Source organism: Melanerpes formicivorus, unplaced genomic scaffold (genome assembly GCF_026170545.1).
Source record: "Melanerpes formicivorus ecotype bairdi unplaced genomic scaffold, bMelFor1.0.p_v2 SCAF_115, whole genome shotgun sequence".
NCBI classification, from domain to species: Eukaryota; Metazoa; Chordata; class Aves; order Piciformes; family Picidae; genus Melanerpes; species Melanerpes formicivorus.
In genome coordinates, this window is record NW_027142467.1 from 484,771 (window position 1) to 617,704 (window position 132,934).

A 132,934-nucleotide genomic window follows, 5' to 3' on the forward strand; every position below is an offset into this window, starting at 1 on the left:
CCTCTACAATCTCTATCTCTATAATCTCTATCTCTATCTCTATCTCTATCTCTATCTCTATCTCTATCTCTATCTCTATCTCTATCCACCTGTTTTAAATCATTCTTTAGGGCAGGAGCTCCCTACACTCACATTCAAGCCAGGACAATTATGAGCAAATAAAAGGGATCCTGAGTGTTCTGTTTCAGGGGATGGGAAAATCAGAGGGGACAACAATCCCTCTTCTGTGGGGGGGTGCCCAGCCCTGCTTGCTCCCAGCCCTGCTTGCTCCCAGCCCTGCTTGCTCAGCTGAGGCTTTTCAGAGAGCAGTCAGAGCAGCATGTCCCAGGCAGACCAGCTCTGCTGTGCTTTACTGGTGCACTCCAGACATGCTGCAGGGTCACACCACACCTGCCCAGGCAGACACTGCTGCTGGCCACTGGGAAACAGTGGCATGGTGACATGGTCCTGTTCTGGCATGGAGGTAAAGCTGCTCCCTTGGGCTTTCCTCTGGACAGCCACTCTCCCATCTCAACTGTCCAGGCAAAGCCTCACCACAGGCACCCTCATCCCAAAGGGATGGAGTAACTTGAGTAAAAGTGAGCTCATCACCTGCTCCAGAGGATTTCTCTGCCCTGCAGTTTGGATTTGTCCAAAAAGGGCTCCCCAGGGCATGCCAGGAAGGGGCCGGAGGCCTCATGCCAGCAGCAGCTGGCAGGGGCAGCTTCAGGATGGCCACAGCCAGGCCAGCAGCTCTGCTCTGCTTTGCCTTTCCTCATCGGTGAGTTTTCTCCAGTCTAAGGAGATCCTGCTGGAGGAGGCTCCCTGGGAAGAGGAGAGGCTTATCCAGCACTCAGTGTGACCCTCAGCCCTGCAGGATCTGTTCCAGGCAGTGTCTCAGCTGTGCTGTCCTTGCAGTGAGACCTCAGCTGCTCTCTTGGTGTCTCCAGAGCACAACCTGCCAGTCAGGAGAGAAGGCAGCTCCCATCCCGGGGTCTCAGCCCACAGACTGCTTGTCTCCAGAGGGTGACAGGGCAGCCAGGTGGGGACCTGCTCTCTGCAGCTGCCTGGTGTGAGAGGAGGCCTCCTGCTGCAGCCCCAAGTCCTGCAGGCTCTCCCTGGGGGATAGGGACTGGCTGCCTGCAGCTCTCCCAAGCGCTGCCTGTCCGTGACGCTGGGAGGGTTCCTCCTGCCCTAGGACCCCAACCACCCCTTTGGCTCTTTGGCTCAGAGTCTTTCAAGCTCCCTGGGGAGTTTCTTGTTGAGCAGCTCTTTATCACCTTCTTGAAGCACGACTGCAAAGCTAGATGTGCAAAATGGAGAGGAGAGACCAGGGGAATTGATAATTGATGGAGAGCCCGGGGCAAGGTCACCAGTTGGCATCTCTCCAAGGGAGGGACTTGCTTCCTTGTCCCAGAGACACACAGTCCCAGCAGGGGAGGGGCTGGCAGGCACCTCCAGAGATCACCCAGTCCAACCCCATGCCAGAGCAGGGTCACTCAGGGCAGGGCACACAGAAGACATCCAGGTGGGGCTTTGAAAGTCTCCAGAAACAGAGACTCCACCACCTCTCTGCGCAGCCTGCTCCAGGGCTCTGCCACCCTCAGAGTAAAAAAGTTCCTCCTGCTGTTTAGATGAACTTCCTATGTTCAAGTTTGTGTCCATTGCCTCTTGCCCTGTCCCTGGGCACACTGAGCAGAGCCTGGCCCCAGCTCCCTGACCCCCACCCCTTAGGTGTTTGCAAGCATTGATCAGACACCCCCCCCCCCCAGCCTCCTCTTCTAAAGATTACAGCAGCACTGAGCAGAGTCCCTGGGGTCTGGTGGGACAGATCCCCACACAAGAGCACAGCACCAGGCCAAGAGATCTCCCTCTCTGCTGCTCATACAGCCATGGGGGGGCTCTGAGCAGCATGGGGTGGGTGCCACAGGTGCCTGGCACCGTGGCTGCAGGCCTCTCTTTGCACAACACCAGCTCCAGACTGCAAGGCCCAGGGGTCTGTGCAACGTGTGCAAGGGTGGAAAGGGTGCAGCCCCCTTTCAGCTGCCTACAGCCACAGCAGGGCACACTCCCAGGAGTCAGCCAGGGCTGAAACCCAAGATAGCTCCCGAGGAGGGAGGGCAGCTCTCCATGTCCTGCCCTGTATGGGTTTCACTCTACTGGGGGAGGAAGGGAACACTAAAGTCTGCTCCTAATCCACAGTCTGGTTTCGTGCTGAGGTGACAGGAACAGATCCTCTGTCATCATCACCTGGGTGCCTCCCTTCAGCTTAATGCCTGCACAGTCCTGGCACACACCCTGCCCCTTGCAGGCCCCTGCCAAGGCTTCTGCCCCAGCCCAGCCCAAATACCTGAAAAATACAACACCACGGAGGTTAAAATTACCTTCAGGCTAATTTTCAGCCCAACTGCCACAGCACCAGCACCACCCTGGCAGTGGTGTGAGATCTGGGACCGTGGCTCCAGGCAGCCATGTATGGGCTGGGCACCTCCAGCATGGGATGGGCACCTGGGCAAGGGGTCTGCAAACCCAGCTGCACTCATCCATGCTCTGTGTTCTGTGCTGCTGGGGACATGCAGAGCTTCTGGTGGGACCCTTGGGCTGAGCTGCAGCTGTGCTGCATGGCACCGAGGGAGGCAGAGCATGAGGGCTGGCATGGAGAAATGCCCCACCTGAGCTCTGTGTGCCTGGCACAGGGGGAGCTGATGGGCACAGGGGGAGCTGATGGGCACGGGGGAGCTGATGGGCATTGGGCTGTGCAGCCTACAGGTCAATGAAGGACTTGAGAGGCCAGCAGAAGGGCTGAGTCCTGCTCTCATCCTGGCTCTGGTTGTGGCTTTTTCACCCTTCCTGCTACACCTTACCCTTGCTGACCCCCAGCCCTCAGCTATTGATAGCCATTGATCAGATCCCTCTCAGCCTTCTCCTCTCCAGGCTGAACACCCCCAGGGCTCTCAGCCTCTCCTCCCCAGGCAGTGCTGCAGTCCCTTCAGCATCCTTGGAGCCCTCCCTTGGACTCTCTCCAGCAGATCCCTGTCCCTCCTGAGCTGGGGAGCCCAGAGCTGGATGCAATGTTCCAGGTGAGGTCTCACCTCCTCACAACCTGCTCTGTCAGTTTGTATTCCAGCTCCCCGTGCTGGGACCAGCTGGATTGGGACCACCTACATTTCTCAGTTCTCAGGATCCACAGTTCTCCACATCCATTGCCTGCAGTCACAGATGGGCAGCACCGGTGGCAATGTCTGCTCCTGGTGCTGCCAAGCATCTGCTCATGCTGGCTCTGACAGCCCAGCACGGGGCCCACAGAGGGGATCCTGTCCCAGCATAAGCTGGGCTCTGCCAGTGCTGGTCAGGTGCTGCAGGCTTGCACCAAGTGTGCCCCAAGGCAGAGGAGAGCTGCGGCTCTGCCCTTTCCTGAGCCCGGGGCTGGCCCCAGCTGCGTGCAGCTGGCCTCGGTGTGCAGAGGCTGGGGGGGGTGAAGAGCCCCCCCAGAGCTCAGTGACAGGGCACTGGAAGCCTTCAAGGGCTTTGTGGCATTCTGAGAATCCCCCCCCCAGGCGGCCGCTGGCTGCGGGTCCCTTGGCAGCTCCCCGAGGGACCACGGCACCTTCCCCAGCGCCAGGGGAGCAGGCAGGGTGACAGTGACACTGCAGAGGGGACTCCAGATCTGGGGGAAGGGCAAGGGGGGTGGTTTTCTTTCGCTCTTTGGGCACCATCCCAAGACCTTTGACACAGAGGCATTTAAAAACAAACACAAGCCCTGGTCACCTCTGGGTGCCACCCTCGGGGTGGGGGCTGCAGGCAAGGCACAGGGCAGGTGGGAAGCACAGGGCAGGTGGGAGGTACAGGGAAGGTGGAAGGCACAGAGCAGGTGGGGGGCACAGAGCAGGTGGGAGGCACAGGGCAGGTGGGAGGCACAGGGCAGGTGGGGGGCACAGGGCAGGTGGGGGGGACAGAACAGGTGGAGGGCACAGGGCAGGTGGGGGGCACAGGGCAGGTGGGGGGCACAGGGCAGTTGGAGGGCACAGGGCAGGTGGGAGGCACAGGGCAGGTGGGGGGCACAGGGCAGGTGGGAGGCACAGGGCAGGTGGGGGGCACAGGGCAGGTGGGGGGCACAGAGCAGGTGGGAGGCACAGGGCAGGTGGGGGGCACAGAGCAGGTGGGGGGCACAGGGCAGGTGGGAGGCACAGGGCATGTGGGGGGCACAGAGCAGGTGGGAGGCACAGGGCAGGTGGGAGGCACAGGGCAGGTGGGGGGCACAGAGCAGGTGGGAGGCACAGGGCAGGTGGGAGGCACAGGGCAGGTGGGGGGCACAGGGCAGGTGGGGGGCACAGGGCAGTTGGAGGGCACAGGGCAGATGGGGGGCACAGAACAGGTGGGAGGCACAGGGCAGGTGGGAGGCACAGGGCAGATGGGGGGCACAGGGCAGGTGGGGGGCACAGGGCAGTTGGAGGGCACAGGGCAGGTGGGGGGCACAGGGCAGGTGGGAGGCACAGGGCAGGTGGGGGGCACAGAGCAGGTGGGGGGCACAGGGCAGGTGGGAGGCACAGGGCAGGTGGGGGGCACAGGGCAGGTGGGGGGCACAGGGCAGTTGGAGGGCACAGGGCAGATGGGGGGCACAGAACAGGTGGGAGGCACAGGGCAGGTGGGAGGCACAGGGCAGATGGGGGGCACAGAACAGGTGGGAGGCACAGGGCAGGTGGAGGGCACAGGGCAGGTGGGGGGCACAGGGCAGGTGGAGGGCACAGGGCAGGTGGGGGGCACAGGGCAGGTGGGGGGCACAGAGCAGGTGGAGGACACAGGGCAGGTGGGGGGCACAGGGCAGGTGGGAGGCACAGGGCAGGGTGGGGGGCACAGAGCAGGTGGGGGGCACAGAGCAGGTGGAGGACACAGGGCAGGTGGGGGGCACAGCACTGCACAGCTCTGCAGCCCCTCCTGGCCCATGGCAGTGGGACTGGACTGGTCTGGTGTGCAGGAGCCCTGCCCTGGCTGTGCCTCACCCTGTGCCAAGGTGTGGTGGCTCTGTGCCCTTCGGGAGCTGGAGCTGCTTGTGGAAAGCTTAGAGAGCTCTGGCCAAGGAGGAGAGCACAGCAGGCCCTCGAGGGGGCGAGGGTCCCCCACGGCTCAGGTCACCAGAGGAGCAGCCAAGGGGGCTGCTGGGGACACGTGTGGCTGTCAGTCTGCTGCTGGCAGCGGCCTCAGCAAGCAGGGAGCTTTTCAGGGAGCTGACCTTTCCAGGAATGAAACACAGCCTGCTTGGAAGGCTTCTGCTGCCTGCTCCTGCCAGCCACGCTCTCCCCCCAGGAGGGTGGCTCTCCCTGAGCCCAGCCACGGCAGCCTTGCAAGGGTCCAGCATCAAAACTGCTCCAGGACCTCTCTGCTCTCTGTGATGTGCATGGGCACAAAACACTCAAGACCCACCCAAGGTGCCCCAGCACCTTCCCCCTGCTCTCACACACGAAGCCCAAGTTGCTGTTCCTCTGAAGGTCCTGTTGGAAGGAGGGAGAGCTGGCAAAGGCCCTGCACAGTTTCTGGCCTTAGCTGCTCCACCAAAATACTTCAAGAAGAACACAAATCACCTTGTTCTGAGTGCTAATAAACAAACCCAAAGGCCATTTCCCTGCCCCCCTGCCCAGCCTCCTGCCAAACAGCCTGCAAATGGAGAGGCTCTGAGCCTCACCAGAGCAAAGAGAGGCCCTAAGCCTGCTCCTGGCCCAAAAATAGAGCAAGAGGTTATCTGAAAAATGCTCCAAATATAGACAAAGTTTGTCCCCAGTGTCACTCACACAGGCTGGCTTCTGAAAGGCACAGCCCCCCCCAGCTGACGTGCTCAGAGCAGGGACCTGTCACAGCGCCTCGGACACAGCCCCACGCTGCTCTGGCACAGCTCAGGAAGCGAGGCACCGAGGTCATCCTCCCTGCAGGGCTCACAGGAGGGTCAGAGAGTGAGGCACCGAGGTCATCCTCCCTGCAGGGGCTCACAGGAGGATCAGAGAGTGAGGCACCGAGGTCATCCTCCCTGCAGGGGCTCACAGGAGAAGGATCAGAGAGTGAGGCACCAAGGTCATCCTCCCTGCAGGGGCTCACAGGAGGATCAGAGAGTGAGGCACCAAGGTCATCCTCCCTGCAGGGGCTCACAGAAGGAGGATCAGAGAGTGAGGCACCAAGGTCATCCTCCCTGCAGGGGCTCACAGGAGGATCAGAAAGTGAGGCACCAAGGTCATCCTCCCTGCAGGGGCTCACAGGAGGATCAGAAAGTGAGGCACCGAGGTCATCCTCCCTGCAGGGGCTCACAGGAGGATCAGAGAGTGAGGCACCAAGGTCATCCTCCCTGCAGGGGCTCACAGGAGGATCAGACTGTTAGGCACCAAGGTCATCCTCCCTGCAGGGGCTCACAGGAGGATCAGAGAATGAGGCACCAAGGTCATCCTCCCTGCAGGGGCTCACAGGAGAAGGATCAGAGAGTGAGGCACCAAGGTCATCCTCCCTGCAGGGGCTCACAGGAGGATCAGACTGTGAGGGACCAAGGTCATCCTCTCTGCGGGGGCTCACAGGAGGATCAGAGAGTGAGGCACCAAGGTCATCCTCCCTGCAGGGGCTCACAGGAGGATCAGACTGTGAGGCACCAAGGTCATCATCCCTGCAGGGGCTCACAGGAGGGTCAGGAAGTGAGGCACCGAGGTCATCCTCCCTCAGGTGCTCACAGGAGGATCAGAAAGTGAGGCACCGAGGTCATCCTCCCTGCAGGGGCTCACAGGAGGATCAGACAGTGAGGCACCAAGGTCATCCTCCCTGCAGGGGCTCACAGGAGAAGGATCAGAGAGTGAGGCACCAAGGTCATCCTCCCTGCAGGGGCTCACAGGAGGATCAGACTGTGAGGCACCAAGGTCATCCTCCCTGCAGGGGCTCACAGGAGGATCAGACTGTGAGGCACCAAGGTCATCCTCTCTGCAGGGGCTCACAGGAGGATCAGAGAGTGAGGCACCAAGGTCATCCTCCCTGCAGGGGCTCACAGGAGAAGGATCAGAGAGTGAGGCACCAAGGTCATCCTCCCTGCAGGGGCTCACAGGAGGCTCAGAAAGCGAGGCACCAAGGTCATCCTCCCTGCAGGGGCTCACAGGAGGATCAGACTGTGAGGCACCAAGGTCATCCTCCCTGCAGGGGCTCACAGGAGGATCAGAAAGTGAGGCACCAAGGTCATCATCCCTCAGGTGCTCACAGGAGGAGGATCAGACTGTGAGGCACCAAGGTCATCCTCCCTGCTCACAGGAGGAGGCAGGAGAGGCTGCACAGCCTCCATCACAGGGGACCAACCCCCTGAGAGATTTCCACAGCGGGTCTGCAGTGGCTTTTTGAAGGCAGGGGTGCCAGGTGACCCTGCTGGGAAGCACATCCAGCAGGCTCTGCTGCTGCCAGGGCAGTGCCACAGCCCTTTGCACAGGACCCCATCGTCTCCCCTGGCCACCAGAGCGCTCGGATCAGCCGGAGCTTCAGGAGGGCTTTGCTGTTGGTTCCAGCCAGGGGCTGGAGCAGGAGCAGGAGCAGGAGCAGGAGCAGGAGCAGGAGCAGGAGCTCCCTTCACCTCGGGCAGGTCGTTCAGCTCCATTTACAGCAGGGACTGGGAAGCCTTCCAGCTTTCCAGCACTTCCCAGCCCTGCCAAAGCCCGGCCCTGTCCTCTGCCCCCCCTGGGTGCAACAGCGACCTGCAGCAGAAGCTGTCAGGCTGGGGGGTGCCGGCAGCCCTGACCCCAGCAGCTCGCTCCAAGCAGGCCCTGCTGCCTTGGCACTTTGCAGCTGAGCTGGCCCCAGTGGGTCTCTGCTTGCCCAGCTTGCAGCTGTAAGCCAGCTCCAAGGGGGATTTTTCTTCCTGCAGCCTGCCAGGCCCCTCCAGCACCTTGGCCTGACAAGCCCACTGCTCGCCCAGCCCCTGGCCCAGAGGGGACCAAACCATCTGGGCACATGAGTTGCTGAGGGGGCCAAGCAGGGCCAGGGGAAGCAGAGGTGAACACAGGTGGGCAGAAGGAGGGGAGGAAGGGAATTTCAGCCATGCAGACCCCAGACCCCTGAGAACTGCTCTCCCAGGAGAAGCTCTCCAGAGGAGTGGGAAGGCACCGAGGCAGACCCAGCAGCTCTGTGTGCTTCTGAGGTTCAGTGGGCTTGGGTTAGCAGCTCCTGGGGTTAAAAATACCACTGCCCCGAGCAGGAGGACTGAGAGGGAGGCAGAAGAAGGCTCATGAAGTGTGGCTGATAGGAGCAAGCCTTGGTGGTATCATTGTGAAATGAGACAGGGAAGTCTCATTGAAAAAGGTCCAAATCCTTTGAAGTCCTCAGGGCTCATTAGCTGGAGCCTGAGAGAGCCCTGGCAGCCCAGCACCTTCCTCTGCCGCTGCCAGCAGCAGGGCCGAGCTGCCAAGGAGCAGCCTCCCCTCCTGCAGCAGGGAGCAAAGTCACGCCTGGAGCTGGGGCTGCCTGCTGGTATCAGCTGGGCCTGCAGCTGCTCTCTTCCTGGGTGTTGAGGGCTCCTCTGCACACTCTGCCAGGCACAGCTGACATTGCCAGCTTGGGGCATGGGGCATGGGAAGAGGTGCTGCTGACCAAGGTGTTGTCCTCAGGAGCCAAGGCGCTGCCCTGGCATCGCTGCTCCCAGCTCATGCCAGCCCTTCCTCTTCTCCAGCTGCAGCAGCCTGGCTTTGGCCACCAGGGAGCTGGTTTGGCAACATCAGCAATCCACAGCCGCCTCCAGGAGCTGTGAGCAGACCTTCCCTGGTGCCCAGACCTTCATTAGGAGGATTTCTTTCACAAAGCCTGTGTCATGCTGTGGCCTCACAAACAATGCCAGGCGCTGGCACGCTCACGGGGCGGTGACATCACTACAGCTAGGGCCAGGAAGGGGCTGGAGAGGCCAGGAAGGGGCTGGAGAGGCCAGGTCAGTGCAGAGCATCTCCCCGTGGCTGCCCAGGGCAGCTTGCTGCCTGCTGGCTCAGAAGAGTCCACAAGAGGGAAGAGGATTGGGCTGGGGAGCTGCTGCAGTCACACGAGTTGGTAACCCTGGGGGCTTGAGGCCCCTTCAAGCCTTCCCTGCCTCCCCTGGGAGCAGACTCACTGCTGGAAGTGTGGCTGGAGATGGAGCAGGGAGGATTGGCACTCCCTGGGATTCAGGGGCAGAGGCAGCAGTGCTTCAGCAGGCATGGGCAGCTCTGCCCACCTGCCTGCTAGCTGCCACCTGGGCAGAGAAAAACCAGAGCCCAGAGCTCTGCTGCCTCCTCTGTGAGCCACTTGTCAGAGCCATGGGGCTTGGCTCTGCACTGCTGGGGACAGCAGGACCCTCACCCAGCAAAGCACAGGCATGGCTGGTGTGCAGAGCCAGCTGGGCTGCAGGCAGCACCGGCACCAACACAGACTCCTGTCTGCTCTGCCACCTGGGGAGCAGCACTAGTGTGGCACCATGCCAGTGTGCCCAGGGTGAGGCTATCCCTGAACAAGGACAGACATCAGCCAGGTTGCTAAGGACTGAGCCAAAAGGAGGGGGCCCAAAGCATGGGGGAAAGCAGCACATATCCTTCACCCCAGCTCCTGCCCCTGCATCCACAACCCCAAGCTGCTGCAACACCCTCCCAGCAGCTCTGCAGCACCCCTCCCTGGGCAGGCTCCCAGCAGCTCTGCAGCACCCCTCCCTGGGCAGGCTCCCAGCAGCTCTGCAGCACCCCTCCCTGGGCAGGCTCCCAGCAGCTCTGCAGCATCCCTCCCTGGGCAGCTTTCTGTTTCAATATCCTTTTCTCCTGGTCTCCTCCACATGAAGCAGATGGCAGCAGGGCAGCAGCAGCAAGAGCTTGGTTAGGCTCACCACTGCCTGTCTGCCACCACACCTCCCCATGCCTGAACCACAAACTCTGATGAAAGGCTCCTGTGGGGCTCCTGGTGCCCCAGCTGGATGATTGGGGTGTGAATAACTCACCCCTGCTGCTTCCTGCCCTTCTGCAACCCGAGGCCACAGGTGAGGTGATGCAAGAGGTGGCTGTGATTGCAGCCAGGGCAGGCACAGGTGACAGTGCCAGCTCTGCCCTCCTGCCCCTGGCACACAAGGTGCTGTGCAAGGGGGCATCTGCTGAACTGGTGTGAGGGTAGAGCTGGGGCAGAGCCAACTGCCAGGCTCTGGGGGTGTGGGGAGGATGTGAGAAAGGCTCAGGGAGGAGGGAAGCCATGGGCTGGCTGTGATGAGGTGTTTCAGCTGTGCCTGGTTCAGCATCCCAGGAGCTCTGATTGGGATGGAGAAAGAACTCTGTAATCCCACCACTGGGGCTGGCATCAGGGCTCCAGAGGTTGGCATGGCAGAGGAGAACTCCTTGAAGCTCTCTGGGAGGTGTTTCTGGGGCCAGTGGGGCTTCACCTGCCCTTGTGCCACTCTCCTACCAGGGAGCTCCAGGTGCTCTTTCCATCGTTGCCTCTTTCCATCGCTGGTCTGAAGGAATGAAGGTGGAGTGGAGCCAAGATGAATTCCTTTGCTCATCCTCCCCAGGGTGCTGCAGCCCCTGCCCTGCTTCCCCGAGGGCTGGCAGCAGTGGAGCAGAGGTCAGCACCAGCATCCTCTCCATGCCCACACACCAGGGTGGCACTGGCCTGGCAAGCTGGGGCTGTGTGAGGAGCCTGTCCAGCAGATCTCCTCACTGCCTCTGCTGCCGTGAGCGCAACCGGCGGGGCCAGGGCTGGGGACCGCCCCGGGGCGCAAGCCGGGGAGAGCCAGCCTGAGCCGTCCGGCCGGGCCAGTGCCGCCAGGGGCGGCGAGGAGCCGGGGAGACAGGGCTGGGAGAGGGACAGCATCTCCTCACAGCCTCCTCCAAAGAGGCACAGCCCCCTCCCCCGCCCCTGCTGCCCGGAACACTTCCCTGCTGCGGCTGTGCAGCCCCCGCGGCTGCAGGGGGGGCAGCAGCGAAAGAAAAGGTGCAGCGGGGGGGGAGCAAAGTGGGGGAACCCCAGGGTGTATTCCTCTGTCCTCCCTGCCATGCCACCCAGGAGAGCCCTGCCCTGCCCTTTGCAGCAGCCGGGAAGAGTCTGATGTGCAGGCAGGAGGACATGGGGTGCCAGGCTGGTGGGGGCAGTGCCCAGCCTGTCCCCCACAAGCCACAAGGGTTCCTGTGGCAGCCATGCTGGAGGCCCCTGGAGCCTGGCACAGTGTGCCTGGCACACAGGTAGCAGAGGTGCAGGAGTGGCACCACACAGTCTGGAACAGGCCCCAGCCCTGCAGGGGTAATGCTCTGCTCCCCCCTGCACCCTGGGGGCCCTCCCCATCATGGGTAGAGGCTGGCAGTGTGCAGACCCCCATGGGGCAGTGACCCTGATGGGACAGGGTAGATCCCAACATGAGAGGTCCACTCCAGACAGACATGGTGCAGCCCAGCAGGGGTGGTGCAGCCCAGCAGGGCAGGGTGCAGCCCAGCAGGGATGGTGCAGCCCAGCAGGGGTGGTGCAGCCCAGCAGGGATGGTGCAGCCCAGCAGGGATGGTGCAGCCCAGCAGGGCATGGTGCAGCCCAGCAGGGGTGGTGCAGCCCAGCAGGGGTGGTGCAGCCCAGCAGGGATGGTGCAGCCCAGCAGGGCAGGGTGCAGCCCAGCAGGGGTGGTGCAGCCCAGCAGGGCATGGTGCAGCCCAGCAGGGCATGGTGCAGCCCAGCAGGGATGGTGCAGCCCAGCAGGGGTGGTGCAGCCCAGCAGGACATGGTGCAGCCCAGCAGGGCAGGGTGCAGCCCAGCAGGGATGGTGCAGCCCAGCAGGGATGGTGCAGCCCAGCAGGGCAGGGTGCAGCCCAGCAGGGGTGGTGCAGCCCAGCAGGGCATGGTGCAGCCCAGCAGGGATGGTGCAGCCCAGCAGGGCAGGGTGCAGCCCAGCAGGGATGGTGCAGCCCAGCAGGGCAGGGTGCAGCCCAGCAGGGATGGTGCAGCCCAGCAGGGCAGGGTGCAGCCCAGCAGGGATGGTGCAGCCCAGCAGGGCATGGTGCAGCCCAGCAGGGCAGGGTGCAGCCCAGCAGGGCAGGGTGCAGGCCAGCAGGGATGGTGCAGCCCAGCAGGGCATGGTGCAGCCCAGCAGGGATGGTGCAGCCCAGCAGGGGTGGTGCAGCCCAGCAGGGATGGTGCAGCCCAGCAGGGATGGTGCAGCCCAGCAGGGCAGGGTGCAGCCCAGCAGGGATGGTGCAGCCCAGCAGGGGTGGTGCAGCCCAGCAGGGATGGTGCAGCCCAGCAGGGCATGGTGCAGCCCAGCAGGGATGGTGCAGCCCAGCAGGGATGATGCAGCCCAGCAGGGCAGGGTGCAGCCCAGCAGGGATGGTGCAGCCCAGCAGGGGTGGTGCAGCCCAGCAGGGATGGTGCAGCCCAGCAGGGGTGGTGCAGCCCAGCAGGGCAGGGTGCAGCCCAGCAGGGATGGTGCAGCCCAGCAGGGCAGGGAGCAGCCCAGCAGGGATGGTGCAGCCCAGCAGGGCAGGGTGCAGCCCAGCAGGGATGGTGCAGCCCAGCAGGGGTGGTGCAGCCCAGCAGGGATGGTGCAGCCCAGCAGGGCAGGGTGCAGCCCAGCAGGGATGGTGCAGCCCAGCAGGGATGGTGCAGCCCAGCAGGGCAGGGTGCAGCCCAGCAGGGATGGTGCAGCCCAGCAGGGATGGTGCAGCCCAGCAGGGGTGGTGCAGCCCAGCAGGGCAGGGTGCAGCCCAGCAGGGATGGTGCAGCCCAGCAGGGATGGTGCAGCCCAGCAGGGCAGGGTGCAGCCCAGCAGGGATGGTGCAGCCCAGCAGGGATGGTGCAGCCCAGCAGGGCATGGTGCAGCCCAGCAGGGGTGGTGCAGCCCAGCAGGGCAGGGTGCAGCCCAGCAGGGATGGTGCAGCCCAGCAGGGATGGTGCAGCCCAGCAGGGCAGGGTGCAGCCCAGCAGGGATGGTGCAGCCCAGCAGGGATGGTGCAGCCCAGCAGGGCAGGGTGCAGCCCAGCAGGGATGATGCAGCCCAGCAGGGCAGGGTGCAGCCCAGCAGGGATGATGCAGCCCAGCAGGGCAGGGTGCAGCCCAGCAGGGATGGTGCAGCCCAGCAGGGCATGGTGCAGCCCAGCAGGGATGGTGCAGCCCAGCAGGGATGGTGCAGCCCAGCAGGGCAGGGTGCAGCCCTGTGCTCTCTCACCCCTCACCACGACCCAGAGAGGGACACTCTGGCTGGGGTGGGTCAGGGCTGCTCCAGCATGGCAGTGATGGGGACAGCACAGGTTTCCAAATGTTGGCCAGAACTGCCCCAGTGCTCCCCCAAAGCTCAGAGCTCAGGAGCAGGGAGCTCCTGACACAGTCAGAGACCCCCAAGACTCCCCTTAACCAGCACCCAAGGGCAGGGCCTTGCCCTCAGGGTCTTTGATCTCCTATTGACAGGGAGCAGCAAAACATTCTGCCTTGCTGAGCACCCCAGGCCCTGCACCACGGGCTCCAGCCACAGGGTGAGGAGAGCATGGGGCTGTGGTCAGCAGCTCAGGCAGGGCATGATGGGCAGAAGGGAAGGGTCCCCAGGGCATCATGCAGCAGAGTCACACACCACAGGACAGGCTGGGTGTGCACTTCAAAGAGCCAGGTCCCACAGGACACAGCAGCTGAGGGTGACTCCTCTGTGTGACAGTCACAGGGCTGACAGCCAGAGCCACAGCCATGCTGAGCAGCCAGAGCAGGCATGGCAAGGCAGGTTGTGCATCAGGAAGTCTTCCTGCATGACCACAGATGGCTTCAGGGTCAGGCCCAGGAGGTGAGAGGTCACCAGCTGAGTCATCAGCAGGTCTGAGCACCACACTTCTCCCACCAGCCTCCAGCTCCCCTCCAGCCCTGCTGCACAAAGCATTGCCCAGCGCCTCCTGCCAGCTCCATCTCACCTTGGCTGAGCTTCTGTCCTCTCTTTGGGGGTGTCTGTGCCCCTCCTTTTCATCCTGGCACCCCCACCTGTGACATGAGGTTCCACCTCTGCAGTGCTGCTGCCATGGGGAGACCTCACAGAGCACTCAGGTGAGCTGTGTCCAGGTAGGATTAGCCTCAGCCCTGCAAGGAGCCAGCCCTCAGCCCTGGCACCAGGAGAGGGAGCTGGGAGTGCTCTGCTTGGAGTGCCCACCTCATCCTCACTGCTGCCTCCCTGTCCCAGCCCACCTGGCTCCCAGCAGAGACACTCAGCCGTGGCAGGGCTGGCACAGGACATGGTGATGCTGGTACCTCCTGCCCTGGCTCAGCCAGTGGTGCAGGCTGTGCTGGGGCAAAATAATCTCAGGCTGTTCCCTGAGTATGGGGCAGCAGGGCTGGGAGGGGGCACAGATCTATTCTGGTAACCCTAAAAGCCTTGGAGCATTTGGAGGAGGCCTTGGAGTGAGGCAGGAACATCCCTGAGCTGCGTCTGCTGCTGGGGAAGACAACATCAGCAGGTGGCACATGCAGGCTGGTGGCAGGGAGGCTCTGTCTGGGGGAGCCTCAAAGAGCCAGAGCAGCTCAGGGGTTCCTGCATCCATATGGTGCCCAAGCTGATGGTTCCAGGAGGGTGTTGGACACCCTGCACCCACCTGGGGTCACAGCAGAGTGCTAAGGGTCAGGCTGCTGCAGCCCCAACAGGGAGGCAGCTCTCAGCCCTCACTCAGGTCCCTGCAGACTCCAGCTTCAGAATCCAGAGCAACAGAGTCATTCCAACACAGAACTGCAGAGCCACAGAATGGGTCAGGAGGGGCCTCAAAGATCACCCAGCTCCACCCCCCTGCCACCAGCACAGCTTGCTCAAGGCCCTGTGCAACGTAGAGCAAACATTCAGCTGGCATCCTGGCAGAGGCAGGGCAGGAGCCACAGGAAGGGGGTACTGTGTGGGGTGAGCTCCAGCCCCAGCAGGGGCAGGTGAGCCTGTCCCCAGCTCCAGCCCAGCATCCTCAGCACCACAGCAAGCCCTGTGTGGGAAGCACAGAGGTCAGGAGGGGCAACAAGAAGCCTCTCTTCTGGCTGAGCAGGCTCCCAGGCCCTGCCAGCAGGCAGTGTTTTCTGCAGCCAGGCCCTTCCCAGTCGTGCAAACAGAAACCAGAGAGTGGCTCAGAAGCTCTGACCTGGAAGCTTTTCAGCCTGCAGAAGAGGAGGCTGAGGGCAGAGCTCTCCACACCCCCTTGAAGAGGCTGCAGCGAGGTGGGGGCTGGGCTCTTGGCCCAGGTAAGAAGTGACAGGATGAGAGGAAATGGCTGCAGGCTGCACCAGGGCAGCTTCAGGTGAGAATTTCTTCACCCAAAGGGTTCTCAGGGACTGGCCCAGGCTGCCCAGGGGGGTGCTGGAGTCCCCATCCCCAGAGGGGTGTGGAAGACCTTTGGATGAGGAGCTCAGGGCCGTGGTGTGACAGCTGTGTGCTGCTGGGTTGTGGTTGGGCTGGATGAGCTCAGAGCCTCTTCCCAGCAGGCAGCTGTGTGACCCTGGCAGGACACAGGCTGCAGAGCTGCAGGATGAGTGCACAGACTGCAGCACTGCAGAGCTGTGGGAGAGGTGCAAAGCCCATGGAGCCCACCAGGGTCACAGAATGGCTTAGGCTGGAGGAGACCTCAGAGGTCAAGCACCGTGGGCAGGGACAGCTCCCAGCCAGCCCAGGTGACTTGAGGCCACATCCAGCCTGGCCTGGAGCAGCTGCAGGGAGGGGGCAGCCACGGCCACGGGGTGTGCTCAGTGCTGTGACAGGCAGGCAAGCAGCAGGACTTTGGGCAGCTCCATCCCAGAGCAGGAGTGCAAGGGGCTGCAGAGTGCCAGTGCAGAGAGTGGAGAAAGCCAGGCAGGGAAAGCTGTGCTGTGAGGAGGCAGCACAGCCAAGGCCCTGGGGATGCAGAAGGGATCACAGCTCAAAGGATGTTGGACTGGAGAGCTTCCAGTCCAAGCCCTGCCAGAGCAGGAGCAGAGAATCCAGCACAGGTCACACAGGAACACATCCAGACAGGGCTGGGAAGGCTCCAGAGCAGGAGACTCCACAACCTCTCTGGGCAGCCTGCTCCAGGCCTCTGGGAGCCTCACAGTCAGGAAGTTCCTCCTCATGCTGAGCTGGAACCTCCTGTGCTGCAGTTTCCATCCATTGCCCCTGGACCTGTCCCAGGGCACAGTGAGCAGAGCCTGGCCCTGGCCCTGTCCCTTCCTGACCCCCAGCCCTCAGCTATTGATAGCCATTGATCAGATCCCTCTCAGCCTTCTCCTCTCCAGACTGCACAGCCCCAGGGCTCTCAGCCTCTCCTCCCCAGGCAGTGCTGCAGTCCCTTCAGCATCCTTGCAGCCCTCCCTTGGACTCTCTCCAGCAGATCTCTGTCCCTCCTGAGCTGGGGAGCCCAGAGGTGGAAGCAATGTTCCAGGGGAGGTCTCAGCAGGGCAGAGCAGGATGAGACTGTGCAGGGAGGACATTTGCAGTCCCTGCCACCCACACATTGTTCTGTTTCCCCAGGCCCTGCTGGGGGGTGTGGGCTGCTCCATGCTGGGTGCTCCAGGAGCTGCTGGCAGGGCTCAGGACTCTCCTTTGCCAGTAATGGGCATGACTCAGTCACCCTGCTCTGGCTCAGTGACCTTTCCTTTTCCATGACAAGCTTCAGCTTCTTGCTGCAGCCTCCCAGGAAGAGACTTTGTCAAACTGCTGGGTGCCAAGCAGAGGCAGCCAGTGGCTCAGGGCTGTGGCACTGGGCTGAGTCTGAAGTGGCTCCCAGTGGTGCTGCCTGTTGGAGAGCACTGGTGTGCAGCACAACCCAACACCAGGGCTCTGCTTTCCCTATTCCTGATGAGAGGCAACAGGAAGGACAGGACAGGAGCCTGTGTGATCTGCTCCAGCTGACCCTGCTCTGGCTCTGGCTGAGCTTTCAAGGTCCCTTCCAACCCCTAACGTTCTGTGATTCTGTGAAACCTGAGCTGGAACAGACACCAGAGGCTGAGCCAGGAGGGGACAGCTCTGCAGGGGGACCTGGTGCTGCAGGAGAGCTCAGCAGCCCAATGGCTGCTCAGGGGCTCCACCATACACAGCACAAGACCCCTCCTGAGGCTGCAGTCCCCTCGGCTGCCGGCTCCCAGGTTGTTTTTCCACCCCTCCGCTGGGAACTGTGGAGTGCAGGCTGCTCCCTGGGCCTGGAGGGAGCTTATTCTGGCAGCAGTGAGTGAGTGGGGATGGAGATGCAGGAGGGGATTTGTTGCTCAGGGGTGGGAAAGGATTGCCAGTGCCTGGGTTAGAGCAGCTCACAGGGCTGATCACAGAGAGAGCCAGGCAAGGGAAGCAAAGAACCAAAGCATGTGGGGCTGGGGGCTAGGAAAAATGCTTTGCTGCAAGGCTCTGGCACAGGCTGCCCAGGGAGGTGGTGGAGTCCCCAGCCCTAGAGGTGCTCAAGAGCTGTGTGGCCATGGCACATGGGGACAGGGGTTAGGGGCTGTGGTGGTCTTAAGCTGGACTCTATGCCCTTAAAGGTCTCTTCCCACTGACACAATTCTGTGACTCTCTGATCCCCCCTGCCAGCTGGAGACCACCACTCAGTCACTTGCTGCCTGTGCCAGCCAGGCTGTGGGTGCCCCAGGAGTGCCCTGCCCCTCTCTCCTGCCCTTGCACAGCTCCTGCTGGGGGGCAGCACACAGTGACACGGGCAATGGCATCCAGAGACCTTCAGCAGCTTTGCCCACAGCACCAGGCTGTGGTGCTGGACTCACTGGAGGGAAGGGATCCATCCACAGGGATCCTGACAGGCTTCAGAAGTGAGCCAGGGCCAGCTGCAGGAGGCTCAGCAAGCCACAGGGCAAGGCCCTGCAGCTGGCTTGGGCCAACCCCAGGCACAGATCCAGGCTGGGGGCAGAGTGGGTTGAGAACAGCTCTGAAGAAAGAGCCTTGGGGGTGCTGGGTGCTGAGCAGCTCCCCAGGAGCCAGCAGAGCCTCCTGCAGCCCTCAGGCAGCTGTGTGCTGGCTGCAGCCAGAGCAGGGTGGGCAGAGGACAGGAGAGGGGATTCTGCCCCTGGGCTCTGCTCTGCTCAGACCTCACCTCCAATCCTGCCTCCAGCTCTGGGGTCCCCACTGCAAGAGTCCAGAGGAGGCCACAGAGATGCTGCCAGGGCTGGAGCAGCTCTGCTGGGAGCACAGGCTGAGGGAGCTGGGGCTGTGCAGCCTGCAGAGGAGAAGACTCCAGGGGGACCTCAGAGCTGCTGCCAGGACCTGAAGGGATCCTGCAGGGAGGCTGCAGAGAGACTGTTTCCAAGAGTGCCCACCCACAGGACAAGGGGAAATGGATTTAAACTGAAGGAGATCAGGTTTGGATTGGATCTGAGGAGGGTGGTGAGGCTCTGGAATGGATTGTCCAGGGAGGCTGTGGCTGCCTCCTCCCTGGAGGTGTTCAGGGCCAGGCTGGATGAGGTCTTGAGCAACCTGGGCTGGTGGGAGGGGTCCCTGCCCATGGCAGGAGCTTGGAGTAGGTGATCTCTGAGGTCTCCAGCCTGAGCCATTCTATGGTTCTCTGCTGGTCACACTGGGCTCATCCTGCTTCACTGTGCTTGTGTGCTCAGTGTCCCTGAGTGGGTGCTTCCTGTGTGGGGGCTTCCTGTCCCTCAGCCTGATGCTGAGGGAGCCTCAGTGCCTGTATCCACGGCACCAACAAAGATGTTAACCAAGCCTGGTCCCAGTCCTGAGCCCTGAGGGACTGCACTTGGCCATGGCCCATTGCCAGGAACCCTCTGGGTGCAGCTCTCAAGCCAGCTCTGTACCCACTGAATTCTCCTTCCATGGAGCACATCCTGCACCAGCCTGGGGACCAGGATGTGCTGTGGGAGAGTGTCAAAGGCTTTGCTCAGGTCCAGGTCAATGATGTCAGGTAAATAACCAAGGCCCTCAGTCACTGCAGCCATTCTGGGTCTGACAGCAAAGGGACAGCCCCTGCTGAGGCTGCAGCTGGAATCTTGTGTCCAGCTCTGGGCTCTCAGCTCAGGAAGGACCTCAGGGAACTGCTTGAGAGAGTCCAGCACAGAGCCAGGGAATGATGAAGGCAGTGGAAGATCTTCCTCAGGAGGAGAGCCTGAGGGAGCTGAGGGCTCTGGAGCCTGGAGAGGAGCAGCCTGAGGGTGAGCTCCTGGCTGGGGCTAAAGCTGTGCAGGGTGATGCCCAGAGGCTGGAGCCAGGCTCTGCTGGGGGATGCCCAGTGCCAGCCCAAGGGGCAGTGGTGGAAGCTGAGGCAGAGGAAGTGCCATGGACACAGGAGGAAGATTTTTTTTCCCTGTGAGGGTGACAGAGGCCTGGAGCAGGCTGCCCGGGGGGTTCTGGAGTCTCCCTCTCCAGAGATTCAGGACCTTCCTGGATGAGATCCTGTGTGCCCTGCCCTGGGTGGCCCTGCTCTGGCTGAGCTTTCCAGGTGCCTTCCAGCCCCTCACATTCTGTGCTTCTGTGGCTGCCCTGCCCCTGCTTTGCTGAGAGCCTTTCCCCAAAGCCTGCTGGCTGGCTCCCAGGCACCCACACTCCTTTGATTGCTTTTAATTGTCTGCTTGTGGTGGTGTTGGGTTTGGTTTTCCCAATGGCCACAGCCTGTTGTGAGGCAGCTCAGCTCCTTGCTCCTCTCTGGGTGGGCAGCTCTAGCCAGGATTTGCCTTAGATCTTGGAAGACAGAGTTAGAGCTGTCCTTGCCTGGATTCACTCTGACTTTCAAGCTCCTGACAGTGTGGCAGCTGTGTTTGGGGTGATCCCTCTGTGTGCAGTGCTTCAGCCAGCCTTGGCTGCAGGCTGTTGTTGTGGCAGTGCCACACTCAGCATCCTCCTTCCACAGAGAGCTTTGCCAAGGCTGCATCACAGAGCTGAAATTGCTTTGATTTTTGGCTGCAGAGCCTGAGCTCTCCAGCACCTGAGGGACTAATCAGTGGAAGGGGTTGTGAGTAGATGACTTGTGAGGGGTGGCTTGTGAGCAGGTGACCTGGACTGACAACAGCCAGCAGTGGGCAGCTGGAGGTGGAAAAGCTCCACACCACTGTTATGGACCCCTGAGTGCCTGCAGGGGGTAGGGCTGGGGTCAGGGTGCAGCAGGAAGGGGCTGCAGAAACAATTCCATTTCACAGATGTGTTTCTCACCCCCCCCCCAGCCTGGACAGAGTGAACATCTTTGGGGTGTCAGGGAGGGATAGGACTGGGGGGGATGGAGCAGAAGTAGAAGTGGGGAGATTGAGCTTGGCTGTGAGGAAGAAGTTGTTCCCCAGGAGGGTGGTGAGAGCCTGGCACAGGTTGCCCAGGGAGGTGGTGGAAGCCTCCTGCCTGGAGGTGTTTGCAGCCAGGCTGGAGGTGGCTGTGAGCAACCTGCTGTGGTGTGAGGTGTCCCTGCCCATGGCAGGGGGCTGGGACTGGCTGAGCCTTGAGCTCCCTTCCAGCCCTGAGAGTTCTGTGGTTCTGTGGTGTTGGAAATGTGATCCCCATGGCCCCTGAAATTCCTCACCAGAGAAGCATCCAGCTCCTTGCTGAACCACGAGGTTCCATGGGGGATCCCCACTGCTGGTTCAGGAGCCCTGGTCTGCCCCTTCCCCTTCCCCTGGGCTTCCAGGCTGAGGCTGGGGTTGAATGAAGAGCTTGAGCGGTGAAAAAGGTCCCTGCAGAGTGAGAGCTTTGCCAGCTGAGGCAGAGGTGAGGCTTGTGGGCTCAGCACTTTTCCACTGGATGTTTCCACTGCAATCCTGGGGCTTCCATGCAAACAGACACAGGAGCTCAGAGCAGCACACACTGGCTGTGGCCAGAGCAGCCACAGGAACTGCAGCCAGCCACAGCAACTGCACCCAGAGCAGCTCCCTGCTGCTCAAGGCCTTGGGCAGCACTGCACAGAGCAGAGGATGTGACACTGCCCCGGACAGGCAGCCTGGGAGCAGGCAGGCTTCGGTGCCTTGCTGTCTCAGATGGCTCCCAGGCTGTCCTCTGCCTCTGGGACAGGTCACTGCTGCAGGATGTGGCTGTCAGACAGCTTTCTATGAAAACACCTCTCTAGGAAGCCAGAGCTCCTGTGTCCCTGGCATAAGCCTCACCAGTTGATGCTGCAGCCAGCCCACTGCAGCAGCCAGCCAAGTTTTAAACACTTGAGTTCTCTTGCCCAACACTTAGCAATTTCCTTCTGGCTGGGCTGCTCCCAAAGCTGCAAAGAGACAGAACAACTCCAAAAAATCATCCAGACCTTGCTGGCAGCAGCCAACAGCCTGCCTGTGACTGCCTGCAGTGGTGGGGGGGTGTTTGTGCTCCAGCCCAGAGCTGCAGTTGGTACCATGGCACAGTCTGGAGGAGGACAGACACTGCCCCTGCAACTGGCAATGCAGCCTGGAAGTGAACAGAGGGCAGAGAAGGGTGGAGGGGAGGGACCTGGGCAAAGGCTGGTCTGCAAAGGGTCCTGGTGATGCACAGACAGATCCCTCTGGAATTCTTTCTCAACTGATTGCATGGCAGATCCCAGATGCAGGTAAACAAGTTGGGTTAGATCTAACTGGGGAAAGCTGAGAAGCTTCCAGGTGCACAGAATGCTCTCTGAGTTCCCCCCCTGCATGTTCCCATTCCTTGTGTTGAGAGAAGGCAAAGGCAAGAGGAGGTCCTGCTTGAGAACTACCTTTGCATCCATCACACCCTGCTGGCTTCAGCTCTTCCACTGAGTCCCTCACAAATCATAGAATCATCTGTTCCTGACCCCCTCCAAAGTCCCTCCCCAGCTCTCTTGCAGCCCCCTGCAGATCCTGGAAGGCCACCAGAAGGTCTCCTGGGAGCCTTCTCCTCTCCAGCCTGCACAACCCCAACTCTCTCAGGCTGCCTCCAGAGCACAGCAGCTCCAGCCCTCTGCTCCTCCTCCTGGCCCTGCTCTGGACACCTTCCAGCCCCTCCAGAGCCTTCCTGGCACAGAGGCTGCAGAGCTGGCCCCAGAGCTGCAGCTGTGGGCTCAGCAGAGTGGAGCAGAGGGGCAGAATCCCCTCCCTGGCCCTGCTGGCCACACTTCTGCTGCTGCAGCCCAGGCTCTGCTTGGCTCTCTGGGCTGCAAGTGCTCCCTGCTGGCTCCTGCTGAGCTTCTCCTCCCCCAGCACCCCCAAGGCCTTTCCTTCAGGGCTGCTCTGAGCCAGTCCCTGCCCAGCCTCTATCAGTTGGTTTGTCAGCTTGGCACAGGGAGATACCCCATCAGTTCCCTTCTCTCCCCCTTTCACCCTCTCCTATACTTTAGCCCAGCTGCTGGGCACACTGCCAGACAGTGAGGGGCTCTGCAGCCTGGGCAAGCACAGTATCATAGAATGCTCTGGGTTGCAAAGGACCTCCAAAGGGCATCCAGTCCCAGCCCTGCACCCAGCAGGGACATCCCCTACTGGATCAGGTTGCCCAGAGCCCTCTCCAGCTTCTCCAGGGCTGGAGCCTCAACCACCTCCCTGGGCAGCCTGCTGCAGGGTTCCAGCAGCCTCCTGGGGCAGAACTTGTTCCTCACATCCAAGCTCAATCTGCTCTGCTCTGCTCTGAAGCCATTGCCCCTGGGTCTGTCCCTGCAGGCCTTTGGGAACAGTCCCTCTGTAGCCTTCCTGGAGCCCCTTCAGGTACTGGCAGGTCATCTGGAGTCTTCTCTTCTCCAGGCTGAACACCCCCAGCTGCCTCAGCCTCTCCTCATAGCAGAGATGCTCCAATCCTCTGATCATTTTCGTGGCCTCCTCTGGACCTGCTCCATCAGCTCCAGGTCCTTCCTGTATTGAGTGCTCCACAGCTGGCCCCAGCCCTGCAGGTGAGGTCTCCCCAGAGCAGAGCAGAGCAGAGGGGCAGGATCCTCTCTCTCCAGCTCTGGCCACACTGCTTTGGTTGCAGCCCAGGCTGCCCTTGGCCTTGGTGCTGCAAGTGCACCCTGTTTGCTTATGTCCAGCTTCTCATTCAGCAGCAGGTGTGAGAGATCATAGCACAGGTCACCACAAAGTGTATGTAGCCCCCAGCTGCTGACTGGGCAATGCAGACCACCCTCAAAACCTTTGAAGGAGCAGTGCTGTGGAAAAGCAAAGCACTGTTGAAATACTGATGCAGAGTTACCCTGGCCTGTGGCCTCATCACACCCTGCAGTGCTTCTCATCACACTAAAAACGACCTAGACATGGGTCTGCAGAGGCATATTTACCCTCTGGTCTTTCCTTGGACCTGCCAAGAAGGACACAAAGCAGATGTCTCTGTCAGGCAGCTGCTAGGATGAGAAGTGAAGCCAACAACCAAATCCAGACCCCCTCACTAGGCTGATCTGAACACTCATCATGGCAAGCCAGAGATGGACTTTACCCAGGGAGCTTCCCAGGAGCAGGGTGTGAGGCTGCCTGGGTTTAAGGAGCAAGGCAGAGCTCTGCAGCTCTGGCCAAGGGAGTTGCAGAACCCACCCCCCAGCAGGAGTGGAGAGAAATGGGAGAGTCTGAATGGCAGTGCTGCTCCCAGACTGCAGACTGCAGAGCAGAGCACACAGCATCCAAAGCCAGCCATGGTCGGGGCTGAACACAGAAGCTCATTAAGCCAAAGTTTCCCCAACCTCCACCCAACCAGGCCAGAAATCCAGGCCTCAAATGCACCTCCCCCTACTTCTCCACTCCCCCCAGAGCTAAGCTGAAGATGACCCAGCTAGAACTCAGCCCTGCCCAGGCTGCTGGCAGGCTGCTCAGGGCTGAAACCCTCCCCTACCCCAAGGAGGAGAGCAGGGAGGCTGTGCTGGAAGGGAGCAGGGAAGGGGCAGAGGCAGCTTGGGCTGTCCCTTACAGGGGCTGGGTGCAGGCATTCTGGGAATGAAAGAAGGAAAACCTGCACTTTCCAGTCCACCCCTGGAGCTCTCTGCTCCTCCTGGTCAGACTTCTCTGTGGCACCTTAAAGGCAGCCAGCCTCATACCACCACACAGGGCCACGATGCTCTCGGGGGGCGCACGGCCGGGAGGTGCAGCCCCGAGCAGCCTGCGCGGGGGGACAGCAGAGTCAGCAGCGGTGACAGAGAGCCCGGAGTGAAGCTGCTGCTGCCCAGGGGAGGAGATTGCAGTGCCCTGAAAGCTGACCAGCGCTGTGTGTCAGACCCTTTCCATTCATCTCGGCCAACCTCAGCTGTTCAGTGCCTTGGAGGCTGGTTCAGCGCAGCCCTGCCCCAGCCAGGAGAGAAGCCTGAAGCGTTTGCAGCTCCCTCGGACAAACTCCACTCTGCCTGCTGTGGATGATCACACTATCACAGTATAACTAAGGTTGGAAGAGACCTCGAGGATCATCGAGTCCAACCTATCAACACAGACCTCATGACTAGACCATGGCACCAAGTGCCACATCCAATCCCCTCTGGAACACCTCCAGGGACGGTGACTCCACCACCTCCCTGGGCAGCACATCCCAATGGCGAACGACTCGCTCGGTGAAGAACTTTCTCCTCACCTCGAGTCTAAACCTCCTCTGGCACAGCTTGAGACTGTGTCCTCCTGTTCTGGTGCTGGGTGCCTGGGAGAAGAGACCAACCCCCACCTGGCTCCAACCTCCCTGCAGGGAGTTGCAGAGAGCAAGAAGGTCTCCCCTGAGCCTCCTCTTCTCCAGGCTAAGCAACCCCAGCTCCCTCAGCCTCTCCTCACAGGGCTGTGCCCCAGACCCCTCCCCAGCTTTGTTGCCCTTCTCTGGACACCTTCAAGTCTCTCAATGTCCTTCTCAAACTGAGGGGCCCAGAACTGGACACAGGACTCAAGGTGTGGCCTGAGCAATGCAGAGTCCAGGGGCACTATGACCTCCCTGCTCCTGCTGGCCACACTATTCCTAATGCAGACCAGGATGCCATTGGCCCTCTTGGCCCCCTGGGCACACTGCTGGCTCATATTCAGGCAGCTGTCAATCAGCACCCCCAGGTCCCTCTCTGTTTGGCAGCTCTCAGCCACTCTGACCCCAGCCTGTAGCTCTGCCTGGGGTTGCCGTAGCCAAAGTGCAGCCCCTGGCACTGGGACTTGTTGAATGCCATCCTGTTGGGCTCTGCCCACCTGTCCAGTCTGTCGAGGTCCCTCTGCAGAGCCCTTCTGTCCTCTGACTGACCAACATCTGCTCCTAACTTGGTGTCATCTGCAAACCTGCTGCTGACTGACTCAATGCCCTCCTCCAGATCATCACTGAAGATGTTAAAGAGCACAGGGCCCAGCACTGCTCCCTGGGGCACAGCACTGGTGCCTGGCTGCCAGCTGGCTGTGGCACCATTCACCTCCACTCTTTGGGCTCAGCCTCCAGCCAATTCCTAACCCAGCTCAGAGTGCTGTGGTCCAAGCCACGAGCTGACAGCTTAGCCAGCAGTTTGCTGTGGGGGACGGTGTCAAAGGCCTGATGAGCTTCCCCTCGAGGGTCAGTTGGCTTGCAGGTGGTTTAGGCTGGCTGGCAGGAATTCCACCTGTCCTCCTCGGGTATTTATTTGTTTTATTGTTGCCATTTAAAGCTCACTCTGGAAAACCCTCAGTGTGGCACCAGAGGTCCAATCCTCCCCTTCCTCCCATGTCTTTGATGAGAAGTTCCTGGCATGGGAAGCCACTCAGAGAAATCTGGAGTGCATTTATTGACTTCTCTCTCTGAAGCCAAAGAAGAGACCACTGCTAACCTCCACAAAAGAGCACAAAGCCTCTGCTGTCTCCTGCCAATCAATCAATCAATCAATCAGTCACAGAATGGTAGAGGTTGGAAGGGACCTGCAGAGATCATCCAGTCCAACCCCCCTGCCAGAGCAGGGTCACCCAGGGCAGGGCACACAGAACACAGCCAGGTGGGGCTTGAAAGCCTCCAGAGGAGACTCCACAGCCTCTCTGGGCAGCCTGCTCCAGGCCTCCAGCAGCCTCACACCAAAGCAGTTTCTCCTCATGCTGAGGTAGAACCTCCTGGGTTGCAGCTTGTGCCCTTTGTTCCTTGTCCTATGACTGGGCACCACTGCAGAGAGCCTGGCACCTTCACCCTGACACCCACCCCTCAAGTACTGAGAGACATTGATCAGACCTCTCTCAGCCTTCTCCAGACTCAACAGCCCCAGGGCTCTCAGTCTTTCCTCATAGGAGTCCAGCTCCAGCTCCTGCATCATCCTCATGGCTCTCTGTTGGATTCTCTCCAGCAGATCTCTGTCTCTCTTGACCTGTGGAGACCCAAACTGGACACACCATTGCAGGTGTGGTCTCAGCAGGGCAGAGCAGAGGGGGAGGAGAACCTCCCTGGACCTGTTGGACACGCTTTTCTTGATGCACCCCAGCAGCAGAAAGGTTAGAAGATACCTACAGTGCTGCTCCTTCTGCCTGCCAGGAAAACTGGGGGGAAGAGGGGGGGTCCAAGCTAGTAAGTAAAAGGCAAGCACCTCTCTCCCAGCAAGTTCTTTTGCCCCAGAATGCTGAATCAAAGGAGCAACAGAACTGGTGCAGCCCACACAAATTAAACAGAGGAACTGGGAGGTGGGTACATAAAATCTGCCAGCCAATGAACTCCACCAGCAGCCAGCTTGGAGAACAAGAGGCAAAAGCAGCTGAAGTGTTTGATCAGTAAAGGCTGCTGGTATGTAAGGCAGAACCTGTGCAAGTGGACTCCACTGAGGAAGAGCAGGGAGCTCCCTGCAGCTCCTGCTGTGTCAGGGGGGGCAGGAGGACACAGTGCAGCACTGAGGTGACTGACTGCAAGGAAATAAACCACACCTGCCTGGCCCCCATAAATGGTGGGTGCAAATGATCCCTCTGGTACTGGGGCTTGGGGTGGAACAGATCCCACGGGAGGAGGAAGCATCTCTGTGCTACGAATCCCATGGCAGAAGGCCCTTGAGATGAGACCTCAGTCAGCAGAACAGAGGCAGTTGTGGTCTCCCAAGTGCAAACCGACTGAAGTAGATTGGAAGAGCTGCCAGCGAGGCCTGTGGGGTGCCTGAGGAGAGTGGAGAGAGAAAAGGAGTGGCTTGTTTACCCAGAAAAATGTCCCTGTTGTGTAACTCCAGCAGGGCACACTAAAAGTGCCCAAACCAGCATCTGTTTGCAGGAACAGAGATGAATCATCACTGGATTGGCTCAGTCCTGAACAGCCTTTTATGAAAGTTCTGTGATGTAACAGCAGCAGGTTGGGTTCAGCACCCAGGTGATCAGCACCCAGATGATCAGCACCCAGATGATCAGCACCCAGATTCCCATCACGGCTGCCCCACTTAGGCAATGAAATCAATGAAGGGAAGGAGGTTCCTACCAGCAGCTCTCCCTTGGCTGTTTGGCTCCACCTAGAGCTGCAGCTTTTTGTTCAGGCAGCAAAAGCTGGAGGCTCAGGGTAGGCAGCAAGTCCCCTTCAGAGCTCCCTCTGCCACCAGTGGAGCACCAAGCCCTTCACCATCCCTCTGCTGATGGTGCCACGATAGGAGATGCTCCAACTGCAGGTGGTTAAACTGCTCCCATCCTTCAGCACCCCGAGCCCTGCACACGTTAGTGTCAGCTCACCCACACAGACAGGAGCCTTAGGAAGGAAGGAGAGCACAGGAAGCTCCTGGTGCTGCAGAAACTGCCAGCAGCCTGGGGGAAGCAGCAGCACCAGGGGGCAGGTTTGTGCCTCTGCCAAAGAAGAGACCCAAACTGCTGCACGGAACAAGCCCTCATCTCCCCCAGCTTCCACAGAGTGCCGGCTGGGAAGGCACCCCAAGGCTCATCTGCTCCAACCTCTCTAGGTGACAGCAGAGTTGCAATGAGCTGCCCAGCACCCTGCCAGGCTGAGCCTTCAACCTGCCCAGTGCAGGGCACTCCACTGCTTTGCTTGGGAGAGGATTCCAGTGTCTGACTGTACTCATGGGCAACGGGAATGTCCCCAGCAGTAACCTGTCCCCATTGCCCCTTCTCTTCCATGGCACTCCTTGTAAAAAGGGAGTCTCCTTCCTCCTCACAGCTGCCCTTTATGGCCTGGTCCATGGTGACAAGGTCTTCCCTAATCCAAGCCTTTCCCTTCCCTTCCCTTCCCTTCCCTTCCCTTCCCTTCCCTTCCCTTCCCTTCCCTTCCCTTCCCTTCCCTTCCCTTCCCTTCCCTTCCCTTCCCTTCCCTTCCCTTCCCTTCTCTCCAAGCTGCACAACCCCAGCTCTCAGCCTTTCCTCACATGCCAGCTCTTCCACTCCCCTGACCATTCTCCTGGCCCTTCTCTGCACAATTCCCAGCCTATCCACATCTGTTTTGTGTAGTGGGGATGTTTGGTTTGTGTTCTGACAGCTCGATGCTGCAAGTCTCTGTTCAGCTCAGGATCAGCCTCTGACAGCCCCTGAGACCTCTTCTCTGTTGCTTCAGCTGCCTTCCCTCCCTGCCCTTTGCCTGCTGGCTGGGAAAGCAGCACACTGGCTTCCAGCCCCAGCACTACACTCTGCAGGCTGCCAGGTGATCTCAGACTCTGCCCTTCCCAAACCCACCCCAGTCTGGGGCTCTCTAACCCCCTCCTGATTTTCACAAAGCCTGTGAGCACCACGAGGTCTGCTCCTGAGTCTCACGCAGCTGAAAGCAGGTTCAAAAGTCACTGCCAGACAAAAGCCAGTGCCACACAGTGTGTGTGTGCTTATCACAACTCCTGGACCAAAGTCCAGCCCCCCAAATCAGTGTCAGCCCACAGACAGTCACCAAGACTCTAGCACTTAACCTGCTTGTCTTTGCCTTCTGTATCTGACGTTCTGAGGGGGCTGAATGTGCCAACTTACCCTCTGAGCCTCACCCTTGCTACCCCCAGGGTCTCCAGCTGGAGAAGCATTTGGGCAAATCCATGGCTCCAGAAAGATTTGCTGCACTTCTCACGAATTATTCTTGTGGCCTTCCTTTCCAGTTGGCTTTTGCACTCCAAGCACAGGGGAGCTGCAGGGGCAGGGCTTTCCCAGGGCATGGTTATGGTTCCAGTTATGCAGCAAAGCAGCACTCCCAGCCAAGCACTGCCAGTTACCCTGGATCAGAACTCTCACAGGAAGGGCAATCAGTGCTGGGGCAAAGCCTTTCTGAAGAGAGCACTCGAGGGAGCATTGTTCACAGCTGCAAAGAAGAGGAGAATCAGCATTTCTGGCTTCTTGTTTACAGAAGCCTGTACAAATCAATTAACTTCAACAAATTCACTCTGATTAATCAGAGGATGTGCCAAGCCCAGCAAGTCCTGGGGCCACCAAGTGCCCTTGTTAACAGGAATCAGTTTCACCACCACAGCCAGCACCTTTGTGCCAGCAGCCTGAGAACAGAGGAGCTGCCAGGTGAAGGACTGAACACTGAAGCTTCCCTGTTGCTTCAGGAATAGTTTGTCATCTTGTGTCAGTGGGTAGGAGCACACTGGAGGCCAGCCCTGCAGAGGCAGCAGCTGGACAGGCACGTTGCCTCACCCTAGCAAGGGTGTGGGCAGAGGAGGAAACACTCTTTGGGCTGTCTGAAGGTGTAGCATGGAGGGGTGAATGTTGTTCTGTGGTCTTGGAAGCTGCATGTGTTTTACCATCTAAATCTGTGCCACCTGGGCCTTAGGGACCATGTCCCAGAGCCACTCAGCCTTCCTCCATTTCTGCAGGTGGGTACAACTCTCCTTTGTGGCTTGGAAGCTGCATAAACCCAGCGTGAACGACTTGGACATTAGCCCTTTGAAGTGGCAGCCTCAGGAGACAGCAAATCCTCCTGGTTCCTTACAGGCCAAGGAATGTTGTCTTCACACATCACATGAAATGCTTCTTTTCACTTTCTCCCTCAAGCTCACAGGACCAGAGGATGTTAGGGGTTGGAAGGGACCCCTGGAGATCTTCCAGCTCAAGCCCCTTGCTAGAGCAGGACCATAGCATCCAGCACAGGTCACACAGGAACACATCCAGGCAGGGCTGGGAAGGCTCCAGAGAAGGAGACTCCACAACCTCCCTGGGCTCTCCCTGCTGCCAACAGCAGAGCTGTAACTGACCGTAGCCGAAAGGCTGGCGGCAGCTACCTGCAAGACTACAAAAGCATTTCACACCTGGTGTGAAACAAAGAACAGCCTGAGGGGCTTTCCAAACAGCTTGCCAGCAGCCACTGATCCCAGCCTGCCAGCAGCCACTGATCCCAGCCTGCCAGCAGCCACTGATCCCAGCCTGCCAGCCTCTGCTCCAGGGGGTGAGGAAGTGAACACGCGGGGCAAGAGCTGTCCTCCAGGGGCACCTCATCTCGCCAGGCTGCAGGAACGGCCCAAGAGGAGCCTGGTGATGAGGAAGAAGCCTTTGCAGCAGTCCTGCCCAAGTTGAGTGCAAGGCTCCAAGGAGAGGCCGAGGATCCACAGCCTGCTCCGTGCAGGGCATGAATGGCTCCGTGGGGCGGCACAGCCGCTGGAAGTGAGGCTGCCGGGGGGACGGAGCCAGAGCCTCGGCAGAGGCCGCAGGGCGAAAGGCGATGTGCTGGAGGGGAAAGTGGAGCATCCAAGCACTTGGAGAGGCCGCATCTGCCCGCACAGGAGAGGAAGCCTGACCGGGAGGGGATAGCACAGAGCCAGAACGAGCAGCACACGCGGGCTTCGCGCTCTGGTTAAGTTCGTCCCGCCGCGCTCGCCGTAGCGCTCCGGCGGTGCCAGGACGCAGGGGCGGGCGGGGCGCGGGGCCTGCCGGGACTTGTAGTCTCCCCGGGCGGGCCGGGGCATTGGCGCCGCGTTCTGCGGCGCCGCCCGGGAACTACAGCCGCGGAGCCGGCGTCCGTCCGCGAGGATGGCTGCTCCCTTGGTGCTGGTGGTGCTGGTGGCCGTGACGGTCCGCGCCGCGCTCTACCGCTCCAGCCTCGCCGCCTTCATCTCCGAGCGGGTGGAGGTGTCGTCCCCTTTAAACGCCTGGAAGCGAGGTGAGGCCCGGCGAGCCCTGATCGCGGCACCGCTGCTCCGGCGCGGCCGAATGGGCCGAGCCCTGCGGGGGCTGCGGCGAGGGGCTGGGAGCGGCGGCTGCCTGGGCCCGGGAGCGCAGAGGCAGGGCAGGGGCCGGCCCGGAGCCGGAGCCGGAGGCAGGCTGGCGGCACGGCCCGCGGGCAGGGGCCGGGTTGCTATCCCGGCGCTGGGGACGGGCCCCGCGTCTCCCGGGCCCGACAACACGCGGCGTGGGGCAGTCCGTGGCGCTTGATCCCGGGGGAAGAGCGAGTGCTGCAAGGGGACACCGGCCCGAGGGCTCCGCCGTTGCGTGAGCTGCCCGGGCTGCGCTGGTGCAAAGCGGAGGTGTCAGAGGTGTCTGAAATGGAGAACAACCTGGCAGAGGCAGGAGGTTTCAGCAGCTCTGACGGAGCCGCGCTCGGTGCCCTGGAGCCCTCTGTGCTGCGGGCACGGCTGCCTGCTCCCCGCTCCGTGCAGCGCTGCTCACCGTCGCCGTGTTCAGTCTGTGCCCTGCACCTTAGCAGCATGATGCAGATCCTCTTCGGAGGACTGGGCTTCGATTTACCCAAGGCTTTTCCGAGGCGTTCATCTCTGCAGCATCTGAGCCACTTAGGAGCCTTAAAGACAGCCATTTGGGAAAGTATTATCCCGTTATTTCTGCAGGGGTGGTGCAGAATAACAGAGACATGAATGCATTTGATAGCCACGAGGCCTCTTCTCCATGGTGTGTGGCACCTCATGCTGCTTTGTTTCAGCACAGAGCTCCCCAAAAACCCCTTGCAACGATGTGTGCTGCTGAATCTTGTCTTAGAGCACCAAAGGAGGCATCTAGATAGTGAGGAGCATGAGCAGGATCACAGAATGTTAGGGTTTGGGAGGGGCCTCAAAAGATCATCTAGTCCAACACAGCTTCACACATGGCTTTGGGTTAGAAGGGAGCCTCCAAGGGCATCTTGTCCAACCCCCCTGCAGGCAGCAGGGACACCTCCAGCTCCAGCAGGCTGCACAGGGACACAGCAAGGCTGAGCTTGGCTGTCTCCAGGGATGAGGCCTGAACCACATCCCTGGGAAACCTGTTCCAGGATTTCACCACCCTCCCTGTGCAGAACTTCCTCCTGATGAGCAACCTAACCCTGCCCTGCTCCAGTTCCAAACCATTGCTCCTTGTCCTGTCCCCACAGCCCCTTCTGGACAGTCCCTGCCCAGCCTTTCTGTAGGCCCCCTGCAGATACTGAAAGGTAGCTCTAAGGTCTGGAGCCTTCTCTTCCCCAGGCTGAACAGCACCAGTGCTCTCAGCCTGTCTGCCTGGGAGAGGTGCTCCAGCCCTCATCACCCTGAAAAGCTGAGCAGAGACAGAGTCTCCTCCACAGATGGCTGAAGTGAGAGCCTCCTTTTGCTTCCCTCAGTCTCCTGCTTTGCTTCTCTCTGAACAGATGCAGCCAGTTACTGCAGTTACCTTTGCTGCTTGATCCCCAGGGAGCCTTTGTGCCCAGGCAGGGGGAGCTGCTGTGGAACAGCTGCAGCCCTTCCAGGGCAGGCTGTAACTCCAGGGGTGCCCAGTGTTGGGAAGGTTCAGCAGCAGCTAAGTTCTTGTCTCTGCCTGGTGGTGTGTGTGTGTATTCACTTGTGTGCTTCTGGTGTGGTGCTGAACACTTCAGATCTCTTGACATCCACTTAGGCAAAACAGTTCCAGGTCTGTGTGCTGCCATGATTTGGCCTCCCAGAGCTCAGTGTGTCTCCTGCACAGCTGCCATGTGTCACACAGCAGCTAAGCCTGTACCTGTGCCTCCTCTCCTGGAAAGTGCAGAACAGTGCAGCTGCAACCTTTGTACGAGCTGAAGCAAACCAGCAGATCCCTGTGGCAGCAAGCAGGCAGCAGGCAGGCAGTAGGCAGGCAGCAAGCAAGCAGCAGGCAGGCAGCAAGCAGGCAGCAGGCAGCAAGCAGGCAGCAAGCAGGCAGGCAGAAAGAAGGCAGCAAACAGGCAGGCAGCAGGCAGCAAGCAGGCAGCAAGCAGGCAGGCAGAAAGAAGGCAGCAAACAGGCAGGCAGCAGGCAGGCATGCAGGCAACAAGCAGGCAGCAAGCAAGCAGGCAGGCAGCAGGGAGGCAGCAAGCAGGCATGCAGGCAACAAGCAGGCAGCAAGCAGGCAAGCAACAGGCAGCAAACAGGCAGGCAGCAAGCAGGAAGCAGGCAGGCAGCAAGCAGGCAGCAAGCAAGCAGGCAGGCAGGCAGTAAGCAGGCAGCAGGCAGGCAGCAGGCAAGCAGGCAGGCAGCAAACAGGCAGCAGGCAGGCAGCAGGCAGGCAGGCAGCAAGCAGCAGGCAGGCAGTAAGCAGGCAGCAGGCAGCAGGCAGGCAGCAAGCAGGCAGGCAGGCAAGCAGTCAGGCAGCAAACAGGCAGTAGGCAGGTGGGCAGCAGGCAGCAAGCAGGCAGGCAGCAAACAGGCAGCAGGCAGGCAGCAAGCAGGCAGGCAACAAACAGGCAGCAAGCAGGCAGGCAGCAAGCAGGCAGCAAGTAGGCAGGCAGCAGGCAGCAAACAGGCAGGCAGCAAACAGGCAGTCAGCAGGCAGCAAACAGGCAGCAGGCAGGCAGCAGGCAGGCAGCAGGCAGGCGGGCAGCAGGCAGCAGGCAGGCAGGCAGCAAACAGGCAGTCAGCAGGCAGCAGGCAGGCAGCAGGCAGGCAGCAGGCAGGCAGCAAGCAGGCAGCAGGCAGGCAGCAAACGGGCAGCAAGCAGGCAGCAGGCAGGCGGGCAGCAGGCAGCAAACAGGCAGGCAGCAAACAGGCAGTCAGCAGGCAGCAGGCAGGCAGCAGGCAGGCAGCAAGCAGGCAGCAGGCAGGCAGCAAACGGGCAGCAAGCAGGCAGCAGGCAGGCGGGCAGCAGGCAGCAAGCAGGCAGCAGGCAGGCAGCAAACGGGCAGCAGGCAGCAGGCAGGCAGCAAACAGGCAGCAGGCAGGCAGCAGGCAGGCAGCAAACGGGCAGCAGGCAGGCAGCAGGCAGGCGGGCAGCAGGCAGCAGGCAGGCAGCAAACGGGCAGCAGGCAGCAGGCAGGCAGCAAACAGGCAGCAGGCAGGCAGCAGGCAGGCAGCAAACGGGCAGCAGGCAGGCAGCAAGCAGGCAGCAAACAGGCAGCAGGCAGGCGGGCAGCAGGCAGCAAGCAGGCAGCAGGCAGGCAGCAAGCAGGCAGCAAACAGGCAGCAGGCAGGCGGGCAGCAGGCAGCAGGCAGGCAGCAAGCAGGCAGCAGGCAGCAAGCAGGCAGCAGGCAGGCGGGCAGCAGGCAGCAAGCAGGCAGCAAGCAGGCAGCAAGCAGGCAGCAGGCAGGCGGGCAGCAGGCAGCAGGCAGGCAGCAAGCAGGCAGCAAACAGGCAGCAAGCAGGCAGCAGGCAGGCAGCAAACGGGCAGCAGGCAGCAGGCAGGCAGCAAACAGGCAGCAAGCAGGCAGGCAGCAAGCAGGCAGCAGGCAGGCAGCAAACAGGCAGCAAGCAGGCAGGCAGCAGGCAGGCAGCAGGCAGGCAGCAAGCAGGCAGCAAACAGGCAGCAGGCAGGCGGGCAGCAGGCAGCAGGCAGGCAGCAAGCAGGCAGCAGGCAGCAAGCAGGCAGCAGGCAGGCGGGCAGCAGGCAGCAAGCAGGCAGCAAGCAGGCAGCAAGCAGGCAGCAAACAGGCAGCAAGCAGGCAGCAGGCAGGCAGCAGGCAGGCAGCAAGCAGGCAGCAAACAGGCAGCAAGCAGGCAGGCAGCAGGCAGCAGGCAGGCAGCAAGCAGGCAGCAAACAGGCAGCAAGCAGGCAGCAGGCAGGCAGCAGGCAGGCAGCAAGCAGGCAGCAAACAGGCAGCAAGCAGGCAGGCAGCAGGCAGCAGGCAGGCAGCAAGCAGGCAGCAGGCAGCAAGCAGGCAGCAGGCAGGCGGGCAGCAGGCAGCAAGCAGGCAGCAAGCAGGCAGCAAGCAGGCAGCAAACAGGCAGCAAGCAGGCAGCAGGCAGGCGGGCAGCAGGCAGCAGGCAGGCAGCAAGCAGGCAGCAAACAGGCAGCAAGCAGGCAGCAGGCAGGCGGGCAGCAGGCAGGCAGCAAGCAGGCAGCAAACAGGCAGCAAGCAGGCAGCAGGCAGGCGGGCAGCAGGCAGCAGGCAGGCAGTAAGCAGGCAGCAGGCAGGCAGCAAGCAGGCAGCAGGCAGGCGGGCAGCAGGCAGGCAGCAGGCAGGCAGCAAGCAGGCAGCAGGCAGGCAGTAAGCAGGCAGCAGGCAGGCAGCAGGCAGGCAGCAAACAGGCAGCAGGCAGGCAGCAAGCAGGCAGCAGGCAGCAGGCAGGCAGCAGGCAGGCAGGCAGCAGGCAGGCAGCAAACAGGCAGGCAGCAAGCAGGCAGGCAGTAAGCAGGCAGGCAGGCAGAGTTGGCTGTTGGCCCTGTGAGACTTTCACCACTCACAGAATCGATGTTAGGCCTTGGAAGGGACCTGGAAAGCTCATCCAGGCCAACTCCCCTGCCACAGCAGGGTCACCTGGAGCAGGTCACACAACTTTGTGCCACCCATTCAGGTGGCAATCCCAGGTGAGAGCCTTAGGAGTGTGGGGGGCTTCAAGACTGTGCTCCTTCTCTGCCCACCGCCCAGGATTCACCTGCAGTCATTTTGTGTTGCAGTGGTGGAAGGCTTAGCTCTGCTGGACCTGGGGGTCTCGCCCTACTCTGGAGCTGTGTTCCACGAGGTCAGTATGCATGCTTCCTTTCAAACCTGCTAGCTGTGGTCTCACTGCTGATGGACTGGCCAAGGCTGGGCACCTCTCTTGTGCCAGGGACTTCAGGCAGCTTGGAGCCTTGTAGTTGTCTGCAGTATTTATCTGGGTGGTGACCAGCAGGGTGAGGAAGCAGCTCATCAGAACCAGCCCTGTGCTGTGCCACTGGCAGGCACTGCAAGATCTGTTACTGCAGAAGGAGAGCCTGAAGTGGGGAACCTCTCTCATGAGTCAAATACTCTGCTCACATCCAGCTATTTCTGTCAGCAGGAGCCAGGGCTGGGAGCAGCAGTGTGAGTCTGAGCACAGTGACACTGGCTAGCAGCAGCTGGGGTTTGTGCACTTGCAGAGTGCCATCATGATCATAGTACAATAGTATCAGTCAGGGTTGGAAGGGACCACAAGGATCATCCAGTCCCAACCCCCCTGCCATGGGCAGGGACACCCCACACTAGATCAGCCTGGCCACAGCCTCATCCAGCCTGGCCTTAAACACCTCCAGGGACAGAGCCTCAACCACCTCCCTGGACAACCCATTCCAGGGCTTCACCACTCTCATGGGGAAGAACTTCCTCCTCCCCTCCAGCCTCAATCTCCCCACCTCCAGCTTCATTCCATTCCCCCTAGTCCTATCACTGCCTGAGATCCTGAGCAGTCCCTCCCCAGCCTTCCTGTAGCCCCCTTCAGATACTGGAAGGCCACAATGAGGTCACCTGGGAGCCTTCTCTTCTCCAGACTGAACAGCCCCAACTCCTTCAGTCTGTCCTCACAGCAGAGCAGCTCCAGCCCTCTGCTCATCCTCCTGGCCCTGCTCTGGACACCTTCCAGCACCTCCAGATCCCAGTTCCTCACCCTGGAAACACCACACTGCACATTCCTGCAAGCACTGGAGTGTCTCTGGGGGTTTGTGGCCTAGAGTGCTGTTGCTGCTAAGGTGCTCTCATCCATGGTGTCCCCTGGGGCTGAGGCTCTCTGTGTACAGCTGGAAGTGAGGCTCTCTCCAGGAAGTTCTCCTTCTCTCAAGACAGTGTTCTCCCAGAGTGAAAGCTTTTCCCAGGCTTATTTCTTTGAGGCCATCCCATTAAAGGGCTCTCAAAAGCAATTTGCTTCCAGTGGGGACTGGATTCACAGCTCCAGGTGAAGCCATAATGCAGCAGTGTGCTCCTCCTGCTGCCCTGGAAGGGAAAAGCTGTGGCAGGAAGAGGGTGCTGGGAGTGCACTCCTGCTGCTTGGTGGTTTGAACAGGCTTTGTGCTTTTTGCTGTATGAAAGAGCTCTCAGAGGATCATGGAACCATAGCATGGGAGGGGTTGGAAGGGACCTGCAGAGATCATCCAGTCCCAGCCCCCTGCCAGAGGGGGCCATTTAAAGCTCACTCTGGAAAACCCTCGTTGTGTGGCACCAGAGGTCCAATCCTCCCCCTCCTCCCATGTCTTTGATGAGAAGTTCCTGGCATGGGAAGCCACTCAGAGAAATCTGGAGTGCATTTATTGACTTCTCTCTCTGAAGCCAAAGAAGAGACCACTGCTAACCTCCACAAAAGAGCACAAAGCCTCTGCTGTCTCCTGTCAATCAATCAATCAGTCACAGAATGGTAGAGGTTGGAAGGGGCCTGCAGAGATCATCCAGTCCAACCCCCCTGCCAGAGCAGGGTCACCCAGGGCAGGGCACACAGAACACAGCCAGGTGGGGCTTGAAAGTCTCGAGCAGGAGACTCCACAGCCTCTCTGGGCAGCCTGCTCCAGGCCTCCAGCAGCCTCACACCAAAGCAGTTTCTCCTCCTGCTGAGGTGGAACCTCCTGGGTTGCAGCTTGTGCCCTTTGTTCCTTGCCCTATGACTGGGCACCACTGCAGAGAGCCTGGCACCTTCACCCTGACACCCACCCCTCAGGTATTGACAGGCACTGATGAGGTCCCCTCTCAGCCTTCTCCAGGCAAGGGCAGGGGAGAGGCAGTTGCTGCGTAGGAAATGCTTTCAGAGCCTGCCAAGAACCTGAAATGAAGGAAATTCTCTGGAGGAACTCTTCTGTAAGGCCATTCTTGGTCTGCTTTCTGTTGCAACTCTGCCACTGTCCTGGTGGAGTAGAAAAGCTGGGGTAGGATCTTGCTCTCAAAGTTCCTGGGGGCTGAAGGGCTGTGGAGAACCTCTCAAGAGGAGAGATAGGTAAGAGGAGTCCCTCAGGGGTTGGTGCTGGGACCAGGACTGTTCAATCTATTCAGCAGCAACCTGGCTGAGGGCACTGCCAGCAGGTTTGCTGATGGCACCAAGCTGGGAGCAGTGGTGACAGCCCTCAGGCTGTGCTGCCATTGCCCAGACCTGGCCAGGCTGGGGAGCAGGCAGGGAGAAATCCAATGACATCCAGCAAGGCCAAGGGTAGAGTCCTGCCCCTGGACTGCCCCATGGAGCAGGGGAGGTTGGGGGCTGAGCTGTTGAAGAGCAGTGGAGGGAAAAGGCCCTGGGGTGGACAGAAGGAGGCCCAGGAGCCAGCAATGAGCTCTTGTGGCCCAGAAGGCCAAGGGCATTCTGGGCTGCATTAGAAGGGCTGTGGTGAGTAGGTCAGAGAGGTTCTGCTGCCCCTCTGCTCTGCCCTGCTGAGGCCACATCTGCAATGTTCTGTCCAGTTCTGGGCCTCTCAGTTCAAGAAGGACCTCAGGGAACTGCTTGAGAGAGACCAGCCCAGAGGCACAGAGCTGCTGCAGGCAGTGGAACATCTCCTGTGGGGCCAGGCTGAGGCAGCTGGGGCTGGGAGCAGAGGAGCCTGGGGGCTGCCCTCAGTGCTGGGGATGGAGATGTGCAGGGCTGGAGCCAGGCTGTGCCCAGGGATGGCCAAGGGCAGCACCAGGGGCACTGGGGACAAGCTGGAGCAGAGGAGGTGCCAGGGGAGCAGGAGGGGAAACTTTGTCCCTGTGAGGGTGCTGGAGCCTGGAGCAGGCTGCCCAGAGAGGTTGTGGAGTCTCCTCTGGGGCCTTTCAAGATCCATCTGGATGCATTCCTGCCCTGGGTGACCCTGCTCTGGCAGGGGGGTTGGACTCAGTGGTCTTCTGAGCTCCCTGCCAAGCCCTGCTGCTCTGTGATCCTCTGCAGTCTGCTTTGTTTGGTCTCTTGGCTCTGAGGTAGCAGTGCTGTAGGAGAGGCTAAGGAAGATCACCCTCCAGAGTCTCTGACAGTGCTGCTGCATTTTCCTCAGGAGCTGCTTTGCTCTGGGCAGGGTCTGACATGCCTTTCCCTCTGCTCTCTTTCAGACCCCCCTGATAATATATCTCTTCCACTTCCTGATTGAATATGCAGAGATGGTGTTCATGGTAAGTGCTGCTGGGGAGCTCCTGCTGAAAGCTTCCATCCTGTGAAGTGCTGAGCAGGAGTTCAGAGCTGAAGGCCCTTCAGCCTCCCTGCAGCTCAGACTCCTGCTGAGCTGTGCCTGCACAACCTGTGCTTGGCCTTTTCCCTGGCTGTGCAGACTCCTGTCCTGTGAGGCCTGGCTTAGCTGAGTGCCCACAGAGGGCTGGGAAGCTGCCACTTGCTTTATCTCTTCCAGCTGAGTGTTTTGCCCCCCAGCCTGATCCCCCCACTGCAGTGCTCCTCCCCAGGCCTGCACAGAGGGCACAACTGTGTTAGGCCTCCAAATGCCTCTTGTCAAGTGTCCTGGAGTCCTGCATAGCTCAGGACAGGAATCTCCCAGCTGGCTGCAGATGCCACCTGCTGGAGCCTGTCCCCCCACCAGCTCCTTGCTGGGCAGCTCTCAGGCAGAGCTGATCAGGCAGAGCTGATCAGGCAGAGCTGATCAGGCAGAGCTGAGCCACCTGCCTTGTGCTGCTGCTGCTTTGCCAGGTGGCTCTGCTGCTGCCTGGTGTGTTTGGGACAGCTCAGGGCACTGCCATGCTGCACTCATGGACAGGTTGGGGTCAGGAGCTGGGCACTGCCCCAGTGCTGCCAGTGCTCTGCTCAGAGCAAGGCTTCTCTCTTACCCCCTGAAGAGTTTCTTTGCCCTTCCTTCCCCATTCTCCCAGCTTTGGTGCAGCTCATGGCCTCAAGGTGAAGCAGTGGGGGCTGAGCAGTGCCCAGAGCAGCAGGCTGGCAGGTTTCAAGCTGCTGCTTTCAGATCAGAGTCCTCCCTCAGCGCTGCAGGGCTGCCCAGTGGCTCTTGCTCCACTCCTTTGCTTTGCTCACAGTCACTCTGTGCCTTGCTTTGCTCCAGATCACTGATGTGCTGACTGCTGTTGCCCTGTACTTGGCCATCCAGGACTTCAACAAAGTTGTGGTAAGTGCCAGTGTTGCTTGGTCTTCTCTCCCAGCATCTTGCCCCAGAGGCAGCACATGCCAGGGGCTGCAGTGGTGAGCAGTCCTCCCTGCAGCAGTGCTGACCACAGCTGGAGGAGCCATGGACAGGGGGGCTGAGTGTGTGTGGCTGCCAGCAAGGGGTTCTCAGGGTTGCTGTGGCAGTCCCCCAGTGTCTGTAGCTACCTGCACTGGAGTGCTGATACAGCAGTGTAGATTCTGTGCTCTGAAGGGAGCAGGAAGCATTGGAGCAGTTGGTGAGGCTGCAGTGGCCAGGGCAGTGCAGACAGGGCTGGGGTCATGGTGCACAGGGACATGTGAGACCTCAAGAGGGGTGCTGAGAAGCCTCCCTCAGCTGTGGCAGGCTGCAGCAGGCAGAATTTCATCAGTGGCTGTGGAGTGGCAAGGCTTGGGCACTCTCCCAGCACAGCTCAGCTCCTGCTGCCAGCTCCTCTGTGGCTTACAGCTAGAGCCTGGAACGTTTTGCCTTGGGCAGGGTTTGTGTTTGCACACACCAGGAGTTCATCCTCAGGCTGGCAACCTGTAAAGGAAGGAGCAAAGCCTTCCAAGGGTGCTGAGGTGACCTAAATCATTCTGGTGAGCCAGGTGGAAGCCTGACACAAATGTGGCCTGCTCCCTTCAGCTCCTCAGTGCATGGATTGGGCAGGGAGTGCTCCCTCCCAGGCCCTTCTCCTGTGTGACTCAAAGACCACTTTGTGTGTGCAGAGCTGAGCTCTCTGTGATCCCAGAGGGACAGCAGCTCAGCACCAACAGGAGCAGGGGGCTGCACTTTCTGCAGCATCTCTGGCCTCCCATCCAGCTGTGTGCTTGTTCCTTCTCCTCTGACTTGGAGAAAGAACTCAGGACAGAATGTGCACAAATCCTGCATGTGAGTCACTTGACTCACTGAGAACTCATTGCTGCACCTGGTCCAGAGGAGGCCAGGAAAATGCACAGGGGGCTGGAGCAGCTCTGCTATGAGGAGAGGCTGAGGGAGCTGGGGGTGTTCAGCCTGGAGAAGAGAAGAAGAAGGTCTCTGGGGAGACCTTAGAGCTGCCTGCCAGTACCTGAAGGGGCTCCAGGAAGGCTGCAGAGGGACTGTTCCCAAAGGCCTGCAGGGACAGGCCCAGGGGCAATGGCTTCAGAGCAGAGCAGAGCAGATTGAGCTTGGATGTGAGGAACAAGTTCTGCCCCAGGAGGCTGCTGGAACACTGCAGCAGGCTGCCCAGGGAGGTGGTTGAGGCTCCATCCCTGGAGCTATTCCAGGTGAGGCTGGAGAGGGCTCTGGGCAGCCTGCTCCAGGGGAGGATGTCCCTGCTGGGGGCAGGGCTGGGACTGGGTGAGCTGTGGAGCTCCCTTCCAGCCCAGAGCACTCTGTGCTTCATTCCCCATCACAGGAGGGTCAGAACTCAGATGTCACTTTTGACTCCAGAGAGAACATCTTAGATCAGAGACAGGAGGTTTGGGTCCCCACAGGACACTGGGCACAGAGCTGTCCTGCTCCACAGTAACCAAGGTGCTTACTGCTGTGAATTGGTCTCTCAGGGCCTTGCCTGCTGAGCAGTGAATTCACTGAGTGTCAATTTAGTGAAAGTCAGCTTGTGCCTGGAGCTCCAGCAGCCCTCAGGAGGATGGGAAGTGCTCAGCTCTAGTGCAGTGAATTCACTCTCAGTTGTGCCAAGAGCCAGGCACAGGTGATTGAGGGAGTTACATGAGCACAGAGATTGTCTGCTTTCCCCTGACTCCACAGGACCACAGAAAACAACCAGGGGGGAGAGCCCCCCAAGGCCAGCCCCCAGCCCAGCCCTGCAGGCTCAGCACCACACCATGGCCCTCAGCCCCAGGGCCACAGCTGCTGGAACCCCCCCAGGGATGGGCACTGCAGCACTGCCCTGGGCAGCCTCTGCCAACCTCTGAGAGCCCTTCCAGGGCACAAAGATCTCCTGAGCTCCAGCCTGAGCCTGCCCTGGGGCAGCCTGCAACCATTGCCTCTGCTCTGTGCCTTGGCCCCAAGGAGCAGAGGCTGCCCCCTCCTCACCCCAACCTCCCTGCAGGGAGCTGCAGAGAGCAAGGAGCTCTCCCTCAGCCTCCTCTGCTCCAGCCTCAACCCCCCCAGCTCCCTCAGCCCTCCTCTAGCCCAGGGGCTCCAGGCCCTTCTCCAGCCTGGCTGCCCTGCTCTGCACAGGCTGCAGCCCCTCAGTGTCCTTCCTGCAGGGAGGGCCCAGAGCTGAGCACAGCTCTGAGCTGTGGCCTCCCCAGTGCTGAGCACAGCACTGAGCTGTGCCCTCCCCAGTGCTGAGTGCTTCTACTAAGTGAAGTATTTGAGTTGTGGTTTGTCCAACCCCTCATGGACCAGGAGGAGCCTTGGCTCCCCCCTGGGCCTGGTGTATCCTCTCAGCAATGCAGCACAATGACTTTCCTCACCTGACAGTCTTTGGTTCTTCTCCCTTGTCCAGTTCAAAAAGCAAAAGCTCCTCATAGAGCTGGATAAATATGCCCCAGATGTGGCTGAGCTCATCCAGACTCCCATGGAGATGCACTACATCCCCCTCAAGGTAGCCCTGTTGTAAGTATTGCTTCAGTGGTGTAAGTAAGGCTGCTTCAGCTCCTCACTGCCCCTTGGGCTCTGTGTCTCTGCTCTGGGCCTTCAGCCTGTGTTGAAGCTTGGTTGGTTCTTTGTGGCTTTGGTTTTTTCCCCCAGAAATGCTGACCCCAGGCCTGGATGCAGGGCTGGAAGGTGCAGAGCAGCTGCTTTGCCAAAGGTTTGTGGCCAGCAGGCAAATTCACTCAGGGCTTCTGAGCAGCACAGGGTCCTGAGCTGGGCAGCAGGGGTGCTGTGTCTGCACCCATCCCAGCCCCCCTCTGCTTCTGCTGCCTGCTGATGTTCCCTGGATGGGTTCTGTGCCTCCCAAGTGTCCCTCAGGGGGCTTGTCAGAAAGGTGGAGAGAATCTCTGAGCAGCTCAACATCACAGCTTGAGCATCCCAGGACTGCTTGGAGCAGCTCAAGGACCCTGTGGAGGCTCTCACCTTAGCAGGGGCCTCTGTGCAGCTCTCTGCAGCAAACCTTTGGTTTCTTCCTTTGTTTCAGAAAGCTTCAGCTGAAATAAATAATACCCAGGCCCCAGAGTTGGGGTCCCTTCCACTGAGGTTTTGAGATGATAAATCACTGTTTGAGTCATTCTGCACCACAGAGTTTGCCCTCAGCTAAGCTGCTGTGATTTTTTTCCCCCCTATTTTGTCCCCAGGTTCCCCAGGGTGAGGAAGGTGAAGCCTCAGGCAGGTTTGTGTTTCACCCTGCTGCACACTGGCAGAGCAAAGCTGGGCTGGAGTTGTACCTGGCCTGCTCTGAGCTGCCTCTGGGGACCCAGGAAAAGGCAGCCTGAGACTCAGAGAGGCAGGAAAGTGTAAGGAGAGAATTAGGGAATCATCCTCAGCTTGGTTGTTAGCAGGGCTGAGGGGTCCAGCACCTTGCTTATGGGGTTGGACATCCTGCCAGGCATCTCTGAAGCCAGGAGAGGAGCTGGCACCCCCCCAGGGGCAGCTGTGCAGAGCTGGCTCTCTCCCCATCACTCCAAGGATGGACTTCCATAGCTGGCAGCTTTTGTTCCTGCCATGCTCCACAGCAAGGATTGCTCTGCCCCAGCTGAGTGGGCAGCTGCAGCTGGACTGGGGAGCTCTGCTTTTGGCTCAGGGTTGGTTTCCATCTTGCTGTCTTCTTACCACTTCCCCACAGACAGGAGATGTGAGCTGCAAGAAGAGTTTACCTTGGAGCCAGTGCCCCTGGCTCTGGGGGAACCAATGTGCAATGTTTTGGCAAAGCAAGGGAGGTTCCTGACAGCCATTTCCCTGGGCAGAGCTTGCCCTGTGAGCACCTTCCCAGCTCTCTCCTGTTCCCTCTGTGGCCACTTCCTCCACAGCTCCAACCCAGAGGTCTGTTTTTAACAGTGTTGCAGCTGTGCTCTCAGCAGGGCAGAGCAGAGGGGCAGCAGAACCTCCCCAGCCCTGCTGGCCACACTTCCCTTGCTGCCCCCCAGGACCCCCTTGGCTCTCTTGGCCCCCAGGGCACATTGCTGTCCCATGCAGAGCTTGCTGCCCACCTGCACCCCAAGGTCTTGCTCCATGGAGCTGCTCTCCAGCAGGGCAGCCTCCAGCCTGTCCTGGTGCCTGTTGATGTTCCTCCCCAGCCTACAGAACTGAGTTGATTTGCTGCTGAGGTCATCCCATCAAATGTAAACAAATGGCAAGGAGCTTCTGCTGCTCCTTGGAGCATCTCTTTGGTTGGGTGCTGTCTCCTTTGAATGTAACTCAGGCTTTGCTCTCTTGCAGCTATCTGTTGAACCCCTACACTGTGATGTCTTGTGTGGCCAAGTCCACCTGTGCCATCAACAACACTGTCATTGCCTTCTTCATTCTAGCTACAATCAAAGGTAACACAGGGAACAGAAAGGGCTCTCTGGGGCTTACTGTAAGGTTAGAGAGGCAGCAGCAGGTCAGTGGAGGTGGAACTTCACAGGCAGTGATTGCTGCAAAGGGAAGGACAGCAGAACTGGGCCTGGAGTGAGGTCAGAGCTCAGCCTGAGATCACAAGATCAGGAGACTTCATAGCCAAGGCCAGCTGGGAGTCTCATCTCTAAAAGCTGTGCTGTTCCCAGCTCCAGCTGGTTTGCTGCTGCTGAGGGAGTGTGTGTCTGCCTGCAGGGGTCCATGAGGCTCTGCTGCCCATGGATGTGCACCCCAGGTTGTTGTGTCCAGCTGCTTGCCAGGGTGGACCTTTGAACCCTTCTTCCACAGCCAGCAGCTAGCTGCAGCTCTTCTTTGGCTTGCACTCGCAGTTGTAAACTGGCTTTGAGATGAGCTGAGTGAGAAGCAGTGAGCAGAGAGCCCCAGCAGCACAGCTGTGATGGCAGAGCAGCTCTGTCCTGCACTCTGTGAGCAGTGCCAGCTTTCTGCTTCCTGGGTGACCTTCCAGTGCAGAAATCTTTCAGCACGGCTGATTTGTTCTGATCAGCTCAGCTGCAGGAGCTGTCTGCTGGGGCAGGGGGAAGGTCAGTCTGGGCTCTTGTGTCTAGCAGTAGCCAGACCCTGTGAAGAGACCTGATGGAGACTGGCTTCCAGAGGAGGCAGTTCTTGACTGGTGGGAGGGGGTTGGATTTCACAGCCCCACCCAGGTGGGGTCCCTGTGGATAACCTCAGTTCTGACTCCCCTCTGATCCCATGGCAGTCCCAGGCAAAGGCAGGGTGGCTCTCCCCTGGGCTCTCTACCTGCCTCTAAGTTGTCAAGTGGGCAGAGAGGAGATACCAGGTGATGGCTGTGGCTCCTGGGCACCATTCCTTTAGATCTGTGCAGAGTTAAACCCTCAAGCAAAGAAGAGTGGGGAGGTTTCTGCCTGGGGAAGTGTAGCTGGGGAATGGAGCAGGCTCATCCCCAGGTGACCTGTATCTTCTCTTCCACAAGGTGGGAGCAGAGAGGAGCTGAGTGCTGGGTGGCAGCAGGCTGCTGGTCACTGCAGTGTCCTGAGTCAGGAGTCCTGCTGCCTGAGCTGTGTTTCACACAGATGACTTCATCAAGTGCCATCAGCTGGGGTGCTGCCAGCTAGGCTGCTGCCCTGGGGGCTGGGGGTTTTATTCTGTGGAGCCTGGGAGCTTTGGGATGTGATCTCTGGGGTTGGTAGCTGGGCAGTTGATTTCAACCCACCCCAGCAGTTTGCTCAACCTCAGACACCTCAGCACAGGTTCCTCAGGAAAGGCTTTCCTATTTTGCAGGCCATTTGGAAAAGCTGAGCTGTGCCTGGTGTCTGTGAGGCAGGGCTAATGCCACCTCATGGCTTCAGCTGCAGGCTTCTGCTTGCTCCCTGTGACCCAGCTGTGCTGGGGGTCCTGGTGATGAGGCTTTGCAGCATGCCCGTGCCCAGTGTGACTCCAGCAGCTGCCTCAGTCAGCTGTGACTGAAATAAGTGCATTGCCATGTGTAAGGCAGCCAGCAGGGTGTGCCCAGACTGCATGAGCTGTCTGTGTGTGAGGGGTGGGAGATGGAGCTCAGGCAGGGGCTCTGCTCCTGGGGCATCACCTTGGTGTGAGGCATTCTGCCCTCAATGGAGCTCAGACAGGGCAGTGGCCAGGAGAGTTTCTGCCTGGCAGTGGTGGTGCCTGTGCAGGCCCTGCAGGAGGTTGTGCAGGGCCTGCCTGCCAGCCTGGTTAGCTGGGCTGAGCCTGGCAGCTGACTGTGGCTCTGTCTTTGCAGGCAGTGCCTTCCTCAGCGCCGTGTTCCTGGCCTTAGCAACGTACCAGTCGCTCTACCCTCTCACCCTCTTTGCTCCAGCACTGCTTTACCTTCTGCAGGTAGGTGATTTGGACATCCCTTGGTGCCTGCTGCTCTCTGCTAGCTGAGCAGGGCCCATCCTCAGCTGCTGAGAGGGGAGCTGAGCAGCTCCTGAGCTGCAGAAGAAGTGACTTCCCTCAGGCCTTGGAAAGAGTGAGGCCTGTGCCCAGAGAGAAGGCAGCAGGGAGCTCTCTGCAGAGCTGGTGGTGTTCAGCTTGCCCCAGCTGGGTGCTGAAGGCAGCAAGGGAGCTCTCTGCAGAGCTGGTGGTGTTCAGCTTGCCCCAGCTGGGTGCTGAAGGCAGCAGGGAGCTCTCTGCAGAGCTGGTGGTGTTCAGCTTGCCCCAGCTGGGTGCTGAAGGCAGCAGGGAGCTCTCTGCAGAGCTGGTGGTGTTCAGCTTGCCCCAGCTGGGTGCTGAAGGCAGCAGGGAGCTCTCTGCAGAGCTGGTGGTGTTCAGCTTGCCCCAGCTGGGTGCTGAAGGCAGCAAGGGAGCTCTCTGCAGAGCTGGTGGTGTTCAGCTTGCCCCAGCTGGGTGCTGAAGGCAGCAGGGAGCTCTCTGCAGAGCTGGTGGTGTTCAGCTTGCCCCAGCTGGGTGCTGAAGGCAGCAAGGGAGCTCTCTGCAGAGCTGGTGGTGTTCAGCTTGCCCCAGCTGGGTGCTGAAGGCAGCAGGGAGCTCACTGCAGAGCTGGTGGTGTTCAGCTTGCCCCAGCTGGGTGCTGCTGTAGAAGGGAGCAGGGAGCTCAGTGCAGAGCTGGTGGTGTTCAGCTTGCCCCAGCTGGGTGCTGAAGGCAGCAGGGAGCTCTCTGCAGAGCTGGTGGTGTTCAGCTTGCCCCAGCTGGGTGCTGAAGGGAGCAGGGAGCTCTCTGCAGAGCTGGTGGTGTTCAGCTTGCCCCAGCTGGGTGCTGCTGTGGTGTTGTGTGGATGGCAATGAGGACCTGCAGAGTTTGCTTTGCACTGAGCTGCCTTTGAGTGAGGAGCTGTTCCTGGGAAGGGAATGGCCAAAGGGAAGTGAAAGTGACTTCCTGCCCTTGTGGTTTCTCCCTCCTCATGAAGAGATCCCTGAATTCCAGCCCTGGGGAATGATCAGCCATGCATCTGTGGTGACACTGCTCTGGGCAAACCCAGCCCAGCAGCAGGCTGGGGGCAAATCTGCAGCCATGGGAAGGGTCTGGAGGCTGAGGCAGCTCTTTCCTACTGAGTGGGTTCAGCCCTTCCCACTGCTCTTCATAGAATCACAGAAACATTCAGGTTGGAAAAGTCCCTCAGGATCACCAGGTCCAAGCACTGACCCTGCTCTGCCAGGCTCACCCCTAACCCACAGTCCCAAGCACCACATCCAAACCACCTCCAAACACCTCCAGGGGTGGTGACTCCACCACCCCCCTGGGCAGCCTCTGCCAGTCTCTGACCACTCCTGATGAGACTTTTCCTACTGTCCAGCCTGAGCCTCCCCTGCTGCAGCTTGAGGCCATTGCCTCTTGTCCTGTCACTAACTCCCTGTGAGCAGAGACCAGCAGCAGCCTCTCCACAGCCTCCTTTCAGGCAGCTGTAGGCAGCCAGGAGGTCTCCCCTCAGCCTCTTCTCTTCACACTAACCATCCCCAGCTCCTTCAGTTGCTCTTCACCAGATTGCTTCCCCAGGCCCTTCCCAGCTTCCTTGCCCTGCTCTGCCCTGGCTCCAGCACCTCCACATCTCTCTTGGACTGAGGAGCCCAAACTGGGCACAGCACTCCAGGTGTGGCCTCCCCAGAGCTGAGTGCCAGGGGACAATCCCCTCCCTGCTGCTGCTGGGCACAGCATTGCTGATCCCAGCCAGGAGGCCTTTGGCTTTCTTGGCCCCCTGGGCACACTGCTGGCTCCTCTTCAGCTGCTTGGCCAGGAGCACCCCCAGGTCCCTTTCTGCCAGGCAGTTTCCAGCCACACTGCCCCAAGCCTGGAGCACTGCTTGGGGTTGCTGTGCCCCAAGTGCAGGACCTGGCACTTGGCCTTGCTAAAGCTCCTCCTGGGAATGTTGGCTCTGGATCCAACCTATCCAAGCCCCTCTGCAGAGCCTCCCTGCCCTGCTGCAGGTCACCACTGCCACCCAGCTTGGTGCCAGCTGCAAAGCTCTTGTGCTATCCACAGTGACTTAACCAAGAGCCCACCTGATGCACAGAATGCACAGTGGTCATTTGCCAGCCTCACTGTTGTGGCAGGGCAGCAAGCTGAGCTGCTGGCAGAGGCCTCTTACCCACTTCACAGATCACACAGGGACTCTTTGTGTTGTTTTTGCCACTCTGGAGGTCCTGTTGTTGAGTTTTGGCCACTCTTTCTCTCTCTGCTTCTGCCCTGTCTCCCTCAGGAGCTTTACAGCTTAACTGCAGCTTCCTCACAGCCTATTCTCAGCTCCTTGAGCATCAGGGGAGAATGGAGAGTCAGCTCTAGTCCATTTGCTTTCCCTATCTGACGTTTCTCTTTGCTATGGGCTGCTTTTGGCAGGACAAGAGCTGCTGCAGACTCAGGGCTGCTCTTTAGGAGCATTTCCTTGATGAGCTGTAGGTCCTGCTGTAAAGTAAGGTGCCAGCACTGTGCTGACAAGCACCAAGTGGTCTGTGAATGCCTCCTGCACAGCTTGTGCCTGCTGCTTCAGCCAGCTCTGGAGAGGACCTTCCCTGCATTCCCTCTGCAGAGTGAAAGCTTTTCTCCAGCTTGCTTCCACCGTGCCAGCAAGTGGCACTGTCAGGCTGTGGCTGAGGAAGCAGAGCCCACAGCAGGTAGAGCTGGCTGGCTGTGCAAGCCCAGCACCAGATGGGGAAGCTCCATCCCTGCCTCAGAGCTGCAGAACTCTGAGCAGCTCCCAGAGGTGTTTCCCTGGCTGCAGATTTGTCTTTACAAGGGCAGGCAGGGGGCCTCTGAAGCGAGGTTCCCACGTGTGGCTCGTGGTGTGTGGCTTGTGGTGGAGCTGCTGGGACATGTGGCAGAGGCAGGGCTGCAGCAGGTGCCTTGGCCTAAGGGGCAGCCTCTCAGGGGGGCTCAGTTGTGCCTCCTTCCCAGATTGCAGCAGACCAGGAGTGCCAAGCACTGCACTGCAGCTCACCTTCCACTCAGTGCATCAGAGCTTGGCTTCTGCACTCCCAAGTGCTGCATCTGGATGACTTCTGCGGCCAAACTCCGCCCAAGGGCTGCTCCTTGCAGTGCTGCAGTGCCAGTGGTTGGTGCTCTCTCTCACCACTCTCCACTGATGTTCTGCACCCCTGGGCTGCCCTGTGGCCTGCCCCTGCTGAGGAGTGGCTCTGCTGCCTGCCTGTGTTCCATTTGCAGCGTCAGTTCATCCCAGTGAAGCTGAAGAGCAAAAGCTTCTGGCTCTACACCCTGCAGTATGCAGCCCTGTACCTGTGCAACCTGGTGGTGATCATCTGCCTCTCCTTCTTCCTCCTCAACTCCTGGGATTTCATCCCATCTGTTTATGGGTTTATGTAAGTAGAAAGATGCCTCTGGGCTTGGGCTCCTTCAGTCCTGTCCCCCCTTGTCCTGTGGGTCTCACACAGGAGCCCCACAGCCACCCTCAGGAGTGTGTGAGCTGGGGGTTTACTGACAGAGGAAGAGCATGGAGTGTGGGGAGGGGAGCAGCAAGAGTGAGAGAAAGCAGGAGGGGTTTCTGCTGAGTTACTTGCCTATGGGCTGGGCTGTTGAGCTGCCTTGGCTGGGGAATTCCCCCCTCTGGAGAGATGTCTGCTTGGGAGCAGTGTAAATCCTGCTGGGGCACAGGGAAGGACTCTTCTCTCTCCAGGCTTTCCCCCCTCTGGGTTGTCTTCCATGGACTTCATAGAATGGTTTAGGTTGGAAGGGAGCTCAAAGCTCATCCAGTTCCAACCCCCTGCCATGGGCAGGGACACCTCCCACCAGCACAGGCTGCTCAAGGCCTCACCCAGCCAGGCCCTGAGCTCCTCCAAGGCGGAGGCAACCACAGCCTCCCTGGGCAGCCTGTGCCAGAGTCTCCCCAGCCTCACTGCCAAGAATATCTTCCTCACCTCCAGTCTCAGTCTCTCCTCCTCCAGCTCAAAACCCATGTGCATAGTCCTCTGTAACATCTTCATTGATGATCTGGATGAGGGGGTCGAGTCAGTCAGCAGCAAGTTTGCAGATAACACCAAGCTGGGGGCAGATGTTGGTCAGTCAGAGGGCAGAAGGGCTCTGCAGAGGGACCTCAACCAGCTAGACAGATGGGCAGAGCCCAACAGGATGGCATTCAACAAGTCCCAGTGCCAGGGGCTGCACTTTGGCCACAGCAACCCCAGGCAGAGCTACAGGCTGGGGGCAGAGTGGCTGAGAGCAGCCAGGCAGAGAGGGACCTGGGGGTGCTGATTGACAGCTGCCTGAACATGAGCCTGCAGTGTGCCCAGGGGGCCAAGAAGGCCAAGGGCATCCTGGCCTGCAGCAGGAAGAGTGTGGCCAGCAGGAGCAGGGAAGTCATTGTGCCCTGTGCTCAGCACTGCTTAGGCCATACCTTGAGTCCTGTGTCCAGTTCTGGGCTCCTCAGTTTAAGAAGGACATTGAGAGACTTGAAGGTGTCCAGAGAAGGGCAACAAAGCTGGGGAGGGGTCTGGGGCACAGCCTTGTGAGGAGAGGCTGAGGGAGCTGGGGTTGCTTAGCCTGGAGAAGAGGAGGCTCAGGGGAGACCTCATTGCCCTCTACAACTCCCTGCAGGGAGGCTGTAGCCAGGCGGGGGTTGGTCTCTTCTCCCAAGCAGCCAGCACCAGAACAAGAGGACACAGTCTCAAGCTGTGCCAGGGGAGGTTCAGGCTGGAGGTGAGGAGGAAGTTCTACACAGAGAGAGAGATTGCCCATTGGGATGTGCTGCCCAGGGAGGTGGTGGAGTCCCTGTGCCTGGAGGTGTTCAAGAGGGGATTGGATGTGGCACTTGGAGCCATGGTCTGGCCATGAGGTCTGTGTTCAGAGGTTGGACTCGATGATCCTCGAGGTCTCTTCCAACCTTAGTGATACTGTGAGACTGTGATACATAGAGGTGCTCCATCCAGCAGCTGGCAGTGCTCAGTTAGTGGAGCAGAGCAGAGCAGAGCACTGACCCCAACCATCCTCAAGTGTGGCTTTGCCTTTTCCCTCCCCTGCAGCCTCTCCGTCCCGGATCTGACTCCCAACATTGGCCTCTTCTGGTACTTCTTTGCAGAGATGTTTGAGCACTTCAGCCTCTTCTTTGTCTGTGTGTTTCAAATCAATGTCTTCTTCTACACCATCCCCTTGGCAATAAAGCTCAAGTAAGTTATCTTCCCCTGCTGCCTTTGGACTCCCAGTTGTCTGCTGGGAGCCTATAGGGCTGGTGTCAGACTGGACAGGACCAGGTTGGTAAAGATCTACAGGCCTGAGAAAGTTAGGCTTGGGAACAGGACCTTTCCTCCTCCTTCCCCAGAGTTTCAGGCCTTGAATAGAGTGAGTCTGTCAGGGCTGGAAGGGAGCTCAAGGCTCAGCCAGTCCCAACCCCCTGCCATGGGCAGGGACACCTCACATCACAGCAGGTTGCTCACAGCCACCTCCAGCCTGGCTGCAAACACCTCCAGGCAGGAGGCTTCCACCTCTTCCACCTCTGGATCCTCTCTCTCCACCTCTGGCAATGGGCACTGGCAGCCCAGAAGGCCAAGGGCAGCTCAGCTGCCCTTGGCCTTCTGGGCTGCCAGTGCCCATTGCTGCCTTTCTGTCCCAGGCCTGATTCCTGCCCCCCTCAGAGCTGTCCCAGACCCCTATCCCTCCCTGACCCCCTCCAAAGTCCCTCCCCAGCTTGCTTGCAGCCCCCTGCAGATCCTGGGAGGCCACCAGAAGGTCTCCTGGGAGCCTTCTCCTCTCCAGCCTGCACAACCCCAACTCTCTCAGGCTGCCTCCAGAGCAGAGCAGCTCCAGCCCTCTGCTCCTCCTCCTGGCCCTGCTCTGGACACCTTCCAGCACATTCCAGATGTGTTACAGGTATCCAAAGAAAGAGCAGAACTGTGGAGGAGCCTTCTCCCTGCCAGCCACTGCAGCTGGAAAGCAGCAGCTCTGGGCTGGGACTTCAGATTCTTAATTGTCAGGAAAAAAGTGAAACTTGGGAGCATTCCTGGCAGCCTGCACTGCCAGCATTGCCCTTTCCTCCTGAGAAAGCCTCCTGGTAGCACACTTGGGCTCTCAGGGAGCTTCTCCTGAGGCCTGGAATGGATCAGCAGGCATCATGACAGCCCAGAGAGGTAGCTGTGGGCTCCTCCAGGCAGCCTTCAGGGAGGAGGTGCTGATTGCTGTGGGTGGACAAGCAAGCTGGGGCAGAGCAGCCTAGGTGACAGCCCAGGGGTTAAGCTGAGGCATGGCCTCTGTGTGAGGGCAGGGAGCAGCTGCCCAGCCCCTGGCACTGCTGCTTGGGCAAAGCAGCTTGGTCTGCCCCGGCCCAGCACTCAGGGGCGTGAGAGCCTCCCTCAGCTTGTCCCAGTGTGTCTGTCTGCAGTTTTTGATCCCCTCCTGCAGCCTGCTGTCCCTTGTGTCTTGCAGGGAGCACCCTGTGTTCTTCATGTTTGTGCAGATTGCAATCATCTCCATCTTCAAGTCCTACCCCACGGTGGGAGACATCGCCCTGTACATGGCCTTCCTGCCCCTCTGGAGCCACCTCTACAGATGTAAGTCCTCTCTCTCTCTGCTTGGTCCTTACCTGTGCTGGGCAGCTGCCACCACTAAACCAAACCAAGCTGTGTCCCCAGGCTCCTGGGGCCTCCTTGGGGTGCCTGGAAGGAGGCTTCATGTTTCTGGAGACCCAATCTGTCTTTAGGACTGGGGCTGAAGGGGATCAGGGAGGGAGTTGTCCCTTATGCTCTCTCCAAGCTGCTCTGCAGGTGAGCTTTTGTGTGAGAGCCTTTGGCAGCCCTGCAGAAGGGATGTGGCTTGGTGAAGATTCCTCCACCCTTCAAGTGCTTTGCTCCCAGGTAGCTTGAGCACTGCTCCTGCAGGTGTGGTGAGGTGAGGCCTCTGCCCTCCAGACCCTGCACCTTGCAGAGCCTTTGATCTGCCTCTGGTTTGCTTAGAGTGAAGGTAACTGAATTGCTCCAAGCAATTGTCCAGTTTTGCCTGAGTGCTCACAAAGAAGCTCTTCAGCTCTTTAAGTCACCAGAGAGCTCCCTGATGGATTTCAGACACAGCCCTGGGGGCAGATCTGGAGGGGCTGTGTTTTTCCTGCTGTTTCTTGCCTAAGCCAGCTGCTTCCACCAGCCCTGCCAGGCTCTCCAGGCCTGTTCCTGCTGCCTTCTCCAACCAGGTATGTTGGAGAGCAGCAAGCCTGCCTGTGGCAGGAGACATAAGCAGGAGTCAAGAGACTTGGAGACCATCTCTGCTCTGTTATCAGACTAAGGAAAACTAAGGTCAAAGCAGCTGTGATAAAACAGGACAGGACCCCAGGCCAGCCCTGAGCAGCCATGGCAGGTGATGAACTTCTGAGAAACCTGGAGTCAGTGTAGAGCAGTTGCAGGTTCCAGGCAAGCAGACAAAGGCACTGGGAGCAGCAGGAGGGACAGTCCCCTGTCACATGCTGCCACCCCGCAGTGAGTGAGCTCAGCAAGAAGTTTAACAGGACAAGTGGGAGCAGGCTCAGACCGTGTGCTTCAAATGCCAGGAGGCTGCCTCCAGCTGCAGAATGCTGGGGAGCCTTCAGCGAGGCTGCAGCACCTTGTGTCCTGCTCCCACACCCTGCTCCTGCCAGCCGCTGAGCTAATTCACAAGGAGCCCCGGGGGTACCTCACCCCCCACCCGCTGGGTTCCAGCTCAGCTAATGCAAAGGGAGCCCCTGGGCCACTCTCAGTCTCTGGTTGCTCTCCCTCTGCCTGGCAGCCTGCCTCTGGCCACGCCCCTCCCCTCCCGCACCAATGGCCAGGCGCTCCCAGCTCCTAGGCCACGCCCCTTCTCGCACCAATGACCAGGCGCTCCCAGCTCTCTGACCACGCCCCTCCCTCAGGCACCAATGGCCAGGCGCTCCCAGCTCTGACCACGCCCCTTCCCTCCCGCACCAATGACCAAGCGATCCCAGCTCTCTGGCCACGCCCCTCCCTCGCGCCCCGCTCGCAGGCTGCCGGCGGCGCAGAGCCTCTGCCGCTGTCGCCGGGGGTTAAACCCCCGCGGCCCCTGCGGGGTCGTCCCCAGCCGCGCTGCCCTCTCAGGCAGCCTCGCCAGAGCCTCCGAGTCGGGTGGGGTCGCCCCTGCCCCTCTCTCGGCCTCCCTGCCTCCGGGAGCCCTTTCCTCAGGGTCTCGGCGCAGCACGGAGCTAGCCGGTGCTGATGCAGTTGCCTCGCAGCTCGCAGTCTCAGATACTGATACTCAGATACTGACGTCCCACAAGTGCTGGGATGAATCATAGCACTGCTGGGAAAGGACAGGCACCAGGATGTCACAGGAAACAAAACCTCTTCTGGCCTAGCAGTTCCCAGCTCCCGGAACCAAAGCTGGGATCAGGTTTTGTCCACCTGAGACATGCACTGAGTCATGAACCCTGGCCACACTTGCACTTCCTGAGGGCCTGTGAGCCTCCTGCTGCTGTGGTGCTTCCATTTCCTCACCACCTCCCTAGGAAGTCTCTCTTTTCCTGTGGTCCCTTTGCCATCAACCTGACAAGGCCAGGGAGTTCCATGCTCTGCTTTCTGTGATGTCCTGGTGCTGCTGGAAAAGCTTCTCAGAGCTGCTAGGTACTGCAGTGGAGAGACCAAAAAGCCAAAGTCCTCCAGGGAAGAGGGTTTGGAAGCAGGACAAATGAGGATCTCCCTCCAGCAGGGGCAGAAGCCTTCGTTTTAAAGGGGCACAGAGTGGGTTTGTGGCAACAGCCAGCCAGGAAATCCTTGAAGCAAAGTGCAGAGGGCTGCTGGGGGGCAGCGTGTGGTGCAGGTGGCAGTGCCTACTGCACAGCCCCTGGGCAGCAGTGCTGCAGGGCTGAGCCTGGGGGCTGGGCACAGCCTCTAGCAGTCTGCTGTTCTCTTGCAGTTCTGCGCAACATCTTCATCCCCTCCTGCGTGCTCATCGTCTGCTCCATCCTCTTCCCTGTCCTCTGGCACCTGTGGATCTATGCAGGAAGTGCCAACTCCAACTTCTACTATGCCATCACCTTGACCTTCAACATAGGGCAGGTCAGTACAGCAAGGCTGCCCCCGGGGTGCTCACTGCCTGGGGCTGTCCTGGCAGCAGCTGTGGCTTCTGCAGGGTGGCTCTGGCCCTGCAGCCCTGCACAGCAGCTTCCTGCCTCTCCTTGCTCCAGCTGGATCCTGCCTGCTCCTTACCCCCTGGCACACCAGCAGGAAGGAGTTCTTGTGGTGTTTGAGCTAAGCTCTTAGTCGCAGTCAGCAGCAGGAGAGCTTCAGCGCTGGCATCGAGCCGCGGGGCAGTGCCTGTATGGAAGGCGCCTGCGGGGGGCGCTCTGCGAAGCTGTGCCTCGGAGGGACCTGCCCTTGGCATCTCCGGTGGCCAGCTGCCGCCTCAGCAGAGGCTCAGAGCTCGCTGGCAGCTTTCACCTCCCTTGGCCGAGTGCTGCGGGGACCCCCTGGGGGGTGAGGAGCTTCTGAAAGCCCTCCCCCTTGAGCCCAGCCCCTTGCTGCCCCCGTGCTGACCCCTGCCCTCTCTGGCCTCCTCTCCGCAGATCCAGCTGATCTCGGATTACTTCTACGCCTTCCTGCGCCGCGAGTACTACCTCAGCCACGGCCTGCGCCTCACCCGGCAGGACGGCACCGAGGCCATGCTGGTGCTCAAGTAGGGAGGGCGCTGCCGCTCCCTGGCGCCTGGATCACGCTGAGCAGAAGCCTGGGGGTGAGGGGGGGTGGGGAAGGCCCCCTGACTGAGGTGTGACTTTGGGAATGATTCCTCCTGAGAGAAGGGGCTCTGGGAACACCTCCTGAGCCGAGGGCTCGCTGCAGAGACTCGGAGGAGCTGCAAGGAGGAGCTGCAAGGAGGAGCTGCAAGGAGGAGCTGCAAGGAGGAGCTGCAAGGAGGAGCTGCAAGGAGGAGCTGCGGTGCCTCCCTTGGAGCATCTCCACTGTGCTTTCACTGCACCCTCAGCCATCGACTCTGGGCAGTCCAGCAGGACCAGGAGAAAGCAGCTGAGAGAAACCCAGGGCTCAGTCTGGCCCAGGAAGAGCTCAGACCATGAACTGTTGACTTTGCAATCCCAGGCTTCTGGGGGCTGTTTGCTTCTCCTGGAGCCAGCCCCTCCCCTGCTTTGCCCAGTAACGCTCTGCTTGGCACCAGGCACTCTCTGGGCAGCTGGTGCCCAGGCCCTGCCTGCAGCTGCCACCTGCTGGCTCCTGCTGGGGGTCTGGAGGAATCAGATTCCCTGTGCTCAGCTGAAACAAAAGGGTTGGCTGAGCCAGGCTGAACGACCTGCTGGAAGGAGGGAGCTGAAGCTGCTGCCCCAGCTACTAACCTTGGCACCCAAACACTACCAAGAACTGGAGGTGGGGTAAGGGCAGGGGCAAGGCAGGTGCTGGGTAGCTGCTGTGTCCCCTGGGAGCAGCACAGACACTGTGGCAGCAGCTGCACAGAGCCAGGGCTCAGGAGGAGCTGTGGAGGTGGCCTCCTGCTGCTCCTCATTTCTGCAGGGTAGCAAAGCTTGGCAGTGCAGGGCTCCCAGTGGCATTGCTTGGGGCAGCAGCCTGCATGTGGAGCAAGCAGAAGCTGCTTGGCTGGGCTGGGGACCAGGAGGTGGCAGAATCTCCCTGTTAAGGCCCCAGACTGCACCCAGAAGCAGCCTCAGCTGCCACTGTTAAGGAGCTGTTGGGCTCCAGGTGCTCCACAGCCACCTGGCACCGTGGGCTCCGCTCTTCCCCAGGTTGCCCCCGCTGCAAGCAGAGTGGTGGTGCCCTCAGAGCTCCCTCAGGGCTCAGAGCTGCACACTCCAGGGGGGCTGCTGACCCTGGCAATGAGACCCACTGGGGACAATCCCCCAGGCTGGCATTGCTGTGCTGGTTGTGGTGGCACTGGAGGTGGTGCCCACGCTGGGCAGGCCTGGCTGGTGCTGGGGCAGCAGACAGCCAGCTTCCCACTGATGCCAAGGGAAACCCAAAGGGCTGGAAGGTGACAATGCCAGAACCAAACTGCACCTGGCACGAGGCAGCAGGGAGGCTGTGCCCAGGCAGTGGCTTCCCTCTGGACACTTGCCCTGTGCCTTACTGCACTGCTAGTGGCGCTTGGGGGTGCTGGGGAGCCCAGGGCAGCCCCCGTGGTGGCAGCTGGTGCCAGGCAGGTGAGGCAGGGCTGCCTCCTGTGCCAGCTGCCTGGCATGGCAAGGGGCATAATAAACTGTGCGAGTTTGAAACCTGTGCCCTGTGCTGGGGGGCGAGGGGGGAGTCTGGGAGGCACCTCCCAGGGCAGGGGGGGATCAGGAGAGGACCTGAGAGCAATCTTGGTCAGGAGGGAGGGAAGTGGCCCTGGGGCACACCAAGAAGCAAACATCTCTGGGGCAGGCTGGAGCCCACATGGTGCTGGGAAGTGGGGGCTGTGCACAGCTCAGCCGCACAGCAGGTTTGTATGGGGGCTGCCTGGGGGTGCAGCCCTTCCCCCCCACAGCCAGCAGGGCTGGGCTGGCCAGGGGAGCAGCTCCAGCCTCTGTCCCCAGCAGCTGAGTTGGGTCTGTGACTGCCCAGGGCTCAGCTCCCAGCGCTGGGTCCCCCTGGGGCTCCCAGGGAAGCAGGTCCCAAAGCTGCACCCAGAAGTGGGCCTGGGGAGAGCTGATGGTGTGAGGCCTGGGGCAGAGGGCTGGCAGGGACAGAGGAGTGGGCACTGGCATGGACAGGGCAGGGGATGAGACAGGGGTGCAAAAAGGCCAGGAGCCAGGCCAGGGCCAGGGCAGAGGAAGGGCCAAGGGGCAAGGGGTAAGGAGCAAGGGCAGGGGCAGGGCTGGGAGCAGTGAGGGGACCCAGAGGAGCAGGGCAGGGTCAAGGGCTAGGTCCCAGCAGGGACAGTGGTGGCAGTGGCTGTGTGAAGGGCAGGGATGGGGATGGGGACAGGCTGGGTGAGGCCAGGGACAGAAGCAGTGGTGTGGGAGGGGGTGCAGAGAGGGCAGGGACAGAAAGGAGCAGGGAAGGGCTGCAGGCAGCAGCAGGCAGGGGGTCAGGGAAGGAAGAGCCACCCCGTGGCAGCTCAGGCAGGGCTTGGATGTCTCATCCTGGCTCCTGAGCAGGAGGGGGGGGGCCCAAGGGAGGCTTTGGGGGCCACTGGCACCTCCTAGCCCATTCTGGACCCTGCCAGCAGCTGTTGGCTGTGCCAAGCTCTGCCTCAGAGTGGTTCCAAAGAATGTTTATGGTGATAGGTGAGTGAAAAACCACCCAACCCCCCCAGCTGCCAGCCAGGGACCACCACTGCCATCAAAGCCTGGTGGGGAGTGGGCGCTGGCCCCCACCCACCTGGGCAGCCAGGACTGATGGGGCTGCAACAGGCTCTGCCACGGGGGGGCAAGGAGCAAGCCCAGCCCTGCCTGCAGTGGGGCCGGGGAAGGCTGCTGTGGCCACTGTGCCACCATGCAGGGCACCCAGAAACTCCTGCACTGGCACCAAGGGGATGCCACAGCTGCAGCCAGAGGCTGGTGCCGGTGCTGGCTGCCTGGGCAGGGCTGTCAGTGGGAAGGGGACAGCTGGAGCACCACAGTCCCTCCCTCCAGGCCCTGCGGGGTTACAGAAACGTCTCTCTCGGGGGGGTTGGGGTGTCACTGCTGTCACAGGGCACCAGCTCACCCAAGTGCAGGCTGTCACCCCAGGCTGACCCTGGCAGAGCAAGAGCCTGGCGCCACCTCCTCTGCCGGGCAGGTGTTGGCAGTTGCCACAACTCTTGCAACAGTCTGTTGCAAACAGCAACAGAGGCAGGCCCTGGCTGTTGACCCCCAAACAGGACACCCCCCCCCGCCTCCCCCGGCAGCCTGCCTGGCAACACAAAGCCTGGCTCCTGCAGGGGGGCACTGCCCACCCACCCCAGCGCCACACGGGAGCCGTCCCTGCAGGGGAGCACAGCGCGGAGCCCTGCGAGCCCCGGCCAGCCGTGCCAGCCGTGCCAGCCGTGCCAGCCCAGGGAGGAGCCGGCGCTGCCGAACATTAACCTGGGGTGGAGCCGAGGGCTCCCCGGCAGCGGAGGCTCCCAGCGGCGCCCACCCCCCACCATGAGAGGGCTCCGTGGCCGCTACCAGCTCCTGGTAGGTCCAGGGTGGCAGGGGCCCAGGTGGCAGCGTGGGCACTGGGAACAGGCTTCAGGGCAGCCCCGGGAGGCACCAGCCCTGCTGGACACATGGACAGACGGACAGATGGGGGCTGCCCTGGGGACAGCGAGGGGCTGGGGAGGGTAATGGCACTCGGGACCTGCCCCTTTCCCCCTGCTCCCCCCGCCCCCGCCCCGAGCACCTTGGGGGCAGATCTGCTACCTGGGGCTGCCCCTGCTCGTCCTTCCTCTCGCCTTGGGGAGTCTTCTGCCCATTCCCCACCCCAGGGGACCGCTGCCCACCTGCCCTTGGGCAGCGACTGCACCCACAGGCACCCCGAGCGTGTGGCCAGGAGGGACTCCGGCAGCCACCCTGCCCCCTCCACGCGTGCCCGGGGAGCAGCTCGGCCGTGGGCAGGCTGGGGAGCGGCTGGACTTCACCCCTCCTGCCGGGGCTGAGGCTGGGCTGTAGCTGTGGAAGCCTCCCAGACTTCCTCCTCGGGCGGCACCGTACCCGAAGCTGAAGTTCCATGTGCAGCAGGGTGCCAGGGCACGGCGTGGCACAGCAGGGCTGTTAGACGTGGACAGCCGTGAGCTGCCTTGGAGTGCCCTGGGATAGGCCAAGTGCACATCCCTGCAGCCTCTCTGCCCAGCCCCTGGACCCCCTGGGGGGGGGGGACACCCCCTGAGGGCAGGTCCGGGGATGCTGCTCCCTCAGGGCGGGGATGCTGCCCTCCACCTGCCTCCAGCCCGGCCAGGACGAGGAACTGCCCGCGGGAAGGGGAGCGTCGGACGGAGAGGAGCAGCCAGGCTGGGAGGGAGCCCCAGCAGAGACCCCGGCCCCGGAGGAGCCGAGCAGGCTGGTGCTGAGCACGGCAAGCAGCATCCTGCAGGACAAGGAGATCCAGGAGGTGAGGGACCCTCCTGCCAGCACAGGGACCACCACCCTCACCCTCATCTCTCCCGGGCCACACGGCCATGGCCACTGTCCTGCCAGAAGCTGCTCCAGCACAAGGACAGATGGGTCAGACATCCTCCTGTCTCTGGAGCCCCCCCCCCGCAGTGCCTCTCAGAGGGTTGCCTGGGGGAGGGTGTGTGGGGGGTGGGTGGTATGCCGAAGGAGGCATCTTAGAAGGGTTCTCGGGCTGGGAGCTTGCGCAGGCTCCCTGGGAGCATGCCTGGGGACAGCGCTCAGCAGGATGCGCAGCTGGGAGGAGGTCTCCTGAGCAGATGCCTGGAGAGGGGTGGGGTGGGGGTGGGGTGGTTGTGCTTAGGGGGAGGATGCTAGGCGGGGGGGGCGGGGGGGGAGGTTGCTCTGTGGGGAAACTCCCGTGGGGGATGTTCGGGGGCGGGGGGGGGGGTGGGGCGGTGGCTGCTTGGGCACATCCCTTGGGAGGCTGCTCGGGCACATCCCTTGGGAGGCTGCTCAGGCACATCCCTTGGGAGGCTGCTCGGGGCAGGCTGCTCGGAAGCAGGTTGCCAGCCCTGGCTGAGCCCCCTCTGCCCCAGCTGAGCCCACACCTGCCCCCCCGGCTGACGAAGCAGCCCTGGCAGCTGCTGTACTGCCGCGGGCGGGACGCCTGCAGCCTGCGGACCCTGTACCAGAGAGGGGGGCGCCCGGGGTCCCCTGCCCTGCTGCTCGTCAGGGACACCGAGTTGCAGGTACGGCCAGAGCCTCCCGGCCCAGCTGCCCTGTGCCACCGGGGACGGTGAACCTGGCACCGCCTGGGGCTCGGCCACATCCTCACCACCGGCAGCACGATGGGGCTGGGTCCTGGCCCCCGGAGCCCCACCGAGCACCGCGGAACGGGACCCCCCCCCCACCCCCCGCACCCCTCCTTTCTGTTCCCCCCAGGCCTTTGGTGCCTTCTCCTGCAGCAGCTTTCGATACAGCGAAGGCTTCTACGGGACGGGGGAGACCTTCCTCTTCTCCTTCTCCCCGCGGCTGAAGGTGGGGGCTGCAGGCTGCCGGCCGGGGGGCACCCCGGGGGGCGGGGGGCTGGCGGTGCCCCCGGGACCTGGCCATGCCAGGAGCATCCCCAAGGTGCTGCTGAATGACTGCACTTGGCTGGAGCTGGGAGGAGCAGCTGGGGGCCTGCTGGCTGTGAGCCCCCAGGCTGGCCCAGGGCTGGGGAGAGAAGGCAAATCCCAGGGGAATCCCAGGGGACTCTGGAGCCAGGGCTAGGATAATGCCCCCGGGCTGGGGCACATCTCCCTGTGGGCACACAGCAGGGACCAGCTGCCCCTTGCAGAACAGGGAGAGGGATGGGAACAGGGACACTGCACTGCAGCCCTGGTGCTGGCTGACTGCTGTCCCCACGCAGGTGTTCAGGTGGACTGGCAGGAACAACTTCTTCCTGAAAGGGGACAGGGACCTGCTGATGATTGGGGCAGGCAGGTAGGAGCCACGCTGGCAGCTTCAGTGGCCCAGAGCCTCCATGGTCCTGACTGCCACCAGGGCCACAGGCTGAGCCCAGGCTGCCCTGTGCTTTGAACCCACAGACACCAGTGGGGGTTGCCCAGCAGCACTGGCACGCCATCCCCGTGCCCCTGCTGCTGCAGGCCCCATGGCAGCCCTGGGGTGGCTGCTTGTCCTCTCTCACCACCCTCTGGCCTGTCCCCCGTGCCTGGCATCTCAAGAGGGGGTGGCAGGGGAGGTCTGCAGGAGGGGCAGCCTCAGCTGACTGCTGCTGGCCCTCCCCAGTGGCAGGTTTGGGCTGTGGCTGGATGGAGCCCTGCACCATGGGGGCAGCCTCAGCTGACTGTGCTGCTGGCCCTCCCCAGTGGCAGGTTTGGGCTGTGGCTGGATGGAGCCCTGCACCATGGGGGCAGCCTCAGCTGACTGCTGCTGGCCCTCCCCAGCGGCAGGTTTGGGCTGTGGCTGGATGGAGCCCTGCACCATGGGGGCAGCCTCAGCTGACTGCTGCTGGCCCTCCCCAGGGGCAGGTTTGGGCTGTGGCTGGATGGAGCCCTGCACCATGGGGGCAGCCTCAGCTGACTGCTGCTGGCCCCTCCCCAGCGGCAGGTTTGGGCTGTGGCTGGATGGAGCCCTGCACCATGGGGGCAGCCTCAGCTGACTGCTGCTGGCCCTCCCCAGTGGCAGGTTTGGGCTGTGGCTGGATGGAGCCCTGCACCATGGGGGCAGCCTCAGCTGACTGTGCTGCTGGCCCTCCCCAGTGGCAGGTTTGGGCTGTGGCTGGATGGAGCCCTGCACCATGGGGGCAGCCTCCCCTGCGAGACCTTCGACAACGAAACCCTCTCCACCCAGGATCTGTTCCACATCCACAGCCTGGAAGTGTGGGGCCTGGCCTGACCCCCCACCTCCACCTCCCTAGGGACAGAGGTGGCATCAGAGGGCTGCTTGGGGTCAATGTCTCATGCACAGCTGTTCCCTGCCAGCAGCAGCCAGGCCTGCTGGCACAGGGCACAGCCCTGGCGCTGCCACCCTCCCACCCTGGCGCTCACAGGTGCCCTGCAGACAGTGTTGTAGCCCCTGCAGGCCAGCAGCAGCTGCACTGCTGGGGCAATAAACTGCACTTTAGTTAAGATGCTTGGAGAAGTTCCTGGTTGACTGTGGCCAAACTCCTCAGGCAGGGCCCTGGGAGCTCATGGAGTGCAAGCAGCCTGGAGGGCATCGCTGTTGGCACAGCCCAGATGGTGAGAGGTCAGTGGGGAGGATGTGACAGCACTGGGAGTGCTGCCCTGGGGCTCACTCACCCCCAGCCCCTCTGCCAGCTGAGCAGCAGCTGGAATGCAGGAGGTTTGTTTTCTGCCAAGCCACTTCACCTTTTGACACAACAGGAGCCTGGCACAGGCTGCAGGAGTGCCACGGGGAGGTGCTGCAGGAGCAGAACTGTGCCAGCCCCCAGGCTGGGAAGGAGAGGGCCCAGACCCAGAGTGAGGGAGGAATGCACTGAGCAGGGTCAGGCTGTGAGAGGGCTGGGAAGAGGCAGAGGATTCATTCAGCTTGAGCTCAGCAAGAAGCCAGGGAAGCTCCTGCCCCCAGGCGGCTCTCTGCTGTGCCATCAGGAGGTGCTGAGCCAGGCCTGAGCTCTGCAAGGGACAGGAGCAGCACTGGGAGTCCCTGCTGCAGTCCCGAGGGAGAGTTCCCCTCTCCAGCAGCTATGGGACAGCTGACTGCTGCTGCAGAGGGGCCAAGCTCCCAGCCCCAGCTGGGAGGGGAAGGTGTAACACAAAGGCTGCTCCCCGTGCCCAGCAGAGCCACCCTGTGCCCAGCACCTGCCCTGTGCCCAGCACCCAGGAGGAGCCTCACTGCTGCAGAGCAGAGGGCTGGGCATCCTCTGCCTGCTGGCAGCCCAGGACACCAGAGGCATCCTGTGCTGCAGGGGCACCTCCTGTGCCCACAGCACCTCTGGGGCCTTCCCTGGCAAGCTGCCTGGCAGGGGGCTGCCCTCAGCAGCCACAGAGGAGGGGCTGAGCCTGCTGAGCTGGGCCTGGCACTTCTGCCAGTCCCTGTCAGCCACTGCCTCCAGCCTGGCAGCACATTCCCCTGGTGTACCCCCTGCTCCTCCAGCTACCACCTGCAAACTCACCCAGGGTGGCTCCTGCCCCCTCAGCCAGAGCCAGGATTGACCCTGGGGTGCAGCCCTGTGCCACTGCTAACCACCCTCTGGGCACAGCCCCTCACTTTCCAGCCCACCCCACTGCTTGCCCACCCAGGGACACCTCAGCAGCTGCCCCCCAGAGCCAGCCCAGTGCCCTGCTAGGTGATCAGGTTGGTCAAGGATGAATTCACTTTTGCTCTTCCCCCTGCACAGGAGCAGAGCTGGGCACAGGAGCAGAGCTGGGCACAGGGGCAGAGCTGGGCACTGGGGCAGAGCTGGGCACTGGAGCAGAGCTGGGCACAGGGGCAGAGCTGGGCACTGGGGCAGAGCTGGGCACTGGAGCAGAGCTGGGCACAGGGGCAGAGCTGGGCACTGGGGCAGAGCTGGGCACTGGAGCAGAGCTGGGCACTGGGGCAGAGCTGGGCACAGGAGCAGAGCTGGGCACAGGAGCAGAGCTGGGCACTGGGGCAGAGCTGGGCACTGGAGCAGAGCTGGGCACAGGGGCAGAGCTGGGCACAGAGGCAGAGCTGGGCACTGGAGCAGAGCTGGGCACAGGGGCAGAGCTGGGCAGAGGGGCAGAGCTGGGCAGAGAGGCAGAGCTGGGCACTGGAGCAGAGCTGGGCACAGGGGCAGAGCTGGGCACAGGAGCAGAGCTGGGCACAGGGGCAGAGCTGGGCACAGGGGCAGGGCTGGGCACTGGAGCAGAGCTGGGCACAGGGGCAGAGCTGGGCACAGGGGCAGGGCTGGGCACAGAGGCAGAGCTGGGCACAGGGGCAGAGCTGGGCACAGGGGCAGAGCTGGGCAGAGGGGCAGAGCTGGGCACAGAGGCAGAGCTGGGCACTGGAGCAGAGCTGGGCACAGGGGCAGAGCTGGGCACTGGGGCAGAGCTGGGCACTGGAGCAGAGCTGGGCACAGGGGCAGAGCTGGGCACTGGGGCAGAGCTGGGCACTGGAGCAGAGCTGGGCACTGGGGCAGAGCTGGGCACAGGAGCAGAGCTGGGCACAGGAGCAGAGCTGGGCACTGGGGCAGAGCTGGGCACTGGAGCAGAGCTGGGCACAGGGGCAGAGCTGGGCACAGAGGCAGAGCTGGGCACTGGGGCAGGGCTGGGCACTGGAGCAGAGCTGGGCACAGGGGCAGAGCTGGGCACTGGGGCAGAGCTGGGCACTGGAGCAGAGCTGGGCACAGGGGCAGAGCTGGGCACAGGAGGAGAGCTGGGCACAGGGGCAGGGCTGGGCACTGGAGCAGAGCTGGGCACAGGGGCAGAGCTGGGCAGAGGGGCAGAGCTGGGCAGAGAGGCAGAGCTGGGCACTGGAGCAGAGCTGGGCACAGGGGCAGAGCTGGGCACAGGAGCAGAGCTGGGCACAGGGGCAGAGCTGGGCACAGGGGCAGGGCTGGGCACTGGAGCAGAGCTGGGCACAGGGGCAGAGCTGGGCACAGGGGCAGGGCTGGGCACAGAGGCAGAGCTGGGCACAGGGGCAGAGCTGGGCACAGGGGCAGAGCTGGGCAGAGGGGCAGAGCTGGGCACAGAGGCAGAGCTGGGCACTGGAGCAGAGCTGGGCACAGGGGCAGAGCTGGGCACTGGGGCAGAGCTGGGCACTGGAGCAGAGCTGGGCACAGGGGCAGAGCTGGGCACTGGGGCAGAGCTGGGCACAGGGGCAGAGCTGGGCACTGGGGCAGAGCTGGGCACTGGAGCAGAGCTGGGCACAGGGGCAGAGCTGGGCACAGAGGCAGAGCTGGGCACTGGAGCAGAGCTGGGCACTGGAGCAGAGCTGGGCACTGGAGCAGAGCTGGGCAGAGGGGCAGAGCTGGGCACAGAGGCAGAGCTGGGCACTGGAGCAGAGCTGGGCACTGGAGCAGAGCTGGGCAGAGGGGCAGAGCTGGGCACAGGGGCAGAGCTGGGCACAGAGGCAGAGCTGGGCACAGGGGCAGAGCTGGGCACAGGGGCAGAGCTGGGCAGAGGGGCAGAGCTGGGCAGAGGGGCAGAGCTGGGCACTGGAGCAGAGCTGGGCACTGGAGCAGAGCTGGGCAGAGGGGCAGAGCTGGGCACAGGGGCAGAGCTGGGCACAGAGGCAGAGCTGGGCACTGGAGCAGAGCTGGGCACAGGGGCAGGGCAGGGCACTGGGGCAGAGCTGGGCACAGAGGCAGAGCTGGGCACTGGGGCAGAGCTGGGCAGAGGGGCAGAGCTGGGCAGAGAGGCAGAGCTGGGCACTGGAGCAGAGCTGGGCACAGGGGCAGGGCAGGGCACTGGGGCAGAGCTGGGCACAGAGGCAGAGCTGGGCACTGGAGCAGAGCTGGGCAGAGGGGCAGAGCTGGGCAGAGAGGCAGAGCTGGGCACTGGAGCAGAGCTGGGCACTGGGGCAGAGCTGGGCACTGGAGCAGAGCTGGGCACTGGAGCAGAGCTGGGCACAGAGGCAGAGCTGGGCAGAGGGGCAGAGCTGGGCAGAGGGGCAGAGCTGGGCACAGAGGCAGAGCTGGGCACTGGAGCAGAGCTGGGCAGAGGGGCAGAGCTGGGCACAGAGGCAGAGCTGGGCACTGGAGCAGAGCTGGGCACTGGAGCAGAGCTGGGCAGAGGGGCAGAGCTGGGCACAGAGGCAGAGCTGGGCACTGGAGCAGAGCTGGGCAGAGGGGCAGAGCTGGGCAGAGGGGCAGAGCTGGGCACAGAGGCAGAGCTGGGCACTGGAGCAGAGCTGGGCAGAGGGGCAGAGCTGGGCACAGAGGCAGAGCTGGGCAGAGGGGCAGAGCTGGGCACAGAGGCAGAGCTGGGCACTGAAGCAGAGCTGGGCACAGGGGCAGGGCAGGGCACTGGGGCAGAGCTGGGCACTGGAGCAGAGCTGGGCACAGAGGCAGAGCTGGGCACTGGAGCAGAGCTGGGCACAGGGGCAGAGCTGGGCACAGGGGCAGAGCTGGGCACTGGAGCAGAGCTGGGCACAGGGGCAGGGCAGGGCACTGGGGCAGAGCTGGGCACTGGAGCAGAGCTGGGCACAGGGGCAGGGCAGGGCACTGGGGCAGAGCTGGGCACTGGAGCAGAGCTGGGCACAGAGGCAGAGCTGGGCACTGGAGCAGAGCTGGGCACAGGGGCAGGGCAGGGCACAGGGGCAGAGCTGGGCACTGGGGCAGAGCTGGGCACAGGAGCAGGGCTGGGCAGAGGGGCAGGGCAGGGCACTGGGGCAGAGCTGGGCACAGGGGCAGAGCTGGGCACTGGGGCAGAGCTGGGCACAGGGGCAGAGCTGGGCACAGAGGCAGAGCTGGGCACTGGAGCAGAGCTGGGCAGAGGGGCAGAGCTGGGCACAGGAGCAGGGCTGGGCACAGAGGCAGAGCTGGGCACAGGGGCAGAGCTGGGCACAGGAGCAGGGCTGGGCACAGAGGCAGAGCTGGGCACAGGGGCAGAGCTGGGCACTGGGGCACAGCTGGGCACTGGGGCAGAGCTGGGCAGAGGGGCAGGGCTGGGCACAGGGGCAGAGCTGGGCACAGGGGCAGAGCTGGGCACTGGGGCAGAGCTGGGCACTGGGGCAGAGCTGGGCACTGGGGCAGAGCTGTCCATGTCCAGCCTGGCCCCTGTGCTGAGGTCAGGGATCTGCTGCTCCCCAGGGGTGGTGCCAAGGGCCTGGGGCTGCAGTTTCAGCCCAAGGCATGAGCTGGTTCCTCCAGCTAGGATCAGGCAATGGTTTGGGTGGGAAGGGAGCTCAGAGCTCAGCCAGCTCCAGCCCCCTGCCATGGGCAGGGACCCCTCCCACCAGCACAGGCTGCTCAAGGCCTCATCCAGCCTGGCCCTGAACACCTCCAGGCAGGAGGCAGCCACAGCCTCCCTGGGCAGCCTGTGCCAGGCTCTCACCAGCCTCACTCTCAACAATTTCTTCCTCCTCTCCACTCTCAGTCTCTCCTCTCCCAGCTCAAAGCCATTGTTCCTCAGCCTGGCACTCCCAGCCCTTGGCCAGAGTCCCTGCCCAGCTCTCCTGGAGCCCTTCAGCTCCTGCAAGGCTGCTCTGAGGTCTCCCTGGAGCCTTCTCTTCTCCAGGCTGCACAGCCCCAACTCTCCCAGCCTGGCCCCACAGGGGAGGTTCTGCAGCCCTCTGAGCATCTCTGTGGCCTCCTCTGGAGCCTCCCCAGCAGCTCCAGGTCCTCCTTGTGCTGGGGGCCCAGAGCTGGAGGCAGTGCTGCAGGTGGGGGCTGAGCAGAGCAGAGCAGAGGGGCAGAATCCCCTCCCTGTGCTGCTGCTCTCCCTGCTCTGGCTGCAGCTCAGCACTCAGCTGCCTCTGGGCTGCCAGGGACCAGTGCTGGCTCCTGGGCACTTTGTCACCACCTGACACAACCCCTTTGAGTTGCCCATGGGTCCTTCTCACACAGTGCCCCCCTGGCAGGCAGTGCTTTGGGCCTGTGCAGTCAGAGCTCTGCTGCTGGAGTCCACAGACCACAACTTCATAAAAGAACTGTAAATTGTATTGTGTGCAGGGAGGCTCAGATGGACCTCTGAGAGAAGGAAAGGCTCCACCTCTGCACTGCAGTACAAAGCTTTGCTTCAACATAAGCAAAGGCTGCTGGCCAGGGACAAAGTGCACCTTCAGAACAGCCCCAGCACCAGGAGCAGGATGGCAGCACCCTGCCCAGGCCCTGGCTTTGTGCAGCCAAGGCAGCTGGATGCCTTCACTCCAGGAGGCTGCTCTGTCAGTAGAACATTCAGAAGCTTCTGGAGAGGTCACAGCCCCTTCTGAGAGTCACCTGCAGCTGTGACCCTGCTGAAGATGAGAGCAGCAGAGGTGGCACCACATCCCCTTCAGGCACTTGGGCAGAGGTGGGCAGGAAAGCAGCAGAGCACAGAACAGCCTCTGCTTATCCCAGCAAGGGAAGTGTGAGGCTGTGAATCCTCCTTCCCCTCCCCTCTGGCTCAGGGGCAGCAGCTCCCGTGGCAGGGCACACAGGCTCCAAGGGGAAGCCCATGCCTGGCTGTCAGCTCTGGGCCCTCAGCTCCTCCTGCCCATTTCACACACTGAACTCCAGGGCTTGTTCCAGTCTCTGAGCACTCCTGAAGCTGTTGCTTTCATCTTCACTTCCAAGGGTGAACTTCTTCAGACTCTGAGGTTTTATTTAATGAAAGCCTCCTTCTTCCAGACCTGAGCAAATGCTGAGGGGAGAAGCTCTCCCCCAGGGTTTTGGACGGGACAGACAGACAGCAGCACTCACTGCAGTGCTGCCAGGAGGGGGAAGCGTAAAAGCCCTCACAGCTCCTCATGGCAGAGGCACAGCAATCAGACCTGTGAGGATCAGGGAAGGGACAGAAGGACAAAGAACTCCTGCAGAGGCTCTCTGCCTGCTGCAGCAGGAGGCAGGAACGAGGTGCAGGTGGTGCAGAGTCCCCAAGGCTTCCGTGCCCACCTCCCCCAGTCCCCAGCAGACCCCCACCAGCCAGGAGCTCTGCATCCCTGCCAGCTCTCAAGCCAGGAGGTGCTGAGCACTCTGCAGGTCAGGGAAACAGTAAGAACACAACATTCAGTGTATCAGCAGTACACCATCAAGCAACAAAGGCTGCATGGCACTGCAGTGCATTGCTGCTGCCAGGGAGCTGTGCTGCCACCCGCAGCAGAGGCAGCCTCCTCACCAGCTTGCTGCACACCACCAGGGTGGTCCTTGGCTCCTGAAGAGCCTCCTCTCCTCCCCCTCCTCTTCTCTCTTGCAAGGCCATCAGTTTTGCTGCTCCTGGAGATGCCATGTAGCGTTCCTCCCGAGTCCTCTCACCTCCCTCTGCTTCCAGAGGCTCACTCAGCTCCTCCTCTCTTCCACAGGCACTGAAAAGCAAGCAGCCCTCTCCAAAAGAGCTGAGCTGGGAGGCTCTCTGCTAGCAGCATCAGCTCCAGGAGGGCTGAGGGGCAGCAGGAGCAGGCCAGGTGTCTTCAGCACTCTCTGCAGCACCACTGAACTGCAGTGCTTCGGGCTGCCCTTGCTCCAGGGTGCCAATACATTCAGCAGCAGCTGAGGGGTGGGTTTGCTCTGCTGCAGCAGGCTGCCAGCTGTTAAAGATTCAGTTGCAATATGCACTTCGATTATCTACATGAAAACTGTCCTGGAAAATGCACTTCTGCATTGTGCCACACACTCCCCCAGCCCCTGCCACTGGCTGCTCAGGTGGAGCCACCCCCTGCAGCAGCAGCCTCAGCAGTGCCAGCAGCAGAGGCCCTACTTCTCAAAAGTAAGCCTCTGTTTGCAGCTGGGAGTTGAAGCTGTCCTGTGTCCATCATTCCTCCTGTTGTTCCAGCTCTCCTTCATTGGGGTTAGATGAGGGGCAACCACATCTCCATCCTGCCACAGCGAGGCAGAAAGCATTAATCAGGGCACATTCACCTCTGCATTCTACCCAGCCCAGGGGAGAAGCAGCTCAGAATCAGACCCAACAGGCAGCAGTTGGTCCAAGGCCCTAAGGCACTGGGGACTGTGCACCCCAGAGGTGGGAACTGCTGCACTCAGGGGTACCATCTGCTGGGGGCTAAAGAATGGCCTGAAGTGGAAGGGGCCTTAAACCTCATCCAGCTCCAGCCCCCTGCCATGGGCAGGGATCCCTCCCACCAGCACAGGCTGCTCAAGGCCTCATCCAGCCTGGTCCTGAACACCTCCAGGCAGGAGGCAGCCTGTGCCAGGCTCTCCCCAGCCTCACTCTCAACAGTTTCTTCCTCCTCTCCACTCTCAGTCTCTCCTCTCCCAGCTCAAAGCCATTGTTCCTCAGCCTGGCACTCCCAGCCCCTGTCCAGAGTCCCTCCCCAGCTCTCCTGGAGCCCTTCAGCTCCTGCAAGGCTGCTCTGAGGTCTCCCTGCAGCCTTCTCTTCTCCAAGCTGCACAGCCCCAACTCTCCCAGCCTGGCCCCACAGGGGAGGCTCTGCAGCCCTCTGAGAAGCCTTCAGCACTGGCAGTTCCTCTCCCTAAACATGAGCAGCAGCCCAGGATCAGCAGGCTTGCACCTGGCCATTTGGGACAGGAATCAGAACCATTACTGGAAGGGTTTCCTCTGAATCCAGCACAGCAGCTCCTTCAGACCTGCCCCAGCCACAGCAGCTCCAGCCAGGGCCTGCAGGATGGGCACTGCCAGCTATCAGAACATGCTCACAGGGGACTGCCACACTCCCAGCACCAGAGGAAGCTCCTTGCTTGACCCTGCTGAAATTAGCTGCTCTTCAAATCCCTTCTGAACTTCACTGCATCTCCCAAGGGGCCAGGAACAGGAGCTAAGAATGAGCTTAGAACAAGCTGCTCATGCCTCCAGCTGCAGCCTCAGCACAGGAGAGCCCTGCTCTGCTGGGTGGCCTTTCCCTTCAGAGGATGCAGCTCTTTCCCTGAAGGGTCTCACAGCAAATCAGCTGCCAAGGCAGGGCCATGAACACCCCTGATGAGAAGGAAGGAGAATCCTCACAGCTCCCAAGAGCCATAGGCCAGCTCCAGGAGCATCTTCTGCTGAGGAAAGCTTGGGTGACACAAGCACAGCTGCCTACCCTGCAGCAGCACCAGCACTCAGGGCCCTGCCTGCAAGGGGCATGTGGCTGTCAGCTGCAAACTCACTGCTGATGGACTCCATCCCCTCCTCCAGATCATCAGTGAAGATATGGAACAGGCTGGGGCCCAGCACTGCTCCCTGGGGCACAGCACTGGGGCCTGGCTGCCAGCTGGCTGTGGCACCATTCACCACCACTCTCTGGGCTCAGCCTCCAGCCACTTCCTAACCCAGCTCAGAGTTGCTGCTGGCCAAGCCAGGGGCTGACAGCTTGGCCAGGAGCTTGCTGTGGGGGATGGTGGCAAAGGCCTTGCTGCAGCCCAGGCAGACTCCCTCCACAGCCTGCCCCACAGCCACCAGGCCACAGAAGGAGGTCAGGTGGCTCAGTTTTGTACCTATTAAGTGCATTCCATTGTGGAGTGCAGCTGCCTGTGAACACAGCTTCCATTTGCTTCCAGCTGGGCTGCTCAGGCACAGTTAATGTTGGGGGGGGGGGGGGATTGCAACCCACCACAGAGCCACAGGAGGGAAGTGCCCCAGAGAGGAGGCCTGAATGCCAAGGGTTTGAATGAAAGCACTTCCCAGCCCTTAGTCTCTGGGGAGAGCTGTAAGAGGAGGAGGAGAGGAGTTTGTTACCTGTGGTTTGGTGAAGTCATTTGTTATACACCACTGAATCAAATACTGCTTGGCAGCTGAGACAGTGTCTGGGTCCTGACTCTTGCAGTACACTCGGATCACCTGCTCTGCAAAGGTCATGGGCAGGAGCTTGGAGACCTGGGGCAGGGAGAAGGAGGCAGCTTTAGCATTCCTGGGGCTCTGGAGGCCTCTGAACCTTTTTCACCTGAGCAGCAAACCCTCTGTCTTTGTTTCAAGGAGTGGGACAGAAGCTCTGCAGCCCTCCCCCAGGGGGTTAGGACAAAGGAAAGGATTGGAAGTTCCCATGGCAGTACTGCTCAGAACTACAAAGAGCAGCACCAGAGCAGAGAACACACAGAGCCCATGCTCCACCTCAGCCACGGCTCTCCAAACACCTCCTTAAAGGCCACAGCCTTCCACAGCCTTCCTACAAACCAGACCAAACCCCCAGGCCTCAAGTGCCCCCAGCCATGCCTCTCTACCCTCCCCCCCAGCAAACCTGAGAGACACAGCTGACAATTCAGCTTGCCAGCTCCAGGCACAGCAGAGGGGCAGAGAGAGGGGGCAGAAGGGGCTGGGCAGCCTGGGCTGGTCCCTTGTGAAGGGGAGATGCAGGCATTCTGGGGATGGAGTAACACAGCCTCCTGTGTCCACCCCCTGGGCTGGACTGCTCAGCTCCTGCTGCCCTCTGCTGCTGCAGGAATCATCTCTGTGGTTAGGGCACAGGCCTCAACCTGCAGCCCCATCCCATGCAACCCACCCAAAGCTGCTGTGTTTTGCTAAGGCTCCCAGGGCACTGCAGCTCCACACTGCTCACATGCAGAGGCTGTCAGCATCCCAGCACACTCCTGGGACACACCTGCAAGGCTGCACCACCTCCCTGCCACTGCTGACAGCTACCAGGAAGGAGTGCAGTCACTCCCAGCACAGGGGCTGATGCCCTTCAAAGCCAGCTGAGGAAAGCAGAGGCCTACCTGCTCTTTAGTGATGTTGACTGCCTTGGAGGGATCAGCCTTGCAGTAGAAGAGGACATTGTCAATGGGATTCTGCTCCTTCATGCCATAATCCATGTTGATAACCTGGCATGCAAGACCAAGAAGATGAGGTTTGTCCTCTGGCCTTCTCACCATCAAGATGGACACTGCCCTGCCCTGAGGGACAAAGAGCTCACAAAGGATTCCTGCTCTTGGCATTCTGCATCTTCCCTTCCACTGCCTTTCACCCTGCAGCTGCCAGGTGGACATTGAGTGACAGAGAGCTGTGTGCTCTGAAGCACTGCAGCTCCCAGCAGCAGGAGCATGCTGTGCCCTGCTTGCAGAGCTGGCACCTTTCAACACAGAGCTTCAGAGAGGGCTCTTCACACCTGCCTGCTAACCCCAGCAGCTCTGTGGGCAGTGGGCAGCAGCCCACTTCCACTGGGGGCACAGGGAAAGCTACTCCAGAGCCGACTTCTTCTTCTGCAGGGAGAATTCATGCTGCTGCCAGGCACCAGAGCAGGTGGCAGCTCCCTGCTGCACTGTTTCCTCTCCCACCTCAGAGGCAGGGCAGCAGCAGGACTCTCCAAGGCAAAGCTGTGCCCCTTGGAAGTTTTGCAGGAGGAAGTGGCTGTGTGTGAAGTGTCAGAGTGTCTCTGTGTGAGCAGAGGTTGCTTTTGCAGAGCATGAGGCATCCAGGGACTAGCACAAGGCTCTGGGATCAGGATTTATCCCTGAGGGTGGTGAGACACTGGAACAGGTTGCCCAGGGAGGTTATGGCTGCCCCCTCCCTGGGCCTGACCTCCTCAAGGCCAGGCTGGCTGAGGCCTTGAGCAGCCTGGGCTGGTGGGAGGTGTCCCTGCCCATGGCAGGGCCTTGGAACTGGTTGAGCTTTAAGGTCCCTTCCAGCCCAACCCATTCAGTATTCTGTGACTTAACTCAGCCTGAAGCAGCTGCTCAGCAAGAGGGAACTGCAAATGGTTTCTGATCCACTCCATGGAAGCCATTCATCAGCTCTTCCCAGAACCAAACCAGGGATTGAGCTGCTCAGCACCTGCAGGCTGCTTGGGCTCTCTCCTCTGTCTCAGGCCCTCTCCTTCCCACCAGACTGAGTGCTTTGTGCAGAAGAGGAGCCCAGGGGTGGCTGCCATGCACCAGCCATGCAGTGCAGTCCCTGCACCACTGGGGCCTGCAGCTTCCCTGCAGCAGGGACTCTGAGCCTGCTGCCCAGGTGCCACAACCCAAAGCTTTCCCTGCTGCTCCTTTCAGAGGGAGGACAGCCAGGGGAGGGCATTCATCACCTGCAGTGCCCAAGGGGCAGCCCAGCAAAGCTGCCTGCAGCCTCTGCCCCCAGCCACAGCAAAGCTCCCAGGGGGAAGCTCTCAGAGCCCCGAGCTGCAAAGCTGAGCCAGCTCCTGTGAGGCAGCCCTGGGGGTTTGCTTTTTCCACTGCAAAGGCACTGAAAGGCCTCTCCAGCTTCCACCACCTGCTCTGAGGTACTTACATCAATTATGACATCTTCAGCCTTTAGCACCACATCTGGAGGATTCTTCTCTGGCCTGGAGTTGGCAAAGCTCTCCAGCAGGCTGTTGCTCTGGAAGGAGAGCAGCAAAGCTGACACTGCTGCCCTCAGCAGGGCAGAGCTCTGCACCAGCTTGCAGGGAAGAGCTCAGCTGTGGTTTGGCCTTACAGGGAGCAAGACACATGCTGTAGCTACACACAACAGTGCCAGGAAGCACATAAGCCCCACAAATCCACAGCCCACCTCACTGAGCCTGAAGCTTTCCAGGGCCTTCCCCCAGCCCAGGCCCAAATGCACCTCCCCCAGAGCTCTCTTTCCCACCCCAACACCAAGCCTGAGTGACAAAGCTAAACATTCAGCTTGCCAGCTGCAGGCTGCTCAAGGCTGCAAGCCTCAACTCCCCCCCAGCCAGGGCACCCTGAGGAGAGAGGGGAGGGAGAACAGAGAGCAACAGCTATCAGGGGCTGCAGGGCTCATGGGGGTGAAATAGCTTAGGTAACACTTTCTGGTCCACCCCTGGACCTTTCTGCTCCTCATCTCTGTGGCTCCTAAAGGCATCCAGCCTCAAAGCACAACAAGCTGACAGTGGTGCACTGAGCAGGACAGAGCTCTGCAGCAGCCTGCACTCCTCCACAGCCTGCCAGCCTCTGCCTGCAGCACTCTGGCTGAGGCCTTGGCACACCCTAGCCACACGTTTCCCACAGCTCTTAGACACCAAAGCAGCTCAGACAGCTGAGCAGCCCCAAATCTGCCAGCCTGAGGAGGGGGCTGACACCTGGCAGCAGGAAGGGAGGAGGGTGGTGTCCATGCAGGGTGTTGGAGCCTCCACAAAAGCCACCAGCACTCACCTTGCCTTCAAGCAAGGCTGTCACTGCTGCCAGTGTTTGGCAGTGCAGTGCCCCAAAGCCAAGTGTGAAACATTTGTACTGCACTGAGCAAGTGAAGGGCTGCAGGGAGCTTCACCTCCAGCCTGGAACGTGGAACAAGCCCCAGGGACACACAGCACTGAGGCCAGCAGTCCCCACTGCAAAGCCAAGCCACAGCCACAACCACCAAGCTCCTGGGCAGGCTTTGGAGGGGATGGTGACCTACTGCCAAAGCTGAGACCCACAAGGGAGTCCTCTCTGGCTCTGGCCTCAAGGACTGCTAGAGGCAGGAGGAGCAGGGGCTGCTGGAGAGCAGCTGTGCACAGCCCTGCCTGAGTTCCCACCACAGGCTGTGGCTGGGCAGCAGAGAGGAGGTCTCCTTTGTAGAGGGCTGCTGGGTTCTGGGCAAGATGCAAGATCTGGGAGGGCAAAACCTGGAGCAAAGGAGGCTGAGGGGAGACCTTCTCAGCCTCTTCAGCCCCCTGAAAGCAGGTCACAAGGACATGGTCTCTCCTCTCTAGTGCCAAGTGCTAGGATGACAGGAAAGTGCCTCAGGCTGCTCCAGGGGAGGTGTAGGCTGGACAAGAGAAGAAACCTCTTCCCTGGAAGGGTTCTCACACACTGGCACAGGCTGCCCAGGGAGCTGGTTGGATCCCCACCCCTGGAGGTGTTTAAAAGAGGCAGAGATGTGCTGAGGGCCAAGGTTTAGCAGTAGATGATGCTTGGACTCAGTGACCTCCAAGGTCTTCTCCAACCAATTCTGTGATTCTAAGATCTTCTGGGAGCAGCCTGAGCCTCAGGAGGAAAGATTTGAGTGCAGGACAGGACATGAGGAAGGAACTGGAGGAGCAGCACTGGTGTGGCTGCTGCCCTGCCCAGTGCAGGGACTCAGTCACACCCTGCCAGCCGAGGCAGCAGGGCTCTCCTGGGTGCAGAGAGGCCAAGGAAGGGTCAGGAGTGAGCCAAGCCAGAGGAAAAGCCTTGCCAGGGGGCAGCCTGCTCAGCTGCTCCCTGCATGCCAACATGCCTCTGCTCACTGGCTGCTCTCTGCTGCCCTTTGCTTTCCAGGTTGCCCTCTCCAGTGTGCATGCCCCAAGACTCCACTCCTGGGGCTGTTTTCCAGGGGTGTTCTCTCCTCCCACTGACCCAGCTTGTACAAGGTGGGAGGTGGAACTCATGCAGTGCACTCTTGCCCATCACCTTATCTGTGAGGCATCTGTGCTGACCTCCTCCTCACAAGGGCACAAACTTGACAGTCAGTGCACAAACAGTTCACATCCCAAGGGTCAGCAGCTCCAGGTGCAGACAGGTGACAAGTGCTGTCCCTCAGGGCTCTGGATCAGGGCAGTGCTGAGCAGCAGCCTAAGCAATGCCATGGGCAGACTGAGGCACCCTCAGCAAGGCTGCAGGTGACACCAAGCTGAGGGATGAGGTTGGTAAGACTGAAGGACAGGATGGGAGCCACCAGAGGGACCTGGACAGGCTGCAGGGGTGGCTGAGGAGAGCCTCAGAAGGGTCAGTAAGGCAAAGTGCAAGGCCCCTGGGTCAGGGCCACCCTCAATCCCAATCCAGGCTGGGGGCTGATGAGAGCCAGAGCAGCCCTGCAGAGAAGGCCTTGGGGGTGCTGGTGGGGGAGAAGCTGGGCAGGAGCCAGCAATGGGCACTGGCAGCACAGGAGGCCAAGGGCAGCCTGGGCTGCAGCCAGAGCAGTGTGGCCAGAGCTGGGGAGAGAGGATCCTGCCCCTCTGCTCTGCCCTGGAGAGACCTCACCTGCAGGGCTGGGGCCAGCTGTGGGGACACCAACACAAGAGAGACCTGGAGCTGATGGAGAGAGTGCAGAGGAAGCCACAGAGATGCCCAGAGGACTGAACATCTGTCCTAAAAGGACAGGCTGAGGGAGCTGGGGTTGTTCAGCCTGGAGAAGGCTCCCAGTGCCTGAAGGGGGCTACAAGAAAGCTGCAGAGAGACTGATCCCAAAGGCCTGCAGGGACAGGCCCAGGGGCAATGGTTTGAAGTGAGAGAAGAGCACATCTAGGCTGGATGTGAGGAACAAGTTCTGCCCCAGGAGGCTGTTGGAACACTGCAGCAGGCTGCCCAGGGAGGAGTTCAAGGTGAGGCTGGAGAGGGCTCTGGGGAACCTGCTCCAGGGGAGGATGTCCCTGCTGGGGGCAGGGCTGGGACTGGCTGAGCTGTGGAGCTCCCTTCCAGCCCAACCCATTCTGTGATTTCCTGTTTTCTTCCTTCCTACTTTCACAGTGCTGCATCTCAACACTGCCTCTTCCCAGGCAAAGAGCAGAAGCAAACTTAGAATCACAGAACCACAGAACTGTCAGTGCTGGAAGGGAGCTCAAGGCTCAGCCAGCCCCAACCCCCTGCCATGGGCAGGGACACCTCACACCACAGCAGGTTGCTCACAGCCACCTCCAGCCTGGCTGCAAACACCTCCAGGCAGGAGGCTTCCACCACCTCCCTGGGCAGCCTGTGCCAGGCTCTCACCACCCTCCTGGGCAACAACTTCTTCCTCACAGCCAAGCTCAATCTCCCCACTTCTAGTTCTGCTCCATCCCCCCCAGTCCTGTCCCTCCCTGACACCCTCCAAAGTCCCTCCCCAGCTCTCTTGCAGCCCCCTGCAGATCCTGGAAGGCCACCAGAAGGTCTCCTGGGAGCCTTCTCCTCTCCAGCCTGCACAACCCCAACTCTCTCAGGCTGGCTCCAGAGCAGAGCAGCTCCAGCCCTCTGCTCCTCCTCCTGGCCCTGCTCTGGACACCTTCCAGCCCCTCCAGAGCCTTCCTGGCACAGAGGCTGCAGAGCTGGCCCCAGAGCTGCAGCTGTGGGCTCAGCAGAGTGGAGCAGAGGGGCAGAATCCCCTCCCTGGCCCTGCTGGCCACACTTCTCTTGCTGCAGCCCAGGCTCTGCTTGGCTCTCTGGCCTGCAAGTGCTCCCTGCTGGCTCCTGCTGAGCTTCTCCTCCCCCAGCACCCCCAAGGCCTTTTCTTCAGGGCTGCTCTCAGCCAGTCCCTGCCCAGCCTCTAGCAGTGCCTGGGATTGCCCTGCCCCAGCTGCAGGACCTTGCCCTTGGCCTTGTTGAACCTCCTGAGGTTGGTTTGGGCTCAGCTCTGCAGCCTGCCCAGGTCCCTCTGGATGGATCCCTTCCCTCCAGCTGTCAGCTGCAGCACACAGCTTGGTGCTGAGGGAGCCTCAGTGCCTCTGTCCATGGCACCAACAGAGATGTTGACCAAGCCTGGTGCCAGCACTGAGCCCTGGGGGACTCCACTTGTCACTGGCCTCCACTAGGCCATGGACCATTGAGAGCCACTCTGGGTACAGCTCTCAAGCCAGTTCTGTACCCACTGAATGCTCCTTCCATGGAGCACATCCTGCACCAGCTGGGGACCAGGATGTGCTGTGGGACAGTGTCAAAGGCTTTGCTCAGGACCAGGGCAATGACCTCAGTTGCTCAGCCTTCATCTCTTGATGTTGTGACCTTGTCACAGAAGGCCCCCAGGGGTGTCAGGCAGGACTTGCCCCTGGTGAAGCTGTGCTGACTGTGCCCAATCACCTCTGTGTTACTGCTCTGCCTCAGCAGTGCCTCCAGGAGGCTCTGCTCCACGATCTCTGATTTCCACAGAGCAGGCTTCTCCTGAGAAGATGTGGCCAGGCTGGCTGAGGCCAAGGCTGGCTGGGGCCAAGGCTGGCTGGGAGCTGTCCCTGCCCATGGCAGAGGGCTGGAGCAGATGATCTCTGAGATCATCTTTGGTGTCACAGAACCATTCAGCCTGAAAAGACCTCTGGGATCACCAGGTCCAAGCACTGACCCTGCCCTGTGAAGCTCACCCCTCCACCATGTCCTGCCTCTCTAAATGGCCTTTAAACACCCCCAGGGGTGGTGCCTCCACCCCCTCTGGGCAGCCTGTGCCAGTCTCTGACCACTCCTGATGGGAAAAACTTCTTCCTGATGTCCAGCCTGAGCCTCCCCTGCTGCAGCTTGAGGCCACTGCCTCTTGTCCTGTCACTAATTACCTGTGTGTGAGAAGAGACCAGCAGCAGCCTCTCCACAACCTCCTTTCAGGCAGCTGGAGAGAGCCAGGAGGCCTCCCCTCAGCCTCCTCCTCCTCACACTACCCAGCCCCAGCCCCAGCTCCTCCTTCAGTCTCACCTCTTGAGATCGATTCCCCAGAATAAAGCTGCAATAGCAGCTTCTGAGTCTGCCTCTTTTCCACCCTTCTGGCTGGCTGCAGAGCAAACTCTGCAGTGTCATAGTATCATAGTATCAGCCAGGGTTGGGAGGGACCACAAGGATCAGCCAGTTCCAACCCCCCTGCCATGGGCAGGGACACCCCACACTACATCAGCCTGGCCAGAGCCTCATCCAGCCTGGGCTTAAACACCTCCAGGGACAGGGCCCCAACCACCTCCCTGCACAACCCATTCCAGGGCTTCACCACTCTCATGGGGAAGAACTTCCTCCTCCCCTCCAGCCTCAATCTCCCCACCTCCAGCTTCATTCCATTCCCCCTAGTCCTATCACTGCCTGAGATCCTGAGCAGTCCCTCCCCAGCCTTCCTGTAGCCCCCTTCAGATCCTGGAAGGCCACAATGAGGTCACCTGGGAGCCTTCTCTTCTCCAGACTGAACAGCCCCAACTCCTTCAGTCTGTCCTCACAGCAGAGCAGCTCCAGCCCTCAGTGTCTGCCAGGCTGATGGCTCAGCACAGGAGGAGAGCTTTTGCCTCTGGCCTCGGAACAGCAATTAACAGGGAAAACCCAACCCAAGCCCGAGCCACGGGGGCAGAAAGGATAAAGGATGGGCAGCAGGGAGGGACTGCAGCATCCCCCAGCCCTGGAGGTTACCTTTATGACCGTCCTGGCCGTCTCAGGCCGAGTCTCCCCCAGGAACCTGTAGAGCTGCCGGCGCTCCACCTTGCGCAGGATGCCTCTGGCCTCCTCCAGCTCCGGGCGGCTCGAGTGCAGGATCTCCAGGTAGATGTTGTCTGCCAAAGCCAGCCAGCGAGCCTCAGCCTGGCACAAGCCAGTGGCACAGCCAAGTGCCCCATAGGCACGTGCCAAAGCCACAGGCAAAGCTGCTGCCTCAGGAGAGAGCCTCTCAGAGGACTGACCCTGGCCAGAGCGAGCTCTGAGAGCGCCTGGGCACAGGCAGTGGGTTGGGTCCGAAGGGAGCTCAGAGCTCAGCCAGCTCCAGCCCCCTGCCACGGGCAGGGACACCTCCCACCAGCACAGGCTGCTCAAGGCCTGGGAGGGGACCTCCCAGGGAGGGGGCAGCCATAACCTCCCTGGGCAGCCTGTGCCAGAGTCTCCCCAGCCTCACTCTCAACAGTTTCTTCCTCCTCTCCACTCTCAGTCTCTCCTCTCCCAGCTCCAAGCCATTGTTCCTCAGCCTGGCACTCCCAGCCCTTGGCCAGAGTCCCTCCCCAGCTCTCCTGGAACCCTTCAGGTCCTGCAAGGCTGCTCTGAGGTCTCCCTGGAGCCTTCTCCAGGCTGAAGAGCCCCAGCTCTCCCAGCCTGGCCCCACAGGGCACATGCTGCAGCCCCCTGAGCATCCTCCTGGCTCTCTGACTTCACTTACACCACTGATTATCACCACACTTGGAGCAGATGCTGACCAAAGAACTCTCTCAGTTTTCACCTTTGCACCAAGCTTTCTCCCTTGTCTGGAAGCTGCTTCCTCCCCTCCTTTGGCCAGTCCTGCTCAGCAGAAGTCCCTGACCCCCAGCACCACCTGGCTCAGGGACCAGGGGGTCCTGTCTCCTGCAAGAGTTAGCTGCTTCTGCTAAGCCTTCAGCATGCCTCAGCCTCCAGAGCCAGCACCAATGCCCCTCCTGCTGTCTCCACATGACTGAAGTGGGCAGGGTGCTTCCCACCACCCACAGGAGCAGCAGGACACAGGTTCCTTTTGGTGTGGCTTTGGAGCAGGAAGGTTCCTTTTGGCTGCCCTGAGATGGTGCTGTCAGGCTGCTGCTTGCCTGTCCCACCCCACAGGGCTGCACTCTGGGTGCACTGGCACTCCCCAGCCAGATGCACCCGAGCAGCTCTGGTGTGTGATGCCAGCACAGCTGCCCCATGCCCTGCCTAGGGCCAGCAGTGCCTCAGGAAGCTCCTGACACACTCCAGAAGCAAGCCATGAGCCACACACCAGAACACCTTTAACTGAGGGCTGGTTTCAAGGACAGCTCAGGAACTTCTCCATGAGGAGCAGAAAGAGTGCAGGGGAAATAAGGAGCCCATGAAGACCTCCAGGGCACAGACACAGCAGGGACAGGGAAAGCTTTGCTGTCTCATCCTTCACTAGGAGGCAAGAGATTAAAACCCAGAAGTGGTTCCTCAGCCACCATGGAAGAAAGGCAGGGAACCTCCTGCTGCAGAGCCTCATGGAGGCACCAGTGACTGGCTGCTGAATCCAAGGCAGCTGTCCTCTCACAAGCCCCCAGGCTGCAACCCTGCAGCCACAGGAGTGCCTTGGCTCAAGCAGAGAACACCCCTGCCCCTTGTGCTCCACTCATGCCCCATGCTGGCACACTTCTCACACCTCTCTCCTTGCTGCTCCACCCTCCTCACTCAGCAGGGCAGCTGCAGCAGGAAGCTCCTCCCTGTGGCAGGCTGTGAGAGGCAGGGGCCAGTGCAGGGCTCCTTGCCCTGAGCTGTGCTCTGCACCAGCTGCCACAGGGCAGCAGCAGCTGCAACAGGACCCTGGTGCTAACTTGCAAGCACAGCTGATCCTGCAGACCAGGCAGGCCCCAGAGAGCAGCTCCCAGCCTACTAAGAACTTCATCTCAGTGCTTGCCTTTCTGCCCAGTGTCCCACAGCCAGCACTGCAGTTCCCAGCTGCTCCTACAAGCCAGTCCCTTCCCCACCCCAGGGCAGAGGCATAGTATCATAGTATCACAGTATCACAGTATCATTCAGGGTTGGAAGGGACCACAAGGATCATCCAGTTCCAAACCCCCTGCCATGGGCAGGGACACCCCACACTAGATCAGCCTGGCCAGAGCCTCATCCAGCCTGGCCTTAAACACCTCCAGGGACAGGGCCCCAACCACCTCCCTGCACAACCCATTCCAGGGCTTCACCACTCTCATGGGGAAGAACTTCCTCCTCCCCTCCAGCCTGAATCTCCCCACCTCCAGCTTCATTCCATTCCCCCTAGTCCTAGCACTGCCTGAGATCCTGAGCAGTCCCTCCCCAGCCTTCCTGTAGCCCCCTTCAGATACTGGAAGGCCACAATTAGGGGCATGTGGGGCCAGGCAGCAGGGCAGGCTGAATGTGGCTGTGGCAGATTCAGGGCCTCAGCAGAAGGCCTTCAGCATGGCACAGGTTAAGGCACTCAGGACCATCTGCACCCGTGCCCTCAGCCTCTGCCACCTTGCCCATGGAGCAAAGGTAGAAGCTAGGTGGCTCTGCTGGGCAGCCAAGCTCGGGGTGGAAGCTCCTGCAAGCTGCCTTGCCCCTGGAGGACGATGCCCTGGGAGTGCTCAGGGGCTGCAGCTCACAGGGGCTGCAACAGCTGCCAGTGCTTGGCAGCAGCCTTCAGCAGGGTCTGCCTGCAGTCACCTACCACAAAGCCCTTGGTGCAGCAGGATCTGCCCTGCCCACACTGGCCTCCATCCCCCAGGCTGCACAAGGCTGGAGGACACAGCACAGCCTCCACACATCACAGCTCAGAGGATGCCAGGGGCTGGAAGGGACCTCTGGAGATCCTCCAGTCCAAGCTCTGCCAGAGCAGGAGCAGAGAATCCAGCACAGGTCACACAGAACACATCCAGACAGGGCTGGGAAGGCTCCAGAGCAGGAGACTCCACAACCTCTCTGGGCAGCCTGCTCCAGGGCTCTGGGACCCTCACAGTCAAGAAGTTCCTCCTCATGCTGAGCTGGCATCTCCTGTGCTGCAGCTTCCATCCATTGCTCCTGGTCCTGTCCCAGGGCACAGTGAGCAGAGCCTGGCCCTGGCCCTGTCCCATCCTGCCCCCCAGCCCTCAGCTATTGATAGCCATTGATCAGATCCCTCTCAGCCTTCTCCTCTCCAGACTGCACAGCCCCAGGGCTCTCAGCCTCTCCTCCCCAGTTAGTGCTGCAGTCCCTTCAGCATCCTTGCAGCCCTTCCTTGGACTCTCTCCAGCAGATCTCTGTCCCTCCTGAGCTGGGGAGCCCAGAGCTGGATGCAATGTTCCAGGTGAGGTCTCAGCAGAGCAGAGGGGGAGGAGAAGCTCCCTGGCTCTGCTGGCCTCACTCTGACTGCAGCCCAGGACCCCCTTGGCCTTCTTGGCCCCCAGGGCTCATTGCTGCCCCCCAGCACTCCCAGGTCCTTCTCCCCAGCAGATCCCCTCCCAGCCTCTCCTGCTGCAGTTTCTTCTTCCTCCCCAGCTGCAGGACTCTGCTCTCATCCTTGCTGACCCTCATGAGGTTCCTCTCTGCCCAGCTCTCAGTCTGCCCAAGCCTCTGAATGGCCTCACAGCCTTCAGGTGTCTCAGCCAAGCCTCCCAGTTTGGTGTCATCAGCAAATTGCTGAGCAGACTCTGTCTGTCTGTCCTCTCATCAATGGCATGGATGATTCTGAACAGGACTGGACCCAGCACTGATCCCTGGGGGGGACTCCACTGGTCACAGCCTCACAGCACTGAGCCAAACCTTGAGAAAGGGGCAAACATCCCAAGCCTCAGCTCCCTGCCTGCTCTGGAGTCACCCTGGAGTTCCCCTGCACGTTCTCAGGCAGGCTGCTGTGTACTGATCCCCTGAGAGCCTTATCAAAGCTCCAGTCCTAGCAAGCAGAAGCTTTCAGCAGTCAGCTGAGCTGCTGTGCTGGGCTAGGCTATGCCTTTCAAATTCTGAGCAGAGAAGTAGCAAACCAGAACTCAGTCACTATTGGGTGCAAAAGGGAAAGCTAAAGATTATTCTCAGCTAATTCACTGCTGCAGGAGTGGCTGTGCCAGACCAACCCTTTCTGATCTCTCCTCTGCCTGCTTCACTCATCCACCTGCTTTCAGCTCACCTGGGCTGCACTGGCTTGGCTAAGCCTAACCACTGCTTCCTCTCTGCTCCTTTTCTCCCTTTGGCACAGGGGTGGGGGGCAGTGGAATGGCTTCCCTGGTCTCTTTGACTGGGGGGTGGGGGTCTGAGTTGTTTGCCAGTGGTAACTCTGATGTTGTCAATCCTGGGTGTTCTGTGCCTCTCCCTTGCATTCCACTGCAGAGTGCAGCTCTGCTTGTGAACACAGCTTCCATTGGCTTCCAGCTGAGCTGGCCTGGCAAAAGTGCTGTTGGGGGGGAAATTTCAACCCACCCCAGCTGTTCACAGACTGTTTTCTCCTGTCACAGTTGCAGGCAGGGCAGCAATGTCTCAGGCAAATCAAATCAGAGCTGTCACAGCCCTTCAAGCCCTGCCCTGGAGGTAGCCTCACTCTGCCACACGTGGATGTACAGAGCTCCTCTACCTGCTGCAGCATCACCCAGAGCTGACTGACATCCCTGCTTGGGACAGGGGCAACAAACCCAGGGCAAAGCAGAACCTCCTGAGAGCACTGCCTGCAGGACACAGGAATTGCTTCTCCCCTCTCAGTGCAGAAGTAATGCAAAGTGGAAGGTCCTGCTCTCCCAGCAGCAAGAGATGAGAGCACAGAGCCTGGGTGGTGCAGGTCTGCCCCATCACCAGGGCACAAAAGCAGCACTTGAGGGTCCAGGCACAGGCAGGGCACCACTGCACCAGCAGCATTCTGCCAGGCACTCATGGCCTTGAAGGGAAAGAGTTCTGAGCACTCCTACCAGTCAGCTTAGTGTAGGCCTCCATGTCCTCCATTGCTGTGGAAATCTGGTACAGCTTTCCTCCAGAGCCTTCTATTTTGAAATACTGATCTGCTTTCTGCAAGGCCTCTGTAATCCTAGGGTGAGACAAAGGAGCTCTTAGGAAGAGCATGGCTGGGAAACACCAAGAGAGATGCAGCAGCATGTGATATATAGCAGCCAAGAGGGGCAACTGCATCTGCAGCAGACAGCAGCCCCTGGCCAGCCTGCAGGCAGGGCACCTCCATCATCTCACTGCACACCTCCACAGAGCCTCTCCAGCTACTGAGCACAGTAACCTTCCTTCACAGAAGGAACAAGCCCAGTTTGCTCTGCTGCACTGCTCTCTGTCACTCAGATGGCTGCAGGGCCCTGCCCAGCACTCCCCTGGCCAGGCAGCACGGAGGCTGCCTCCCAGATGGCCAAGTCCTCATTGCTCCTGGGGTCACCTGGGAGAACACAAAGTGCTGCAGAGGTGAGGCACTGTGAACAGGTGGCAAAAGCTCTTCTTCTAAGTATCAAGCTCCTCCAGAGTCCCCTGCATCATGCTGTTATTTCCAGCTCACAGGCACGTTTGGACAGGCTGCTACAAGGATGCTGAGCCACATTTTGTGGCTGTTTTACTCCTCACACAGAGCTCCTGTTGAACTTTGGTGTTTTCAGCCTGAGTCTGAGAGGATCACCCAACCAGGAAGCTGAAGTCTATGACATGAAAGCAGTCAGGAATCACTCTTGTGCTCTGCAGTCCTCTGCCTGCCTTTATCCCAAGCTCAGCAGCCTGGAGCCTGACGAAGGAGCTCCTGAGCCTAGCAGCATTGCTGCCTTCCAGGGAGAGCAAACAGGGAAGTTTCTACAGACATTAACCAGGGAGGTACAGAGGCAGGTAGCCAGCTGAGTTGATCCTGAACAGTTCCTGCTGGGGCATTGCCAGAAAGCAAAGTCAGGCCTCAGCTGGGCTAGGGTGGGCTGTTAGTAACCTTGGTCTATTAGCCTGCCACTTGATCTTAGGGGTCTCTAACCTGAAGATAAAGATCTGACTTCATCTGTCAGCAGTTGAACCAGCACAAGCCCAGTCTGGTCCTATGCTTCCACTTTGCTCTCACTGAGTTTCACCTGAAGGATGAGGAGGTCACTATGGCTGTCCTCTGTTCTGCTGCTGATCGCAGCCCCAGTGAGACTCTAGGAGTCTCACACAGCCCAGTGGCTAGGACTCTCTGCCACACCCTGCTAGGACTAGTGCAGACACACAGCCAGCTTCAAGAACTTCCAAGTAAATGGCAGGCAAGAGGAGGGGAGCAGAGTACTTGCATGATCTCGATGATGTTGCCAGTCTTGTGCTGGTAGGCTCGCCGGTGCAGCCAGTACCGCGTGTGGAACATGTCGTACAGGTTGGCAGCCTCCTGCAGCAACAGACCCCAACCACCTTTGGCTGCTGCCACTGCCTCAGCTGCAAAGCCAAAACCCCCAAGGCAGCCAGTGAGATGTCCCTTGCACTGGCAGCCAGCAGCAGAATGGTTATTTGTCACAGTTCAGACTCAGGCTGCTGTGGGAGAGCAGAGAGCTGATGGTGACCCCAGGCAGCCTGGGCACAGCAGAGGATCTCCAGCTCCTTGTGCAGCCCCTTGCTAGAACACAGAATGGGTTGGGTTGGAAGGAACCTTAAAGCTCATCCAGTTCCAACAGCCTGCTATGGGCAGGGACACCTCCCACCAGCCCAGCTTGCTCAAGGCCTCATCCAGCCTGGCCTTGAACACCTCCAGGCAGAAGGCAGCCACAGCCTCCCTGGGCAGCCTGTGCCAGTGGCTCCCCACCCTCATTCTCAACAGTTTCTTCCTTATCTTCAGTCTCAATCTCCAGCCCTTGTCCAAAGTCCCTCTCCAGCTCTCCTGGAGCCCTTCAGGTCCTGCAAGGCTGCTCTGAGGTCTCCCTGGAGCCTTCTCTTCTCCAGGCTGCACAGCCCCAACTCTCCCAGCCTGTCCTCACAGGGGAGGTTCTGCAGCCCTCTGATCATCTTGGTGGCCTCCCCTAGACCCTCTCCAGCACTTCCAGGTCCTTCCTGTGCTGGGAGCCTCAGAACTGGAGGCAGTGCTGCAGGCTGGGGCTCACCAGAGCAGCCACATTCAGCTCTTGCTCAGAAATGTGGAGAATGCAGAGCTGAGGGCCTGGCAGAGCCTCCCTGGAAGGACCTGCACAAGCCCTTTCCAACAGAGGCTTGCTCCCTCCCTCCCTCCCTTCCTGAAGCTCCTGAGAACAACTTCCAGAGCAGTAGCAGACCCTCCTCTGGTGGGCTAGGGAAGCCTCCTGCAGGCAGCCCAGCCTGCCCTGCAGACCCCAGGCAGCTCCTGAGGCAGGCTGTGCCCCAGGCAGCGCTCGGGGCCCGCTGCTGAGCGCCGCTCACCTTGTCCCGGGCACAGATGTGCTTCTGGCTGCCGGCCTCACACACCTGCACGAACTTCAGCAGCCGCTTGTAATCGAAGTTGTTCTGGATCCCCAGGTGGTGGCAGTCCCTGGAAGCATGGCACAGAGAGGCTCTTGTCACCCCCTTGCACAGCCAGCAGCATGGTTTCAGCAGTGCTCAGTGCAGGCCTGTACCTTGCAAAGTAGTCCCACTTGTCGACGTCGATGCCGTTGGTTTTGTTGGCCACGATCTCGTACAGGAAGCTCTTCTCCTTCTGCCGACCACGGTAGGGCCACTGACACCAGGGGGAGGCAAGAAACAGAGCAGAAGTGAGCACAAGCAGCACCAGAACAATGCTCCAAGGACAGCAGGGATACACTTGGGCTTTGTCTGTGACAGAGATGGAGGTAGGAAGGAACACGAAGCCAATGAAAGCCTTCAGGCTGCCTGCAGCAAGGCTTTGGAGGCCATCTGCCAGAACATCCTGGTAGGTAACCTCCAGCAAAGTGGTTTGGATGCAACCTAAGCCCTGTGAGGTGAGCTGGAAACTGGCTCAGAGTGCTGTCAGCAGCAGCACAGAGTCCAGTTTGAGGCCAGTGGCCAGCAAGGTTCCCCAGGGACCAGTGCCAGGTCCACTCTTGCTCAATATCCCCAGCAATGCCCTGGCTGAGGGCACAAAGCAGCCCCTCAGCAAGGCTGCTGCTGCTGGGAAACTGAGAGGGGTGGCTGCTACCCCTCAGGCTGTGCTGCCATCTGATGAGTGCTGGACAGGCTGCAGAGGTGGGCAGGGGGCAACCTCATGAAGTTCAATAAGGACAAGGGCAGAGCCCTGCACCTGGGGAGGAACAACAGCAGGCACCAGCACAGCCCAGGGCTTGTCCTGCTGGAAAACAGCTCCATGGACAAAGACCTTGGAGTGCTGGTGGCAGCAAATTCTGCACGGGACAGCAATGTGCCCTGGGGGCCAAGAGAGCCAATGGCATCCATGGGGGCAGCAAGGGAAGTGTGGCCAGCAGGGCTGGGGAGGTTCTGCTGCCCCTCTGCTCTGCCCTGCTGAGAGCACAGCTGCAATGCTGTGCCCAGTGCTGGGCTCCCCAGTTCCAGAGGGACAGGGATCTGCTGGGGAGAGTCCAATGGGGAGTTACAAGGATGTCTGGGGGACTTGAGCATCTCTGCTGTGAAGAAAGGCTGAGAGCCCCAGGGCTGTGAAGAGAAGGCTGAGGGGGATCTGATCAGTGCCTATCAATATCTGAGGGGTGGGTGTCAGGGTGAAGGTGCCAGGCTCTTTGCAGTGGTGCCTAGTGATAGGATAAGGAGCAACAGGGACAAGCTGGAACCCAGGAGGTTCCACCTCAGCATGAGGAGAAACTGCTTTGGTGTGAGGCTGCTGGAGGCCCGGAGCAGGCTGCCCAGAGAGGTTGTGGAGTCTCCTGCTCCGGAGCCTTTCAAGCCCCACCTGGCTGTGTTGTGTGTGCCCTGCCCTGGGTGACCCTGCTCTTGGACTGGATGACTTCTGGAGGTCCTTCCAACCCCTGGCATTCTATGATTGTATGACAGAGCTTCCAGAGCTGCTGGGCATTAGACTCTAGTTTTTAGGCAGCTAACCCCCCAGAGGATCAGAACCAAAGTCTCTCATTTTCCATTAGCCCAAAGCAGAAGCCTGCAGCTCCAAAATGCCCAAACCCCACCCACAAAAGCACAGCAACAGAGGGGGGGAAGGGCTGCAAGCAGTGAGTCCTCAGAGGGCTGCTCAAAGCCACAGACAAGGCACTGCCTGGCAGCTTGCTGCAGCCAGCTCTCCAGCCCTAGGGAACAGAGTTTACAAACCATTCCCTGGATGTTTTATACAACACTGATTGGAACCCCCAGCTCCTTTCACTCCTAACCCCCAGGGGACAAGTCAGCCCCCAGGCAAACAGGAAACCAGTGCCAAAACACCAAGGTATGCTTGCATCTCAACATTGCTTGCTTGAAATGCAAAAGCTAACCACAAATGCCATGAAGTGGCCTAGAAGCCCTGAGGAGGGGAATCCTTGTTTACAGCCAGGTGAGGGGCTTGCCCCTTCTCTGCATGACCAGAGCAGTCAACCCTGGCACAGAATCCAAACAGGGAAAAAACAAACCTTGAGCAAGAACCTGAGGCAAGATCAAAGGGAGAGGCAGGCAGCAAAATCTCTCTGCAAATGAGTGTGAGTGGGTAAAAACCTGCTCAGAATCAGAGAGCTGTTTGGGTTGGCAAAGCCCTCCAAGGTCAGCCAGGCCAACATCAACCCAACACCACCATGGCCACTAAACCACATCCCAGAGTGCCACAGCCACACATTTCTTGAACACCTCCAGCCATGGGGACTCCACCACCTCCCTGGGCAGCCTCTGCCAGGCCCTGACCACTCTTTCTTCCTCTCCAACCTCAGCCTCCCCTGGCACAATCTCAGGCCAGTTCCTCTCCTTCTCTCACCTGAGAGCAGGGAGCAGAGCCCAACCCCCAGCTCCCTGCAGCCTCCTCTCAGGGAGCTGCAGAGAGCAATGAGGTCTCCCTCAGCCTCCTCTGCTCCACACTCAACCCCCCCAGCTCCCTCAGCTGCTGCTCCCCAGCCCTCTTCTCCAGACCCTTCCCCAGCTTGGTTGCCCTTCTCTGGCCCTGCTCAGTGTCCTCAGTGTCCTTCTGGGAGTGAGAGGCCCAAGACTAAACCCAGGATTTGAGCTGTGGCCTCCCCAGTGCCCAGTACAGGGCACTGCCCTCCTCCTGCTGCCCACACCATTGCTGCTCCAGGCCAGGATGATGGTGGCCACCTGCTGTAGACTTGCACTAACTGTGCCCTGGTACTTTTGTAGCTACCCCAGAAGAGGTTTCTCAGTCAGGTAGCCCTTCTCTGGACATGCTCCAGCTCTCAATGTCCTTCTTGCAGTAAGACTCCAAACTGAAGCCACTGTAACCTGCAGCCTGCTAATGAACATCTCCTCCCCCTGAGCTCATGGAGTCAGAGAACTGTTCTGGTTGGAGCAGTGAGTCTCAGACTGAAGTCTATTATGCCAAGCTGCTGACGCTGTCAGAGTGCTGGGGCACTCTGGGGCACACATGGCAGCACCACAGCCCACTGCAGCAGCAGATGATAGCTAAGGGCTGACATTTGTGGGTGATTTGTCTCAGCCACACACAAATTCTAACTGGGATCAGATGTTGAGAGCTCAACTCTGGCAGCAACTGAATGGCTTGAAGACAGGACAGGAGCTGTGGAGTGAGAGCTTGCAAGGATTAATAGGAGTTGGGGCTGTTCAGTCTGCAGAAGAGAAGGCTCCCAGGTGACCTCATTGTGGCCTTCCAGTATCTGAAGGGGCCTACAGGAAGGCTGGGGAGGGACTGCTCAGGATCTCAGGCAGTGATAGGACTAAGGGGAATGGAATGAAGCTGGAGGTGGGGAGATTCAGGCTAGATGTGAGGAGGAGGTTCTTCACCATGAGAGTGGTGAAGCCCTGGAATGGGTTGTGCAGGGAGGTGGTTGGGGCCCTGTCCCTGGAGGTGTTTAAGGCCAGGCTGGATGAGGCTCTGGCCAGCCTGATCTAGTGTGGGGTGTCCCTGCCCATGGCAGGGGGGTTGGAACTAGCTGATCCTTGTGGTCCCTTCCAACCCTGAATGATACTGTGATACTACTATAATACAACCTCTTTTTGCCCTTGAGGCAACACATTCAAGTCCTGTCCCTGCCTCTGTCTGCTCCTGCAATAAATCCAAGCATTTTGCTCCTGTCAGCAAAGCTGAGGCAACTCTGGCACTTGGGCCACGCTCTGCACTGCTCTTTGCCTCACCCCTGCCAGTTCTGTTGTGTTATCCATCACTACAAACCACTCTCATCTGCATGAGCACCCTGCAAACACCATCTCCCCCCCCCCACTGCCTCCAGGACCAGGCTGTTATCCCACCCTGGCAATTTTAGTTTCCATTAAAACTGAGTTTCCCCCCAACCTAGTTCCACTCAGTTAGGTTCACTAAGTACAAACAACTTTCCCACACTTCCTTGTGATCTGAAGATGCTGAGGTAAGAACTTCTCTGTAAGCACCAGCACAGACAAGACACCACCTCCTGCCAGAGCTGGAAGAGAGCAACACTACCCTTGCCCAGCACCTCTTGTGCCTGCATTCTCAGAATCTCATGGGGCCAGTAACAGATAACAGCACACAGCAGAAGCAAAAGTTCTCTGCTCCTGCAGCAAACCTGAAGATAAGCTGTAGGCTAGGGACAGCTGTCCTGCCACAGAGAAACTCCTCCAGAAGGGGCCAGTCCTGCAATCCCTGTATGTGGCAGTTTGAGGCTGGCTGCCTTGAAGAGGGCCACAGGGATGAGACCCCAGTGTGCAGAGTGTGGCTGGGCACAGGGAATGGTGCATTGGTAACCACAAACACTACACCCTGTAAAGCTGAGCAGTCAGACTCTCCCTTTTCCCTCTCTTCTCGAGGAGGACTATGATTTATCTGTGGGCCTTCTGAGGAGCTCTGGTGAGGAGTTCAACATGGGAAACCTCACTCAGTCTCTATACACAAGAAGTGGAACAGGCAGCAACACATCTGCAGAGAGGTAATGGTTTGGAGGATTGTTTCAGGGAGGGGGAGTCTCTGGCTGGCTTCTATCAATTGGTCAAGCTGGGCTGTTAATTTTGGTACTTGTGACTGTAGTGCTGCTGCTGCTGCCCTGCCTGATTCACCTGTTGCAAAGGGCCCTGCAGCAGGTGAGCAAAGCAGCATCTGCAGCAGAAAAACCAGAAGGGGAATTGTGGGGCACTGTGATGACTCTGTGGACCTCTGAGGAGCTCTGGTGAGGAGTTCAACATGGGAAACCTCACTGTGTTCCCATGGGGAATCTGGAAACTCCTTGGGCTGAATGTAGGAGGATGAGAAACCCCAAGATGAGATAGGAGGCACCTGGGCTGGCTGAAGCAGTAACCACAGCAAATCTATCAGTGACCAGGGAGAGCCCTGAGGGAAGTTTGCTAAGCAATCCCAGGCAGCCACTCTGACAACAGCCACACAAACCTGAGCTGCCTGCTGGGAGGAACAGAGCCTTTTGTCTCTCTCTGTACTCTGCTTGTGGAGACTTTTGTTGCTTTGGCTGTCAGCCTATCCCTGTGCAGAGACATCTTACCTCCTGCTATTTGCACTGCACACCTATGGCCTAGGCATGGGTGGTGTAGGGCAGCCCTGATGGGCCTCAGGAGAGAGAAACCCGAGGAGAGGTGGCTTGGGCCTGGCCAACCTGAACCAGCCTAGCAGTGGGGGGGGGAAGGAAGAGCCCTGGGGCTTATGGTGAAGCCCAGGTGGGGGAAGGAAGAGCCCTGAAGCTTATGATGAAGCCCAGGTGGGGGAAGGAAGAGCCCTGGGGCTTATGGTGAAGCCCAGGTGGGGGAAGGAAGAGCCCTGGGGCTTATGGTGAAGCCCAGGTGGGGGAAGGAAGAGCCCTGGGGCTTATGGTGAAGCCCAGGTGGGGGAAGGAAGAGCCCTGGGGCTTATGGTGAAGCCCAGGTGGGGGAAGGAAGAGCCCTGGGGCTTATGGTGAAGCCCAGGTGGGGGAAGGAAGAGCCCTGGGGCTTATGGTGAAGCCCAGGTGGGAGAAGGAAGAGCCCTGGGGCCTATGGTGAAGCCCAGGTGGGGGAAGGAAGAGCCCTGGGGCTTATGGTGAAGCCCAGGTGGGGGAAGGAAGAGCCCTGTGGTTTTGGTGTGAATTGGCTGGCCTGGTACAAAGGGAGTTTTGTGTAAGCCTTGGCTTAATGAGCTTGTGTGTTAAGCCCAAGATTTCTTTGGGTTTGATGTGCTTTGCTGTGTTCACCACTATGGAACTGTTTGTGAAGAGCCTTTCCATTGGCACTTTCCATCACTGTCCAGCTCAGTTGTGTTATTCTGTAGCCCCTTCTGGAGCAGCAGAGCACTCTGCTGCCTGCTCATCAAACCAAGACACTCTGTAAGAGACCTCCCAGGCAGTTCTGTCTCTCTCCCTCCTCTCTGCTGCCTGTGGTTGGTGGGGCAGTGCAGCCTTGTGGGCAAGCTGTTTTTCCCTGGCTGTGTAGCTGGGCCTAGTGTGCCAGCTGGTGTGGGGGGCAGTGAGGGCTGGGGGGAACAGTCAGGCCTGTCCTGGTAGGGGTGGGCAGTTTGGCCTCATCAGGCCCAGGGCTGGGGGAAAGTCTTGGCCTAGTGTGGAGCTCAGCCAGGGGAGGCTAAGCCAGGGCCAATTCTGAGTCTGTAAATATCTACCCTTTGGCCTTTTTACCTTTTGTATTTGATTCACCTTTGCAAACAGTGTCTCTGTTTAACCTCCAATGCTGTGCAAGTGTTTTCCTTTACTCCCTGGGGGTAAACTCCTTCTGTCCTCAGCCCAGAGCTGTTTTCAGCTCAAACCAGCACAAGGCCTGGCAGGGACAGCCGCAGGAGCAGGGCAGTGACTCACCAGCTTCCCAGCAGCGCTTTCATCGATGGGGCCTCCGATTTGCTCCTTGATGAAGTTCAGATCTTCTTCCAGGACAAGCCCATAGGACTTCATGACTTCTTCCAGCTTGTTGGAAGCGATCAGGTGCTCAAACATTTTAACAGAAGCCATTTCGTGCTGCGGACAAAACAGCCAAGTGTTGCATTGCAAAGCTGAAGCCTCCTTCCCGTGGGGGCTCTAAGGAACCACAGAGCACAGCCCTCCAGAGGCCAGACAGGGCCAGGGGGGCACCAGAAAGCGCAGTCTGTTGTTAGTTTGTTCCCATAGTGCCTGCATCTCCCCTCTCTAAGGGAACAGCCCCAGCTGCCCAGCCCCCCTCTCCTCCCTGCTCCCTTACCTCTGGCAATGGCCTTGGGCTGGGACTCCCCCTGGGAGTGGGGCCTTGAGCAGCCTGGAGCTGGCAAGCTGAATCTCCAGCTGCATCACTTGGGTTTGGCATGGGGGTGGGGTCAGCACAGGCATTTGAGGCCTGGGGTCTGGGCCTGGTTTGGAGGGAGGCTGTGGAAAGCCTAAGGAGGTTTTTAGGGAACCCTGGCCTAGGTGGACCATGGATTTGTGCATTTTATCTGCTTTTGTACTGCTGTATGGAGCTATGAGCAGTACTTCCAGTTCTTTCCAACCTGCTGTGGAGCATGTTCTTGACTCCTTTGGCAAGGGGTGCAGAGCATCTGTCTCACTCCTTAAAACCAAGACAGGTCTCAACTTTCTCCTAACCCAGCAGACTGCCTGGCAGGGCACCTGGGCTCAGTGGTGTGCAAGGGCAGCTCCTGGGTGATTTTCTGTCCATTCTGTATGGAACCAAAGAGGAAATCACCAGGCCCAGAGTCCAGAAAGAGGCTCTGCAACAGTCAGCTGTGGATGCTGTGTTTTAGCAAACAGCAGCAGGAGAGCTACCCTGCTACAAGACAGGAGAACCAGTTCTGCTGGGCAAAAGCTCCCCAGGTTCACTCATCTGACTCTGCTGAGAGACTCCAAGCAGAAAGAGGCCTGGAAGGGCTGCACTGTGCTTCCTTCACAGCAGGCAGCCCCTGAAACCTTGGCAGTTTCTCCAAGTCTGAATCCTACAAACTGCAGTAAACATCCTGGCCCTGAACTCCAGCTGTGAGCTGGAACTCTGCAGCTGTAAAACTCATCCTGCACTTGGTCAGCAACAATGCTGGCCCGGAGCCCCCGGCACACCCTGCCTCTGCGGGGTCACACCGCAGGCACCGACACAGCACAGCTCAGCCCTCCTGTCTCACCCAGGGTGTCACCTGCAGGGGCAGGACAAGCACATACAAGGACACCTGTAGGTACACAGGAGTTCAAGAGCAGTTGCACTTGCAGGGCAGAGGTGCTGGTAACAAACAGCTGCCTCCTCCGCTGCGTCACGCGGAGGGGGCTGACAGTCTCCAGGCAGTCAGAGAACAACAAGGAAACCATCACAAGATTACAAGACAACGCTCTGGGGATTAATGCAGCCACTAAAATGTTGCAATAGCAAAGGCCAGCTGATCACTGGCAGGCTATAGAGCTGAGTTACTGCTCCTGTAAGCCCTGGTGAAAGCCTACCTTCCACTTCAGGTCTGGGCGAGCGAGTGGGATGAACCTCCCATCAAACATGTGTGAGAAGGGTCCATGACCTGGAAGGTAGAGGTGACAAAGGCAGAGGCTTAATCTGAGCCAGGGCTGCTGGGGGAAATATTTTAAGCAAGTTGAGGATCTGGATTCTCTTCATCTTGTCTTGATCTTGACAGGTTGGAATAAGTCCAGAGGAGGCCACAAAGGTGACCCAGGGGCTGGAACACCTCTGCTATGAGGGTAGAAGAGAAGAGAAGGAGAGGAGGAGAACAGAAGACTCTGGGGGAACCTTACAGCTGCCTTCCAGTACCTGAAGGGATCCTACAGAAGGCTGCAGAGGGACTATTTACAAGAGTGCCCACCCATAGGACAAGGGAAATGATTGGATCTTAGGAAGAAATTCTTCACTAGGAGGTTGCAAGACTCTGGAATGGATTGTCCAGAGAGGGTGTAGATGTCCCCTCCCTGAAGATGTTCAAGGCCAGGTTGGATGGGGCCCTGTGTAGCCTGGGCTAGTTGAGAGGCAGCTCTGCCCATGGCTGGGGGTTGGACTAGATGATCTCTGAGGTCCCCTCCAGCCTAGGCTGTTCTATGATGCTATGGTGACCATGTGGTAAGGAAGCTACAGCCAGTAGCCTTTCCTAAGACACCTTAGGTACCACTGCAGAGCCATTGCCTACAGCACAGGCAAGCACTGCAGTAACACTGAGCACCCTCATGACTCTGTGTCAGCCCTGAAGAGCTAATTGCACAATAGAACTGAAGAGAATCAACCAGGCTGGAAGAGACCTTTGAGATCAGAGTCCAACCTATCATCCAAGCCCATCTGATCAATAAGGGCCACTCACTTCCAGTCTGAAAGGTGTAAGAGACCCGAGGACAGCACAGAAGGAAGCAGCCACTGCAGCCACAGAGAGCAGAGCTCTGAGCCCCATATGGCCACAAGCCATGAAGCAGGCTGAGCCTGGCTGCAGGCTCAGCACGTGGAGCTGCCTCCGCACACGGACTGATAAATCCTGCCTCAGAACAGGGCCATGCACTGAGCAGCCCAGAACAGGCTCTCACAGCCAGCTTTTCATCCAAGGTAGCTGACAAAGAGCACTGAGTCACCTCAGGTGCTGCTTACCCAGGTCATGACAGAGCCCAGCAATCTCCACGCAGAGGATGTCCCTGGGGGTGATGTCCAGCTCCGGCTGCCGCTCCTTCAGCGCACGCACCAGGCACCCTGCCAGGTAGCCCACCCTGGGGCACAGAGAAGAGAGGGAATGGACACAGAGGGCTTCAGGCTGAACAGCACCAGGGCAGCTCAGCCCTGCTGGGACCACAGCTGGGGTACTCTGCCCAGTGCCAGGTGCCCCCGTTCAAGAGGGACAGGGAGCTGCTGGAGAGCTTAACAGAGGCTGTGAGGATGATGAAGGGACTGGAACAGCTGTGTGGGGAGGAAAGGCTGGAGAGCCCTGGGGCTGCTTGGGCTGGAGAGGACAAGACTGAGAGAGGATCTTATTAATGGTCACAAACATCTACGGGGAGTGGGGCAGGGAGATGGGGCCAGGCTCTGTTCAGTGGTGCTCTGTGGTAGGACAAGGAGCAGGGGACACAAACTGGACCCCAGGAGGTTCCACCTCAACATGAGATGAAATTTCTTTGGTGTGAGGCTGCTGGAGGCCTGGAGCAGGCTGCCCAGAGAGGCTGAGGAGTCTCCTGCTCTGGAGACTTCCAAAGCCCACCTGGATGTGCTCCTGTGTGACCTGCCCTGGGTGCCCATGCCTTGCCATGGGGGTTGGACTGGATGATCTCTGGAGGTCTCTTCCACCCTCTAACACTCTGTGATTCTGTGATCTACTCTGCTTTGTTCTGCTAAGTCCCAGCCCTTGTCTGAGAGGCAGCAGACAAGTACCCAACCCCTGACCTGCCAGAGCAATACAGATTAAGCTACTTCCTGCAATAGTTTTAGTCATCAGTAACACACTGGACAGCAAAAAAAGCAGGATACCAAACCCTGGGCACCACAGCCCCCTGCAGCAGGCCCCAGTGCACAGCCATGGAGTAGCTGTGGGAGGAAGGAGCAGTGTGGTCCAGCTCACAGCCCACACAGCCTCCCAAAGAGTGCAGCTGCAAAGGTGCCCAGCAGGCACCACAGCATTTTGTTCTTCTCCCACACTGCTCTTGCAGCAGTAGCTTATGACAGCTCCTTCTCTACTTCCCATTCACTTTGTCTTTGATTTCTCAGTTCCCAGGATGCAAAACCAGCAGGAGAGAACACAGGGCTCACACTCCTGTAACTGTTCAGAAGCTCTACACTCATTTCCTTTTCTTCTTGCCTCAACAGTGCCTCTTACAGAACATCTCAAAGCAAGACAAGAGGCAGAAGCTGTCAGACCCAGTCTGGCTGCCTGGTGTCTTGCCAGTGAGCACACAAAGCCCAACTCTCTATTTGAGCACTGGAGGAATCTTTAAAGCTGTGACCTAGCTGAGAATTGTCCAACCACTGTCCCAGCTGCTCACAAGCCAAGGCTCTTGATGCCACTGGAGGGTCCAGACTCCTGTGAAAGCTTTCTTTGTGTCCCTCACATTTTTGCCTTTTGAGCTTGCCCAGATGCAACCAACTCCAGCCTGCCTCACTGCCTCAACCCTCTGGCACAGCCACTGGCATCTCCTTGGTGTCAGGGAGCAGGGGCAGAGGCCACAAATACTCCACAGCATTGCAGTGCTAACAGAAGCAGCTTCAGGCTGGCCAGATTATATTATCTGAACAGAGAGCACTGACTGATTTCTCCCCCCAGGGGGATACACCTCCAGAGCAAGCTTCATTCTGCCTCCACCAGCTCCTCCATGGAGCCTGACTGAGCCAGCACCCTCCTGGCAAGGCTCATTTCTGTTCACTGCATTACTGCTAGCAGCTGACAGCCTGGCACAGGGCACACAGAGCCAGGAACACAACCACTGCAGACAAACTGCTTTGGCTGTGCTGGGTGAGGCAAGGGGACTACAACTGCCTGGCAAGTCACCTGCAGCAGCCCCAGGACCCTCCTGGGTTTGTGCACCTGCAGCTTTTTATTAATCTCATTATTAGAAGAGAAAGGGCCAGGGGAAGGAAATCTGCCATTGATCCACCTTGGAGGGCTCTTCATTAAATGAAGTTCAAAGGTACAACCCAAAATCACACAGAAAGATTTGGGGCTGTTCAGCCTGGAGAAGGCTGCAGGGAGACCTCAGAGCAGCCTTGCAGGAGCTGAAGGGCTCCAGGAGAGCTGGGCAGGGACTCTGGCCAGGGGCTGGGAGTGCCAGGCTGAGAAACAATGGCTCTGAGCTGGGAGAGGAGAGACTGAGAGTGGAGAGGAGGAAGAAACTGTTGAGAGTGAGAGGGTGGAGAGAGCCTGGCACAGGCTGCCCAGGGAGGCTGTGGCTGCCTCCTGCCTGGAGGTGTTCAGGGCCAGGCTGGATGAGGCCTTGAGCAGCCTGTGCTGGTGGGAGGGGTCCCTGCCCATGGCAGGGGGCTGGAGCTGGATGAGCTTTGAGGTCCCTACCAACCCAAATCATTCTGTGGTTCTGTGACAGGGCATCCAGGAGCATTTGAGAGACCCAGAGTGCCCCTCCAGCACAGAGAGACCACCCCCCAGCACAGACAGACAGCCCCCCAGCACAGACAGACACCCCCCAGCACAGACAGACACCCCCCCAGCACAGACAGACAGCCCCCCAGCACAGACAGACAGCCCCCCCAGCAGTCTTGACAAGCAGTGCCAGGCGGCGGTGCCCGCGGCTGGCGCCCCCGGCTGGCAGCCCGCAGGGCAGCAGAGCCCAGCCCGGCAGCAGCAGGGGCAGAGCCTCACCCGATGGAGTGCTCGAAGCGGTTGTGGGAGGCTCCGGGGAACACGAAGTAAGTCCCTCCCAGCTGCTTGATGTAGCGCAGGCGCTGGAACTGCGGCGTGTCGATGATGCGGACCAGCAGGGGGTGCATCTCGATGTGCCCGTGGATGGGGTCGTTAAAGACCTGCAGGAGCCAACCCCCAGCACCATCAACCTTGAGACAAACCGGCAGCAGCCCAGGGGCAGGCCGAGGCTGACAGGAGAGGGGCACTGGGCTTGCCCCAGCCTGCCCAGCCCTCTGCTGGAGCACCACGGCCCGGCTCCAGAGCAGACAGGAAGGTAACTGCCCCCTCCCCAAAGCAGCAAAACAAAGATGCTGCTCACAGGCTGGCAAACACAAAGGGCAAGGTGTGGACAAATCCTCACCACATACACAATGCACAGCACCCAAACCCCCATCCAGCTCACAGCCACCTCATGGAGCCCAAGGCCTCCCAACACACCAGCCTTCAGTGCCCCCCCAGGGCTCCCAACAAACCAGCCTTCAGTGCCCCCCCTGACCTCCCAACAAACCAGCCTTCAGTGCCCCCCCTGACCTCCCAACAAACCAGCCATCAGTGCCCCCCCTGACCTCCCAACAAACCAGCCTTCAGTGCCCCCCCTGACCTCCCAACAAACCAGCCATCAGTGCCCCCCCTGACCTCCCAACAAACCAGCCTTCAGTGCCCCCCCTGACCTCCCAACAAACCAGCCATCAGTGCCCCCCCCCAGGGCTCCCAACAAACCAGCCTTCACTGCCCCCCCCCCCAGGGCTCCCAACAAACCAGCCTTCACTGCCCCCCCCAGGGCTCCCAACAAACCAGCCTTCACTGCCCCCCCAGGGCTCCCAACAAACCAGCCTTCAGTGCCCCCCCAGGGCTCCCAACAAACCAGCCTTCACTGCCCCCCCAGGGCTCCCAACAAACCAGCCTTCACTGCCCCCCCCCCAGGGCTCCCAACATACCAGCCTTCACTGCCCCCCCAGGGCTCCCAACAAACCAGCCTTCACTGCCCCCCCCAGGGCTCCCAACAAACCAGCCTTCAGTGCCCCCCCAGGGCTCCCAACAAACCAGCCTTCACTGCCCCCCCAGGGCTCCCAACAAACCAGCCTTCACTGCCCCCCCAGGGCTCCCAACAAACCAGCCTTCAGTGCCCCCCCCCCCCAGGGCTCCCAACAAACCAGCCTTCACTGCCCCCCCAGGGCTCCCAACAAACCAGCCTTCACTGCCCCCCCAGGGCTCCCAACAAACCAGCCTTCACTGCCCCCCCCCCAGGGCTCCCAACAAACCAGCCTTCAGTGCCCCCCCTGACCTCCCAACATACCAGCCTTCAGTGCCCCCCCAGGGCTCCCAACAAACCAGCCTTCAGTGCCCCCCCAGGGCTCCCAACAAACCAGCCTTCACTGCCCCCCCCAGGGCTCCCAACAAACCAGCCTTCACTGCCCCCCCCCAGGGCTCCCAACAAACCAGCCTTCAGTGCCCCCCCCCCCCCAGGGCTCCCAACAAACCAGCCTTCAGTGCCCCCCCAGGGCTCCCAACAAACCAGCCTTCAGTGCCCCCCCAGGGCCTCCCAACAAACCAGCCTTCACTGCCCCCCCCCCCCCAGGGCTCCCAACAAACCAGCCTTCACTGCCCCCCCCCCCCCAGGGCTCCCAACAAACCAGCCTTCACTGCCCCCCCTGACCTCCCAACAAACCAGCCTTCAGTGCCCCCCCCCCAGGGCTCCCAACAAACCAGCCTTCAGTGCCCCCCCTGACCTCCCAACAAACCAGCCTTCAGTGCCCCCCCAGGGCTCCCAACAAACCAGCCTTCAGTGCCCCCCCAGGGCTCCCAACAAACCAGCCTTCAGTGCCCCCCCAGGGCTCCCAACAAACCAGCCTTCAGTGCCCCCCCAGGGCTCCCAACAAACCAGCCTTCAGTGCCCCCCCAGGGCTCCCAACAAACCAGCCTTCAGTGCCCCCCCTGACCTCCCAACAAACCAGCCTTCAGTGCCCCCCCCCCAGGGCTCCCAACAAACCAGCCTTCAGTGCCCCCCCAGGGCTCCCAACAAACCAGCCTTCAGTGCCCCCCCCCCAGGGCTCCCAACAAACCAGCCTTCACTGCCCCCCCCCAGGGCTCCCAACAAACCAGCCTTCAGTGCCCCCCCAAGGCCTCCCAACAAACCAGCCTTCAGTGCCCCCCCTGACCTCCCAACAAACCAGCCTTCAGTGCCCCCCCAGGGCTCCCAACAAACCAGCCTTCACTGCCCCCCCCCAGGGCTCCCAACAAACCAGCCTTCAGTGCCCCCCCAGGGCTCCCAACAAACCAGCCTTCAGTGCCCCCCCAGGGCTCCCAACAAACCAGCCTTCAGTGCCCCCCCTGACCTCCCAACAAACCAGCCTTCAGTGCCCCCCCCCCAGGGCTCCCAACAAACCAGCCTTCAGTGCCCCCCCCCCAGGGCTCCCAACAAACCAGCCTTCACTGCCCCCACCCAGGGCTCCCAACAAACCAGCCTTCAGTGCCCCCCCCCCCAGGCCTCCCAACAAACCAGCCTTCAGTGCCCCCCCAGGGCTCCCAACAAACCAGCCTTCAGTGCCCCCCCAGGGCTCCCAACAAACCAGCCTTCACTGCCCCCCCCCAGGGCTCCCAACAAACCAGCCTTCAGTGCCCCCCCAGGGCTCCCAACAAACCAGCCTTCACTGCCCCCCACCCAGGGCTCCCAACAAACCAGCCTTCAGTGCCCCCCCCCCAGGCCTCCCAACAAACCAGCCTTCAGTGCCCCCCCAGGGCTCCCAACAAACCAGCCTTCAGTGCCCCCCCAGGGCTCCCAACAAACCAGCCTTCACTGCCCCCCCCCCAGGGCTCCCAACAAACCAGCCTTCAGTGCCCCCCCAGGGCTCCCAACAAACCAGCCTTCAGTGCCCCCCCAGGGCTCCCAACAAACCAGCCTTCAGTGCCCCCCCTGACCTCCCAACAAACCAGGTTCCAGTGCCCCCCCAGGGCCTCCCACCACTCTTCCCTACCCCCCAAGCCAGGCCAAGTGTCACAGCTTTGCCAAGGCTGAGGCAGGCAGCAAACCTCCTCCCCCCCAAACCTCACCCCCCCATGGCCAGATCATGGAGTCAGAGAATCCCCCAGGCTGGAAAAGACCTCAGAGATCAGAGATCAAGTCCAAGTTGGCACCCAGCACCTCCTGACAGCTAAACCCTGGCTCCAAGAGCCACATCCAATCCCCTCTTGAACACCTCCAGGGATGGGGACTCCACCACCTCCCTGGGCAGCACATCCCCAGGGCCAATCTCTCTCTCTGTGTAGAACTTTCTCCTCCAGCCTGAACCTCCCCTGGCACAGCTTGAGACTGTGTCCTCTTGTTCTGGTGCTGGCTGCCTGGCAGAAGAGCCCAACCCCCACCTGGCTCCAACCTCCCTGCAGGGAGTTGCAGAGAGCAAGAAGGTCTCCCCTGAGCCTCCTCTTCTCCAGGCTAAGCAACCCCAGCTCCCTCAGCCTCTCCTCACAGGGCTGTGTTCCAAGCCCCTCCCCAACTTTGTTGCCCTTCTCTGGACACCTTCCAGCAGCTCAACCTCTTTCCTGACCTGAGGAGCCCAGAGCTGGACACAGGACTGCAGGTGTGGCCTGAGCAGTGCTGAGCACAGGGCAGGATGAGCTCCCTGCTCCTGCTGGCCACACTCTTCCTGCTGCAGGCCAGGATGCCCTTGGCCTTCTTGGCCCCCTGGGCACACTGCTGGCTCATGTTCAGCTGCTGTCAACCAGCACCCCCAGGTCCCTCTCTGCCTGGCTGCTCTCAGCCACTCTGCCCCCAGCCTGTAGCACTGCCTGGGGTTGTTGTGGCCAAAGTGCAGCCCCTGGCACTTGGATGTGTTCAGTCTCCTGCCCTTGGCCTCTGCCCATCTGCCCAGCCTGGCAAGGTCCCTCTGCAGAGCTCTCTACCCTCTCACAGCTCAACTCCTGCCCCCAGCTTGCTGTCAGCTGCAAACTCACTGCTGATGGACTCCATCCCCTCCTCCAGATCACCAATCAAGATATGGAACAGGCTGGGGCCCAGCACTGCTCCCTGGGGCACAGCACTGGGGCCTGGCTGCCAGCTGGCTGTGGCACCATTCACCACCACTCTCTGGGCTCAGCCTCCAGCCACTTCCTAACCCAGCTCAGAGTTGCTGCTGGCCAAGCCAGGGGCTGACAGCTTGGCCAGGAGCTTGCTGTGGGGGATGGTGGCAAAGGCCTTGCTGCAGCCCAGGCAGACTCCATCCACAGCCTGCCCCACAGCCACCAGGCAGTGCCCTGGGCATGGAAGGAGCTCAGGTTGGTCAGGCAGGCCCTGCCCTTCCTAACCCCATGCTGCCTGGGCCTGAGCCCTTGGCCATGCTGTGAGTGCTGTGTGACTGCACTCAGGATGTCCTGTGCCACAACCTTGCCTGGCACTGAGCTCAGGCTGACAGGCCTGGCATTCCCTGGCTCCTCCTCCCAGCCCTGCTTGTGGATGGGCAGCACCTTGGCAGCTTCCAGTCCTCTGGGACCTCTGCAGTGAGCCAGGGCTGGTGAACAATGATGGAGAGTGGCTTGGAGCTCGCCTGCCAGCTCTCAGCACCCTAGGATGGATCCCATCCGGTCCCATGGACTTGTGGGGATCCAAGTGGCTCAGCAGGTCTCTAACTGCTTCCTCCTGGCTCACAGGGGACCTGCACTGCTCCCTGCCCCCACCTGCCAGCTCAGGAGGCCAGCTGTCCTGCAGCCCTCCTGCCTTACTGTTGGAAATGGAGGCACAGAAGGTGTTCAGGACCTCAGCCTCTTCCTCACCTTCAGTGAGAGTGTTCCCTTCCAGGTCCAACAGGGAGTGGAGGTTCCTCTTGCCCTCTTTTTAGCATTAATATATTTATAACAATGCTTTTCATTGTCTGTCACAGCAGTGCTCAGCTGGAGCTCTAACTGGGCTGCCTGCTGCTGTGAGGGAATTAACATGTCACCAGCTGCTGTGCCATTCCAAACCTCAGCACCTGAGAGAATTCCTCTCTTCATTCAGCTGCTGGTCTCTTCTCCCAGGCAGTGACAGAACAAGAGGGAAGGGCCTCAAGCTAGGACTGGGTAGGCCTAGACTGGACAGTAGGAAACATACTTTCATGGAAAGAGTGGTCAGAGACTGGCACAGGCTGCCCAGGAGGGTGGTGGAGTCACCAACCCTGGAGGTGGTCTGGATGTGGTGTTTGGGGCTGTGGTTTAGGGGTGACCCTTGCAGAGCAGGGTTCTCAGTTTGACCTGGTGACCCTGAGGCTCTTTGCCAACCTGAATGTTTCTGTGGCTTTCCAAAGCAGGACACTGCAGTGCATGTCCCAGACAGCCAGTGTTTGCCTTCACACTGCTCCTGGCTTCCAAAGTCCAGGGGGAGCTGGCAGAGTGGAAGCCTGATTAAATGAAGGGCAAAACCCAAGGGAATTGCAATATGAAAACCCTCCCTGGCCATCCCTAAGGGTGCTCTTCAGGAGGCATCTGAGTAGCCCCAGAGAAGATAAACACACACCATCAACCCTGGCCTCCAAGCAGCAGGGGAAATAACTTCACACTGTGCTTGTCCTGAGCTCTGTCCACACCGAGCTGCCTGGGCTTGAGCAGATGTGCAGCCTGCCTGCAGGCCTGGCCCCACTTACCCCAACACCTACCACTGAGAAGCTGCTGCACAGGGCAAGCACTGCAAGTGAGGAGGAGACTGCTAACCCAGGCCTGGGGCCAACCCAGCAGCCACCCAAGGGCTGTCTCCACACAAGGAGATGTGAAAGGGAAGCTTCTCAACACACTTCAAACAGCTCAGCTGCTCAAGCCATCTCTCTCAAGCACCAGGTGCCCACAGAAAGCTCTCAGCTGATGATTCCAATCCCTCTCCTTATCACGGTGTCTCAAGGGAGAAGGCTCAGGCTGCAGCTCTGCAAAGCACCACCACAGCACCAGCTGGCACTGCCAGGGCAAGGGCAGGCAGCAGAGATGCCCTGGAGTGGTCTCCTCCTGACACCACTGTGCACTGGTGCCACCTTCATCCATGGTCACTTACCTTCATGACATCCATGTCCTGCTGCCTCAGTTTGTTCAGGCAAGCCAGCACCTTCAGTCTCTCAGCTGGGAGGCTAGAAAGGAGAGGAAAAGCCAGTGAGAGCAGTGTGTGCCACCTGTTGCCCTCTGCAGCTGGCAACACACAGAGTGACTTCTGCAGCTCCATCTGGCTCTGGCCTCTGGTTGCTCTCCTAGAGCAGCAGCCACCCCTGCAGCTTCCTCAGGCACAGGATGCAAGCAGTTCACACTGGGCACCAGAGGTGGTGGCAGAAGGGAGCTGGCACAAGTTGGCTTTTCCAGGGCAGAGCTTTCTGGCTGCTTCCCTGGCAGGCTCAGAGCTGCTTGCCAGCAGTTTGGGTCAGCCCCTGTCTTGACTCAGCTCCTGCACTGCTGGGTCTTTAAGATGCAGGCTGGAGCAGCTCACAGCATGAAGCCAGCCTGGTTCTCCCCAAGGCTGCTCCCTGGAGCCCTTGAGAAGTGTCCTGCTGAGGGGAACACCTGAGAGAGAGACCCCAACTGCAGTGAGCTGTGCTCATTGGTGCTGCTGCTGCTCTGGGAGCAGAAGAGCAGCCTGGGGGGGATCTCAGCCCTGCTGAGCAACACTCAGAGGGTGGCTGGCAGGGGGAGGGGGCCAGGCTTTGCTCACTGGTGCCCAGTGGCAGCACAAGGGGCAGTGGGCACAGGCTGGAGCATCAGAAGTTCCACCCAGACATGAGGAGGAGCTTCTTTCAGGGTGGTGGAGCCCTAGAGTAGGCTGCCCTGGGGAGTGCTGCAGTCTACATCTCTGGAGTCATTCCCAAGCCACCTGGACACCATCCTGTGCCCCCTGCCCTGCCTGACCCTGCCCTGGCAGAGGGCTTGGACTGGATGATCTCCAGAGGCTCCTTCCAGCCCCTACTGCTCTGTGATAGTGAAGTGGAGCACAGAAGAGGACAAACAGCTCCAGCAGCTTTCTGTCAAGCAGTGGAAGAGCCAAGAGCAGACACAGCAGGAAATCCACCACTCCTGCACCAGTTTCCTTCAGGGGAGGACCTTTAACCTTCTGCAGCAGGACAGTGAGCAGTGCCTCAGCAGCAAGCAGTTGAAAGGCTGAAAGATTCCTTCAGCTACAACATTCCAGTGCTTTTTATACACCTTTCTTTCACTCAAGCAACTCTGTAACACAAGCAGCTTTATTGGGCCAAATTAACTGGAATTTGGTGTAAATCAATTGCAACACCCCCAGCAGAGGCAGGGGAGTTCAGCAGGTGCTGCAGGCTGGGTGCCAGTTAGGGGTTCTCTGCTGCCAGGATGCTTTACTCTCAGTTTGAGTGGACCTGAAGGGCCCCTCCAGCAGACCCAGAGAGGCTGTCAGGGCAGGTGCTCTGCTGCAGCCCAAGGGCACAGGCAGGAGCAGGCTGGAGGCAGAGGTAAGGCAGCATCACAGCCACTCCTGTTCACTGCCTGCAAGCCTCCTCCTCCAGCAGGATGCTTTCAGCCCTGGTAGAAGAGCAAACACCTCACCACCTATGTCCAGTCTGCTACCTTTGACACTCAGCAGCAGGTAACCCCCCTGAGAGCAGCTTGGTAGCAGTCTTTGGGTTTAAACACTAGCACAAAGCAGCACTACCAAACGTCAGCTCCTAGCCAACTGCTTGGTGCACCTCCCCTCTTCTCAGGGAGCCCTTTAGCATCTCCAGCCCATGAACTACTGACCTCACACACACCTGAGCTGCTGCTGGGCAGCTTTTGGTCTCAAGCACTCAGCACTCTTTCCCTGCCAGGGAGCTCTTGGGCTGCCCACAGCTCACCACAAGTCTTCAGCTGCTCTGACTCAGGAGCAAGGTGAGGAGCAGCAGTGGTTGTGGCAGAGCAGTGTGGTACTGCAGCAGCTCTGGCTGGGGGCACACTCACAACCCCCTCCTGAGGGCTCACTGCTGCAGGGTAATGGAAAGCAGCAAGCACTGGAGACAAGAGGAGGACTACCTGCACCTGCCTGTCCTCCCTGCTCTCTGCTGAGAGCCTTGGCCTGGTGGAAGAGCCAAGGAACTCCTCTGCAGCCAGCAAACCAGAAGCTTTGCACACCTACCCTTATGCTCCCATGAAAGGCAACTGCAGCTGCTCTGTGAGCTCCAGCCAGCAGCACTCAGCTGCTGCTCACAGCAGATGCCCACAGGTATGGCTGCCTCAGCCAGGACCAGCACTTCAGCTGCCAACCAAGCAGCTCCATCACCACTTCAGGAACAGTTCAGGGATAGCAAAACCAGAAGCAATCTGCTTCCAGCCATCTACAGCCACTTTGCTTCTGGAGCTCTCCCTCAAGTCATGGAAGCTGGGAGCAGTGCTGCTGGGGAGCCAGACCCTGGGGAGCCAGGCCCTGGGGAGCCTGCTGGATCCACTCAGGAGCACCAAAAAGGCCATTTCAGTGCAGGTGCCAGCTTGGAGCAGGTGCCATGACCCTTCTGCTGATGTAAAGGTCAGCAGCCCAATGGAGCTGCCAGCAAACATGCAGGTGCCCAGCTGCAGGGAGTGCCCTCCCAAGGGAGGCTGCCACAGACAGCCCTGGGGGCAGTGCCACTGGCTGAATATCGCAGCCTGGAGGCTGAGCTGAGCCAGGACATGGACAGGCCGAGGGCTGGGAAGGGCAGAGAGGTGCAGCCAGCCCTCACCTTCCTCCAAAGAGGGCCAGCAGTCAGTCAGAGCTCAGGACATGAAGGGCTCCCTGTCCTCTCTTCAACTTGCTGAAAGTGGTGATGTGGAGCACAGGGAGTGGGGGTGACAAGGACCTGCCTGGCACCTCACCCCAGGAGCCTGCACACCCCCCAGGGCCCCTGCAGAGCTCTTCTCTGGAGCAGCCAGTGAGAAGGGTCCAGCAGGCTCAGAGGAGGTGCCAAGGCTTAGCTGGACCACAGCTGGCATGGAAGCAGCCTCAGGGAAGACAAACAGCCCTGTCCCTGTCACAAGTGACTCTCTTCTGAAGGGAGCAGCAGACCCTAGCCACACGCCAGACCACTTCTGAGGGAAGCCTCCTGCCTCCCTGGGGCCACAACTAAGGACAGCAAGAGAACATTGTCCCCCAGGGATCAGTGCTGGGCCCCATCCTCTTCAACATCTTCATTGATGATCTGGATGAGGGGATTGGGTCAGTCATCAGCAAGTTTGCAGATGACACCAAGTTAGGAGCAGATGTTGGTCAGTTAGAGGGCTGAAGGGCTCTGCAGAGGGACCTCGACCAGCTGGACAGATGGGCAGAGCCCAACAGGATGGCATTCAACAAGTCCCAGTGCCAGGGGCTGCACTTTGGCCACAGCAACCCCAGGCAGAGCTACAGGCTGGGGTCAGAGTGGCTGAGAGCTGCCAAACAGAGAGGGACCTGGGGGTGCTGATTGACAGCTGCCTGAACATGAGCCAGCAGTGTGCCCAGGAGCCAAGAGGGCCAAGGGCATCCTGGCCTGCATCAGGAACAGTGTGGCCAGCAGGAGCAGGGAAGTCATTGTGCCCCTGGACTCTGCATTGCTCAGGCCACACCTGCAGTCCTGTGTCCAGTTCTGGGCCCCTCAGTTTCAGAAGGACATTGAAACACTTGAAGGTGTCCAGAGAAGGGCAACAAAGCTGGGGAGGGGTCTGGGGCACAGCCCTGTGAGGAGAGGCTGAGGGAGCTGGGGTTGCTTAGCCTGCAGAAGAGGAGGCTCAGGGGTGACCTCACTGCCCTCTACAACTACCTGAAAGGTGGATGTGGCTGGGAAGGTGTTGGTCTTTTCTCCCAGGCAACCAGCACCAGAACAAGAGGACACAGTCTCAAGCTGCGCCAAGGGAGGTTTAGACTCGAGGTGAGGAGGAAGTTCTTCACCGAGCGAGTCGTTCGTCATTGGGATGTGCTGCCCAGGGAGGTGGTGGAGTCCCCATCCCTGGAGGTGTTCCAGAGGGGATTGGATGTGGCACTTGGTGCCATGGTCTAGTCATGGGGTCTGTGTTGAGAGGTTGGACTCAATGATCCTCGAGGTCCTTTCCAACCTAAGTTATACTGTGAGACTGTAACATTTCCCACCCTAGTCCAGCCCTTGGACTACTACACCTTAATAATCTTCCAGGTAGGCAGTGATGAACTTCAGTCAAGAAGTCCAAGTGAGAGAGATTTCAGGGCCTGGGGAGAGCTGGTGGAGGGCTCATCAGCACAGCAGAGATCCCCTCTGCCCCACCAGCTGCAGGGAGGGAGGAGGTTTAGACAGGGAGAGTCAGCAGATGGATTCCTGGCTTTGAGGCTGGTGGTACCAGCAGGACTTTGGGTTCTTGGAGCACAGCTTGGCCTGCAAGACACCAGGCCTGCTGGCACAGAGGGGCAGCCTTGTCTCCAAGGGAAAAAGGACTGAGACAAGAATCATGCAGGGCTCATGGGAAAAGCTTTAAACTCGATTGGAAGAGGGATGAGGAGGAGACTGGGCTTGCTAGAGAGGAGTGGGGGTCTCAGTGGGGGTGGGGATGGGGATCCATGCAGCAGCAGGGCTCAGTGACAGCTTAGTCACCACAGAAGTGGCTGTGAACACTCAGGTAGGAATCAGAACTTCTCCCCTGATGGCAGGCAGCAGCAGCCACACCAGTGCACCCAGCATGGGCAGCAAGCAGCAGCTGGAGGCCAGAGGGCAGCAATGCCAGGTCCCTGGGGGCTGGCTCACACAACTGGAGCACTGCAGGCCACAGCTCCAACTTCTCAGAAGGGATGGGCAGCAAGGAGAGGCAGGGGGGGCCCAACTCTGCCAGGGACACAGCTGAATGAAGGTGAGGGCAGGGCTGAGGCCCTGTGGGCAAGGCCACCAAGGCTGCTTGCCTGGAGGAGTCACCCAGCCAGGATGGATGAAAGCTCTGTCAGCACTGGGAGAAGTTTCATGGTGGCTGCCCCTCGCTCTCAGCGACTTCAGCTCCCCAGATGTCTGCTGGGAACACAGCAGAGAGAGAACAGTGCCAGAGGTTCCTGGGGGTGGGACACAGCTGCTGGGGGAGCCAAGGAGGGACAGCTCCAGCCTGGACCTGCTGCTTGTGAACAGGAAAGGACACAAGGGGGAAGTTGGAGGCTGTCAGGGCACAGTGATCATGGGATGAGAGCTGTCAGCCCCTGGGGACACAAGGAGAGGGCAGTGAAATGGACACCTTGCACAGACTTTGACTTGCTCAGTGACTGACAAAGTCTCTTGGGAGGCTGCCCTGAAGGGCAAGGAGTCCAGGAAGCTTGGGCACCCTTCAGGAAGGAAGCTGTGATGGTCTGAATCAGAAGGGGTCAGACCAATCCAGCAGGGTAACCTGGCTACTGCCCCAACCCAGGAGGGAGGGAAAAGTGACACTCAAAACCTCAGGACTGAGAGGAGAAAAAAGGGCAGAATGGAGATTACTGATCTGCAGTCAGAGCCCCATGGCACCAGAGGCATCCTCCCCTCAGCCTGTGTGCAGGACCAGCAGGGTGCAGCAAGGCAGCCAAAAGCCCAAGGCACAAACTGCTGCCCTGCCCCTGCTTGTCCTGCTGCCACCCCAGCAGAAAGGACAGCACCCAAAGGAACCTGGAACCCAGCAGCAGCCACTGGAGCAGGAAGCCTCCCACACTGCAACCTGAGCTTCAAGCCCCATCAGGCTCTGCCCCAGCACTCCCACCTGGGCAGCAGGCTTGAGCTCAGCCCCTGACAGAAGGCTCAGCAGCACAGCAGCAGGCTGCCCCCACCCGTGGGGCTGGGGAGCCAGGGGTCTGGCTGCATGGAGAGATCTCTGGAGCTGGGGAGCAAAAGGAGAGTTGGTGACCTTTGGCAGAGCTGACAGAGCCACTCAGGAGGGCTACAAAGATGCAGTGAGGCTGTGCAGGGAGAAAATCAGCAGGGCCCAACAGAGCTCAGCCTGGCTGCTGCTGTTAAAGACAATCCAATGTCTCTGTAAACACAGCAGCAGCAGGAGGAGGAGAAGGGAGAGTCTCCATCCTCTGCTGGCTGCAGGGAGAACCATGGTGAGAAAGGAGGAGGAAGAGGCTGAGGTGCTCAGTGCCTTCCTTGCCTCACTCCCTAGCAGAACTCCTTGTTCCCTGGGCACCCAGCCCCCTGAGCTGGAGGACAGGGAGGGGGCCAGAATGAGACCCCCATAATCCATGAGGAAATGGTGAGGGAGCTGCTGAACCCCCCAGCCCCAAGCCTGTGGGGCTGAATGGGCTACACACAAGAGTGCTGAAGGAGCTGCTGGCAGTGCTCCCCAAGGCTCCTTCCAGCACTGCCCAGCAGCCCTGGCTCAGTGGGCAGGGCCCAGCTGACTGGAGGGCTGCAAAGCTGATGCCATCTACAAGAAGGGCTGGAAGGAGGAGCCAGGGAGCTGTCAGGCTGCCCTCAGTGCCAGGGAAGGCCATGGAGCAGGTCCCCCTGAGTGCCATGACACAGCAGACACAGGACAGGCAGGAGAGCAGGGCCAGCCAGCAGGGCCTCAGGAGGGGCAGCTCCTGATCTTCCATGCCAAGGTGACCTGTCAGGGGGTGAGGGGCAGGCTGGGGATGTTCTCTGCCTGCACTGCCACAGAGCCTTCAGCACTGCTCCCCTCAGCATCCTCAGGACACAACTGCTGCCCTAGGCCTGGATGGGCACTGCTGGGGAAAGCACTGGGGGATGGCCAGGCCCAGAGAGTGCTGGGGAATGGAGGGAGAGCCAGCTGGTGGCTGGGCACAGGTGGGGAGCCCCAGGGCTCACCACTTGTGCTTAACATCTTTAGCAATGATCTGGATGAACAAATACAGAGAGCAGCCTCAGTAAGCTGGCTCTCAACACCGAGTTGTGTGGCAGTGCTGATCTGCTGGAGGGCAGGGAGGCTCTGCAGAGGGACCTGGCCAGGCTGGATCCATCAGCTGAGGCCAAGGGCTGGGTCCTGCACTTGGGGCACAACCACCCCAGGAAGGCTCCAGGCTTGGGACACAGGGGCTGGAAACTGCCCAGCAGAAGGGGTGCCAGCAGCTGGAGGTGAGCCAGGGGGTGCCCAGGTGGCCAAGAAGGCCTCCAGCAGCCTGGCCTGGAGCAGCCCTGGGGTGGGCAGCAGGAGCAGGGAGGTGATTGTCCCACTGCTGGGCACTGGGGAGGCCACAGCTTGAGGCCTGGGTTCAGTTCTGAGCCTCTCGTTCCAAGGACATTTGAGGGGCTGGAGCAGGCCCAGAGAAGGACCTGGAGAAGGGTCTGGAGAAGAGGGCTGGGGAGGAGCAGCTGAGGGAGCTGGGGGTGTTCAGTCTGGAGATGAGAAGACTGCGGAGAGACCTCATTGCTCCCTGCAGCTCCCTGAGAGGAGGCTGCAGTGGGGTGGGGGCTGGGCTCTGCTCCCTGCTTGCTGAACAATCCGTAACGCTGCAAGAGGGGCAGCAGCACCACTGCACAGTGGCCAACAACTGCCCCCAAAGATATCTGGGTCACAAAGTGCACAAGGGACTGGAGGCAGGACTACAGTGCTGAGGGGCAGAGGCAGGGCTAAGTGACAGCCATGCTGAGGGCAGGACACAGCTTGCTGCTCTGAAGCACTGAGTTGTACTTCTAAAGGCCACAAAGATGCTGAATGAGGAGGAAGGAGAAAGGATGAAGGGACTGGAGCACCTGAGGACAGCCTGAGAGCCCTGGAGCTGTTCATATTGGAGAAGAGAAGGCTGAGAGGGACCTGACCAATGCCTGCAAGCACCTGAAGGGAGCTGTCAGGAGGAGGGGGCCAGGCTCTGCAGTGGTGCCCTGTGACAGGCCAAGGGGCAGGGAGGTAAATTCAGCCACAGGAAATTCCATCTCAGCAGGAGGGGAAACTGCTTCGGTGTGAGGCTGCTGGAGGCCTGGAGCAGGCTGCCCAGAGGGGTTGTGGAGTCTCCTCTGGAGGGATTCCAAAGCCACCTGCACACTGCTCCTGTGTGACCTGCCCTGGGTGCTCCTGCTTTGGATGGAGGATCCCTGTGATTCTCTGAACATTAACTGGGAGACAAGCAGGGAGATGAGGAGGAAGGTGTGTGATCCCCAGGCCCTGCAGGTACAGGCAGAGCAGAGCCAGGCCAGCTGGGTGCTGCTGCCAGCACAGATGAGCAAACCTGCCAGGGTGCAACCCCAGCCAGCAGCTCAGCCTCACACAGCTGCTGCCCCCCAGCCCAGAGCTGGGATGGGGAGAGACTCAGAAGGGTTAAGAGTGAGAAAACTCCTGGGCTGGGCTGAGGAGAGTGTAACAGGCAGAGCAAAAGCCATGTGTGCAAGCAAAGCACAAGGAACTCCTTCCCCACTTCCCATCAGCAGGCAGGAGCTGAGCCATGGCCAGCAAGGCTCCATCCTGCCTCCTGGTTACTCTGGAAGATGACCACTGCAGCTCCAAACCTCCTCCCACTCCTCATTGCCCCTGCTTGACATGCTGAGCATGATGTCAGAGAGCCTGGGTGCCCAGGCTGCTCAGTGGTGGGGTGAGGAGCAGCAAGTGCTACTGCAACATCCCCCAGTCACCAGCACAAAGCCACAGCACAGCTCCTAGGAGGGAAGTTAACTCCCAGGCCAAAGCAGCACAGCAGGCACTGTGCACAGCAAGCACAGCCCAGCCACAGAGCCATGGAGGCTGGAGAAGTCCTTTACAATCACTGTGTCCAACAGCAATCTGAGTGCCATGGCCACTGAACCATGTCCTGCAGCTCCATGCTTCCTGGACCCCTCCAGGGACAGGGGCTCCACCACCTCCCTGGGCAGCCTCTGCCAATCCCTGACCACTCTGGCAGCACAGAAAGTTTTTCTTCATCTCCAAACTAACCCTCCCCTGGCACAACTTCAAGCTATCTTCTCCCTAGTCTCAGCTGATAGAAGAGCCCAACCCCCACCTGACCAGGCAGGCTGAGATGTCCCCTCCTGCCACAGCGCAGGAGCCCTGTCTTGCCCTGCCTCCACCAACCCCTCAGGCTCCAGCACAGCAAGCAGGCTGCCAGCACAGCCCTCCTGTGCCTGCTCACCGCAGGGTCAGTGCCACAGCTCTCTCTACCCTTCTGCAAACACAAGACCACAGCAGGAGGTTTCTTCACCCAATGCCTACCTGGCCAGCCCAGCTCAGCCAGCAGGCTGCACACAAGCCAGGTGCCAGCTCTGTGGCTTCCCAGCACCCTGCAGGCAGGGCTCCTCCAGCAGCCCAAGCACTGATGCCCGACGCTGCTGGCTGCCTCTGAGCGGTGACAACTGACACTTGGGGGGAGTTGAGCTGGAAGGGACCTTCAAAGACACTTCCCCATCCTCTTCCCTCCACCCCTCTTTGCTTCATCTGCACCCTCCCTCATGCCCCAGATGATGAGGATGAGACCCTCCCCTGTGCTGCACCCAATTAGGCACCACTCCAGAGGTCAGCCAGCCCTCCCCATCGCCTGTAGTTAGCACATGGCAGACTGCACACCACACACAACTTCCCCTCCCTGCACAGGAGGGCCCCTGGGAAAACCACAGCACCGCCTGGGGGCCCCTCTCCTCCCCAGCTCTCCCCTCTGGACCTCCAGGAATGACAGCAAACTAAATGTGCACATCCACCCCTGGGCCGTCCCAGGGGCGAGACAAGGTGTGCAGAGGGGAAGAGAGGTGGCCAAGGGACCCCTCACAGTGCAAAGCTGTTTGAAACAAGCAGAAGGCTCTGGCACCTGCTCACCCAGCGAGCCACAGAAACAAGATCTCAGAAGGAAGCACCTCGTGAAAGCGAGCCCCCAGCACCAACCCCTCCGTGCCGAGTGCTCTGCCCAGCTCCTCTCCACCACCGACCTCCTGCTCTCCTGTCCTGCCTGCCCACTGCCTGCCCCACGGTGCTCTGACAACCTGCAGGTGTCTGTTGCATCTGCAAAGGCATTTGATGCCACGAGGTGCTACAGGCAGCCTGCTGGTAGCCTCCAAAGCAAACCCAGCACCTGATGAGTACGGCAGGCAATTACCTCACCCCGCAGGAGCACGGCCTCTAGCTGCCTCCCTCACCACACCACCCAGCTGCACACTTCAAACAGCTGTGGTTAAAATCCGGCTTCCAAGAAAACCAAAGATACCTTAGGGACTCACCACCTTCCCTCCGGAGCTCCGAAGCACAAGCCCTCGGCCTTATCGCCTGCAGTCACCCCACTTCTGCTTTATCTCCCCACGGCCACACCCAGACACTTCCAGCTCATCCTTCTCAAGTTGCAACCGCGTCCAGGATGTCCCAAGACAACAGAGATGGAGCCCTGCCAGCTCAGCACAGGGCACTCAGCCGAGCACCCAACCAAAGCACTCAACACCCCCACACTGACATGTGCTGCCAGACAACCACGCTCCAAACTGCCTCAGGCCCCCCAGCCACAACCTGAGCAAACAGCTGCAGAGCAGCAGTGTTTAAGATGTTTGGAGGAAGCAGAGTCAACAAGGTCAGCAAAGGAGCAAGGCAAATATCAGAAGGCAAAAGGAAATATGTGCTGACCAAACATGCCCACAGCCCAACAGAGGAGACCAAACCAGGGGTGCAGAGAGAGCCCTTCAGACAGGCAGAGTGACAGCATCCATTTGTACTCTCCTCTGTAGCAGAAGAGCAAGAACGCCTAACAACCACCAGGGAAAGGGCAGCGTCTGGCGGCCTGTAACCTCCTTCCTGCCAGGAACAATCTCCACGTGCTCTAAGAAGTCATCGATCGCTTTTCACGGGCCTGGCTAGCAGGCTGGCTGCAAGACTTGGCCGGAGCGCACTCCCACTGGTGCTGCGGTGTCCCCTCAGGGCACACAGAGCCTCCCTCTCCGCGGCAGCACGACTGCAGCAGGCACAGCAAGGTCAGTATTCAGCATCACTAAGGTTGCAAGAGACCTCAAAGATCATCGAGTCAAACCTGTCACCGCAGCCCTCATGACTAGAGCAGGGAGGACACTACTGCCCACTGCAGGCTTGACCGCTTGACCTCACGTCCCAGCAACCGTGGGAGTTGTGCTGGGGAGGGTGAAGCCAGCCTGGAGAGCCCAGCACCTACCTGCTGCACCAACCACCACCGCTGCTGCTGCACCAGAAAGGGAGCAGCAGCCACCAGACTCCGAGGACAGCTCCCACGAAAGCCCCTGCAGCTCAGGCGGGTGCTCCTATCCCCACCGAAAGGGTTACTGTGCTGCTGCTGCTGCGAGCTGCACGGCAGCTTCAGGAATGGATGCCTTTTGCTCTTCACAGCTACGGGACATAGGCTTCCAGGCTCAGGATGGCAGCAGCTGGGCTGGGCTGGGCGAGCAGCAGGACAACTGATCTGGAGGTTCAGCATCGCACACGGAGCCCGTCCCACGCTGCACCGGTCCCTGCGGTCCCCCGGGCATGAGTGGGACGGGGACGAGGCCAGCCCTGAGCTCAGGAGACTTCCTTCTCTCGGAACTTGCCACCCGCGGCAGGTCCCGCGGCACCCACGCCCCGCAGGGGCCGCCCGGCGCGGCAGCCGCGGCCGAAGCCTCCTCCTCCTCCTCCTCCTGCTCCCGAGGAGGAAGCGTGCCCGAGCGCGGCGGCGGCCGGGGGCTCACCGCCTCTCACCGCCCCTCCACCCCGCGGCCCGGGCGCGGCTCTCACCAGACGCGGGTGACCTCGAGGGCGCAGGCCGGCAGGTCCAGCAGCATGCTCCCGGTGATTCCGCTCTCTGCGGGGGCAAGCACACGTTAGCGGCGGGGCCCCGCCGCCCCGAGGGGCCGCCCGGCCCCAGGCCCCGGCCCCGGGCCCCAGCGCTACCTCGGAAGCGGCGCAGCAGGCCGGGCTCGGCCACGCCGCTGCGCTGGAGGTGCTGGCAGAGCCGCTCCGTGTCCCACAGCCGCGGGTCGCCGGGGCCGCGGGGCTCGTCCGGAGCGCTCCCGCTCCCGCGCCGCGCGCGCTTGGAGGGAGCCGCGCCCCAGCCCGCCGCCGCCGGGCTCCCCATGGCCGCCCGCGCAGGCGCCGCGCGCGCCCCGCTCGGCCCCGCTCCGCTGCCCAGGGCACCGGCGCCGCTCTGACGTCACCGCCGCGCGGCCCCCCGGAGCGCGCGGCCCCCGGGAGTCGTGGCCCTGCCGTGGGCGGGGGGCGCGAGCTGCCGGCGGGACGCTCCGGGCCCCCTGCTGGCGCCCCCGGCACCGCCCGGGCTGCTGCCGCTGCCCTGCCCCCGCGGGGCGAACGTGGAGGCTGAAGGAGCCTCTGAGGAGCTGCTCTGAACGCCGAGATCGGAGGATGAGCTCGAAGCGGGAAAGAGCCAGAAACAAGGCTCGGGAACGACGAGCGGGAGCTAAGGAGGCAGACAGACACCTCCCACCAGCCCAGGATGCTGAGACCTCATCCAGCCTGGCCCTGAACACCTCCAGGGGTCAGCCACAGCCTCCCTGGGCAGCCTGTGCCAGTCTCTCCCCACTCTCGCTGCCAACAATTTCCTCCTCATCTCCACTCTGCACCCGGGGCTTGGTATTGCCCCGACCTGAGTGCAGGACCTTGCCTTTGGCCTTGTTGGACTGTTCTGGACAAGAACAGCTTAATAGCAGACATAAAATATAATAGCATTTGTAATTAAAAGGAAGATGAGAGAAACACACCCCCAAGACAAACGATGCAGGATGCAGTTCCTCACCCAGCATCTTGCTGTGCCCCAGCAGCAGCCAGCCCTGCCCAGCCCCCAGGGCAGCTCCCCTGGCAGTGCTTCCCGGCTCCTTGTGCCCCTAGGAGCTCGCTGGCAGAGCACAGAAAGCTGAAAACTCCTTAACTTGGGCTGAGTGCTAATTAGCTGAAACATTAGCGTGAGATCGACCTGGTCAGCACCCTGAATTCAAACCACACCCAGCTACTAGGAGGAAGATTAACTACCCCGGCCAAACCCAGGCATCCCCAAACAGCAGCTGACTGCGAGCAATTCCGGTGCAAAGAGCTGGAGAGCAGCACCAGTATGGGCCCATGATCACCATCCTCACGCCAAAGCCCAGCTTGCTCACAAACATCAGCCTCCACAAAGGCCATCAGGCTCCTCAAAGGCCAAAGGCCATCAGGCTCCTCAAAGGCAACGCCACAGGGCATCCTCAAACAATGAGGGCACCCAGACTCAACTTGCTGAAGATATTGTTCCCAAAGTACCGCGGGCGAGGAGAGCAGACAGAGCCCAGCTGCTAAGCTGGCTGCAGGCAGCCTCGCTATCCTCACGCACACTGCTCTCCAGACCTCACACCCACGAGGAGCATCCCAGCACCCCTGACCACAGCTCTGCTGCAGCAGGCAGCTGTGTGCCACGAAGCCCCCAGCGTGGGACTGAGACTTTGGCTCCCAAACACAGATTGTGGCTCTCAAGAAAGCTGCCGCCCTTGGAGAGCCCAGACGGGAACTGGCTCCTGCCAGGAGCTTCAGCCCCATGGGGTCCCCACACTGCTGCAGGGGCAGAGTGTGAGGAGGAAGAGGCAGCAGGGACAAAGCATTAGAAATTGATCCCAAGCCTCATTCCCCATCCCATCCATCTTGAGAAGGCCGAGAGGGGATCTGATCAATGTCTGAGGGGTGGGTGTCAAGTGAAGGGGGCCAAGCTCTTCTCGGTGGTGCACAGCAATAAGCCAAGGAACAAAGGACACAACCTTGAAGAGAGAAGTTTCAGCTCAACATGAGGAGAAACTTCTTTACAGTGAGGGTGGCAGAGCCCTGGAGCAGGCTGCCCGGAGAGGTTGTGGAGTCTCCTTCTCTGGAGACTTTCCAGCCCCACCTGGATGTGTTCTGTGTGCCCTGCCCTGGGTGACCCTGCTCTGGCAGGAGGCCCCTTCCAGCCTCTCAGGTTCTATGATTCTGTGAGCCCCCTGTGGTGCCTCTGAAGAGAGGGGGGAAGAAGCCAAGCCTGAAGCTGAGCCTGGGAAGGGGAGTGTGGAGTTAGTTTTATTTTTGTGCCTTGTTGCCCTACTTTATTTTTAATTGCAAATAAAATGAATTTTCCCCAGCTCCAGTCTGCCCTTGACAGCAGCTGGTGAGCAATGTCCCTGTCCTCATCTCAGCCCAGGAGCTTCTTCACCGAGTGTCCTCCCTTGCCCCTGGTGAGGAGGGGCAGCGAGAGCCCTGCTGGGCAGCTAGCTCCAGCACAGCCCAGCCTTGTGAATGGCTGAGTTCAGGTCACAACTTCCCCAGCACTGTTCAGAGCTGTAGAAAAGCAAAGCAGCATCAGAAAAAAGCCTCCAAACCACAAGCCAAAGACACAAATGCTCAAACTGTCATCTTAACAACAAAACTCTTCCCTGGGCTGCTGCTGAGGCCTCCGCGGGCAGGGCACTGGCTGCTGGCACCCACAGGCAGCCAGATTGCTCAGGGGGTCCAGAAGGGGCAAGAGAGTAATGCTCACAGGACTGGATTGGATACTGATGTTGAGGAATGGCTTGAATTGCAGGGACATGGTTCTATGGAACAGTTGTTTGATCAGAGTGTGTAGGCCAGACTCCATCTTGTTGTTTACTGCTCACAGCTTAGCTGGTGTGTTGATGCATATCCCCTCGCTTGGCTTAGCTGCAAGCACATGGTCTGTATATCCGAGGTCCTTGCCATTACAGGAAAGGTCCACTAAAAGCTCCTGCCAAGTCATAACGTGCTCTGGGGTGTGTTTTGGGTCAAGATTTCGCTCAAGTGTTTGTTCAATCTGTCCTTTTAATACATTGGTATGTGCCTTTAAGGCTGCAGGCATGCCCCTAATGAGAATCTTAAGTAGCATAGGTTCGATCGGGGCATCCAGGGGAGAGTCAAGAAGTGATCTGTGGTGCATCGCTTGTACGCAGGCAAGCTTCCTAATAGCTACAAACAGTTCAGGTGCACTGCTTCCTTTCACTTCATCTGGTTCCCCTCTGTCTATTCTGAAGAGACCACCAGCCCAGTAGGCAATTCGTGCGGTTAAAGAAAGGTTTCCCTCTGGCCCTGGGAACAGAAAGACCTCATGCCCCCAGTTGCCTCTCGCTTCCTTGTCACTCAAAAAAATTCCATCACCTCCCGTGTTTGAGACTCGAAGTAAAAAGTCAGTAACCGATTCTTCTGGTTCCCGGGTAAATGTCTCCCGTATCTCACTCAGCGTCGAATCGGAGTAAGGACGAATCTGCATGGTGGTTGTGGCGCCGCGGCGACTCTTTGTGATCTCTTGCTTGATCACGGGGCGGACGCTCCATTCTGTTGCGGTGTCCTCGTCTGAGCTAGCCTCCCTGGAGCTGCGATCTGAAGCGTGTTGTGTCGATCGGGCAGTCGTAGTTTTTTCCTTCCAGGGTGTGACCGGTTGAGGCTGTCCCCTTAAGAAAGGGAATATGGTGGTCGGAAGTTGGTAAACGAAGAAGATGGATCTAAACTAATTTCATTGGTAGAGTGGGAGGAAGCACCTTCTGAACTGGGAGTGCAGCAGGGTATCTTGGGCTTTCCTGCACTTTTCCAGTTCAGTTCTGTCTTCCCCTCCCTCGGTAGCAGCAGTTTTCTGTTCTGGGCTTTCGGCCAAGGCTTGACCTTGAAAACTGATAAACTGCAAGGCCTGTATTAACTGCTTTCCAATTAACACATAACTGCTTCTAACTTATTTTCCTCTTTTCTCTCTCTTTCTAACCCGCTCTGGGGAAAGGGGGAGAGAGGGGAGAGCGGAGGTGGGGAACCCCCCTCAGCAGAGGGGGGAACTCTCATTTCTGTGCTACTTTATTGTATATCTTTGTATATATTGTAAATATTGTAAATTTCTATATTCCCCTGCATTTCCCTGCTTTGTAAATATACAGCGTCCATTGCTTTGCTAATTCAGCTGTGAGGTTTTTTTTTCCCTTTCCCTTCAATTTTTCCTTCCCTTTACTTTACAGGGGGGAGGGAGGAGGCTTTGTTTGGCCTTACCCTTCCAACCCTATGACATGGGGTTTGCCTGTGTTGGGATACACTGCTGTGTCTACCAGAAGAGCCACGGGTGGTCCGGGCTGTAGACTTGTCGATAACCGCTGGGGTGCTTATGGAAGCCCCAAAATAAAGGCATCCTGCCCAGGTAAACCAGCAATGAATGCCAGCCAAGTGCCAGATGAGCCAGAAGGTAATACACCGCCATTACTGTTTCGAATTCAAGCAAGCCAACCTGTGTTAGTTAAGTTGCAATCAATTGGTGTAGTCTCTATGACACTGGCCAAACCCAGAGAGCTGTATGCCTGGGAAGCTATAGACATAAATGGGAAAACACACCGCATTAGTGCTAGGTGGATCATCCCAGACTATTGACTGACAGGCCCAGTTTTACATACCATGGGCAGGTTTGTTTCTCTACAGGGCAAGAACCAGCTCCAATAAAGCATACTACACCTGGTGAGCAAGGATTTCTCCCACAGAGACACAAGCATATCAAAGGGGTGGACAACTGAAGAAAGCTGATGGGGAATTACCCAAATAAGGATTGATTGGACTAAAACTGACATTGCTCCTAGTTATATGGTTTATGACAATGTTCATAGAATGCTCGAAAGTGACTTTTATGTGTTTAATGTAAGTTGTTCTGTTTCATGAAGGGAGAGAGAGGATCCTCAATCACAAGGATAATTATTGTTGATACAGATACAAAACTGCCCACGGGCAATGGGGTGGATTGTTCTGGTTGGACATGACTAGGCCCAAAACAGGTTTCAGTAAGATCCCTAAGAAGCTGGGGGAGATAGACAAAAGGAAACATGTACCAGTAAAAAGCTAGCCAAACCTTTTTGGCAGGTATCCTGACCATTCACCGCTGTGATGATGCCCAGAATGTGATTGGCTACATTTCAAATCACTTTTCTGCCAGTGGTCGGTTTTGTTTCACAAAAGCAGTTAAACAGAGGGGTTCTTCAGTAACCCAGCCCCTTTTTTCCCTTTGGTTCTGGCTCGTCTTCAGCCAGCGAGGTGTGTGCTACTCGCCCATCCCCCTCCACCAGCATCCACCACATGTACTCCAGTTTCACTTTCAGTGTCAGGCAACGTGCTTGGGTCTTATTTTTACTTTTCCTTGGCTTTACAAAAGTGATACCAAGAACAGAATTCTGGATGATAAACTTTCCTGCCCGCTGCTCTCAACACCAGGTCTTGGACTGATTCAGAATCTCCGGACTGAATATTGCTTCGTAAGTGATTCTGATTATTGACTTCATAAAGCCTATTGGACATTAATATCCTTCTCACCCTCTGCGTTTGCTGCACCAGGGAGCAAAGGAGACCCATCTTGTTATTGAGTCAGGAATTGTGGCTCCTCGCTCTCCCTTCCACTTTGAGTTTGAGTGTAGCTACTCTAGATGGAATCCTTCCTCTATCTAAAGTGTTCATATCATAAGTATTACCAACATTTTGTGTAAGTGATTCCCCACCAGATACCCGAACCTAAACCAATTGTCAATAAGTTTATTAACATTTGGCATGGAAAAGTTATTATTAATGAAATAAATTAATTCCTTTTATTAATTGATCATCCCGCTGATCAATTAAATATGAATTAAATCTGAATTCAATGCAGATGGCGCAGCGAGCAGGGTTTGCAAAAGCCGTGGCGAGAATGCATAAACTGTATTAAAACCTCTGACCTGGAACAGCGGATGGCTGCTGCAGTTACAGCAACTTTGTCAAAACGAGATGCAGCGCCAGGTGTATCTGAGTTGCAGCTGAACGATGTGTTTGAAAAGTATCGACCGATCAACCGGGGCCACCCCTGATACATCTTGCGGCAACCACACTGCGTTTACCAGCCCGCCACCACTGCCGATCACCTCAAGCAGACACGCCACCTGCGAGCCCCGACGGATCCCGCGGATACTGATGGCTCTGACCAAGGCGGTACCGGCTGACCCACGGCGGATACCGATGGCTCTGACCAAGGCGGTACCGGCTGACCCACCGCGGATACCGATGGCTCTGACCAAGGCGGTACCGGCTGACCCACGGCGGATACCGATGGCTCTGACCAAGGCGGTACCGGCTGACCCACCGCGGATACCGATGGCTCTGACCAAGGCGGTACTGCCGACGCACCACCGACACCGGCAGCGCCGACAGTAGCGGCGGCCCAGCAGCCCAGCAGCCCCCACCCTTTTCCCCCGCAGCAGCTTCAGCTGCACTACTCTGCTCTGATTTAAAGCAACAGTACTGATTTTGTCATTCCTGATTGTCATGTCTTTCAGAGATTTGTTATTTAGAGTTCTGCTAAGTTTTTCTAATAAGCATAATGAATAGTAAGCATTTGGTGTTTACAGGTACTTGGTACATAGTAATTGCAGTAAGGTGTAAGTACTTTGTCATGAGTTCACCTCCAGGCAGGAGGCTTCCACCACCTCCCTGGGCAACCTGTGCCAGGCTCTCACCACCCTCATGGGGAACAACTTCTTCCTCACAGCCAAGCTCAATCTCCCCACTTCTAGTTTTGCTCCCAACCCCAGGCCTATCCCTCCCTGACCCCCTCCAAAGTCCCTCCCCAGCTTGCTTGCAGCCCCCTGCAGATCCTGGAAGGCCACCAGAAGGTCTTCTGGGAGCCTTCTCCTCTCCAGCCTGCACAACCCCAACTCTCTCAGGCTGCCTCCAGAGCAGAGCAGCTCCAGCCCTCTGCTCCTCCTCCTGGCCCTGCTCTGGACACCTTCCAGCCCCTCCAGAGCCTTCCTGTAATAGGGACTCCAGAACTGAATATTCAGCTTCCTCACATTCCAGCTCTACTCAGGGAGGTGCACTGACTGCTTGCTGCTTGGTTTTCATCTGGTTGAGTCTTTCTCCCCCCACTCTGGGGCTTTCTGTGATTGCCTCAGCTCTGTGCTCTCATCACCCAGAAACGAAACTGCCTGCTGAGCACTGGTTGCACCCAGTCAGAGCAAACACTTCTCTTCTTGGAGGGAGCCTTAGGAGACTAGAGCAGACTAGATCCATCAAGGATCATGTCAAAGAGCCTCACACCTCCTCCAGTGCCACACCCAAATGTCACTGCTGCTTCTCCTTTTAAGGAATGAGTCACCTCCTGTCCCTGGTCTGCCTCTACCAGTGTTCAGAAGGGCCCTGCATAGCTCAGGCCATGCTCAGTACCAGGCCATAAAGGGCAGCTGCCAGGAGGAAGGAGACTCCTTTTTGACAAGGAGTGCCAGGACAAAGACAAGAGGTGATGGGGACAGGTTACTGCTGGGGACATTCCCGTTGCACTCCAGAAGGAAATGTTTGCCCATGAGCACAGTCAGACACTGGAATCCCCTCCCAAGGGAAGCAGTGGAGTGCCCTGCACTGGGCAGGTTGAAGGCTCAGCCTGGCAGGGTGCTGGGCAGCTCATTGCAACTGCTCTGTGAGCCAGAAAGGTTGGAGCAGATATTCCCTGGGGCATCTTCCCACCTGGCACTCTGTGCCTGTGCCATTCAGCACCTGGACTGTACCTAAGGATTGTTCTGGGGAGGAGTTGTTGAAGGACAGCTCCTGTCATGGGCCCAAGACATCTGGAGTGCTCTTCTGAGGAAAAATGAATTGATTCCTGGGGGATCTCCGTGTGTTTGTGGCCTGGAAATAGCAAGGGAGGAGTCCCCTCAGAACCTCAGCACAGCCTCTGGCCCAGGGAGAAACCTGCTGGTGTCACAGCCCCGGAGCAGCTGCACGGAGGGCGACAGTTTCACCCTGGCCAGCAGGAGGAAAAGCAAAGCCTGCACCGGGCAGGGCATCGTCTAGGCAGCAACCAAAGCACATGGAAAAGGGGCAGGGAAAAAACCATGTGTTCAGCTTTGCTCTTGTTTGGGTGCAGGGGAATGAGCCTGGACACCCTCCCTGCCGGCACAGGAAGCCTCTGTGCTGTAGCTCTGGGGCTGCAACGCTGCAGAAATCCAAGGAGAGCCCAACAGGAGCCTCTCTGAGGGCAGAGAGGAAAAGTCAGGGTGCTGAGGGTTGGTCTCTGTGTAGGGTCATGTGGGAGCCAGCACAGGCAGGAGACAGAGCAGCCACAACCCAGGGGGGAAATGCAGAGATGAAGTTTATCTTTGTGACCGTGCTGAAGCTGTGCTGGGCAGGGGCCCCACGGAGCTCAGGCTGTGCTGCAGGCTCCCACCTGGAGGTTTCACTGCAGTGCTGTGCTGCAGGCTCACACCTGGAGGTTTCACTGCATTGCTGTGCTGCAGGCTCACACCTGGAGGTTTCACTGCATTGCTGTGCTGCAGGCTCACCCCTGGAGGTTTCACTGCATTGCTGTGCTGCAGGCTCACCCCTGGAGGTTTCACTGCAGTGCTGTGCTGCAGGCTCCCACCTGGAGGTCTCACTGCATTGCTGTGCTGCAGGCTCACCCCTGGAGGTTTCACTGCATTGCTGTGCTGCAGGCTCACCCCTGGAGGTTTCACTGCATTGCTGTGCTGTAGACTCCCACCTGGAGGTTTCACTGCATTGCTGTGCTGCAGGCTCCCACCTGGAGGTTTCACTGCAGTGCTGTGCTGCAGGCTCACACCTGGAGGTTTCACTGCAGTGCTGTGCTGCAGGCTCACATCTGGAGGTTTCACTGCAGTGCTTGGATCTGTCCCAGAGCAGGGCAGGAATCTCAGGCACGTTCTATGAAGTGTCTCCAGGCCTGTCCCAGGCCTGTGTTACCAAAGCACAGCTTTGGACTGATCCAGCCCACAGGGCAAAGCAGTCAGCCTTAGCTGTTCCCCCACAGCTCAGCTGCAGGTCACCTGGGTGTGTTCACAGCCCTCCTCACCTCTCTGTCATTCTCCCACAGGTCTGTTACTCACTTCACCAGTTCCTAGCAGCACTCACCTGGTTCTGCTGGCCTCTGTGGAGCACTGTTCCAGCCCCACTGCAAAGCTGCCCATTCCTTCCCCAGCCTTGAGCCACCCACCCCCACCCCCATTTCCTAGAGCCATAGCCAGGGATCAGTGCTGGGCCCCATCCTCTTTAACGTCTTCATTGATGATCTGGAGGAGGGGACTGAGTCAGTCATCAGCAAATGTTCAGATGACACCAAGTTAGGAGCAGATGTTAGAGGGCAGAAGGGCTCTGCAGAGGGACCTCAACCAACTGGACAGATGGGCAGAGGCCAAGAGGATGGCATTCAACAAGTCCCAGTGCCAGGGGCTGCACTTTGGCCACAGCAACCCCAGGCAGAGCTACAGGCTGGGGTCAGAGTGGCTGAGAGCTCCCAAACAGAGAGGGACCTGGGGGTGCTGGTTGACAGCTGCCTGAACATGAGCCAGCAGTGTGCCCAGGGGGCCAAGAAGGCCAAGGGCATCCTGGCCTGCATTAGGAATAGTGTGGCCAGCAGGAGCAGGGAGGTCATTGTGCCCCTGGACTCTGCACTGGTTAGGCCACATCTTGAGTCCTGTGTCCAGTTCTGGGCCCCTCAGTTTAGGAAGGACATTGAGAGACTTGAAGGTGTCCAGAGAAGGGCAACAAAGCTGGGGAGGGGTCTGGGGCACAGCCCTGTGAGGAGAGGCTGAGGGAGCTGGGGTTGCTTAGCCTGGAGAAGAGGAGGCTCAGGGGAGACCTCATTGCTCTCTACAACTACCTGGAAGGTGGCTGTAGCCAGGTAGGGGTTGGGCTCTTCTCCCAGGCAGCCAGCAGCAGAACAAGAGGACACAGTCTCAAGCTGTGCCAGGGGAGGTTTAGGCTGGAGGTGAGGAGAAAGTTCTTCACCAAGAGAGTCATTTGTCATTGGGATGAGCTGCCCAGGGAGGTGGTGGAGTCCCCATCCCTGGAGGTGTTCCAGAGGGGATTGGATGTGGCACTTGGTGCCATGGTCTGGCCATGAGGTCTGTGGTGACAGGTTGGACTCGGTGATCTTTGAGGTCTCTTCCAACCTTGGTGATTGTGTGAGACTGTAACTGTCAGGGCTGGAAGGGAGCTCAAGGCTCAGCCAGCCCCAACCCCCTGCCATGGGCAGGGACACCTCACACCACAGCAGGTTGCTCACAGCCACCTCCAGCCTGGCTGCAAACACCTCCAGGCAGGAGGCTTCCACCATCTCCCTGGCCAGCCTGTGCCAGGCTCTCACCACCCTCCTGGGTAACAACTTCTTCCTCACAGCCAAGCTCAATCTCCCCACTTCTAGTTTTGCTCCACCCCACCCCCAGGCCTATCCCTCCCTGACCCCCTCCAAAGTCCCTCCCCAGCTTGCTTGCAGCCCCCTGCAGATCCTGGAAGGCCACCAGAAGGTCTCCTGGGAGCCTTCTCCTCTCCAGCCTGCACAACCCCAACTCTCTCAGGCTGGCTCCAGAGCAGAGCAGCTCCAGCCCTCTGCTCCTCCTCCTGGCCCTGCTCTGGACACCTTCCAGCCCCTCCAGAGCCTTCCTGTAATAGGGACTCCAGAACTGAATATTCAGCTTCCTCACATTCCAGCTCTACTCAGGGAGGTGCACTGACTGCTTGCTGCTTGGTTTTCATCTGGTTGAGTCTTTCTCCCCCCACTCTGGGGCTTTCTGTGATTGCCTCAGCTCTGTGCTCTCATCACCCAGAAACGAAACTGCCTGCTGAGCACTGGTTGCACCCAGTCAGAGCAAACACTTCTCTTCTTGGAGGGAGCCTTAGGAGACTAGAGCAGACTAGATCCATCAAGGATCAAGTCAAAGAGCCTCACACCTCCTCCAGTCCCACACCCAAATGTCACTGCTGCTTCTCCTTTTAAGGAATGAGTCACCTCCTGTCCCTGGTCTGCCTCTACCAGTGTTCAGAAGGGCCCTGCATAGCTCAGGCCATGCTCAGTACCAGGCCATAAAGGGCAGCTGCCAGGAGGAAGGAGACTCCTTTTTGACAAGGAGTGCCATGACAAAGACAAGAGGTGATGGGGACAGGTTACTGCTGGGGACATTCCCGTTGCACTCCAGAAGGAAATGTTTGCCCATGAGCACAGTCAGACACTGGAATCCCCTCCCAAGGGAAGCAGTGGAGTGCCCTGCACTGGGCAGGTTGAAGGCTCAGCCTGGCAGGGTGCTGGGCAGCTCATTGCAACTGCTCTGTGAGCCAGAAAGGTTGGAGCAGATATTCCCTGGGGCATCTTCCCACCTGGCACTCTGTGCCTGTGCCATTCAGCACCTGGGCTGTACCTAAGGATTGTTCTGGGGAGGAGTTGTTGAAGGACAGCTCCTGTCATGGGCCCAAGACATCTGGAGTGCTCTTCTGAGGAAAAATGAATTGATTCCTGGGGGATCTCCGTGTGTTTGTGGCCTGAAAATAGCAAGGGAGGAGTCTCCTCAGAACCTCAGCACAGCCTCTGGCCCAGGGAGAAACCTGCTGGTGTCACAGCCCCGGAGCAGCTGCACGGAGGGCGACAGTTTCACCCTGGCCAGTAGGAGGAAAAGCAAAGCCTGCACCGGGCAGGGCATTGTCTAGGCAGCAACCAAAGCACATGGAAAAGGGGCAGGGAAAAAAAACATGTGTTCAGCTTTGCTCTTGTTTGGGTGCAGGGGAATGAGCCTGGACACCCTCCCTGCTGGCACAGGAAGCCTCTGTGCTGTAGCTCTGGGGCTGCAACACTGCAGAAATCCAAGGAGAGCCCAACAGGAGCCTCTCTGAGGGCAGAGAGGAAAAGTCAGGGTGCTGAGGGTTGGTCTCTGTGTAGGGTCATGTGGGAGCCAGCACAGGCAGGAGGCAGAGCAGCCACAACCCAGGGGGGAAATGCAGAGATGAAGTTTATCTTTGTGACCTTGCTGGAGCTGTGCTGGGCAGGGGCCCCACGGAGCTCAGGCTGTGCTGCAGGCTCCCACCTGGAGGTTTGACTGCATTGCTGTGCTGCAGGCTCACCCCTGGAGGTTTCACTGCATTGCTGTGCTGCAGGCTCACCCCTGGAGGTTTCACTGCATTGCTGTGCTGCAGGCTCCCACCTGGAGGTTTCACTGCATTGCTGTGCTGCAGGCTCACCCCTGGAGGTTTCACTGCATTGCTGTGCTGCAGGCTCACACCTGGAGGTTTCACTGCATTGCTGTGCTGCAGGCTCACACCTGGAGGTTTCACTGCATTGCTGTGCTGCAGGCTCACACCTGGAGGTTTCACTGCATTGCTGTGCTGCAGGCTCACACCTGGAGGTTTCACTGCATTGCTGTGCTGCAGGCTCACACCTGGAGGTTTCACTGCAGTGCTGTGCTGCAGGCTCACACCTGGAGGTTTCACTGCAGTGCTGTGCTGCAGGCTCACACCTGGAGGTTTCACTGCAGTGCTGTGCTGCAGGCTCACATCTGGAGGTTTCACTGCATTGCTGTGCTGCAGGCTCCCACCTGGAGGTTTCACTGCAGTGCTGTGCTGCAGGCTCACATCTGGAGGTTTCACTGCAGTGCTGTGCTGCAGGCTCACACCTGGAGGTTTCACTGCAGTGCTGTGCTGCAGGCTCACATCTGGAGGTTTCACTGCATTGCTGTGCTGCAGGCTCACACCTGGAGGTTTCACTGCAGTGCTGTGCTGCAGGCTCACACCTGGAGGTCTCACTGCATTGCTGTGCTGCAGGCTCACACCTGGAGGTTTCACTGCAGTGCTGTGCTGCAGGCTCACACCTGGAGGTTTCACTGCAGTGCTGTGCTGCAGGCTCACATCTGGAGGTTTCACTGCAGTGCTTGGATCTGTCCCAGAGCAGGGCAGGAATCTCAGGCACGTTCTATGAAGTGTCTCCAGGCCTGTCCCAGGCCTGTGTTACTAAAGCACAGCTTTGGACTGATCCAGCCCACAGGACAAAGCAGTCAGCCTTAGCTGTTCCCCCACAGCTCAGCTGCAGGTCACCTGGGTGTGTTCACAGCCCTCCTCACCTCTCTGTCATTCTCCCACAGGTCTGTTACTCACTTCACCAGTTCCTAGCAGCACTCACCTGGTTCTGCTGGGCTCTGTGGAGCACTGTTCCAGCCCCACTGCAAAGCTGCCCATTCCTTCCACAGCCTTGAGTCACCCACCCCCACCCCCATTTCCTAGAGCCATAGCCAGGGATCAGTGCTGGGCCCCATCCTCTTTAACATCTTCATTGATGATCTGGAGGAGGGGATTGAGTCAGTCATCAGCAAATGTGCAGATGACACCAAGTTAGGAGCAGATGTTAGAGGGCAGAAGGGCTCTGCAGAGGGACCTCAACCAACTGGACAGATGGACAGAGGCCAACAGGATGGCATTCAACAAGTCCCAGTGCCAGGGGCTGCACTTTGGCCACAGCAACCCCAGGCAGAGCTACAGGCTGGGGTCAGAGTGACTGAGAGCTCCCAAACAGAGAGGGACCTGGGGGTGCTGATTGACAGCTGCCTGAACATGAGCCAGCAGGGTGCCCAGGGGTTGAAGAAGGCCAAGGGCATCCTGGCCTGCAGCAGGAAGAGTGTGGCCAGCAGGAGCAGGGAAGTCCTTGTGCCCCTGGACTCTGCATTGGTTAGGCCACATCTTGAGTCCTGTGTCCAGTTCTGGGCCCCTCAGTTTCAGAAGGGCATTGAGAGACTTGAAGGTGTCCAGAGAAGGGCAACAAGGCTGGGGAGGGGTCTGGGGCACAGCCCTGTGAGGAGAGGCTGAGGGAGCTGGGGTTGCTTAGCCTGCAGAAGAGGAGGCTCAGGGGAGACCTCATTGCTCTCTACAACGACCTGGAAGGTGGCTGTAGCCAGGAAGGGGTTGGGCTCTTCTCCCAGGCAGCCAGCAGCAGAACAAGAGGACACAGTCTCAAGCTGTGCCAGGGGAGGTTTAGGCTGGAGGTGAGGAGAAAGTTCTTCACCAAGAGAGTCGTTCGACATTGGGATGTGCTGCCCAGGGAGGTGGTGGAGTCCCCATCCCTGGAGGTGTTCCAGAGGGGATTGGATGTGGCACTTGGTGCCATGGTCTGGCCATGAGGTCTGTGGTGACAGGTTGGACAATGTGATTTTGAGGTCTCTTCCAACCTTGGTGATTGTGTGAGACTGTAACTGTCAGGGCTGGAAGGGAGCTCAAGGCTCAGCCAGCCCCAACCCCCTGCCATGGGCAGGGACACCTCACACCACAGCAGGTTGCTCACAGCCACCTCCAGCCTGGCTGCAAACACCTCCAGGCAGGAGGCTTCCACCACCTCCCTGGGCAACTTCTTCCTCACAGCCAAGGTCAATCTCCCCACTTCTAGCTCTGCTCCATCCCCCCCAGTCCTATCCCTCCCTGACCCCCTCCAAAGTCCCTCCCCAGCTCTCTTGCAGCCCCCTGCAGCTCCTGGAAGGCCACCAGAAGGTCTCCTGGGAGCCTTCTCCTCTCCAGCCTGCACAACCCCAACTCTCTCAGGCTGGCTCCAGAGCAGAGCAGCTCCAGCCCTCTGCTCCTCCTCCTGGCCCTGCTCTGGACACCTTCCAGCCCCTCCAGAGCCTTCCTGGCACAGAGGCTGCAGAGCTGGCCCCAGAGCTGCAGCTGTGGGCTCAGCAGAGTGGAGCAGAGGGGCAGAATCCCCTCCCTGGCCCTGCTGGCCACACTTCTCTTGCTGCAGCCCAGGCTCTGCTTGGCTCTCTGGGCTGCAAGTGCTCCCTGCTGGCTCCTGCTGAGCTTCTCCTCCCCCAGCACTCCCCCCACTCAAGAAGCTGAAATTCTTTTAACTAAGCCCTTGCAGAGGTTTTTCTGGGAGCCATGGTGGATGCCAGGAGAGGGCAGAGGAGGTCATTGCAGCAAAGCTGCCACAGTGATGTCTCAGCCAAGAGGGAGCAGCTGGCTTGGGGAGCAGTGCTGTGGAGGGCAGGCACAGGACACACTGCTCTCCCTCAAGCCCCGTGTTGCCCATTCCTCATGTGTTAACCTTCAGGATGAGGAGGCACCACCTGAGCCCTGTGCCCATCAGCCCTGCCCAGCTTTCCGGCTCGCATGAGCTGGCAGCTGGCTGCATGCAGGTTGGGAACCACGAGTGGAACCTACCTGTGACTCACCTGCACACAGGGCACTCTGCTTACTCAGGCAAGCTGAAGGTCTAGTTTGGCAGCACCTTCAGATGACAACTGCTCTCCAGGAACTGCTTAGGAGGTGAGTTGTAAGCTTTCCTTGGCCCAGGGGAGCACACATTGACCTCCTTTCACCCGAGATCCCAGCACTCCTTGGACCAGTCCCCAGTTTCAGTTCTTACTGCTCCCCAAAGAGCAAACAACAAAGCAACCAGCACCACTCACAGGGCGGGGGAGGGAAGGGCATTTCCTAGCAGGAAACTCAACAGGAAGATGTTTGAGTTCACCACACTGCCTCACTGCACTCTGACCACAAATCTTAGTGCAACCCTTGGGATGTGGCAACCCAGTACTGAAGTACTGCTTAGATGTGAAGGTCTGGCAGATTTGTTGTGCTCCCAGAGGCACTGAAGGGAAAGTTGTGAAACCTCTAAGTGGAAAGCTGACCTGTAGCAAAGATGGCAGCTCTGAAGCCAGCTGGAGAACCAGGGCAAACCCTTCTGGCTGGGCCACACCAGGCCTGCCAGAGGAGGCAGTGTGCAAGGCTCAGCTGCAGCAGCCTTGTCACTTCACACTGCCACCCCTCAGGGGCTTTCCTCGTCTGCCAGAGGCAGTGTACAAAACCAGACACACTTCCTCTGCCCCTCCCCAGCCCTTTGGGTTGGTAATTGCAGCTGAAGTCTGGAGCTGGCTCCCCGGGGGGGTGTGGAATCTTTCTCTGGAAACCAGGACCCACCTGGAGGTGTTCCTGTGTGATCTGCTCTGGGTGCTCCTGCTCTGGCAGGGGGGTTGGACTGGATGGTCTGTGGAGGTCCCTTCAGCCCCTAACAGTCTCTGCTTGTGTGAAGTCTTTTAGCCCCAGAG

The 132,934-nt window shown here is 59.6% G+C and overlaps 3 protein-coding genes across 4 annotated transcripts; 2 read left to right on the forward strand and 1 right to left on the reverse strand.

The window, feature by feature from the left end:
• The first annotated feature begins 30,573 nt into the window (after window positions 1-30,573).
• Window positions 30,574-57,348, forward strand: PIGU (phosphatidylinositol glycan anchor biosynthesis class U). The gene is made up of 12 exons (XM_068167322.1): window positions 30,574-30,724; window positions 35,372-35,436; window positions 38,706-38,765; window positions 39,659-39,721; window positions 42,195-42,304; window positions 44,066-44,166; window positions 45,981-46,078; window positions 49,356-49,510; window positions 51,167-51,310; window positions 52,563-52,687; window positions 55,029-55,171; window positions 55,678-57,348. The coding sequence occupies exons 1-12, from the start codon at window positions 30,595-30,597 to the stop codon at window positions 55,789-55,791; spliced, it is 1,308 nt and encodes a 435-aa protein (XP_068023423.1). The 5' UTR covers window positions 30,574-30,594; the 3' UTR covers window positions 55,792-57,348.
• Window positions 57,349-57,508: 160 nt separating this feature from the next.
• TLDC2 (TBC/LysM-associated domain containing 2) lies at window positions 57,509-62,762 on the forward strand. The gene is made up of 8 exons (XM_068167348.1): window positions 57,509-57,554; window positions 58,281-58,341; window positions 58,917-59,214; window positions 59,966-60,127; window positions 60,726-60,878; window positions 61,072-61,167; window positions 61,541-61,614; window positions 62,394-62,762. Exons 1-8 carry the CDS (start codon window positions 57,509-57,511, stop codon window positions 62,527-62,529), a joined length of 1,026 nt encoding a protein of 341 aa, XP_068023449.1. The 3' UTR covers window positions 62,530-62,762.
• Window positions 62,763-68,196: 5,434 nt separating this feature from the next.
• On the reverse strand, window positions 68,197-117,210 carry SAMHD1 (SAM and HD domain containing deoxynucleoside triphosphate triphosphohydrolase 1). 2 transcript variants are annotated; one of them, XM_068167319.1, is made up of 16 exons: window positions 117,027-117,210; window positions 116,871-116,937; window positions 105,352-105,424; window positions 99,300-99,460; window positions 96,593-96,708; window positions 95,458-95,528; window positions 93,868-94,023; window positions 87,628-87,728; window positions 87,434-87,542; window positions 86,344-86,435; window positions 85,018-85,133; window positions 80,099-80,238; window positions 74,367-74,456; window positions 72,863-72,967; window positions 71,889-72,026; window positions 68,197-70,072 (listed from the first exon to the last, which is right to left on the reverse strand). In XM_068167319.1, the coding sequence occupies exons 1-16, from the start codon at window positions 117,208-117,210 to the stop codon at window positions 69,950-69,952; spliced, it is 1,842 nt and encodes a 613-aa protein (XP_068023420.1). In that variant the 3' UTR covers window positions 68,197-69,949. The 2 variants fall into 2 exon arrangements, with proteins under 2 accessions (XP_068023420.1, XP_068023421.1); XM_068167320.1 differs by lacking the exons at window positions 116,871-116,937; window positions 117,027-117,210 and adding an exon at window positions 115,351-115,811.
• Window positions 117,211-132,934: the final 15,724 nt, after the last annotated feature.

Excerpts from the sequence above, each read along its gene's own strand:
- TLDC2 (XM_068167348.1), top strand. The coding sequence starts at position 57,509 with ATGGTGCTGGGAAGTGGGGGCTGTGCACAGCTCAGCCGCACAGCAG. Across the intron at positions 59,215-59,965 it reads GTGGCCGCTACCAGCTCCTG|CCCGGCCAGGACGAGGAACT; the intron begins GTAGGTCCAGGG and ends ACCTGCCTCCAG. Across the intron at positions 60,128-60,725 it reads AGGACAAGGAGATCCAGGAG|CTGAGCCCACACCTGCCCCC; the intron begins GTGAGGGACCCT and ends CCTCTGCCCCAG.
- SAMHD1 (XM_068167319.1), bottom strand. The coding sequence starts at position 117,210 with ATGGGGAGCCCGGCGGCGGCGGGCTGGGGCGCGGCTCCCTCCAAGCGC. Across the intron at positions 96,709-99,299 it reads CGCTTCGAGCACTCCATCGG|GGTGGGCTACCTGGCAGGGT; the intron begins GTGAGGCTCTGC and ends TCTGTGCCCCAG. Across the intron at positions 87,543-87,627 it reads AAGTGGGACTACTTTGCAAG|GGACTGCCACCACCTGGGGA; the intron begins GTACAGGCCTGC and ends CCATGCTTCCAG.
- PIGU (XM_068167322.1), top strand. The coding sequence starts at position 30,595 with ATGGCTGCTCCCTTGGTGCTGGTGGTGCTGGTGGCCGTGACGGTCCGC. Across the intron at positions 42,305-44,065 it reads CCCCTCAAGGTAGCCCTGTT|CTATCTGTTGAACCCCTACA; the intron begins GTAAGTATTGCT and ends GCTCTCTTGCAG. Across the intron at positions 44,167-45,980 it reads CATTCTAGCTACAATCAAAG|GCAGTGCCTTCCTCAGCGCC; the intron begins GTAACACAGGGA and ends CTGTCTTTGCAG.